Below are 144179 nucleotides of genomic sequence, written 5' to 3'. Positions count from 1 at the left end.
GCCACCGCACGTCACGTGGCGTCGATGTGTAGCTATCTCTGGCTATCGTCTGTTCTCTCGATTGCAGGCAATCGATTGTCACGTGATTGATGCAACGTCGACCACCATATCTTGTCCAATTTTAATCCTTCTTCTTTACGATTAAAATTGTATTGATGTTTGTGGATTTCAATTGCCTCTCTATACATACGTGTATAATAATTGCCTGCAATCGAGAGAACAGACGATAGCCAGAGATAGCTACACATCGACGCCACGTGACGTGCGGTGGCGCCCTCTACGATCTCTATACAAGCGGCGGCCCCAGCTCCTAGCAGCCAGTCGTCGACTCACCTCGAAAGATGTTCTCCGTAGTTGAGAACGAAACGTCAGGGAGAAGAAGTTCTACAGATCTACCACGGCAATTAAGCCCGGGACTGTTTACTGATGAAGAGTAACTGTATATTTCCAAAGTACATGATCTCAAACGGGAAGTGAGTTCATTCTGTTAGCCATCTATTAGGAGTGTGAAACACGTTATACCGAATATTCAGCAGCCAGGGAGATGTGGAATGGAGTTACTTTGATTCATGGGGTGAATCTGACAAAACCTTTATAATTTTTTAAAAGCGCAGTTGCTTCATTTTTAAACGCTAGTGTACTTCTTTTTGCGTTTGCAGCACTGAATGTCACACATTGTCACTGCCCAAGCACTGCACGTACAAACGTATCGATATCGGAGAATTATATAACAAACTGCGAGTTTTGCATTTTACTATTTCTAAGGTTTAAACAACTTTAAGGGTCCCAGATTGGATATGAAAGATGCTAGAAAAAAATGATAATTTATGTTGCAGTGTCTTTAATTAGCATGAGACATACGTCTTTTGTATTCTAAACTCAGACTTCATTCACTTATGGTTTTTCCCTTTTAGGGGGTGTCACTCATCATAGGCATACCGTTTCTATAATCGTTGATCAATCTCACACCCAGACAAAGCAGTTTTGCTGTTTCTGCTATTCTTAATATAAATTATCAAATAATTTGCAAGGATGATTGTTTTATATGCCTTTTTCAACTTTCAGCGCTATGACAATAGCCTATACAAAGCGTTTAGGCACTCATGCCCATCGAAATTATAACGAAGATGTGTTGGAGCGAAGTGTAACAGCCGCTGCAGAAGTTTATATGACGTTGCATCCAGCTTCTGAAGAATTTAACATATGGCAAGGTATTCAGTAAGAACCATGGAAAATTTGTAAAAGGGGCCATGATCTCAGCCAGCATTGTCCAAAAATGAAAACAAATCTGTACTGAACGCTTATGCCAAATGTTCTATGTGTATCCACTTAAAATCTTGGATTTCCGCATGTTTGCTAAAAACCTTTTAGGCAGATAATTACCAAATTAAAAGCAACCTTCCTGGACAAGACTGGACATTATCAGGACTGAAGTTTCACAAAAACGAGCATTCTAAAAGAGTTGCTACTAAGATTGGTTCAAATGGCTCTGAGCACTATGGGACTCAACTGCTGTGGTCATAAGTCCCCTAGAACTTAGAACTACTTAAACCTAACTAACCTAAGGACAGCACACAACACCCAGCCATCACGAAGCAGAGAAAATCCCTGACCCCGCCGGGAAACGAACCCGGGAACCCGGGCGTGGGAAGCGGGAACGCTACCGCACGACCACGAGATGCGGGCCTACTAAGATTACAAAGAGCTTGAGCCGCAGTACCCCTGAAAGTATCGAGGAACATTTCAACAGTCTAGAGAAATCTTTAGAAGGTCTGCCTCATTCAAATATTTTCCATTTCGACACTCCTGATTTGAAGGCGATCCAGGGAAGAAGACGAGGATACACCGTAGAAGTGTCATATACCCTGAAAAGGTAATGAATTTTTCTAAAAGAGGTGCATCGATAATGATTTAAAGGTCTGCTGACGGTGTGCTTTTAGTACCGTATATCATATTCAACATTCTACATCTTTACGACACGTGGGAAGACAGAGGTCCATGGTGCAGTCAGCCTTGTTGATGAAATGATTGTGAATTAACAGTACAGGTAGTGGTTGGATGAACGACCAAATCTTCAGAGATCAGTTTGTATGTAGTTTCCTGCCTCAGGCAAAAACTGCCTAGACGTAAAGTCCTTATTGGAGATAATCTTTCTCCTCATTTAGATGACAAGGTATTAAAATTTGTGCTGAAAATAACGTTGATTTTATATTTTTAGTGCCAAAGTCGACTCACCTATGCCAACCTCTGGATCTGGCGTTCTTCCGCCGAATGGAAAAAGCCTGGAGACAAGTGCTGACAAATTGGAAGGTGAAAATCGCTAAAATGGTAGCTGTTCCAAAGGACACATTTCCAGATCTTTTGACAAAAGATCTCAATAAAACAGAGCAAGCTCCCAAAACCAAACTCTTCTTACGAAGGTATAATGTCCGGGGTCGAACAGAACCTCGTGGACGGATTTTGTGCAACTGGCATTCAAAAAGTTCTTAGTCGTCTTCCAAGACGACACACGGAACAACAGGAAAATAAAAGAACTTTCACAGATTTCTTGAAGGAATGAAGATACCGAAGAACTTTAGACCAACCTCTAAGGAAGGGGAGACATTTGGATTTAGTTCCCAGAAAGAGTATTGCATCGCGAGAGGAAACGTTCTAACCTGAAAATAAGCAAAGTAGTACTCAGAGAAATGATTCCATTCACCAAGAAATATAAAATCAAGCACTGAATCTGTTAGGTCTCAAGCCGAAGATGCAGGTGTATACAGTAAAGAAATCCCGGATAGACAACTGAATGAAAATGACGCTGACGAAGATGTGGTGAAATATGAAGACGAGGAGACAGGGAGACAGAGTGAAAACAAAAAACAAAAAGAAGAAGAAGTTCAAATGCGTGTGTGATCTTTTGGGACTTAACTGCTATTAACTGCTAAGGTCATCAGTCCCTAAGCTTACACACTGCTTAACATAAATTATCCTAAGTACAAACACACACACCCATGCCTGAGGGAGGACTCGAACCTCCGCCGGGACCAGAGACAGAGTGCACTTTAGGATGATTCTTATTGGTGAAATTCTTTTCCAGGCGTGGTAAAACGACCCAAAAATATGTTTGCCAAATTACTGACGCAGATCCCCTACTTACAGAAGGTTTTAAGTCAACGGGAAGTGAAAGGGAAGAATTCAGGATGATATTTCTGAAGTAGATCAGGACGATAATGAATCTTTTTCAACAGAAGCTGTAGAGGAGGGTGAGTTCGTTATCTTTCCATTTCAGATTAATACTCAAGAGATATAGTTTTAAGATGATGAATGATGTTAGCTCCTGATTATTTTTTTACAATTAAAACTTAAGATCTCAAGGAAACTGTGATTGATGGTATTATTTCGGTTTAAACTTTTAGAATTTTTAACAGTTTATAAGATAGAATATTAAATAATGAATCAGATTTTCTTAAAAAAGTATTTTACTGTCTTTATTAATACCAGTCCGAAACTCTTAAAAACGTGTTGCCTTTTCTTGCACTTAACCGATTTTTTGGTTCTTTACAAGAAGTGTCACTTAAGAGGGATAATTTCGTTTTCCGTGAAAAATAAGAGCTGTTAAAGCAATCCCACTTGTAACGGTTTAACATTGGTCACTCACGTTTAAACGTTTCTTCGATACGTTATTCATTAAAAAGTCTTATTACCTTTATTGATTGTGTAGTGAAAACCGATATTCTCATTTTATCGCTGTCGGTACGTTTGTATTTTAGAAAATACGGCCATCTGAATGTCGAAAACTATCAATGACATCAGGTTCCTTGGTACCATAAATTCTGTTGCAAAATCTCAGCCATGCGTCAACCCGTAGGTTTACTGAGAAGAAAATTACATGTTCCGTTCACCTAGATGTCTGCTAAGAGTAGCATCCTACGTTACATGTAGTCCACATTAGTAAATATTTATCCATTACGAATTCGGTTTCAAGTTTATTGCTGATGTCTGCTATTAGATTTAACATCTACACATAAAAATATAGTGGAGCTGTGGACTCAAGTTCAATTGTGGTATACGTGTGATTATCCTTCTACAGCATATTAGTGTAAACATAAAATGCTAAAGGCGAATGAGCTCGTGAGACATTTGCCAGGACATCTAGCACAAACCTTTTAGTAATATTTCAATGTGTAATAGAGTGACAAATTTATGAGGATTTGTTTCCACTGCAACGAACAGAATTCATGTCCCCATAGAGATAGGCCTAAGGAAATCTTCAGCAATGAGTTGATGATGCTGTGGTAATCTTCAGTCCGAAGACAGATTTGATGCAGATCTCTGTACTAACCTATCTCTTACAAGCAAATTTATCTCTGAATAACTGCTACACCCCACCTACATGTATTTGAATCTGCATATTGTATTCACTTATTGGTCTCACTCTATAATGTTTACATCCATACATCCCTCCGTTACCAGACAGACGATTGTTTCTTGCCTAATGATATATCCCATCAGCCGATCTCTCCTTTTATTCACATTGGGCCACAAATTTATTTTATCTCAGTCCGCTTCAGTACCTCCTCATTAATTTTTCTATCTACTCTCCAACTTTCCTTGTTTTGTAACACCACAGTTCAAATGCTTCTTTTTCTGTTGTTCGAATCGCTTATCGCCTACAGTTCACGTCCGTATAAGGCTACATTCCATACAGATACATCGCTAGCAATGCATGATTGAATGTAAATGCAGATGCTAGCCAAGATTGCAGTTTGCACTATAGTATTTGACCACGAACAGCACATATGAAATATCCTCAGTACATCGCAAATGTCAGTCTTGGTCAGAACTGTGGTTTGTGAAGCTTTCATTGAATTATGTCGGAACTTCGTCACTTCGAAAATAAAGAAATTGTTAGTGCTCATATGGTGGGTGCTTCGTAGACAAGGTAGCAGAAGTGTTTGGTACCAACTGCAGTGACTGTTTCATTCTGATTATGATGGAAAGATTACAATTCAAAGGTTCTTTTGACATGCATACATTGCGAGGCAATGACGGCGCTGCAATATCGTATTTTGTCTGCCAATGAAAGGGAAGCGACTTTCTAGTACAACGTCTGACCTGCATGCGAATACACACACATCAAAAAAAGTTTTGCACCACCTCAGCTCCGAGAATTCCGGAACCTGTACAGATAATTGGAATAAAGATCAATATAAACATAATTTCTGCCCTTTTTTCTCCCCATGAAAACCACAAATTGCATGTTGTCCCACCATACAGTGAGACCTTCAGAGATGGTGGTTCAGATTGCTGTACACACCGGTACCTCTGATACCCAGTAGCTCGTCCTCATTGATGCATGACTGTATTCGTTGTGGCATACTTTCCACAAGTTCATCAAGGCACTGTTAGTAAATATTGTCCCACTCCTCAAAGCGATTCGGCGTAGATCCCTCAGAGTGGTTGGTGGGTTACGTCGCCCGTTAACAGCCCTTTTCATTCTATTCCGGGCATGTTCGATAGGGCTCATGTGTGGAGAACATGCTGGCCACTCTAGTCAAGCGATATCCTTATCCTGAAGGAAGTGAATCACATTATGTGCACGATGGGGCTGCAAATTGTCGTTCATGAAGACGAATGCCTCGCCAATATGCTGCCGATATGGTTGCACAATCGGTCGGAGGATGGCATTCACGTATCGTACAGCTGTTACGGAGCCTTCCATGACCACCAGCGGCGTACGTCGGACCCACTTAATGCCACCCCAAAACAGCAAGGAACCTCCACCGTGCTGCACTTGCTGGACAGGCATTCAGCCTGAATGGGTTGCCTCCAAACACGTCTCCGACGGTTGTCTGGTTGAAGGTATATGTGACACTCATTGGTGAAAAGAACATGATGCCAATTTTGAGCAGCTCGTTCGGCGTGTTGTTGGGTCCATCTGTACCGTGTTGCATGGTGTCGTGGATGCAAAGCTGGACCTCGTCATGGACGTCGCGAGTGAAGCTGTGCATCATGCAGTTTATTGTTACAAGTTTGAGTCGTAACACGATGTCCTGTGGCTGCACGAAAAGCACTCTTCAACATGGTGGCGTTACTGTCGGGGTTCCTCCGAGACATAATCCATAGATAGCGGTCATACACTGTAGTAGTAGCCCTTGGGCGGCCTGTGCGAATCATTTCATCGGCAATTCCTGTCTCTCTGCATCTCTCCCATGTCCGAACAACATCGCTTTGGTTCACTCCGAGCGCCTGGACTCTTCCCTTGTTGAGAGCCCTTCCTGGCTCAAAGTAACAATGCGGACGCGATCGAACCGCGGTATTGACCGTCTAGACATGGTTGAACTACAGACAACACGAGCCGTGTACCTCCTTCCTGGTGGAATGATTGGAACTGATCGACTGTCGGGCCCCCTCTGTCAAAAGGGCGCTGCTTATGCATGATTGTTAACTTCTTTGGGCAAGTTTAGTGACATCTCTGAAGAGTCCAATGGACTGTGATATAATATCCACAGTCAACGTCTATCTTCAGGAGTTCAGGGAACCAAGGCGATGCAAACCTTTTTTGATGTGTGTACATAATGGATGTACGAGTGCAGGTCGTAGACACTTGGTTGGCAATATATAGAAGTTTGGGTCTGGCCATGAGTCGTGCACGGATAGTCAAATAGTACCGCCTGCGATAAGAGGTAACTCCGGGTTCAAGTCCCGGTTCTGCACAAATTTTCATTGTCGTCTTTCCATTCTACAGCTGATGGTTGATCTTATTGACAATTGCGAATTCGCTTAATGTAGAAGTGTTTGGTGCCTCGAGGCACGATTTGGAAGATTTATAACGCAAGGAGAGTTTGAGACGAAAAATTAGTGGAGAACAGCTGAAAAAGTAATTGAGAAACTGAATTTCGCACTCGCGAACATTGTCAGAACCAAAACAACACGAGGGGACTTTTATAAGCTGGGAACCGAAGCCCGAGCTGGAATTCCAAAACTACACAACACTGGGAAAGTGGCTGCAACAAGAAAACGCTGTGCCGAAACAATAAAACCGGACAATAGAGGAGTGGAAGAAAGTCTTTTGGTCGGATGAGTGTTCTTGCACATTACTTCCACCTTCTAGGAGAGGTCATGTCTCAAAAGTGAAACATGGTATGTGTTCGACGATAATTCGGGTAGCCGTATCGTGGTATTTCATGGGTCCCACTGTTGCTCGGGAAGGTCGCGTCACGATGAAGGATTGACTGATCATTTCCATCCCATGGTACCATGTATGATCCCCAATGGTGGTGCTGTGTTTCAAGGCGACAGGGGCGCTGCTCACACAGCTCTCAACGTGCAGGCTGCGTTTGTGAGCACAAGGATGAATTGTCATATTTAACTTAATTCATTTTTCTTTGATATTTTCCTTTCAAGACACTATCCTATCCATTCAACTGCTTATAAAACAAACAATTACAACTTCACCGGTAAATAACCAGTTTTTTATTCTTCTCCCTTAAATTTTGTTCTCTTCTTTAATAGCTCCTTTGTGTCCTACACACTATAAAGAACGAAAAACATCGGAGACCCTTTTCTCCACCACTGCTACCCTTTCCTGTCTATCGACTCTTACGACTTCTGTCTCATTTCCTACAGTTTGTGTATAACCTGTCACTACCTGTGTGTAACCTCATACCCTGAGCATTTCAAAGAAGGTCTTCCAAATCACATTGTCAAGCTTTGTGTAAAACTACAAACGATATAATCGTAGGTTTCCTTTTCTTTAACCTACCTTCTAAGAGACGTTAAAGGGTTAATATTGCCCCTCGAGTTCCTTCATTTATCCGGAGCCAAAATTATGCATACCAAGGTTGATTTCTGTCAGGTTTTCAATTCTTCTGTAAGTACCGAGCGAGGTGGCGCAGTGGTTAGGACACTGGACTCGCATTCGGGAGGACGACGGTTCAATCCCGTCTCCAGCCATCCTGATTTAGGTTTTCCGTGATTTCCCTAAATCGTTTCAGGCAAATGCCGGGATGGTCCCTTTGAAAGGGCACGGCCGATTTCCTTCCCCATCCTTCCCTAACCCGAGCTTGCGCTCCGTCTCTAATGACCTAGTTGTCGACGGGACGTTAAACAACACTAACCTAACCTTCTGTAAGTAATTCGTGTCCGTAATGACTTATCAAACTGATGATTCAGTAGTAACCTGCTTTCTTTTGAAGTGAAATTATTACGACATAATTGAAGTTTCTCTGTATCTTGAACGTCGCATATATCGTGCACAACAGGGGCAACAACGTTGTCGTGGTTGGTTCTCCCATGGGTCTCAGTAGGGAATGTTGTTGTTCAAGACTCTTCTTTCTACTTAGATCTTAATGTTCTGCCAAATAATTCTCACGGTATCACGTCTCTCATCTCACCTCCTTTTACATTAGATCTATGCAAGCAGCATACACTCTCTAGCCACTTTAATGTGGTCACACTGCACCTTGAGGTGGGCCTGGTCCCCAAGGATACATACACACTTTTGTATGTCCATTGGGCGTTCCAGAATGAGGAGGCATACCAGAGAGCGCCAACAAAACCTTTCCTAGACCACAAACGCTCTCTCCTTCGGCCTAGACCCTTCTGATGATTGCTGCTGGTTGTTTCATTTCAGACGACTCACGCCGATGAAGTATAAAACGGAATTTATCTGTACTGGCCACCTGTCGCCACTCAGTGGACTTCCTGTGGCGGTACTGGCGTGCTAAGTCCAGCCTTCGTCGCCGACGAACAGCAAATGGTTGAAATGGCGCTGAGCACTATGGGACTTAACTGCTGTGGTCATCAGTCCCCTAGAACTTAGAACTACTTAAACCTAACGAACCTAAGGACATCACACACATCCATGCCCAAGACAGGATTCGAACCTGCGACCGTAGCGGTCGCGCGGTTCCAGACTATAGCGCCTAGAACCGCTCGGCCACTCCGGCTGGCGACGAACAACAGGCAGCATGGGTGGATGAAGTAGGCTCCTCTTGCGGAGAACCTTGCGCAGCAACCTTCGCTGAAAGTCGTTGGGGAGTCGCTGTTGGTCATTCTTTGGCTCATCCTGAAGGTCAGTTGCACGTCTATTTGGTCGTACAAGTCCCTGTCGATGTTTTTCACCCCTGTCATGTATGATTCGTGGGCACCGCAGATTCCTTGGCGCTGGCTTTGGATAGCGCCGTTTTGCTATACACGGTATTCTTTAAACATGGCGGCACGCTAACAGCTTACCAAACATTTCTTACATTTACGGCACGAAAGTCGATGATCATGCTCTTTTGGACATCAGGTAAAGCGCTCCTTTTCAGCATTTCGACAACAACTGCACTGTTTCCGTCGTTCCCAGACACGCTTTATTTGCCCTCCACCCTAGTGCTGTCACCTGCCTGCTGTGAGTAGCTATAAGACGTTGATGTCGAACATAAGCGGTGGTCACATTACTGTAACTGGACCGTGAGAATCGAACATGTCTGGTGCTCTCCATATGTCGAGCCAAAGATCTACTTGAACAGATATTCATAAACACAGACTAGGATTCACATTCTTTGGTCTTTGAATAGTTTCCAGCCCCTAGTTCAGCCTTGGTTGTAAGACAAATGCCGGAACTGAAAATCGTCTCTCAAACAGTCACAATCAGAATTTCGTGTGCCAGTTGTCAGCTCGCCTGGTGCGTGGCTGAAAAATCTCTCACTCTTCAGCGGCTCATTACTTGAGAAGGCTGCTCTACATTTAGGGTTATGGAATGAACAATTAATTTGAGCTGCACCGTAGTAAATGGTTTGCGAAAGTCTGCGATTATGAAAACAATTGGTTTTGTTATAAATCATTTTCTGCTAGTTATCATAATTTTTCTTTTATTTATGTTTTACATGACGAGTTTCGGGAAATGATACCCATTTTCAAGTCTGTGTTTCTCGGTGTACTATGCGATTACCAGAAGATGTTATAGGATTCGAGAAAAACGCTCTTGAAAACAACAAAAGTTTCCCGAAGCGCATTGTGTAAAATATAAATTAAAGAAAAATGTGACTAGTAACAGAAAAGTGATTGATGAACAAATCCAACGAAAACTTAATTATTTAAATTAAAAACTTTTAATATAACATACTTTTTAAGAACAAGCTGAAAGTATAAAATAATTTCTCCTAGCGCTTACTATTATTTACTGCATGTGTTCCACTTTTTCCGATGTATTTTTACAAGTACTGTTGAAGCTACGGTATTAAAAATTCACATGCACAAATATTCAGGACTATCTGCATGGGTATAGGAATCGGTATGGGGCCAGGAGAGATTATTTTACATTTTTAGTCCGTTTTAAAAAGGTGTTATATTAAAAGCCTTTTTACATTACTGCTTACGTACTCCTTTTTAATCTTGCATCTGTGAATTCTTCAATCGTTTTCAAAGATTTCGATGAGATTTCCACACAGATATACTGTAAATTTCAGGTGTATTTTAACTTATCTTCACTTAACCATATGTTGCTTGCTTGTACATATAGCACGCGAATATACTGTGAAGGCAAATATCAGAGCGAATCGAGATCACGGACGCTGATCAGCAATTGCTCTTGACCCGAAACATTCGTCACTGAAACGGGAGAAGTGGTACTCAAAATAATCTCCGCCACACATCAGACAAGAAAGCGAATTAATATTAAATCTTCATCCAGTTCTGACCCACGCTGAATATCTCTATCTCATCGGGAAATGACAATGGTAAACAAAGTACTTTACGCCTCACAAGAAACAAGAAAGCGGGTTGATACTTTACTCTCATTCGGTTTTGAGCTACAGTATGTTGATAGTCTCAAGTCTCTAAATCATCGGGAAGTTAGTTTACAATCAATTGCGACCTAGTAAAAAGGTTTAAGACTTATGAATGTTCTTTAACTTTTGTTATGTTACAGAGTTTGCTTTAATTGAATATGTTAATTTTGAAGAACATAATTCGTTCCAGTGATGATAGAATGAAGAAAACGAATAGATAAACATTAAGTGATATCATTGTGTGTGTTGCAAAACCTCTGCATTTTCTGAGCATTATTGAAGAAGCTAAAGATCCAATGCATGTATTTCCTTATTATTTTGTATTTCATTGTGTTTTGCGGTCTGATGGTCAATATCAATATGAAAGTACTCGTAATGCCAGCCAGTGTGCCGAGAGGTTCTAGGCGCTTCAGTCTGGAACCTCGCGTCCGTTACGGTTGCAGGTTCGAATCCTACCTCGGGCATGGATGTGTGTGATGTCCTTAGGTTAGTTAGGTTTAAGTAGTTCTAAGTTCTAGGGGACTGATGAGCACAGATGTTAAGTCCCATGGTACTCAGAGCCATTTGAACCATTTGAACCACAAATTCTTCAACAAGGCAGCTATAAGCGTCTCATCGAACAATTTTAGCGCGCAAAAGTGTGTGTATGCGCGTGTGCGCGTTTGATTGTAAGTCAACGTCGCTCAACGGTGAGGTTATAAGCACCATTTCAAAGGATAAAAGAAACGAGTGCGCTTAAAATAGCTAAAAACGCAGTGAGTGCGAAACCTACAATATGACACTGACTCACTCGACCCCACTTCATTCTCGTTGACCTACACAATTACTCCATATTAAGTGCCTTCGGACAACGGAGAAGGAGTGAAAGGTGCTATACTTGGATGTAAAACATAAGTAGGAAGAAAGAGCAACTGAAATAATAGCACAGAGAAATGAGAGGCTGACCACTTACAAGGAATGAGGGTGCACCAGTCATCCCGTCACCACGTTAAGAACGTCACCTCAGAATTTTATTAAGCAAGGTGGATGAATCATAAAACGTTTAAACTCTAACCACATAATTTTGAATGACACCTAAAATGGAGCGCACATCTGTCGGAAAATCTGCCAGTGTTGACGCACCGTGATCTGTAACCTCAATTGCCTTTCCCTATATCTACGAATACCAGAACCTTCTGGAGCCAAGGAGAGCCGCAAAGATTTTCTCATTTCTGAACGCTTATCAGTTGCTATTAGTGTGAATGTTGGCAGTAATCTAGACACCGGGGAGTGCGATTAGGGCTGAGCTCAATGTTTCTTCAGCATAGACCCTCAGCGGTCTTGCAGCTTGAAATGAGATTGCTGGAAGCCCTTCTTCCGTGGATGAATGTCACTTGTAGAACGATGAAAGAGGTTTTCTAGTTATATAGGTGAAATACACCAGTCTGTGGAAGAAGAATCTGCTGATAAAACAAGCAATACGAGCTTCCGCAATTGACGGAAGCATATTACTTGTCACCATTGGAGTCAAAATGGATATAGAATGGCATCCCAGAATGTAGAGAAAAGTTAGGGCAGAATGAAGACTGGCTTCAAGTGCAGGTAGAGACGATTATCATACGTCTGTACCAATCATCCCTGATCCCCGCAGTCGTTCGAGACGACTGCATTCTTCATTGGCCACTGATAGCCATCCTATGGCTGGCGAGCTACCATGTCGCAGAGGTGGGGGGGGGGGGGGGGGGGAGGCCAGTTAACCAGTGACAAAGATTTTCTGACTGACATCAACAAGGTGGTGAACACAGCTGTGAGACTACCAGTGAGTAAATCTCCCTCAGCTACTCCAGAAACCTTTCATCTATTCGGCTTAATTCCAGGGCCGATATAGTGTAATTAATGTACAATAGCTCCTCGTGCACTACCAGAGGCGCAAAAAATTGTAATTTTTCAGGTTCATTGAACATATCAGTTGATAATCAATTTGTTTGTTTTATTGTACGACAACAACTATTACGGTATTTGCGCCTACGTAGAGTAAATTTGGGGTAGATTTTCGCACGAACTCAGTTTGAAGTCATGGGCCGGGTTGTTACCAATAACCCATCCTAAATCCAGCTCTGTCTATTAATTACAGAGGAGTTAACAATTTGGCTGAAACAAAAATTACTTCGTTTTACCCGGCAAAATGGAGCAAAGCCCCGAGGGGTGGCTCTTTGGCCCTGTTGATCAAATTTAAATTTCAATGTAACGTTTAAAAACACTTAAGCAAAAAAAAATACTTTCTACTCTGAAAGGAGTGTTAGTAGGATAATCTGAAACATTTAAATTTCTGAGGCTACGCTCTCTACGTACCTAGTAAATAATGTATTCTGTTAGGTCCTCTAATTCTTACTTGAAGTCCCAGGTTCTTGTACTTCTTCAGATACTTCTTTACAAATTACTAAGTCCATACGTGTATCTAAGCTATTGTGAGATGTCTGACTCTGATTATGACAAATAATCAAATCACAGTTTGATCTCTTTTTTCTGGCGCAGATGTAATGAAATCTATCTTACGTCGTTATTGTAGACAGCGGAATTATCATCATATGAAATAATGTGACGCATTATGTCTTCAGTGTCACCTTTTACGGGGTCTATTATTGAAGAACTGTAGTCACATTGTTGGAGCTGTGGGGATTTACTCCCAAACATCTGCGGGCATCTGCTCCATTTCACCATTTTCTGACAAATGTGCCAGTTTTATGTTTGGGGACCAACTGAAACAATTATATCCACGTCAGAGTGAAGCTTAAATGCAGTAATATCAACGAGTAACTTGTTGACTCTTCTTTTACGATCCTACATCATATAGTGTTCAAGTAAATTGTCATAGAATTTATATATATGAAGTAAAATACCTACGTACCTCAATTTCTCGGCTGTGGAGCGACTTGCCGGACGAACTTTTGTCAATTGATAAGTTACAATAAAATAAACGTACCACCCGGTGATCGACTTCCGAATCGATGACAGTCAGTTTTACCCTATTTTACTGCAACACTACCTGCACAACATCTGAGAAACATTCAACCCAGGAGTCCTGCTTTTAGTAGCAGATCAAGGGATGTAATGCAGTTGTTTAGATACTAGTCTTGGATTACGTAGAAGCACGATTACAGTACATGCGCCACCATTAACACCCAGGTTGTCCAAAGTTTTCATAAACTAATTTAGCAAATACTGAGGCGGTGTCGCTAAGGTTGGCTAGGGATTTCCTTTCCCATCAGTTCAAGCTTGTGATCTGCCTCTCATGAGACATACATCGAGGGGATTCGTGGAAATCATCTACACTCCGCGAGCCATCGGTACGATGTTAGGCGAGACGAAGGAAATTCTGCATGGAAAGAACAATAGCCGGTATTCCTCTGATTGTAATGTCTCTTATTTTTCGACGAGTTCATTTCGTGAGATTCGTGTGGGAGGAACAATCATTAATCGAGTCTTTCAGAATATTTACAGTAAATGTCTTCGTGATGCGCAACGTCCCTCTAACAGTGTCTCTCATTGGGCATTTATGAGCATCTACCTGTACCTGCCGAGCTTGCTAAACGAACCCATGACAAAACACGCCGCTCTTCGTCGGATCTTTCTTATCTAGTGCGCAATATACCGAGCTTACGTATCGCAAGTAATTTCTTTCGTGGATTTATTTAACGTCCTTATCATGGTTTCAACGAAATGTAGCCTCGTACCCTGGCACGTTCCTAACTCTTTTATAGGCCTTTGAGTATAACCATTACTGTCATACATGTAAATAAATCAGAATTACTGTGCAACTTGCATACGTAACAAATTGGAAGAGAAACGTTGATTATGACTATATAAAAACAAATCAATATCAACATGAAATCAGTACTGAGATGACATAAAATTATTTAGTTTGAATCAATTACTTCCTGTCTGTTTCATTTGGGAATGAGTTAAGTTCTTCATGCACTTCAAAATCTGTAGTTGCTGATGATGTGGTCACAGACGTTAGTAACTGGTATTTCATACTCATAAAAAACCTCAGAAACCTTGACATGGGGACCCACAACCGCAAAGTAGAGTTGGTGCTATGTTTATGCTGTGTGGGTGCTTTACAATGTGACACAGGATGAATTTCAACTGTGCTACCGTAGCTGCAAATTTAACTCTACACGTGAGCCCACTGAACCGTGGGCTGGTTATAGTGCTGGTGTTATATGCGCAAAGGATTTTACTTTAACTGTCTGAAGTGTATGTCACTCCTTGTCCCACTTGTTCCCAGTACTCCTCCTGTAAATTGGTCACTTTCCCTGGTGGCATCTTCTTTCACTACAGCACCCTTTAGAAACGTGTTTCAAGTTAAATATAACTCCGAGATTTGAAAGTCCCTTGGATGAAACAAAGACTGTTTATTCACTGTTTAAGTCTATGAGGCAACTCACCCCTCCAGTTTTGTAGTGAAACATACCTAAATGCTTTATTTGGAAGAAAGACCCCTGTCGGCCAATAAGGTGGAGAAGCGGTTAGGATTGGTGCTCGCACGGCCCATTAGGCGTGGAGGAACACTTCTTCTTGGATTGCTGTTTGTGAAGCTGGGCTTCCGTACATGCCAATGCAGCTGATCGGGTGCTCGCCGCTCTCTTAATTTATGTGTTAAAATGAGGCGTAGAGTCCTGTGCGTTACTGGGATAGGCATTTCTAAATCCATTATCTTAAAAAATGGAGAGACTGTTGATTGCCAGCTTTGCATTGGCTTAATTCTACATTACATGATTTTCAACTTTGGAGATGTATTTTCATTGTACGCGAGATTAGATCTCTTCGTTGCGATCGAGGATCTTTCTACTGTACAAGGATCAGTATCGGTGTATCATTAAGTCACCTGTGAATCTAGGTCGTGTTCAAGATGCTTTCCACACATTTAATAATACTGCGGGAGTTTTAGGATACATGTGGCGTTCCTTTTCTATTTTTCTTTGAAATTATATATATTATTGAATTTCCACGTCATGCAATGGAGGACATGTGTAACCCTTGTGTGTGAACTTTCGTGATTATTTTTTGAATAATGACATGAATTACTTCTCAAGTCCAAATTTAAAATTAATTTTTTCGTAAATATTTCTAAACGTTCCGATTTTTGTGTTCATTTTATGTGTGCTTACATTTCTTTCATTGATACGAGTACAGTTCAGTGAAAACAATCTGCCTTCAGTAGAATTAATAGACCGAGAAACTGATTTCCGTAGACAGAATATCTTTGTTCTTTGCGCAACAGTATTACGAACAGGACAGATTGTACTCGTCATACAGAGGAATATTTGAGACGCAGAAAGGCACAAAATCTTAGCTTTCGAGCAACAGGACCGCTTCTGTAGCAGAAACCACACACTCATTCACACAAGCATACTCCACACACACATTAACACTGTCCCTGGCCACTGTGTCAAGATATATCGCTCAGAGACAGCTGTCCTTCAGAAGGAGTATTTTGGCCGAAAGCTATGATGTATAGCATGTCTTCGTTGTGGCTTTTTATAATTATAATTTTGCATTATTTTAACGTATGGTAGAAGCCCCCATTGCGTGGCGTTATAAAAGCATGCCTACTGTCCAATATTTCGCCAACAGAAAACAGATCACTTAACTGTTCATTCATGGGTTAAAATTTTCTAAAAGAAGAGGGATATTTTCACGGTGCTTGTAACAGAGTCATATTAGTTATGTATCCAATTTAAGGGCTAGCAGGTAGTAGGAAAACTTTCAGTGATACGCTTTAAATTTTTCTACGTTGTTTCTCCCAAATATTTCACGTTTATTACTGCTCTCGGTGCTACTCAACATTGTTGGTTCTTCCGCCTTTCATGCGCTGTATGTTACTTTGTTTATATTAACTTTGCTTTAAGTCTTCATCTTCTGCAGGCCTTTTGCTCTTTACTACAGTTTTCTGATATTTGAGACCGACCTATGTACAACATTACCATCCGTGAACAACCTCACCGTGGTTCCTATGTTATCAATCAGATCAGACCAACGGTCCTATAACGAAGGATTATTCACGAAATTTCTTGTAGACATGACGATTTCATAAATTACTTCTATATAGGACGATTTCATTTCATTAAGAATAACGTATGTAGTTCTATCTGCTAGAATCCAATCATACAGCTGGTCCAGTGAACCATAAATTCATATTCTGTTTCCTAATTCACAGTGCGACAACTTATCCAATGTTTTATTCAGATGAGGGAGTACGACGTCATAGGCTTGCTTCCTTCCATGTAAAGGGTGCTTTAGACAACGACGTCGCTTATGAGAAGAAGTGTAGGACTGGAAGACGGAATAACGGCAAAGGTATGAATAGAAAACGGAAACGGTACTTACTTTCTTCTAACCAAATCTTATTCTGGCCGCTTACATTATACATCAATGATAGATGTTGCAGGTCCCCAATCACTAGTTCCATGTGGACTGCTTCTGGTTTCACGTGTAAGTCACATTGTAGAGCTACCACAGCTCTGGAGTTCCAAGTTTTGACCTCCAGCGTAAAGATTTGAAGGACAAATGGACAATATGTCGGTGCTACATTCAGCGAAGAAATCGACTCACGGTTTTTTCTTTTCCAGACTGTTTGGGTGTTCTGTACACTGATCTTAAGCCGTGTCATCGTCGTTGGTAGTTCGGTCGTAATCTAAACTTCTTATGGAATACGAACGAACTCAAAGAAATGTGGAACTCTAGAAAGGTAGTATGTGTATTAACGAGTCAGGGTGTTCTGAATGCTCTTCCAGTGGAATAGTTTAGTTTAGAATAAGTAATCAACAGTCTGAAGTCAAGTGAAGTGTCTCTAACAAATAGCCATTTTGGCTAAACGTAATTTTTTGTATAGTGTTCTAGAGTACGGTATATTTTTCATATACTTACAGATTCGAGAAGTATTGTCCTATGCAGAAACCTTTCTGTGGACAGGGTACCATCGATATCGGTCGAGTACAGGACGTATAAAACGAAAATACAAGAAACGAAACAGCCTCCATTGAAATCAATTGAGGTGGGAGCGACGCATGGTCTTTGAGGATTTGGCAGGCACAGAGAAAGTAATTCCTTTCAATGAAGGACACGGCAGCAAATTTGTTTCGATAATGAGAATCGACAGATATTCCATCGCAGTAGAATCAGAAACGTAGGACTCTTCTCTTTCTACGCGTTTTATAACTACAGGAAGAATGCATGCCTATGATTTCCCAACACATTTCAATGGATAAAGATTTGATTTACAAAGATGCAAACATGGGTTGAAATGCAAACGCTGCCCTAGCAGTAGACATAAAAACGAAGACATCGATATCATTACGTTCATAGTTAGTATAAAATGTAGACAAATAATAAAAATTAGTGGTATATTAATATGACAACTACGGCATGTGAGGTTACCTCCGTTGAAAAACGCTGATGAAACAGAAGTTGGATACATACTGATTATCTGGCGCAAAAATATTATATCTGCGTACAAGTTATTACTATTAATAACATGATTATTTTTTAAGCTCTCCACGACATACACAATATTTATCAAAAATAAAATACAAAACTTGTTGTTTCATTGTGAGTTCCATACAATGTAAAATAAAATTTAGGCTAAGCCTTAGTACTCCTCTTTTTAAGAGCTTCTAGTTTCAATGGCACGTTCGCACTCCTGATATTGCGTGCACCGATTCGTAGAATGTTACCATTTTGTAAGTTATCAGTCCCTCTCTCATGGTTATATGCTCTTTGGCAGTTCTCCCCAGAGATTTGAATGATACACTACTCTCGAATCTTTACCTAACGGAGAAATCATAATGGCACCTTCTAATTACTCTGATGGTATCCGACTAAAGGATTAGTGTGGCAAACTTTCAGTCTTGATCGAACATCATGCAGGAGCCATGAGAACAACGGAACAAAGATAAGAAACTGAACCAAAGCGTATATAGAGATCGTTTCACTGAATTCCATATCTCAATGGAATAGACCATTTAATGGCAAACATTTGCGAAAGGTGCCCTCTGCCTTCTGTGTTCGTTTGCTTTCGGAGTACGGACATAGACGGGCAACGATGACCTTGTTGTTTACTATTAATCGACAGATCGTAATAATGTAACGGCACTCATATCCACTAATCTCACTGGCATTATACTCTAAGACAATAAAAGAAAAGACATGCCATGAACGAATTATCCGTATTAAACAGAAATCTATTAGTCAATGTCAATAACCTTTCAAACTTCCTGGCAGATTAAAACTGTGTGCCAGACCGAGACTCGAACTCGGGACCTATGCCTTTCGCGGGCAAGTGCTCTACCACCTGAGCTACCCAAGCACGACTCACGCCCGGTCCTCACAGCTTTACTTCTGCCAGTATCTCGTCTCCTACCATCCAAACTTTACAGAAGCTCTCCTGCGAACCTTGCAGAACTAGCACTCCTTATAGAAAGGATACTGCGGAGACATAGCTTAGCCACAGCCTGGGGGATGTTTCCAGAATGAGTTTCATATCAGCGCACATCTCATACTGGAAATAACCTATCAGTCCTCTTCTGGCCCTTATGCAAGTAGCTATTCTAATTAGCATGTCCTCCTGGGGGATATCGTGCCAAATTCTGCCTAGTGGTGCGTCAGATCGTCAAATTACCGTGTTGGTTGGGGCCCTACCCATAATGCTCCAAACGTTCTCAATTGGGGAAAGATCCGGCAACCTTTCTGGCGAATGTAGGATTTGGCAAACATGAACACATGCAGTAGAAACAGTCGCCGTGCCTTGTGAGCACTATGTTGGTGAAATTTAAGTCCAGGATGGCTTGACATGAACGGCACCAAAACCGGTCGTACAATATCGTCGACGTAGCGCTGTGCTATAAGGGTGCCACAGATTACAACCAAGACCATTACACCCCAGACCATTACTCATGTTTGTCGGGCCGTATGGCTGGTGTCAGTCAGGGTGGTATGCCACACAGTCCAGAGCGTCTCCAGACATGACTTCACTGATCATCGGGAATCAGTTCGAAACGGGAGGCATCAGCGCAGACTATTATGCTCCAGTCAATGAGATTCCAAGACAAATCTGCTGAACACAACTCCAAACGGATATGTTTATGTCCAAAGATCAATGGTAGTCGGCGCAAGGGGCGCCGTGGGCTCAGCCCCTTCCGGTGAGTCCCCTCTCTAGGTCGACCGCTTTCCTGTAAGATCTTGCTTGCACTGTACGTGCTTGAGCATTGTCCTGCAAAATGATAGTCAGGTCCTGCAGAAAGTGTCATCACTTCTGTCTCTATGCAGTTCATTTTTGGAACACAACCTACGACCAGATTAGAGACAGAAGTGATGACACTTTCTGCAGGAACTGATCATCATATTGCATGACAATGCTCAAACACGTACAGTGCAAGGTGTTACTGATTTGTTTGACCGATTGGGCTGCTAAGTGCTATACCACCTAATACACTCCCCTCACTGAAGCCCTCGGAAGTTCAACGCGACTTCTAAACAGAAAGAAACACTTAACGGCATTCGCTTCAGAAATGCTACAAATTCTTCGGGCAACAGACCGTGCGGCTCGAACTGTCAACACAACTGTCACTGCTATGAGTATCCTACGACTTCCTTATCGCTGGCAAGAGGTTATACACAATGCTGGTGACTACTTTGAAGGTCAGTGAAACTTTGAAACACTTACCTATTTTGTACAAGGTGTAAATAAATAATTGCCACTATTAAAGTTCCAACCTTCGTATTTCGTCTAAATCTTCGTTCCGACCCCTCTGCTGCGATCTTCTTCAGGATCTTCTGGTGTCCAACACTGCTAGAACACTATCAGGGACCAATGTCGCTTTCTCCTATAAAGGGGTGTTTTCCCACGTTTGCGCTGGGGAAGTGAGAGTATTGGCTAAAATTCTTGTGGCTACCATTGCTGGGCATCGTAATATGCTAATATCCCCGCGATGATTCAGAAAAAGGAGCGTTATTGGCTAAACTCTTGTGGATACTATTGGTGGCCCATCGTCCTCGGATAGAAAGGCACTATTCCACACAAACGCTGGAAAAGAGTTATCCATTGAGATTCCTCCTACTGCTATTGGTTGGCAGTCATCACTGGCTAGATACGAAACGGACAGAGAAGGGAAGGGGGGATGTTTACCTAAAATATTATTGTTCGCCGAGTTGACTTGCAGCGCGTTGTTTATATTGGTCGCACACAGGTGCCGCAGTCCGCCTGCTTACCTGGATGGTAATGAGCATGCCTCCCATGCACTTGGCCCGGGTTCGATTCCCGACCGGGTCGGAGATTTTTTCCGATCGTGGACCGGGTGTCCATCATTTCATCCTCGTCCGAAAGTCACCCTATGTGGTGCCGAATGAAATAAGACTCGCACTTGACGACCGAACACGAATGGGACATCCCGACCACCAATGCCATACGATCATTTCATTTTTACCGCTGCCGCATATTCACTTCCTTGATGGCGGGGAGCCACGATGCCGGAAGCATAAATCGCCTTCATCTCTATTGAAATTACACGAATTCTTGGAGATTTCAACCGCTTTTTGGACATTTCTTCTATAAATGTTTGTTTCCTTAGCCACCACACGTACTTTATTGAAATCAATATCAGAGCCATAGTTCTCACGATGTTCCGCTATTGACGATTTTACACATAGTTTTAGCCGCATGTACCGTTCGAGTTCTTAATGCGTTTTTTAACAGTTCTCCCCGTTTCGCCTGTATACACATTGCTGCAACCACATGTCACTTGATAGATGCCAGCATTGTAGAGGCAACCAGGTGCATCCGTTTTTTGTCGGAAATTTTTTTTTATTTTACTTTGACTAAAGAAAGATAACTGATTACCGTTTATCTTTAGAATTCAGCTTTTGCGGCCAGAGACCCCAGAAACGAACGGTAACATAACGGAATGAGAAGGCGGTTCCTCGTCATTCTTATTAGCGTGATTAATATTCCGCCTAAAGGCTCTGTCGATTGAAAAACTATCATAGCTATTTGCCTTAAATTTCCTCTTTAAGAAATCCAACTCCGATTCCAGGTTGTCGTCAGCGCTGACACGGAAGGCACGCGAGAACAGACTGTTGAACATTGCTTGCTTCTGGGCTGGGTGGTGGTGCGAAGTGGCATCTATATACCTGTTTGTGTTAGTCGGTTTTCTACACACTATGTGACCTACAAGGCTATCAGATCTTCTGTATACCAACACATCCAGGAACGGGAGACAACCTCGCTCTCAACCTCCAAGGTAAATTTAATATTGGGGTGAATTTCGTTTTAGAAATTGTGGAATGCAAGAAGTTCTACTTCGCTGTGTGGCCATATAACAAATGTATCGTCCACATAGTGCTTCTTTGAAGCGTTCTTGTTGGCTCCACTATGTAGGCTAGCCGTTATAAGAGAATGCGACACTGGTCTCTGACAGTGTTCTACCAGTGTTGGACACCGGAGGATCGTGAAGAAATCCCAGCAGAGGGGTCTAAACGTCGATTATTTCTCAGGAAACATGACGCGGCCTGACAACCCAGAACATTTTAACTTTCGTTACCTTCGAGACGAGCTGTAACGCTGACTTCGCTTCAGACCCTAGAATCAAGCTTACATTTTCTATACAAGACGGCCGCCGGATCTATTGTATCTTGATGTCAGCTCCGTGTTTAAACAGTGTTTTCCTGTGGCAAGCGCCACTTTTGGGACGTGGTTCCCGTACTCACAAGTAGTGAAAGTGCCAGTTACTCAAGCGCACGCTTTCTCGAACAGATATTAAGTACACTAATGTCCATTAAAATTGCTACACCAAGAAGAAATGGATATGATAAACGGGTATTCATTGGACAAATATATTATACTAGAACTGACGTGTGATTACATTTTCACGCAATTTGGGTGCGTAGATCCTGAGAAATCAGTACCCAGAACAACCACCTCTGGCCGTAATAACGGCCTTGATACGCCTGGGCATTGAGAAAAACAGAGCTTGGATGGCGTGTACAGGTACAGCTGTCCATGCAGCTTGAACAGGTTACCACAGTTCATCAGGAGTAGTGACAGGCGTATTGTGACGAGCCAGTTGCTCGACCACCATTGACCAGACGTTTTCAATTGGCGAGAGATCTGGAGAATGTGCTGGTCAGGGCAGCAGTCAAACATTTTCTGTATCCAGTAAGGCCCGTACAGCACCTGCAACATGCAGTCGTGCATTATCCTGCTGAAGTGTACGGTTTCACAGTGATCGAATGAAGGGTAGAGCCACGGGTTGTAACACATCTGAAGTGTAATGTCCACTGTTCAATGTGCCGTCAATGCGAGCAAGAGGTGACCGAGACGTGTAACCAATGGCACCCCATACCATCACGCTGGGTGATACGCCAGTATGGCGATGATGAATACACGCTTCCAATGTGCGTTCACCGCGATGTCGCCAAACACATATGCGACGATCATGATGCTGTAAATGGAACCTGGATCATCCGAAAAAATGACGTTTGACATTCGTGCACCCAGATTTGCCGTTGAGTACACCATCGCAGTCGTTCCTGACTGTGATGCAGCGTCATGGGTAACCGCAGCCATGGTCTCCGAGCTGGTAGTCCATGCTGCTGCAATCGTCGTCGAACTGTTCCTGCAGAAGGTTGTTGTCTTGCAAACGTCCCCATCTGTTTACTCAGGGATCGAGACGTGGCTGCACGATCCATTACAGCCATGCGGATAAGATGCCTGTCATCTGGACTGCTAGTGATGCTGTAAGTAGGCTGTTTAGGTTTTTTATTGGTAACGCCACCTCTGTATGAAAATCACTGGCTGTGCTGTGTGCAGTCTGTGGCTGCTTTGCATTGTTGTAATACTCGCCATTGTAGTGTTAGGCAGCTGGCTGTGAACAGCGCGTAGCGTTGGGCAGTTGGAGGTGAGCCGCCAGCAGTGGTGGATGTGGGGAGAGAGATGGCGGAGTTTTGAAATTTGTCAATAACTGCTCTATATATATATATATATATATATATATATATATATATATATATATATATATATATATATATATGATGATATCAAGGTAAATACATTGTTTGTTCTCTATTAATATCTTTCATTTGCTAACTATCCCTATCAGTAGTTAGTGCCTTCCATAGTTTGAATCTGTTATTTAGCTGGCAGTAGTGGCGCTCGCTGTATTGCAGTAGTGGGAGTAACCAAGATTTTTGTGAGGTAAGTGATTTGTGAAAAGTACAGGTTAATGTTAGTCAGGGCCATTCTCTTGTAGAGATTATTGAAAGTCAGATTGCGTTGCGCTAAAAATATTGTGCGTCAGTTCAAGCACAGTCATGTATAATTTTTAAAAGGGACGTTTCATATGTCGACCCTTAGCCGAGGATACCTCACTGGAATCTTCTGATCTTTTTTTCTTCTAGTTTGTGTAATTATTACTTGAAAATACATTCTGGATTTAAAGTACTTTCAGTGAGATACCAGATGACACAGTGGTTAGTTTATGTGACAGCTACACGATTTTATCACGACACTAATAATGAGTGACAATTTACAATGTTGCTTTTGCGGTGTATCTGTTTTATATCTACACAGTTTTCTGAATTCTTCTGGAAAGAAAAACATGTTTTAGTAGTAACTTTTGTGGTATAGCAACTATGAGACAGCCTTTTTCGTGGCACAACAATACGTTACAGTACAGTACTTTCTTCATCACAACAATAAGCGTAATAACTAAGATATCTATACACAAAGCATTTCACTTTTGTTTATCATGAGGTAAGTACATTGACTTCTGCAGAACTTAGCTTTCGGAGGACGATAACTACGAGACTTTCACAGAGGTTATCTTACAACATGACGCACAGTTTAGCGCTACAGTACACGTATTTGAGTGATTAATTTCGCACTTAAAACATTTATTTTTTTAAGATATTTGAAGTATAATGATACAAGTGTTTTCCGTGATATATTTCATTCCATTGCTGTAATCTGTAACACCTGAGGGTATAATTACATTAATCCTCAAGTGGGTACACACTTACTTTGTGTATCATGTGTTTGGCAAGCACAAGGAGCCCTAGCTAATATGGTATTTGCTTATACACCTTTACACATCGGTACCATATTTCTCTAACACATAAATTACACAGCTATCTGATTATTTAACAAAGAAACAAACTTTTTTTACTACATTAGTGACAGATGTTTACGTAATTACACGGTTGAATAACTTCACACTTATGAAATTGCATTTTGTCAGTACTTTGTGAACTGTTCATATTTTTTCGGAGCCATTGTGGTACTATGAGAGCTTTGAATGATGTATTTGGTATGGGATCATGATTTTAAAGTGCTTTTGAGGCAGATGACACTTTTGACATGAGCAGAGAATTTTTTTAGGTTTTGAAATTATTGGAGGAAGCTACGACGATTTGGAGAGTTGACTGAGGTGTTATGATGTTATTATTACGGTGACTATGTGTATTATGCTGTTGCGGTATGTTTATGATCAGTAAGCTGATGCTATATATTGAAGAAGTGTCGACGAATATGTATATGTGTAATAAGGTAAGGAATAATGAGTAGTGTTTAGGGACTCTGATTTGTGGAAAAGGATGTTGGAAACCAAGAATCGTACTTTAAGAGTTATGAAATGTGTGTAAATGCTTAAATGTATCACAATGCCGACGAAAACTTTTTGAACACTGTTATATTCATAGGATTTTTGTTTCTACACATTTGCAACGTAAATTCTTGGCCTGTGAAATTTTTTATATGAGACTGTCACTGTAGCGGAAACTAGTGTCGTAAATATTTCCGTAAGAAAGTTAAGTGTCCACCTGCACGTAATACATCATGGGCACCCAGCTGTGTCAGACGCCTGGAGAGAAAGCCATTAGTGTGCGCCTTTTCAGAGGCACAGGTAGAAAAAAAAGGTAGGCCATTATCCTCGCTATTGACATTCCTTTGTAGAAAGCATCGCAAATATGACACGCTCAAACTTGAAAACATATGATTATACTGTGGAGCTCTTAATTTATGATATTTACTAAAATGCCTAATGAAACGATGAGAAACATTTCACGGCTATTATCTTGCTAGTTGAGAGAAATGCCATATGGCTTGCTTTATGTATTTATTTACTCATTTTGTTTAATATCTAGTTTCTAGCTGCACTGCAGCATTGGTTAAAATAAAATTTATAGATGTACTAATATAAATATTTTCTGTCTACAGATCGAGTAAATAATAATTTTTTTCAAAAAAAATGAGGGAGCACAAAAAGACATTTACCTTCACAGGAACTGTATACATAATTTTCTTTTCAACTACTTGGTAATTTTTTTGGTAGAGTAAGTTATCATGATGCATCACCCTAGTGTTAAGATGTGACATAGGTATTAGACATGGCCATTTTTAGTGTAATATTTTTTTTTTGCTTGAGGTCTAGGTTTAAATTTTATTTGCTGCTGCTGTTTGCCAAGAATAGTGCTACTGAATTTTAATTTGTGTTACTCTTCTAAGCCAGTTTTACTACTGATTTATTTTTCTTGTTTGCTGCTCATTGCCTTATATTAGTTGTAATTTATGCTGCTTGCTTCGCCATTTGTATTTTCTGATCATTGCTGTTTGTGTTAATTGTTTTGTGCTGCTGCATTGCCTCGTCCCTTAGTTTAGCATCTGAGCTCAGTAGATTTAAGTTAGCTTAAGAGGGGTAGACTATATAAGAACCTAACTATGGAGAATAGGGAAAGAATGCATTGAAAGTTATATGAAAACGATTTGGGCCAAAATGAGTATTGTACAATGAGCCATAATTATTTTGAAAGAAATATGGTTAGAATATAGAAAAGAGGTATAGATAGGACTTTTTGGGAATGATGATGAATGAAGGGAGATCTCCAAGAAGTAAAGAAAGTTTTGTTTGCAAAATACTGCAGTAAAACAAACCCTGTCCTTTCCTTGTATTATTCCGCTATGTGTTTGTGTACCCTTGTGTATTTGTTTTCTTCCTGTCTCTGTGTAGTTTCATAGAATTTTTTTCTTCTTCTAATACTAAGCTACATTCACTATGATGAGGAATACTGTTATCCTCAAATATAATTGGCATTAATAATATGTTATTTTCTTTGTAAAGATGTTTAGACATTATTTATTCTGTTTTGTTTTAATGCTCATGTGTGAAGTTGATGTATCAAAATTTATTCTGATCTTTATGTATGTACTTATGTCATTATTTTTGTAACACTGATGTATATGTTTATTTCTATTCTATTGTAAAACCTGTGCTACAAATGTTATCTGTATTGTTATGTTCTTTAATGATGTATTTTGTACCTTTGTGATTGTGTTCTATGTTATAAAATTGTACTTGTCACCAGTTCATCTTGTTATTAACTTGTAAGTTACATTTCACTGCACACATTTCTGTTGGTCATAGTATATGGACAATATGTGAGAAGTAGGGACTGTTAGTGTTTGTATGTGTGTTAATAATTCAGCAAGGGACTGGATAACAGCATTGCTGGTTCTAAGGACAATTCCAAAAACTTTGTGAGTGCACAAGTGGTGGTTATGGACTTGCTATATTATCCGCAAGACTCTTCTATGGTGATTGTGCACCTGCACAGTCACAACGGATGGCTGCTGGCCATCTCTACAAGGACTACAGTATGTCTGCATCTTTGATGATCCATCAATACCATTATTTCTACAAGAACTGCAATGGGTCTGCACCTCTGGTGGCCCACCAATACCGTAATCTCTACCAGGACTACAGTGGGTCTGCTCTGTGATGACCTACCCACCAATACTCTTCACAACTTCGACTGACTCCGCTGTGGGTTTGCTCTGTTGTGGCCCATGACCTGTCTGCATGTCGAGAGTCAGCACTGTCTTTCCGTTGGAAGGACAACGCTACTTCTTCAAGATTGCATGGAAATCCACTACTTCTGTATGCATTTTCTTTTACTGCTCAGACTTTGAGAAAAACACTGCAATGTGATGAATGATCAGGACTGTCTTTATGGACTGTGAGAAAATTTTAGCTTTTGACCAACATTGTATCAATAAGTGTGTGCATTTGATTTCTTTGTTATTGTAAGTATGAAAAATTTTTTCAAATCTGTATTGGCCACTGCCCAAACCAATTTGTAAAATTTTTTTGTGGGGAGCATGGGGGCTATGTAAGTAGGCTGTTTAGGTTTTTTATTGGTAACGCCACCTCTGTATGAAAATCACTGGCTGTGCTGTGTGCAGTCTGTGGCTGCTTTGCATTGTTGTAATACTCGCCATTGTAGTGTTAGGCAGCTGGCTGTGAACAGCGCGTAGCGTTGGGCAGTTGGAGGTGAGCCGCCAGCAGTGGTGGATGTGGGGAGAGAGATGGCGGAGTTTTGAAATTTGTCATGAACTGCTCTATATATATATATATATATATATATATATATATATATATATATATATATATAATGATATCAAGGTAAATACATTGTTTGTTCTCTATTAATATCTTTCATTTGCTAACTATCCCTATCAGTAGTTAGTGCCTTCCATAGTTTGAATCTTTTATTTAGCTGGCAGTAGTGGCGCTCGCTGTATTGCAGTAGTGGGAGTAACCAAGATTTTTGTGAGGTAAGTGATTTGTGAAAAGTACAGGTTAATGTTAGTCAGGGCCATTCTCTTGTAGAGATTATTGAAAGTCAGATTGCGTTGCGCTAAAAATATTGTGCGTCAGTTCAAGCACAGTCGTGTATAATTTTTCAAAGGGGACGTTTCATAATGCGAGGCCATTGGGATCCAACACGGAGTTCCGTATTACCCTCCTTAACCCACAGATTCCATATTCTGCTAAAAGTCATTGGATCTCGACCAACGCGAGGAGCAATGTCGCTATACGATAAACCGCAATCGTGCTAGGCTACAATCCGACCTTTATCAAAGTCGGAAACGTGATGGTACTCTTTTCTTCTCCTTACACGAGGCATCACAACAACGTTTTACCAGGCAACGCCGGTCATCTGCTGTTTGTGTATGAGAAATCGGTTGGAAACTTTGCTCATGGTAGCACGTTTTAGGTGTCGCCACCGGCGCCAACCTCGTGTGAATGCTCTGAAAAGCTAATCAGGTGCGTATCACAGCATGTCCTTCCTGTCGGTTAAATCTTGGTGGTGTAGGAATTTTAATGGCCAGTAGTGTAGGTATAAACAGGGAAGGTGAGTGAATTAAAGTGAAAAGTAGTATCTGTAGCAGACAGCGCGGTTGTATTGTCGCTCTCCCGTTGGTGCAGGTTGCGCGTCGGTGCTTGCTCTGCATCAGCCAAAGATTGGCACGCGGACCACAGCGGTGCGTCAGGCGCCCTTTGCCGCTGCCGCTGCCGCTGGCGACTCAGCGGAAAGCGACGTAAGTCAGCGGCGCGGCTTCGCGTGGTGAGGCCGTGCACTGCAGCGTATTCCACATCCAATGGACAAACAGATGTAGTCAGTGTGGTTATCCGGAAAGGAACGGTGGCGACTGACACAGCTAATGCAAATGATAATGCCGAAGGTAGAATCACAACAATTAAAGGAGCGGACAATATACAACAGCGATTCGATTGGAGGACATGTATTTAAAATGAATTCTCTGGGCAAAAGAATTCAGATGTGAGAGCAAGCGAATGGAAAGTGGAATTAAACGAGAAAATATCGCAATGTGTGATAGAGCAGGCGTTATTAGTTGGCAGGTTGGAACAATTACAAAAAGAAAACGAAAGATATAGAAAAAATTCACATAAACCAGCGAAATCGTTTACAAGTGCAATGCTAACTGTGAGCTAACGAACATTGGGCTCTCATTCAAATATATGGTCGAAAGCACCAGCTTACAGGAATTGTGAAACGAACCACGTCGTACAAAGGGCGCAAATTCACCACGAGGTGGGAAAACTCAAAGGCGTCTATTGTCCATTGAGGTCTAAGCGCTGTAGTGAGCGAGTGAGACAGACGACAACCTACGTCATATGGAAACCCATTAGAACGCGTTTATAGCCAAGGAGACGTAGCAGTGCTAAATATATCGGACCTAAGATCGGCCATAAAAGGAAACATTTATTAAAACTACTTAATTCTGTAGTAATGCAGGGAATCAGGCCACAGTAATTTTAATCAGCCATCCTCCATAAATTTTCATGGCGATGCCAAAAAACTTGAATATTGATCGCATCTATAATAGTTAAGATTTGCTGTTAAAGTAAAATGAACAAGTTTTGTAACAAAGGCCTGAATGATAAATTCGGAACGTTTTGGTCGATCTTAACGATCGACAAAATGGCTCTGAGCACTATGGGACTAAACATCTATGGTCATCAGTCCCCTAAACTTAGAACTACTTAAACCTAACTAACCTAAGGACATCACACAACACCCAGCCATCACGAGGCAGAGAAAATCCCTGACCCCGCCGGGAATCGAACCCGGGAACCCGAGCGTGGGAAGCAAGAACGCTACCGCACGACCAGGAGATGCGGGCAACGATCGACATTTCATATAGAAGCTTATCATTAAAATGGCAAATTTTCTAAATATCAACTCTGTAATTCTATTTGTATAAAAGACATAGTAAATTTAAATTATCAGTATTTTCAGTTAAGCATCAGATAATCATTTCCTCCACACAAAATACATTGAACGATGATAACATGACACCCTATTGAATAATAAGGTAAGAGAATATTTGTTGTAAAGTTTAGTGCATAACACTTACTTTTGTTCTTTATTTATTCATCAGAAAGCACATTCGTGCAAGGCTATTGGCCATGACATTCAAAGTTAAGAAGGAAATTGTATTGGTTTTATGTAATGGATATTATTGTTCCTTTATTTATAACGGTAAAGTGTTAGAGCTTTGATTACTTAAATGTGTTAAAATATAAAGTAATGTAGAATCAGCTGTAGCCAGTCAGATGGACGGCTTCAGGAAAGGGAACTGAGCCAGTCAGTTGAACGAAGATGTTCGGCGCGTGGGGAAAGCGGTCGGTGACGGGTAGTGTGCAGTTCTGGTCGAGACACCAAACGGGACAGTTCGGATGCAGACGCGAAAGCGGACGCCCAGTCTTCAGGCAGCTAGGAAGTGAAACGACTTAGAAAATTACACGTTGTGTGGTATCGCCGGACTTAGTCTCTGAACGGTGAGCAGCCACGCGCCTGGCGTGAACTCTTAACTTTTCGTGTAGATACCTTGCATTTCGCGATGAGATTGTGAATGATCGAACTGTGTCAAATGGATACGCCCTCGAGCGTAACAGTAACTCCAAATACGACCACTTTCGCTATTGGTTTACTTTCTAAATAAACATTGGTTCAAAATGGTTCAAATGGCTCTGTGCACTATGGGACTTAACATCTATGGTCATCAGTCCCCTAGAACTTAGAACTACTTAAACCTAACTAACCTAAGGACAGCACACAACACCCAGCCATCACGAAATAAACATTATTTTAACCAAATCGCAACTGTGTGACCTAAATCATTTAAAGGTTGTTAATTTAGTTCTCGGTGTGCCGGCCGCGGTGGTCTCGCGGTTCTAGGCGCGCAGTCCGGAACCGCGCGACTGCTAAGGTCGCAGGTTCGAATCCTGCCTCGGGCATGGATGTGTGTGATGTCCTTAGGTTAGTTAGGTTTAACTAGTTCTAAGTTCTAGGGGACTGATGACCCAAGATGTTAAGTCCCATAGTGCTCAGAGCCATTTTTTTTAGTTCTCGGTGTTATTACCACTGTTTTATATGTTATGTTAACTTTGTGTTTCGCAACTTTGCAATCTGTCGGACAATTTAATCAAAGGGTGACAAGTGTCTAATTTAGGGCTTCTGATGCGACAATTGCGGTTCAACCGCTAGACGAGTTTGAACCAAGACATTTCGACGAAGAGGAACCGTTGTGAGCCCGAACATCTTTGGGGTGTTAGCTCGCATAAGGACGCCACCTAGTAGAGATGCAACGAAAACAGCTCCGGCAACTAAAATAGCGGGAGCGCAAAAAATGCAACAAAAGCCAAGAAAAACGAAGAGGCAAAAGTAGTGGAACAAGAACTAGCGACCCTAATAAACCCCACCAAAGAGAAAATTTGTATAAGGAAGATCAAGAAAAGCAATAAAGTAGTCATCGTGGAACCTGCAACAAAAAATGACACGGAAAAGATAACGAACAACTAAAAGGTGGAAGGGACACTGAGCGGTGAACAGCCGAAGGAAAAGAGACTTTTAATGATACTGCACGACATCCCAGAGGACACACATACAAAGGCACTGAAAGACACGATATACACGCAGAACCTTGGAAATGAACTAACTAATGAAAGATTCGAAAGCGGCTGCACGATCCGATCCGGAACAAGACCCAGGAGAAGGAAAGTGGTCCATCACGTTGTTGAAGTGAGCCCTGCGGCTAGAAAAGCTCTCACGAAGCGGGAAAAGGCATATCTTAAGTTTCATTAGGTTTCAGTGAAAGACTATCCAGTAGGGTGGCGGTGGGTTCAATGCCAAGGCCTCGGTCATTTGTCAACATATTGCCATAAATTTCTGGGGACACTGTGGAAATTATGTGGAAGACGGCTATATCAGGAAACACTGTAATATAATCAAACAAGCGGCAGCGTGTGTTCCATGTAATTATAGGGGTATAAACGCACAGGGAACAGAAAGGAATGCCACATGTTCATTTTAAGAAGGGATTATACGCTATGTGATCAAAAGTATCCGGAAATCACTAAAAACATACGTTTTTCATATTAGGTGAGTTGTGCTGCCACCTACTGCCAGGTACTTCATATCAGCGACCTCAGCAGTCGTTAGACTTCGTGAGAGAGCAGAATTGGGCACTATGCGAAACGTCGATTCGCTTGGTGTAAGGAGTAAACATCGGATGATTGAACAGTGGAAAAACGCTGTGTGGAATGACGAATCACGGTAGACAATTTGTCGATCTGATGGCATGCTGTGGGTATGGCGAATGTCATCTACCAGTGTGTGTAGTGCCAACAGTAAAATTCGGAGGCGGTGGTGTAACGGTGTGGTCGTGTTTTTCAGGAAGGGGGCTTCCACCCCTTGCTGTTTTTTATGGCACTATCACATCACAGGCCTACATTGATGTTTTGAACACCTTCCTGCTTACCGAGCGAGGTGGCGCAGTGGTTAGCACACTGGAATCGCATTCGGGAGGACGACGGTTCAATCCCGTCTCCAGCCATCCTGATTTAGGTTTTCCGTGATTTCCCTAAATCGTTTCAGGCAAATGCCGGGATGGTTCCTTTGAAAGGGCACGGCCGATTTCCTTCCCAATCCTTCCCTAAACCGAGCTTGCGCTCCGTCTCTAATGACCTCGTTGTCGACGGGACGTTAAACACTAACCACCACCTTCCTGCTTCCCACCGTTGAAGACCAAATCGGGGATGGCGATTGCATCTTTCAACACGATCGAGCACCTGTTCATAACGCACGGCCTGTGGCGGAGTAGTTACACGAAAATACCATCCCTGTAATGGACTGGCCTGCACAGAGTCATTACCTCAATCCTATAGTACACCTTTAGGATGTTTTGGAACGCTGACCTGTCAGGCCTCATCGACCGACATTGATATCTCCCCTCTGTGCAGCGGTGCTTGAATGGACTACCATTCCGCAAGAAACCTTTGATCACCTGATTGAACGTATATGTCTGCGAGAGAGGAAGCTGTCATCCAGGCTGAAGGTGGGCAAACACCATGCTGAGTGTGTTGCCGAAGGAGGGCGCCACGAACTTGTAAGTCCTTTTCAGCCAAGTATCCGCGTAAGTTTGATCACATAGTGTAGGCAGGTGTCTCATAACAGTAGAAATCTATGAGGACGCTAATGACCCTATCACGTGCCGTCTATGTAAAAAATGTAAATCGCCATCGAGGAGGAAGTCGGACGCCGAAAGACCGAGGAGTTTCTAGCAAAAAGTGAGCAGTGAGCTCCATAGAACAGACCATACGGCACAGACCGAAGTAGAGCATCATGCACCTACGAAAATGCAGGAAAGAAGTTTTTGGCGAAAATTCAGAACTATGCTGTACAGCAGAAAGGCAAGATCAGAGACCGGTTTAGGAGTGATATATGATACAGGCGAAAAGGCCTTGGTGACACGAAGTAAAAAAAAGATTCGCCAGTAGAGGAAGGGAAAACCTGGAGAAGTTATTGAAGCAGGTTTCTGCTAGAAGAAATGAAACATTCTCCTTAGATAGTTTGCACAAGCGACAAAAACAGTAGGAAAATCAGAGCCAGCTCGTACAGGAAACAAATACCTTGTACAAAAAAGTAAACAATAAAACACAGACCAGAACAACTCCGTTACAGGTTTATGAATGCATAGAGAACTTTATGCAACCCATTACACTGGAAGAGAGGATAACGCTTACTACAGCGTTAAGACATCTAACAAGATATAAGCATCTAGGGTGGGAACATATTACTTTTCCTATAAATGATTTCGTAGACAGAAGTTACTGAAGCAGGTTTCTGCCAGATCAAATGAACCATTGTCCTCAGATACATTGTACAGGCACGTTGTGATGGCGCATGATCATTCGATTACAGGCGAATAGAGCAAGTCTGTTGAATATATACCCGTAACCCCTAATGGAGATAAAGACAGGACAGCTTAATGCCATGAGATGTTTCAGCGTATTGCATGAGGCTGAAAGAGTGGCAGAGGAATTGCAATTAGTTGTACTATGCCTCCAAGAACCGTATACGAAGGTCAATAATTGAGAAGGTAATCACGCAAGGGCAGCGTCCTGTGGCAGCAATAATTGTTTCACAATACTGTGTGGAAACATTAACCGGAAGGGAGAGCTGCGTCCTGGTTTCGTTGTGTTTTCAATTCAGTGAGAAGATCGGCGAGTATCTGCTAAGACGATAGGTTCTTAGTCACCTAGCAGGATCTAGGCCTCTTGCGGACTCCACTGATGCAAATGCGAAGTCAGTGACGACAGTGGAAGATAATCGGAAGCCATTAAGGAACTCGACCTACAGGTATTGAATGCACCTCACAATCCGCCATTGTTTAATACACTACTGGCCATTAAAATTGCTACACCGCGAAGATGACGTACTACACACGAGGAATTTAACCAACAGGAAGAAGATGCTGTGATATGTACACGATTAGCTTTCCAGAGCATTCGCACAAGGTTGGCGCCGGTGGCGACACCTACAACGTGCTTACGTGAGGATATTTTCTAACCGATTTCTCATACACAAACAGCAGTTGACCGGCGTTGCCCGGTGAAACATTGTTGTCATGCCTCATGTAAGGAGGAGAAATGCGTACCATCACGTTTCCGACTTTGGTAAAGGTCGGATTGTAGCCTATCGCAATTGCGGTTTATCGTATCGCGACATTGTTGCTCGCGTTGGTCGAGATCCAATGACTGTTAGCAGAACATGGAATCGGGTGGTTCAGGAGGGTAATACGGAACGCCATGCTGGATCCCAACGGCCGCATATCACTAGCAGTCGAGATGACAGGCGTCTTATCCGCATGGCTGTAACGGATAGTGCAGCTACGTCTCGATCCCTGAGTCAACAGATGGGGACGTTTGCAACACAACAACCTTCTGCAGGAACGGTTCGACGACGTTTGCAGCAACATGGACTATCAGCTCGGAGACCATGGCTGAAATTACCCTTGACGCTGCATCACAGACAGGAGTGCCTGTGATGGTATACTGAACGATGAACCTGGGTGCACGAATGGCTAAACGTTATTTTTTCGGATGAATCCAGATTCTGTTTACGGCATCGTGATGGTCGCATCAGTGTTTGGCGACATCGCGGTGAACGCACATTGGAAGCGTGTATTCGTCATCGCCATACTGGTGTATCTCCCGTCGTGATAGAACGAGGTGCCATTGGTTACACGTCTCGGGCACCTATTGTTCGCATTGACGGCACTTTGAACAGTGTACGTTACATTTCAGATGTGTTACGACCCGTGACTCTACCCTTCATTCAATCCCTGCGAAACCGTACATTTCAGCAGGATAATGCACGACCGCATATTGCAGGTCCTGTACGGGCCTTTCTGGATACAGAAAATGTTAGACTGCTGCCCTGGCTAGCACATTCTCCAGATCTCTCACCAACTGAAAACGTTTGGTGGCCGAGCAACTGGCCCGTCACAATACGCTAGTCAGTACTCTTGATGAACTGTGGTATCGTGTTGAAGCTGCATGGGCAGCTGTACTTGTACACGCCATCCAAGCTCTTTTTGACCCATTCCCAGGCGTATCAAGGCCGGTATTACGGCCAGAGGTGGTTGTTCTGGGTACTGATTTCTCAGGATCTATGCACCCAAATTGCGTGAAAATGTAATCACATGTCATTTCTGGTATAATATATTTGTCCAATGAATACCCGTTTATCATCTGCATTTCTTCTTGGTGTAGCAATTTTAATGGCCAGTAGCGTAATAATTACCTGGGAGAGGTACGCGAGTTATCTTGTATTTCATGGTCCTACGCAGTGAAGTATAAAAGTACGCTGTTGTTACAAAGTCATTACTACAGTCCTATCTCGACTAAATAGCATCATAATTAAGCCACTGCGACCCAACAGACCAGTATCGCTAAGACGGTTTATGTGGCAACTGTGCGCTTGGTTCCCATAGATGGTGGCTATTCAGCTTGTCTGTGCTCAACAATGGCGATCTTGTTCCTAATTCGCTGTGGATCTGTGCGATATCAAAGGTCGACGAGCGTCTGCTGTAGCAAATAATATGCTGTTTCAATTTTGGATTGATTACTGGTTTCGGCTAACAATCTAGACACCTTCAGATCATAAAAGAATCAAGAATTGTTGTCATCTTAAGTTTACTACATTGTTAATCGATAATAGTAATCAACACAAATAAAGAAAATATAATGTGAGGTCTTGACTTCATGGGTTTTCAGTTCCTAACATGGATAAAAAATATGCTATTTGACCGAAGGCTTCCGATTATTGCCAATTTCTGCTGACTAAGGAGCGGAACGAGACGCGACACTGTAGGAAGCAGCACAAATGACCCCTCAAACAAACGTATGATCCGCCATTGGTAATCGGCTATATTGGATCAATCACTTAGCGTCGTAAGCCCTCTGGAAGTAGAATTTACTTAGGCAGTGGATATTTAGTTGTTATTTCTAGCTACAACGAATCTTTGATACACGCTAAAGCATTGAAAGTCACGAATGCCTTTTCGAATGAATGAATGAAACCCACGTAACTACTCTATCAAATCGCACTGACAGTCGTTTCCGCTGTGCCTACCAGGTGTGTTCAAATGGACATGACGATACCAAGGCGAAATGACAGCGCTCTTGCAAGTTAAATTCGCCGTTAATTAGTGGGCTTTTCATCATCTGCAGACCACAAATAAAAAGATGCAGATTTCCTTTTAACTCTTTTATTTCTTTATTTTGTAAAGCTTATACTAATTGTGTAAGGGACGATCAAATGAAAATGTGACAGATGTAAGAAAAAGATAACTCTGTATTATTTCAGAAGCAACCGCCACGACTGTTAATACACTTATCTTACTACGAGACAAGGCGGCCAGTGCCTCCAGGGAAAAAATTTGCGGTTGCCTACGGAGCCATAATTGTATGCAGGCGAGCACCTCTTCGTCTGAGGCAAATCAGCGGCCCGAGTCTCTTTCTTCATGGCTCTGCATCATGCAAAGCTATTGGGGAGAAAAATTTGTGGTAAGTTATTATGGGACCAAACTGCTGAGGTCATTGGTCCCTAGGCTTACATACTACTTAACTAACTTAAACTACCTTTCGCTAAGGAGAACACACTCAACCTTGTCCGAGGGAGGATTCGAACCTCCGACGGGGAGAGCCGCGCTAACCGTAGAAAGGCACCTGAGACCACGCGGCTATCCCGCGCGGCAACCTCCCCCATATGAGGCGAGATTGAACTGTGTGGAGCATGTGTAAGGACTTCCCAGCCAAAAGCATGCAACGTAAACATCCTTGGCATCATGTAGGTGGCATTATCGTGCAACAGAATGATGTCGTCCATAAACATTCTTGTGCATATGGACTTGATGGCGCGCTTCAATTTTTGCAAAGTGTCCACGTATCACCCCGTGCGTTAATTGGGCCGTCCACACGGTGCCAACGTCGTTTCATGTACGTTGCAGAAGTGTTACCGGGAAGCTCATATATACCCAATACAACCCGTATCTCCGTCCATAAGATTTCCACATCATTCGAACCCTGAAGAAATTCTTGGCCGCCGATTTGCTTCGGAAGAAGAGGTGCACAATTATGGCTCTGTAGACAATCGGAAAGGTTTTTCCTTGAAGCCACTGACAGTCTCGTCTGACAATGGGATAAATGTATTAAGAGTTATGGCTATTATTTTTGAAATAATAAACAGTTTGCTTGCGTTACTTTTGTCTTGTTTTCGTTTGACTGCCCCTTACAATTTATTTGCTACATGTTGATTATAATTAAAGTTAAACTTTCAGATCACTGTAGAAATAACACCATTGGACAGAATGACGTCAAACTGCAACGGAATATTATCGGAGAAGGAGGAAAACGTACGGCAGAAGAAAAATAAATATTTACAATATGTAGCAATACATATCGCTGTAAGCAACATAATTTAATAGTGGTCGACTACAAATGACAAACTGAGGCGTGCATGGCTCTCCGTCCCACCGTTTGGTATTTTACACCCTGTTTTAACGTATTTCCATCTCACCACGTTGATTTAAATTACTGGTGTTACTGAGTTGCTGTTTTGCCTGACCGTCATCGGCGCTAGAAACGCGTATCGATATATCCCCTCTGATAGGATCTTTGCTCGGCTGCTAATACTTCCCCGTTGTCATCTGTCGTGGAGTCATTCGGAACGTGCGAGGAGGAGAGTTCATGGCGGCAGTTCGGATCGTGAGTTGGGCCCCGGCAGTCAGTTGCTACCTTCGACCATAGATATTAGTAGACTCGCCTTCTGTGCAGAAGCTAGAGGGCTGGTGGGGCTCCAACATAAACCACGTGACTGTTGGCAAAACGAGGCGGGATTTCAAATCAGCGGTCTGCCATCCTATGTTTGTACCGTATTTTCCCCACATTTCGCAATTGACTGCCAAACGCTTCCAACAAAAATTACTTTTTTATTTGCGAAAAATTATGCCAGAACTACATTTGACCTGGATTTGTTCACAATACCATATATAAAATCTAACAAATACATCGAATGCCACTCGGCTGGGCATCGGGACGAAATGACTATGAACTATCAATTAAAGTAAAATGTCGTTAAAATTCTCTTAAACAGTAAGGGTGGGCTAGTGTCAAAACTTTAAACATTGGATTCGCCGCGTTTTGAGCTCTAGTCACTTATAAAAGAAAATGGGATATGGGAATTATGTCAACTATAGGTACCAAAATTATCGACTTCAGGAGCAGGTCCATTTTAGAGTATCAATTTTAGGTGCACTTCAAAGGTTCAGTTCCCACTATTTTTACAAAAGTTTAAACTATCAGTTTAAAAAAAAAGATATTTTAGATGAAAGGTGAGACTTTGAAGTTTCAGAAAATAATTTTGGCGCCTACATTTATTTAATAGTATTAGAAGGTAGAAAAAAATTCTCTTCATATGTCGACTATAGGTGCTCTTACCTTATTATAATCTCACTTGTATATACAAATTCTTGGTACCTGTGGGCTATGATGTGCCTCAAAATGAATAATGCATATACCAAAGTGAATATTGTGCACCGTAGTAAAATCTGTCAATTATGACTCGAGAAACACCTATAAAATTTCAACTGAAACTGCTCTCAATTTAACCAGGGCAGGCCATAAATTAAAAGTTCCAAGAGACTATGCAATGGTTTAATTTTTTACAGGTAACTAACCTATCAAAACACTTCTCCTCGAAGTGCTTCGAGCAAAGGCGCGTATGTGCAGATGGCTGAAAGTTTTTTTCCCTTTCAGGTTCTGTATCCAAAGCTGCCTTCGGTTTTCATCCTTAGGGAACCTATGAGTAGGAATGAGAAACTCCCGGCGGGGTCAGGGATTTTCTCTGCCTCGTGATGACTGGGTGTTGTGTGATGTCCTTAGGTTAGTTAGGTTTAAGTAGTTCTAAGTTCTAGGGGACTGATGACCATAGATGTTAAGTCCCATAGTGCTCAGAGCCATTTGAACCATTTGAACGAGAAACAGTTATACTTACTTGTGTAACCGAATTATCACAGATACTTCCCAAAATGTAGTATGAGTCTGACTTTACAGGCATCACTTTCAACACTTTAATTTACGTGATACTGTATTTCAAGTGTAAAAAACATATAAAAGTAGTTTCAGCAGATTTCAATAAAAGCATCTGCAGTATCATAGAAACACTTACACGTGAAATGTAATGCCATTTCCCCCGACAAAACGCTGAGTACAGCCATAAGCGCAACACGAAACAACCATGTTTTGCCAACATTCATGTGACTTCAGCCCAGAGATGTTGGAGCCACGAAAATGACGTCAGGGCCAGTCTATTATATTTATGGTCGAAGGGTGCAACGCGTCTGGAGCGCAGCCCTCGCCAGCCAGTCGCCGGCTTGGAGCAGCAGTGAGCCCGCCCGACAGTTGCAGCCACGCATCACTTAAGCTGGGCCTGACTTCTGGTGGATTTTTGGTCTGTCGGTTGGTCCGAGGACATCTCCACGCGGCGTAGTCGACTGGGGCGCTGGCGGTCTCTGCGCAGTGTCGGAGTCTGCCTGGAGCTGTCCGATCGGTACGAGCATCGTCGCACGCCGATCCAGGAAGTGAAGGTTGAGTCGTTTTGAGCATTACGTTGTTGGTTCCGGCGTTGCTGTTGTGGAGGTTTTCCTGTGAACAACAACGAGTGAAGTGTTCGAGATAGCAGCCGTCACGCGGAATTTATCACATTAATTTACCAATAATCAAGTGCACTAGCGGAATTTTCTGTCTTGTGGCCGTTAGTGTTCTGGTTTCCTGCCCTGGCCGCTAACGTAGTTTTTAGTCAGTGTCTTTCCCTCACCTGTTGTTGCTGCACAACGTGGTGTGTAGTTTTGGCAACTCAGTTCACATACGCGTTTGTTTGTGGATAGTTATATTTGTAATTTTTTTGGGGCCTTGAATTCTCGTGTACTCTGTCGTGGCAAGCAAGCAGATGGTCGGTCAGTCCGTGACTGTCGCTTGGTTGGGTTATCACGAATCGGGTGTAGTTACACTGACCTCCTGTCTCGCCTAAGTGAACTAGGGCACACCGATCCACTGGAAACTCCTGAGTTCAGTTTTCTTAATTATCCTTTTGGCAGTGTTAATGTTGTTGTAATTTAATTGTATTTTATATTTTTAATTTGGCAAGGTTAGTTCTGGGACTTCAGCCCTGGAAACATATTGTCAGAGTTTCCTTCAAGTCCAAACATTATCGCCTTCTGCTCTCGAAAGGTTATTGTAATTTCCTCTGAAAGATTTTACAAGTTACTGTGGGCCTTCCGCCGATGGTGTTGCAAAAAGGAAATTTTTAAACTTAATGTATTGTTTCACCGATTGTTGCAATATGTTTCCTTAATTTGCAGAATTTAACTTTGCGGCCTTCATCCATCTTATTGGCTTTGTTTATCTCTTTCTGTGCTCCTTTTGGGCTATCAGCCCTGTTAGCATCTTAAAACATTGTGGCCTTCTGCCTTCAGTAATCATGTTAGTAAATTTGGAATTTTGAAGATTTACTCCGGCGGCCTTCAGCCGCTCCGCATGCTGATCTCATATATGTATACTATTTATCTTATTTGTAAATTTAACTGTGTGTCATGCCATTTCAAAATTGAACTTATTCTAAAGCATATGTTTGGAGGGCTTCAGCCAAGAAGCAAATTTAATTCCTTCAAAAGTGTATTTGTGAGCTAAATGATAATAATTTACAATTGTGAAATGAATCCGACCGCAACTCCCTTGGTCCTTTCCACAACCCTAATTACCTGTTAGCCCTGCGTGATTTAGCGGCTGTTTCACAAATTAATCATACAACAATGCCCACGGTGTACTTTTGACGTTAAACAAACTGTACTACTCAGTGTTCTTGGCTATACTGCTGTGATACTGTATGTTACGTAAGCCTGTCCACTACGGCAAGGTCTTATCACATCGGATGGGAAAAATCGGTTTTTAATTGTGCGGAGGCCAAAAATCACATACAAAATACAAATCAAAACCATTTCCGGGTAACTGGCGCAAAACGTGTTCAGTATGCTGTCCACCATTTTCTGCAACAAGAAACATCATGTCCCACAACTGGTCGAAGTGCTTCTCGAGTCACGTTCAGAATGACTTCAAAGCCGCTAAGTTTGTCATCGGAACAGTGAACACAACATCTTTCAGATAGCCCCACAACCGTAAGTCACTTGGGTAGAGATCAGGTGATCAGGACGGCCAGGCTGTAGGGTAATGGCGGCCGATAATTCTAGCATTCCCGAAACGGCGCTTCAGCAGCTCCTTCACTGGATCTTCAATGTGCGGAGGTGTGACATCTTACATAAAAATTATCCCATCCACACATCCACGCTCTTGGAGAGGTGCAATGTCGTGGCTGAGCAAAAGACACTCATAGCGCTTACCAGTGACGGTACACGTAACAGTAAGGGAAGCACCAAACTATTCGTGAAAATATGGCCCTATGATAAATGATGCCGTAAACCAGCACCACACAGTGACCTTTTCAGGATGAAGTAGTACTGGATGATTCGCATGTCAATTTTCCTTTGCCCATATTCGATAATTCTGTGTATTGACATATCCCGTCAGATGGAAGTGGACTTCGTCTGTCAACAAATTCTTTCACGGCGAATCGTTGTTCACTTCCATTGCGAGCAAGGAATTCCAACACAAAGGTCTCTCCTGCTGGCAGGTCAACGGGAAGTAACTCGTGCACATGTGTAATTTTGAATGGATGGCAAAGAAGGACGTTTAGTAGGATTTCACGCACCTTGCTCACGGGTGTGTACATTGTTTGGGCAATTCTCCAAGCACTAGACATTTGCACACCGCCACTCGCCTCCTCCTGCAACGCTATGGCCACTCCTTCCACTGACGTCGAATCAATTCGTTTCCTCCCTCTACCAGGTTGCACACAAAAAAGCCCCCCTTTTCGAATTTCCGAATCATTTTCTCCAGCTCCAAGGCAGTCATCGGAGCAACGCCATTTTTCAATTCCTTCAGTGTCCGGATCTTCTGCAGAGCGACGTGTGCACAGCAGTCATTCTTGTCATATAGTTTTACAAGTAGAGCGCGATCCAGCGTTGAGGCGGTCATGGCGGACGTCGCAGACGCGATAGGGAGAAAAGCCGTGAACCCGGCGTGTTTATACCAACTTCAATAGGTCGTGCGCAAGACAGGTGTTTTCATTTACGTATTCTGACACATACAGCGCCACCTATTCATCAATTTTCACGCCACGAGCTGCCCGCAGCTCGTGGTCGTGCGGTAGCGTTCAGGCTTCCAGCGCCCGGGTTCCCGGGTTCGATTCCCGGCGGGGTGAGGGATTTTCTCTGCCTCGTGATGGCTGGGTGTTGTGTGATGTCCTTAGGTTAGTTAGGTTTAAGAAGTTCTACGTTCTAGGGGACTGATCACCATAGATGTTAAGTCCCATAGTGCTCAGAGCCACGCCACGAGCTATTCCCAGTCACAGGGGCGATGGGGAAGAGTAGGGGGAAAGTTCTCTGTGAGCACGTGCAAAAGAAGGCGTAGCAAACTCCTAACAGAAAACATCAGCCATCTCTTTGGGCGGGGGGGGGGGGGGGGGGAATATTTGTCGCTCAGGCTGTAGCGTCAGAAGCCAGCTGACATACCGAAAAGCTGTTCCCTTTCTGTTCGAACTCATACTAAAACATGACACTGACATATTGAAAACTCATACCTTTGTTCGAATCTAAATTTATCCGCTGTGAACCAGTCCCGCCCACTTCGTACCATGTTGGCTGACTTGGAGCCGGGTGTTAAAAACAGGATGACATCACGCGATATGCATTTTGTGGGTAGTCTATAGTGTGAGGCGTAAGAGACGTAAATAGGGAAGTTAAAGCACAGTATAGCTTTGAGGTGATCTATTCTTTGATTATTTTAACTGGTAGTTTTAATACATTAGATTTTATGAGTTATCAACTTTATGTCGGTTTATTATTATTTCTTTTCCTTTGGCCTTAGCTTGTTTTGCTTCTTGTTTAGCTGAAACTAACCGAACTCCCTTTGATGTTGGTGAAGGGGAGTATGGATTTAATACTGAGTATGGTGCAGGTGGTTGTACTTTAATTTTTTGAGCGGAATGTAATAGAATTGTTTTTATAAGTATGTTATTAGCCTTAATTTTCTTAAGAGCTGCTGGTAAACCTTTCGGGATATGAGGTCGTGGTCCAAGAAACTCTTCTGTTCCTGAAGTTTCACCCAGGACTGCGCTGGACATCCTCAGAGGCGCTCCTCCGCTGACTCTTGCCGACTGACGTGTCGGACGTCCGAGAGCGACATGTATACTATAGGATAGGGGGCGTGGTTGAAGTAACACGTGATGAGCAGAGATAATCCTTGTCAAAGAGAAAACTTAACTATCGATTCATAAAATAGATTTTCCTTTGAGACCCGTCGGTAGTGCCATCAATTCTCCGACGTACGAAATAGCGGGATATCTGGCAACTCGTTTAAAAACATATATTGGGAGAACTGACTCATATCTAAAAGACTCGAGTCATTTTATGGAGAAACGTGAATGACTTATTCTTGCTCCTGAAGATATTCTTTTAAGTTTTGACATTGTGTACTTACTCACTATGATTACACTTAACAAAATTGTGGGTAACCCGTTGGGTCCTGCGATCGTTAATTTCTATATGGAAAAATTCGAACAGTCGGCTCTGGACAAAGCAAATAAGAAACCATTTCGTCGGTATCGGTTTGTAGATTACGCCTTTGTGGTTTGGTCTCACGGTAGAAAGGATTTGAACGAATTATTTGATTATCTAAATGTAATTAATCCAAAAATCCAATTCACCAAGGAAATGGAAAATGATAACATAGTATCTTTCTTGGATGTTTTGGTTATGAGACGGTCCGACAGAAGTTTCGAACATAAAGTTTTTCGGAAGGTAATACACACCGACAGATATTGGCATAAAGACTCCAATCATCATCCACAACAAAAGAGAGGTGTCATTAAAAGTCTTGTCGTTAGAGCAGAACACCTGGACGCTGAAATAAATACCCGAAGCAGGCCTTCGAGAAAAATGGCTGCTCAGGGGAAGAGAATCTTGCGACCAAGGAACAGAAGTCCGAAGGACAAGGATGAACCACAACGACGGAAAAATACAGTCTCTCTCCCTTTTATTAAAAAAGTAATGGAGCAGATCAGGCCGGTCTTTAGATCAACAAAGGAAATAAGTACAAAGAAAATAAATCAAGTACTCCGATCTTCGAAGGTGAAACGCCCTCCTCTGTCGGCGTGTTGTATACAAAATTCCGTGTACGTGTGGTAAAGTTTACATTGGAACTACCAAGAGCAGCGTAAATACACCGCTAAAAGGGCGCAAAAGTCTTTGCCGACAAGGAAAAATAGGGAAATCAGCTGCAGCAGAGCACGCTTTTAGCTTTGTGAAAAATAAATTTTATGTACAACGTCAGATTACTATCCACAACTATGTAGAGAAACCACTGAAACTTATATGCATCAGGATAATTTTAATATGAAAGAAGAGGCAACGAAATTTAGCGACATATGGACAGTAGCTCTGCAGAATCACTAGACAATTTTACCTTTGACAATACGACAATCGACAGTTAAGTTTTTAGCTTTGGCAAATACAATCTCTGCTAATCACGTGTTACTTCGATCACGCCCTCCTTTTCTACAGTATATATGTCGCTCTCGGACACATCCGACCGGTCAGTCGGCTAGACTAATCGGAGGAGCGCCTCTGAGGATGTCCAGCGCAGTCCTGGACGAAACGTCAGGAAAAGAAGAGTTTCTTGGTCCATGACCTCACATCCCGAAAGGTTCACAAGCAGCAGTGTCATTCCGTCGTGAAAGCCTTCATTCTATTTTTAGGAGCTGATTTTTATTCGTTTATGTTTTTTATTAAGCTGGCTATTATATCTTTTATCGCCTTATGGAACCTGTTGTAGTGTCCCGATAACCGAAAGAGGGGAATGATGCCCGGCTGCAAGCATTCAACCCGCTGCAGTATTCCTCTGGTTCGGCAGATCTCGCCTGTCAGTGTAATGACGGCAATAGCCGCACTGCTCGTAAAACGTGGTCACGCCCGCCTCGTGTCGGGGCCGATGCGTTTTATTACCGGTCGATGGCCACGTCGTCTCGCCTATGCTGAAGCACACACACACACACACACACATACCACGCAGATACGAAGAAGTGATTATACTGCGGACACACGCCTGAGCGAATAAGGATTTGCTTACAGAGACAGTGGAATCAACGTGTCAACAAACCGAATGTCCGTAAAACTGGGTCTCCATGCAAACCTAATCTGGCGACCTATGCAAACCGTCGTGGATATGAATCTACATTTCTACAGGTGGATATGAATCTAAATTTTGTGGTTAACTTGGTGACCTTTATAACTCTTGTATTTCAAATATGATTTTGTACGTTGAAGTTGTTGGTGATCCGATGTCAGTGCGTAGGCTTTTGTAGCTATTGACAGTTTGAGTAAAATCATATGGGACATTTGGAAAAATGCGTATATTTCAGAAGGCCTATGAAGGATCCCACTTTCCACTCTTCAGCCGCCTGCAAATCTCGGCGTCAATGTGGCAAGTTGAGGCATCTGGGAAACTGATGTGCTCTCATGTGCCGGAGCATGAATACTAAGTTCTACTGGGCAACTTGCAGTCGAACACAACGTGGACGGTAGCTGTCCTCTCAGTACTTCAGAAGACCGTGAGTTCTTTTCGACATTCAAAGCCGCAGCAGCCGAAAGTTGGAGACGTTACTGAAACAATGAAACGCCTTCACACCATGAACAGAGTGAGTACTCTGTGAGGTTTCGGGATTTTATCAGGATCATGTTGACTTATTGTGACAATGGTTCGGTTGGCAACCGTCCAGTGTCTGCTGACACTTACCTGAAGATGACTGGAAAGCTACCAGGCGAAATATTGTTGCAACAAGTCAACGTGATCCGGCTATAATCCCAAAATTTCATAGATAATTCACTACGCCAGGAAATCTTCAAGAATCACAACAGAGTGCGTGGTTGAAAGCTGTCTACGGCTTGGCTGGCAGCAATTGCAGTCCAGTGGGTCGCGTGTGTCCATCAGTCATCAGCTGCTCAAGACCAAGATTCTCAGGTGAAGCAAGAAGCCACAAAATAACTGCCCTGTGGTTCTGTCATTTCACTACAGAAAAACGCAGACATATGTTTTTTACCAGCCAGTAATTTCCAAGATTAGGAGAGGTAAATATCCTGCTGTACAGTAATCCGTGCAGAGGCGTCTGTATTTTTAAGTTTACCGTTATTCTGCAGTATAGTGACATCGGTTGTAACGTGACAACCGAAACAGCGACAATCATCCCCAGGCTACACTCTAGGCAATGGTGCTTAAGAATCTATAAGTAATGTACGTTCTTCATTCGGAGAGTGTATAGAATCGCTAGTTGTTATAAGGTGCGACCAAAAAGTTTCGGTTTAAGGACGTTGCTGCAACATATATGCAGGACAGAGCGACTCCTATGAGGGAATATAAGTACGGACACATGGGCAAGGGTTCAGTGTTGCATTCGTGTCTTTCCGACGTACGTGTGATAAATGCAGATCTATGGGCGACACCCACAGGCATCCATATGACAAGGAAGAATGTGTGATAACGCTTGAGCCCATAGCGCTAATGCTGTAACATAATAGTTCTTATCTCTCCCCATCATGCTTTCGGTCACTTAAAAATGGCCTTGAAGGGTCGACGTTTCTTGTCGGACGAAGATGTGGAGCAGGCGGTTATGGTGTGCTTCATGCAGCAGTATACGGTGTTTCAGCAAACGGAGATCATTAACCTGTTGCATTTTTGGGATAATTGCCTCAAAGCGCACGGTGGTTTTTCCTGATTTGCATACCAATTGCAGACTGTACGGCCTTCTAACGGAAACTGTTTGACCGACCTTACACATATATTGAGCAGTCGTCACATTTACCGTCGAGGTTTTTAAGCTACTTACTGCATATTTCGCAGTTAAAAGAGAATTTACTGTTGTACTCACGAAATTTCTATTAACAGCTGAAAAAGTAAAAAGCAGTCTCAGCACAGCAGCCTTGATTCCAACTGAACTCGTTAAATTTAGTTTCGAAATAAATTCAATTGAGTAACAGCAATCAAAATCACGTACAGCGAGTGGCACGGTGTACATCGTACCACTATATGTAGTGGAAAGTCATAACAATCAAAGCTGACAAAACACTGTAATGTTGGAGGTAAGTTACAAAGACAGCTTTTTTATAGTTCTATTGCCAAGTGTGTTATTTGATCTATTGCCAGCAGATAAATGAGCAGAGCTCTCAACACCCTATTTAGTCTTAATGTCAGACCAAGAATGAAATACGTGTTCACATAACATGCTGTAACCAATAACTCCGTCAGAAATTTTCATGAGACCTGTCGCCACCATTCCTCCTACAGGTTTTGTCATTCCACATTGTGCGATTTCATCTATGATTACTGAGGTTCCCACCCATAAAGTGAACATTTTTATACCATTTCACTCTAGTAACGAACGTATTACAGATACTTTGTGTTATTCTATCAGTTATATGATTCGCTGTGAGTGCGAGAGTGTAATGAACTGAATGAACAGGTTACTGGAAGACGAAAGTATAAGCAGCAGCAAAAATTAAATTAATCATAAATGTAATATTAAAATTGGGAAGCAGCCTGGAGAAAAAACATACGAAGTCTTCTACATAGGCTACAAAATAACGATTGGCGAACGAATTCATAAGAAGTAGATCAACACAGGATAAGAGGGAATTTCGTGCCAGAAGAAGTCTGTTGAAGTTTAGCATAGGTCTTAACTTACGAGACGTCTTTTACAATCAACGTCTCTTGTATGAGAACCATACTCAAAGAGTTCGACATGTATTCCAGAAGGAACTAGAATGTTAAAAGGGACTAACGACGCACGCTACTGATATTATCACACACTCATAATTACGATAATTAACTGGGTTATGAAAGCTGTAAGTTAAACAATTCCACATGTGAATCTGCTAAAATGTCTCATACTGATTACATGGCTTTCGGAAATTGTTGAAATGTTTTTTTTAAGAAATTCTCAGCTATGGATTATTATAATAAGGAATTCAGTCATCTGAAACCGTATCATTCTTTCCCTGTAATGATTAATATTAAAATAATATTTGGTGAGTCTGTCTCAAAAATTGGCATGGTGACGGCAGAAATCCCTTATGCTTCTGCCACAATGTATTTCACGAATGTTGAATCATTTGTTGTAAAGTTGACAGAGTGGTTTACCGCATCGGCAAATGTAACTTTTCATGACGTACATTAATAACGTCCACCATAATGTACCACTTAGTACAGACGCACGATGTATATTACAGATAACGAGGATTAAGTACTTTCTACGTGACAATTCTTGTGGAGCTGAAGAGGTAAATGACAACGACGGATGAGGTAGTAAACGAAATTGGTCTAACGATGCTAATGTAATAAATGGAAAACTCATTCTTTACCAGTATTTTCAGAAGATCCATTTGAAGAGCGGTTACATTCGGTGGGTCAGAAACAGATAAAAGCTCCCAAAAGACACAGAGTTAAGATTAAATCAGCTTTCAATGTCAAATATCTAATTTCGTCCAATTCTCAGTCAGATCAGCAGATCACAGTATTTGATCTGAGCAAGATATGAAATTAATTTCACATTTAAAATCAAAAATTATTTCAAGCTTACGTCAAACTTAAACTTTGTATTGTACTTCCCATTTTCAGGATGAGTCACTAAATATTGCCACCAAGAATAACTCCGAAAGTATGATAGTCTGTGGGACAAAAATTGCGTGGGAAAACGTTGGCTTTTTGTTGCTCGGTCGGAAGGTCAACTTTTTCTTTAGATGGTATGCTTTAGTTTGCTACTTTTTTTTCTGGTAGCGGCTATCAAGACAAATCCAATGATATGTAACAGTAAGGCTTTCGAAGGTCACAAAGGTGGCATGAACGTCCTTTAACAGAAGGTGTAGAAAGTGATGACCACTGGTATCAATGCAGTGCTGCAATCTTCTTATCAAGGATTGAGTGGTATTACTAATCACATGGCACTTATCAAAGCACGTGATTTGACAGTTCTCTCTCGCATATCTTCAGGGGTAGTTGGAACGTCTTTATAAACAATGTCTTTTACGAATCCCAACAAGAAATAATACAGAGACGTGAAGTCTGGCGAACGAGCCAGCCACGAGACATTTCCATGTCCAAACCAACTATTTGGGAATTTTCTCTGCCACTCATTTCTAGTCATCAGCGAAAAATGTGCCGAACACCCATCGTGTTGACACCACATTCTTTTCCTAGTTCCTAAAGGTATTTCTTACAGTAACAAACCTAGTGTTTCCTACCATTAAGATTTCCTTTGATGAAATAAGGGCCTATAATTCGGTGCTCCAGAATCCCACACCATTCATTAATTAGCATGTTATGCTAATTAACATTTCCATGGTTCGTGAATGTAGCCTCGTCGATAAATGGAATCAAATTAATACATGTGTCATCCCTCTGAATCTGAAGTTGAACCCGTCGGCAGAATTCAATGCGACGCATACAATACGTACCAGATAATTCTTGATTGAGACAGATATGGTAAGGATGATATTTATGGTGAGGCAGAACACGAACAAAACTATTCTGGCACATGCCAGATTCCCTTGTGATTTGACGCGAACTAACACAAGGATCTCGAACCACGGTGGCCAAAGTAGACCTACCAAATTCCGTTTCTCGTTTGTAACTTTCCTTTGCCGGATATGTTTCCGATGCGTTAAAGATTCCGTTGCTCTCAATTTATCATACACACATGTAAATGTACGACGTGTAGGGTGAGTACGTTGAGGATCTTTGTCTTGCTCTCTCTGAATTTCGTTGGCATTCTCCGTAACTGATAAGCATATCGGCTTGATCCTCGAACGAATACATTATTAGCATTCGCTTGATTTGACGATACTAGTCTTTCAGTTTCTATTAGTGTTGTATTGTGAAACCGTGGAATGGTGTTTACATATCAATGGCACGTTAGATGGATACGCCGCATTCGGTGAATATTCATTATTTTCACGATATGCGAGAGAGAAATGTCAGAGCATGTGCTTCGATAAGTGCCGAAATGATAACGAATACCTCTCAATCCATGATAAGAAAATTGCAGTATTGCACTGATACCAATGGTCATCACTTTGTACACCTTCTGTAAATGGACGTTCATGCCACCTTTTCGACCTTCGTTGATCTTCAGAGACCCTACTGTTACACATCACTGGATTCGCCTCGATAGCCGCTATCAGAAAATAAGTTCCAAACTACAGAAACCCATTAAACAAAAAAGTTGACCATATCTCTGAATCTATCCCACCTAGCAACAAAAAGCTATCGTTGTCCCACGCAACATTTGTCCCACAAACTTTTAAGCTTCTCTCATACTTTCAGAGTTATTCTTGGTGGCAATAGTTAGTGACTAACCCTGTATGATTGTCGCCCTGAACAATTGCATGCTTCAGACATAAGAATGTAAATCATTCAACACTACGAAAATAGGGCTTAAATACCTCACTTTGTGTGATCAATAATGTACCTCATTGAAAAGTACACAACTGGCCATCAAAATTGCTGCACCACGAATATGACGTGCTACAGATGCGAAATTTAACCGACAGGATGAAGATGCTGTGTTATGCAAATGATTAGCTTTTCAGAGCATTCACACGAGGTTGGCGCCGGTGGCGACACCTACTACGTGATGACATGAGGAAAGTTTCCAATCGATTTCTCATACACAAACAGCAGTTGATCGGCGTTGCCTGGTGAATCGTTGTTGTGATGCCTTGTGTAAGGAGGAGAAATGCGTACCATCACGTTTCCGACATTGATAAAGGTCGGATTGTAGCCTATCGCGATTGCGGTTTATCGTATCGTGACACTGCTGCTCGCGTTGGTCGAGATCCAATGACTGTTAGCAGAATATGGAATCGATGGGTTCAGGACGGTAATACGGAACGCCGTGCTGGATCCCAACGACCTCGTATCATTAACAGTCGAGATGACAGGCATCTTATCTGCAAGGCTGTAACGGAACGTGCAGACACGTCTCGATCCCTGAGTCAAAAGATGGGGACGTTTACAAGACAACAACCATCTGCACGGATATTTCGACGACGTTTACAGCAGCATGGACTATCAGCTCTGAGACCATGGCTGAAATTACCCTTGACGCTGCATCACAGACAGGAGCACCTGCGATTGTGTACTCAACGACGAACCTGGGTGCGCGCATGGCAAAACGTCATTTTTTCGGATGAATCCAGGTTCTCCTTACAGCATCATGATGGTCGCATCCATGTTTGGCGAGTTCGCGGTGAACGCACATTGGAAGCGTGTATTCGTCATCGCCATACTCGCGTATCACCCGGCGTGATGGTATGGGGTGCCATTGGTTACACGTCTCGGGCACCTATTGTTCGCATTGACGGCACTTCGAACAGTGGACGTTACATTTCAGATGTGTTACCTACCGTGGCTCTACCCTTCATTCGATCCCTGCGAAACCCTACATTTCAGTAGGAAAATGCACGACCGCGTGTTGCAGGTCCTGTACTTGCCTTTGTGGATACAGAAAATGTTCGACTGCTGCCCTGACTAGCACATTCTCCAGATCTTTCACCAACTGAAAACGTGTGGTCAATGGTGGCCGAGCAACTGGCTCGTCACAGTACCCCAGTCACTACTCTTGATGAACTGTGGTATCGTGTTGAAGCTGCAAGGGCAGCTGTACCTGTACACGTCATACAAGCTCTGTTTGACTCAATGCCCAGGCGTATCAAGGCCGTTATTGCAGCCAGAGGTGGTTGTTCTGGGTACTGTTTTCTCAGGATCAATGCACCCAAATTGCGTGAAAATATAATCAAATGTCAGTTCTAGTATAGTATATTTTTCCAATGAATACGCGGTTATTATCTGCATTTCTTCTTGGTGTATCAGTTTTAATGGCCAGTAGCGAATATAGGGAATCCACATACCAGAGTACAGCATGAGAGAAACTTTACAAAATGTCATGCATCTGGTGCCGTTTTGACGAAAATATGTAGTGTCCAGTGTTTTCTGCGGAAAAAGCGGCTGTTGTAATCAAGTAGCCAGTTGGAGATCTGGCTTTCTATCTATCCACATGATATTCCGCAAGCATCTAACGGTGTATGGCGCAGCGTACTTGTGGTACCTTTAAGCGATCCTCCACTCTCTGTTCTACCCGCGAATGACGCATGGGGAGAATAATTGTCAGTAAGCCTCTATATTAACTCCAATTTCTCGAATTTTATTGTTGTGGTCATTTCGCGAGAGATACGTTGGACGAAGTAATATATTCTCCATCTGCTTCGGAAAGTGGTCTATTGAAATTTGAAAGTCATTACGTGATGTACAACGCCTATCTTGTAGCGTCTGGCACTGGAATCTTTTGAGCATCTCTGTAACGCTCTTGTACTAACTGAACGATCACGTTACGATACCCGCCACTCTACGTTGGATTTAGAGAGCATCACTCGTCAAAATCAACTTACCCTTTACTCAGATGATATGCCGCGTTGCATGGATGCAGGGTAACAGGCTCGTACCATAATCCTAGATTTCAGAAAAGAATTTGACACGGTACCCCCAAAAATACGTAGAAGGTTCCAGTATACTTTAGTAATAGTAATAGAACTCAGTGCGTAGTCCTCAAAAGAGATTGTTCACAAACAACAAGTGTACCGTCAGGAGTGCCCAAGATAATCCTATGTGGCCATAAATAAATGATCTGACAAAGAGGATGATCAGGAATCTGTGACTGATTGCTGATGATGCTATGGTGTATGGGAAGGTGTCGTCGTTGTGCGACTACAGGAGGATACAACATGACTTAGACAAAAATTCTCGCTGGCGTGACGAATGGCACCTAGCTGCGGCTGCAGAAAAGCGTAAGTTAATGCAGTTGAACGGGAAAAACAGTCCCGTAGCGTAAGAATGCAATATCAGTAATGTGCTGCATAACACAGTCACATCGAATAAATATGTACGCAAAAACCGGTAAAAGATACGAAAGGGATTGAGTATTTAAGAATTGTTGTAGGAAAGGAGAATGGTCGACTTGACTGGGAGAATTCTGAGAGATATGTGGGTCATCCGTAAAGGACACAGCGTGTACAAGTTGTCGCAAACGTTTTGGGTTAAACTGAATCAGGTAATAGTAGCTCCGTGACCGATTATATTGAGAAAAGGAAACCAACGTTTCGAAATGCATATTTATTGCGTTCTGGGCCTACACAGTGTACGCCTCATAATAAGAACGCAGCTCATAGTAATTGTTCAAAGAGATGACCGCCAGTCTTAATCCACGTATCGCAACGGTGTATGCAGTTCCGCCGTACTCTCGCAAAGATGCCGGGTGTCTGTTGTACATTGGAACAGGCAGCATGTGACAGACAGCATACACCCCTTACCACAAAACAGACATACTACACACAGCTTACCTAATAGCACATGTGTCATGTGACGACCGCACGCATCGAACCGTCGCATTCACATGTGCTGCACGCACACTACTTTCCCTGGCGCCATTTGTGCATTGCACCAGTCGGCTTGCGATCACTGTGTACAGTGCATGACATGTAGACAAAATGGAACTTTACTTGTTACGCGAATTGGCAGACAGGCCTTTAATGTACGATGCGGCAGTACAAATGCACAAAGAAAGCTTCCCCAAGAGGCGTCTTCCCAACTGAAAGAAGTTTATCTCCACGGATACCAACATAGATGTGGGATCTTTCACGCCACAAAGATCCGAGTAAGGTTCCCGCCACACACATGTCCGGACACCAGACTTTGAGGAGATGGTATTGAATCGCGTGGCCGGCCACCCAGCAATACGAACTCGTCAACTTGCCCGTGAAACGCACACTTCGAGGGATACATTGTGGAGTGTACTACTGGAACAGCTATTACACCCGTATTGTAAAAAGCTTGTGCAAGCACTTCGAACATCGGATTTTGAGCCATTCGTTCAGTTTTGTCAACGGATTATCCACAACAGTGCTGTAGTGGGGAACTTTGTACAATTTGCATTGTTTGCGTATGAGCCCTCATTCACCTGTGATGATGTCTGGAGTGACGACAATCCCCACGCCTCCTAAACTGATAGCCACCAGCAACGATAGTCTGATAGGGTATGGACGGGCGTTGTTCAAGGTCACCTAATAGGATCTTATTTGCTGCCTCCGTGTTTGATTAGTCCATGTTACCTCGTTCTTGCGAAATGTGCTGCCACAGTTTTTTAAGACTGTGTGTACCGCATATTGTCTGCGAAACGATCTGGTTTCAACACGACTGTGAACCAGCCCATTTCTATGCTAATATCCGCGAACACCTGAACAGTGCGGACCCTCGTCGTTAGCTTGAAAGGGCACGTCCTGTGCCAGCGCGGTCGTCGGATCGCACCCCTATGGACTTCCCCTCTGGGGTTAATCAAGATGTTGCTATACGAAACTACCGTAGAAACGGATGAACATCTGGTGGCAAGGCTCCACGCTGCCTGTTTCCTGGTACAACAGACACCAGGGCACCAGAGATCATTGAAAGAATGTGGCAGAACGTCATACACCGGTTCCATACATGCGTTGAGACTGGTGGTCGTCACTTTCAATAATTACTATGAGCTTCGTTGTTGCTATGCAGTGTACGCTGTGTATGTCCATAACAAAATAAATATGCCCTTCTAACGAATGGTTTTTTATCTCAGTATTATCGGTTGTGGGCCCATTAACACCTGTTTCAGTTTGGCTCGAAAGGTTTGAGAGACCCTGTAGAAAACTAGAGCGAACCATCATGAGTACTGCCCGAGTTTTTGAGTTCCCCACGTGTCGGACTAAAGGAAGTCAAGGAATTAATTCGGAGACGGGTGGCTAGATTTATTAGCGGTAGATTTAATCTACAAGCAAGTATTCCGGAGATCCAAAAATATTTTTTGTTTCCTATCCTGCTTGCTCTATGTACAGACTGTAAAAATATGGTGGTTAGACAATAACTCTGTCTCACTTCTTTGTATGTTACTACTCTACATTCATGTCTTGCTTCATATCCTTCGAGTCTTACAACTACAGTCTGATTTCTGTACATTTTGAGACAGACTTTCGCTCCCCGTATACCATTACTGACACTTTCAGAACTGCGCAGTATTTCAAAAAGTTTTGTTCTGAGGTCGTTGCTGCAGGATTTATGTAGCGTTCCGCGACTATATTCTGTGCAACGTAGTGTGACTACAGTGCAGGCATATAAGCACCGAAATATTGACAGGAGATTAGTGTGGCATTCTGTCTTTCTCGTATCTGTGCAATGGCAACGTTATTACCGATGCGTTCAAAAAGCGCCAACTTTTAGTTATTCTTACCTTGGGTACCAAAAGAGAAACACCGGAAGACATCTGTCGTTTATAGTCTTTCAAAAACCATCGTTATAGGAAGGGGCATGGGCTTCCGATCTGCTGCTTCGTAGTAACTGGCGTCCCATTCGCAAATGTCGTTACGTACAATTTACGCCAGCTATAGCAGTCCTTATCTCTCACTACGCGATTATCTCGCCTTTGGTCCCTTACAAATGTCCTTCAAGGGTCAACTACTCCTGTCATAGGAGGGTCTGCAGCAGGCAGTTACGAACTTCTGCGCACGGAAGGACACGGTATTTTACTAAACTGATATCGTCAACCGCTAAGATGGCTGCCTCAATGCTGACAGCGATTTGGCCCGATTGGCGTGCCAATTCCGGACTGTACGGCCTTCGAATTCGTTTTTGATCGCCCTTTGTACTTATAGCTGTGAGTCAAGGACTATGACGCGAAATTCTTTTAGCAACTGCGGACTGAGCGCCAGCAAAGAAGAGATGCGTGGTGGAATTAGAAAAAGAATGAAATAAATCAGAAAACAGACTAGAGTGAAAGAGGTAATTATGACTGTAATGAAAATGACGTAGACTTTTACTTGCAAATTTAATCGGACAATACGTATCTGTTTATATTTACGACTCTGAATAGGAATGAGTTTCTATGGCGAAGAGGGAAGCAAGCCCCGTTAAAGCCCTGTACTGTCCTCATTACCTGGCGAAGAACGAAACCGCTGCTGAGTTTTCTGGGGCACGTGGCGGGCAGAGCTACGTGGGAGGCGCACGCAGGCGTGTAGTACGACCAGTGCTCGCCAGTCGTTCGCAGAGTGTGTTACAGCCATACCTTGAAATCGTCTCATTCTGAACGGTGAGTCGGCAAGTGCTGTTAACGTCACTGGATAACATGTCGCTGTGAATCGCTGGAGAACGTCTCAAGGCAAACTGGCAAATACTCTTTAGTTTTTCAGCGAAAAGTTTTTCTGCTCAGTTACTTGCTACTTTTGCAGAATTTCGTTGCACCATACAACGTGAGTCGCGTAGGATGTAATTTCCCTTTTATTTCGTGAACGGTTTAAAGTATCTAAACTTAGTTTTCGGTAAAAGGCGTTCAGCACAATTACACGAAAGTGTATTATACAGCACTACCCTTAACTCCTATATAAGACATGTAGGAGCAAATGTGGTTGGTTACTAATATGACGGTGTACTGTTTTTAACGGCATTCGACAACCCTTGAAATGAGGAAACCAGAGATTTTAACGAGGCAGGAAGAATTTTCACTCTGCATCGAAGTGTGCGATGATTTGAAACTTTCTAGCAGGTCTGGATCGTGCTGGGACTCGAACGTTAGCGCTTTTCCTTCGAGGAGCAAATACTCTACGAAGTGAGCTGTCCAGGTCAGCTGTTGGCGCAAATAGTTCTTCTCTAACATCGAAACGCCACAAAATTTCACCTACATATCTTGTGGGATTGGCACCACAGCAAGAAAGGATATTGCGGAGAAATGGACATTTCTCCTTCCAAGTTCTAAATCACTGTCGAAATAAAAAACTGAGACTTCATTTTACTTGGGGCAGTGATGAGTATGTTCGTCGTTAGCAGCAACGAGTTACAGAGAAACCTGTATCTTTCAGCGTAGTGACAGCGCACCCATTTTATCGCAGTTGCCCACATGCGTTCGATGTATGTCTTCTACGTCAAAAATGTCCCATCTGCATCTATCATCTTCCCCTCACCAAGGCGCAGTTGCAGTTTATATTACAGCGAAAAAGATAAAGGCTTACTATTCAAACTATCTTCAGAAACTGTAATATATTTATTTAAAAAAGCAGCAACTTGTTGCACAAAAGAAATTTTATATCCAGGTACCTACTGCAATTCTTCAGAAGATTTGTCGAAGACATGGACGGAAATAACTACAGTGCCATGCTGCATACAGTGCTTATTTTCGACTCTCGCTAATATACGATAATTCTAATCTTCTGAAGAAGGGCACTAGGCGCCTGAAACCAGAAAGGAAATAATATTTATTTTATAGTTGAGGCAGGAAATTTCGTATCAGACAAGCTACCATGGTTATATAGAAATGTAGTGCTGTGTTGGAGGTGAATAAGTCGCTTCAAATCATACAGCAGATGAAAAATTACTTTATTACTCCAACTGCTCACTGGACGCGATTCGGATTTTTTTCCAGATTTTCGGATGTAGCAGATGAAGTAAAATGAGAACAAATTTGTACACACAATCTGCAAAAATATAACAGACACTAACAGAGTACAAAATTCAATACATGGAAACCAACCGACGTCCACAGAGGGTCACAGGATACGAGCGTCACAAGATGTATATGTAACATGTACTACCAGCTATCGACGAAAGACAGAGGGAGACAGAAGACAAAGTTGGACATCACAGGGCGGGGATTTCATGGTGGCGCCATGAGTGTAGTACCCAACATTACGTAGACGGAAGTGTCAAACCACGTTCACAAAGATTACAGACTTTATCGTAACAACAGTAAACATGAAATGTACAAATACTAACTGCTAATTTTTGGCTCATAAGGTGTACATAACCACACATAACAATCAGAAACAAATGCTAGATTCCACGTGGAAAGAATGCAGGTAGTGAACAAATAGAAAAGAAAAATGAGTGTCTCCAGTATTGCAAAGACGGCTGTGATTTATTGCTAACTGATGTCTATAACCATTTCTGGTTAACTGATTTCCAAAAGAAAACAAAGATCGACTTTATACGCGCACAGGTGAAGGTGCTGCACGAACAGGTGACGTACTTTTAGTAAAAGTAATTAAATCATGTTCGTCTTCATATTTTAGCGGCTCAATGGCTGTTCCATAAAATTATGAACGCCCCTGGTGTATAGTAACAAAGACAAATTATAATCCACTGAAATGGGATGGTTTAACTAAAAATTTCTTGTGGCAGCAGAAGGTAACAGAGGGTCATGGTATGCAGATAAAAACCAAGTTGACATAAGATTGAGGAGGGTGTGTGATGGAGGTGTGGGTGGGGGTGTGTGTGGGGTGGGGGGGGGGGAGGAATCGAGGATGGGAACGTTAAGAAAACAATTTGAGTTACACAGTCATTTTTCATCGGCTGTATGAGTTTTATGAAGTGACTTACTTAGCTCCAATACTGTACTACCTCATAAACTTTATTTTGTGTAACTGGTTGCTAATTTTTTTAACAAAGATAAACATTTACATTATCTGTGTGGTATATCACTCCTGGATTAAGTGATTTACATTATTTGCAACTGGAAATAATCTATTACTTGAGCCAATAATAGAAAATATCGTTTGAGTAGATGCCTCTAATGTTACTTTCATCCCTTCAAATGCTTGTTACGAGAACTGTCTGCAAGGTGAAACCGGTAACAACTGATAAATTTTCGGAGGCTGTTCAGGTATGCTTTCTGAGTATTTTCGTATAAGAAACTCTGTTCTTTTCGGTGCAGCATTGTAGAGTAATTCCATATCTTTGGCTTCCTTACCACTGTGTAACTTTCTACCCGTATTACATTGTATTACAAAAATGTGGAAATGTAGACGACATACGCTGTGTGTATTACCTGGAAACAAACTGATTCATGTCACTCACAGTACTTGCTGTTGACAACAGAAATGCCCATTTTAGTCTTCATCCTCAAGATTGCATGAAGTACAATTCTGCACAGTCCCGGGTTTAGTGTTTCGGCGTTGTTAGTCGTACGTTAAGAGTGATATAAAACACTGTAGAGATGTTTACTGGTGAGGGGAGTTGGTCTTTAGGCGTCTCATGTACAGGTTCACTGAATGAAGGGAAGAACGGGACAGTGGTGTCACTGTACTCTGCTCCCACATCGACGGCTACCACATCACAGTAATACTTCATCGCTACCCAGACGCACCCAAAGAATTACAATTCCTCCTGTGTTAGAATGACGCATATTGTGGATTTGTCCAGTGACGTAAAGATATTATCACAGAAACAATAAAACATAATCAGTAGCTGGAAGCGACAGTTCACATAGACTATAATAGTACATTTCAATCTTTAAATCATAATGCACCACGTATCGCGAGAAACAAAAAAAAACTATTGTCTGTTAGCAGAAAGTCTTAAAATACACTCCTGGAAATGGAAAAAAGAACACATTGACACCGGTGTGTCAGACCCACCATACTTGCTCCGGACACTGCGAGAGGGCTGTACAAGCAATAATCACACGCACGGCACAGCGGACACACCAGGACCCGCGGTGTTGGCCGTCGAATGGCGCTAGCTGCGCAGCATTTGTGCACCGCCGCCGTCAGTGTCAGCCAGTTTGCCGTGGCATACGGAGCTCCATCGCAGTCTTTAACACTGGTAGCATGCCGCGACAGCGTGGACGTGAACCGTATGTGCAGTTAACGGACAACACGTGGGGCGTGAGGTCTCCACAGTACATCGATGTTGTCGCCAGTGGTCGGCGGAAGGTGCACGTGCCCGTCGACCTGGTACCGGACCGCAGCGACGCACGGATGCACGCCAAGACCGTAGGATCCTACGCAGTGCCGTAGGGGACCGCACCGCCACTTCCCAGCAAATTAGGGACACTGTTGCTCCTGGGGTATCGGCGAGGACCATTCGCAACCATCTCCATGAAGCTGGGCTACGGTCCCGCACAGTGTTAGGCCGTCTTCCGCTCACGCCCCAACATCGTGCAGCCCGCCTCCAGTGGTGTCGCGACAGGCGTGAATGGAGGGACGAATGGAGACGTGTCGTCTTCAGCGATGAGAGTCGCTTCTGCCTTGGTGCCAATGATGGTCGTATGCGTGTTTGGCGCCGTGCAGGTGAGCGCCACAATCAGGACTGCATACGACCGAGGCACACAGGGCCAACACCCGGCATCATGGTGTGGGGAGCGATCTCCTACACTGGCCGTACACCACTGGTGATCGTCGAGGGGACACTGAATAGTGCACGGTACATCCAAACCGTCATCGAACCCATCGTTCTACCATTCCTAGACCGGCAAGGGAACTTGCTGTTCCAACAGGACAATGCACGTCCGCATGTATCCCGTGCCACCCAACGTGCTCTAGAAGGTGTAAGTCAACTACCCTGGCCAGCAAGATCTCCGGATCTGTCCCCCATTGAGCATGTTTGGGACTGGATGAAGCGTCGTCTCACGCGGTCTGCACGTCCAGCACGAACGCTGGTCCAACTGAGGCGCCAGGTGGAAATGGCATGGCAATCCGTTCCACAGGACTACATCCAGCATCTCTACGATCGTCTCCATGGGAGAATAGCAGCCTGCACTGCTGCGAAAGGTGGATATACACTGTACTAGTGCCGACATTGTGCATGCTGTGTTGCCTGTGTCTATGTGCCTGTGGTTCTGTCAGTGTGATCATTTGATGTATCTGGCCCCAGGAATGTGTCAATAAAGTTTCCCCTTCCTGGGACAATGAATTCACGGTGTTCTTATTTCAATTTCCAGGAGTGTACATTGTTAACCCTAAGTTGACGATGTTTCTCGACCAGAATAATCTCCTACGTGCCAGCCAGAATAGATACCGAAACAGCGATCATATGGAACACTGCTCGCACTTTTCTCACATTGCATCATGAAAGCCACGCGTCTAGGCAAAAAAGCTTCCAAAAAGCATCTGTCTCAGGAACACGGATATTATCGAAACAACGATCGTATGAGGTTATCAACTGATAACTGAGACTTGATTGAAGATTTCTTAGAAGGATGGCGCAAAATGTTATCCTGGATACAGAGCCATCCAAGATATAGAAATAACTCGGAGTGTGCCCCAGGAATATGTAATGGGACTCTTGCTGTTCATACTGTATGTTAATGACGTCGTAGAAAATAAAAATAGAAACCACACCCATTGTTGATGTGGTTATCCTGTAATGAAGTACTGTCTGAAGAAAGCTGCACAGATATTCAGTCGGATAGTGTTGAGATTTCACTGAGGTCCTAAACATGTCAACTTTTCTAAATTGTGAGAAATATAAAATTGTTCATTTCGTGAAACGTAAAGACTTGGTATACAAAAACAACAACATCAGTGAGGGACGACTGGAATCGGTCAACTCACACGCATACCTATGTGCAACAATTTGCAGGGACATGAAATGCAGTGATCACACACGTTCAGTCGTAGGTAAAACAGTTGGAAGCCTTCAGTTCCTTGGTAGAATAATGGAAAAATCCCATGTATTGGAGATTGCTTACAAACCACTCGCGCGATAAATTCAAGAATATTACTCTGATGTGGAAGAACAGTACCTAGTAGGACATACAGGGGATACTGAAGAGCAGTATGAATAGTCAAGAAATTTTTTTGATTCTTGGGAAACGGTGACCGAGATATTGAACACAGAAAATTGCCAGATTCTTCAAGATACTGTGATACTGAGAAAGCTTGCTTAGAGTGCTTCAAGAATAAGCTTTAAGTCATGAATCTAGGAATAAACTCTCTAGGATTGTACTGCATAGATTGCCTATTGCCACCGCAGAGATCGCAAGGACAAGATTAGGCTAATAACAGAGCGTACAGACATATTTACATATATTTAATGTGCCAACCAAAAACCTACATACGGCCAAAATCAGTTGTTTGCGAGCTGGAAGTAGATGCAAAGGATATTAAACAGGTAATGATGTTTAAATACCATGTCACTTAGCTGTTCGGCAATAGAAATGTCGAGAAGGCACTTAGATGACAAGTAACAAAAATGGTAAAAAGTAGTAGGGCATTTGAATGATAAAACTGAACCGCTCTTTTCTAAAATGGGACGACTAACGATTGATAAACCATTCAGAAGAAGGAAAAAAAAAACATTCCACAGCAACTGTTTACTAATTTAATGTCGATTTTTTTTCCGCGGTGTGAAACCATTAATTTTCTGGACTCTATAAATGTAATATTGCCTGTCCTGAAAAGTATTTGTAACTGATTTGGTGGTTCTTATCACCGGTAGTTCTCCCCCTGTAGGAATAAATACGGAAGAAAGTGTATTCTATTGCACTTACTTAAGTTACATGAAACTAAGAAGTTACAGTTAATTAGTTATAATCTTTCTAGCGCAATACATGGAATCTAAAGTAAATACGTATGCCCTGAATGTAGTATTATACAGGAACATGCATTTTTACCACATGTAATTACGTTCCAAAGCACTTTTAAACGGTAACTAAATAACCTAAAATTACTCAATGCTTTTGAATCAAAACTCTAAATATTTATAAGATTAACAATATAACTCTTAAATATTCAGAAAAGTGTACTCAGTTCGGACACAATTAAAATATAACATGCTACAAAAGGTGATAGGCCACTTGTCGACAAAACTTTCTTACGTGTATACAAAAGTCAATATAAAACATGTTAAAAAGGCAACAGACCACTTGCTGACAAAACTGCCTTAAGTTTATACAAGAATGAATACAGAACATATTACCAAAGACAACTGGCCACTTGTTCACAACTCTGAGCAACTCATCTTAACATTACCTGTGGAATAGTTAATTGCAGTTTACTACCACATCCATCAACTGGTTAAGTATAATTCGAGAACTGCACCGTGTTTATTTCTAAAGCGTGATAACTCCTAGAGTTTTTCTGTGTTAGAAACAATCAGAAACAATTTTTATTGATGTATGAGTAGGTCATTTATTTTCTGGCTTCGTATGTCAGCATAAATTGATAAATTAGACTATGTGGCAGACCTAAGCTCATTGACTATATTATCGTAATATTCTTATATATTCAGGTAAAATTGTATTTGTGCATCGTTATTATACAATTTTGATGACAAATGCCATTGTTTGTAAGGCACTCTTCACATAAATATTCTTCGAAGTTCTTAGTTATGGTTATGAGAGTGTATACAATTTGTTAATTTGATTTCGTTTTTGCATTACACTTTTGAAGAATTGTGATCTAATTATTCGATGTGATAGTCCACTAATTGGTCATACCTGTTCTTATCGTTTCGCATTACTGTGGCTACGACTAGTTGTGGTTGCTTTTGTTGAAGGTTTTTGGGTTTAAAAATTAGTGTAGTACTGCATGGTATTTTTCCCCTATCAGTCTCTAAATTGGGTCAATTCCTTTTACCTGTGTATATTACCCTGAACTGGATATTTGCAGTGTGGCATGATCCCCATTCTGATAGCTTTGTGATATTTTATTGTAAATGTGTCACTCTTCAGTCTTTACAGTGATAAGGAATAGTGTTCCCTAGAATAATTAAGTATGAAGGAAAAAGAAAAAACCATCCATAACGTAATTTTTAATGTTTACTACTTTGTCTTCTTGAAAATATTGGTTAGTATACATATTTACTACAAGATGTTCAATTAACGTTACCTTCAGCCTATGGATGTAATGTCTTTGTAATCGTTGACATTTGGATTGTTTACTATGACTTCTGGTCCCGTAATGGCAGTGTATGTCTCGTGTTGGTTGTCTTCAGTTAGTTGCCCTTCACACAGCTACCATACTTGTAATATTCGAAATGAATGATATTCTTAGTTTTGACTTGAAATGGTGACTGCACAATAATTTTGCAAGTTAATGTATTTTTGTTGTACTTTCGAAACACTCTTGTGACTGTTTAAATCATCTCCTTTCTGAATATGACGTGATTTTTGACTTTTTTATGGTGGATAGGACCACTAACATGGTCTATGGCTAAAATAAGTGTGGATAATATATAAATAAAGTCAGCATTTGTCTTTGCCATTTATTCTGCAGTGGTTCCTCTTAAGTACTCACTAATGGAGTACATTTTATAAATCACGGTCAACTGAAGGCGAGACAAATGGAAGAAAGCAGCGTATAAACTTTTTACCATCACCTCACTTGACTGTGGGTTACAAACTGGTCTCCATTAATGATTGCGTATGAGGAAACGTGAATGGAAGGAACACATAAATAGGATGGATGAACAGAATACAGAAAGTCGTAAGAAATGACCTGCTCGTAAAAAGGAAAGAAAATATTGTTTTTCTAAGGAAAGGATGACATGACAATATCAAAACGGGCTCAGGCGGACTGAAGGAAACAGACTTTATCCAGTGAAGGAGGAAGGAAGGGAAAAAGAGAAGATAGCGATCTCAGAGGCACTCAAGCAGTCATTCTTCCAAAGCGCCATACTTGAACTGAACGGAAAGAAGCCCTAATAACTGGTATAATAGGAAATACCATCTTCCATGCACTTCAGAGTTGTTTTCTGGGTGTGGAATTAAATGTAGATAAAGCTGCAGAACCGCTTCCGAAAATAAATACTTGAACTGAACGTGAAGAAGTCCTGGTAACTGGTGTAATGGGAAGTACCCTCTGCCATGCAATTTAGTGTGTTTTTCTGGATGTGGATTTAAATATATATAAAGCTATAGAATCACTTCCGATATTTTGTCGGTGGATTTCGGTTGCACAATGTATAAAGACACTGTGAGATGCCTCAGTAGCCACGAACTGGAAGTCTGCCGCTTGTCACTGTGAGCCGGAACGTCTGCTGTACACAGAACGGCTGCGGCTATTAGTGCCGCTTAGTCGGCGCCAGCTAAGTGGTCGGGTTGACTGCCCTCCCGTTGCCAGCGGCAGCCCTCCTTCTCGTCAGAGCGACAGGAGGGCTCGCAGAGACGTCATTAGGGGATCCCGTTTCCTGTGGAACACATCCGTTTGTATCCAAGGCACACAGGAAGCGAGGGACCCTAGCGACCTAGCGAGCGCTACCGAACTGCCGAAGTGATTGTGCTGTTCGGAGGTAAGTGACCTTCGGAAGAAAATAGCATTCACACAATACAAAAGAAAATTGGGTGAAATATCCGTCGTACAGTAAGCTTAACAGCTCATGCATTTATGCTGCGGACAAGAATAATAGAATAATGGAAAGGAAAATTAAGAATCTGTTAGACGATGATCACTTTGGCTTTAGGGAAGATAAGAGCATCAGAGGGGCAGTTATGATATTGTACATGACTGAATATATAACAAGAAGATTTAATGGAAACTAGCCTTTCCCTATGGCTTCACTAACATATTTGAACTCCCTCCCTCATCCCCCTCTCTGTCTCCCCCCCATCAGTCTATCTCCTCCCCCCACTTTCTCTGTTTCTTCTTTTTGTCGATTTCCTCCACCCCCTCTCTCTGACTATGTCTTCTTCCATCTCCCTGTGACCATGTCTTCCTTCCTTTCTCTGTTCCCATCTCTGCTCCCCCCTATTCCCTTGTCACTTGCCCCATACGCCTGTACACCATACACCTGCCTCAAGCATCTCCCCCACCTCCCCTCTCCCTCTCCAATTCCTCCACCCCCTCCCTCTGTCAACCATCTCCTCTGCCCATTTCAAATTGTAACTAGCCATTCTCATCGGCGTACGTAGCCCCTGCAATACAGTTCTGTAAAGGAAGTTGGTATTAGTCCCACATCACACCTATCATTCACAGCACGCTTTATGTCAGGCGCTTGAAAATCATTTATTTGCCCCTGTCTTACACGTCGCTACGTGAAGCAAACCTCTTGTGCAGGGCATCCTAAACTTCAGGGCCCAGAATATTGCTTCTTTCACCTGACGTATTGTCTGCCCTGTGAAACTGGTTGCTATGGCAAGGTGACAGAGTCCCCCACAAAATATTCCTGTGTTTCAGGGCAGCCTGTATGCCCTATTGGAGTTAGGGGATTATAAACCTCAAAGTTTCGATAATCAACAGGCTGTTTCTGTGCCAAAGTTAGGTGCAATTGATCCACGGGTTCGGGAGGTGATCCCAGATGTGTACACAAACATACATGCTGCTTTACGTATATAACATATTACATTTATTTCAGACTATGTGAATGAAAATTGAGAAATAGATTCGTTCAACAACAGTTTCCATTAACATTTGTATGATATCTATTCAACAAGCCTGACAATGCTACTCCAACCTCACAGTAAACATTCTTCCTTAGATTTGTTGTTGATGAAATGAAGTTGTTTGAAGCGAAACAGCTATATTAATTCATTGAATGCAACAGAAAGTATTGATTCTTATGTTGAGAATACGTCTTTGATTACTGTTCTAAAAGGTTTTGGTGCACTGCATCACATATTTTCAATAGGATACTACAAGAGCTGGTATTCATACTCCAGTTAAACTACTTTTCATGACAAATTACTTCTATCGTCTACAGGAGTATTACAGCACTATCCTACTGGGTTATGAACTGATTAGTAGAAAATACTATCCCCAAACTATTCAAGATACTGGTATGATTAATACCGATACATAGAGGATATCACATTTTTACGTTGTTAACAATAATTAATAGTTGTAACAAAATAAATACGCCATGTTATTAAAAACTAACTGTGTTATAAGTCATTAATAGATGTATTTCACTTGGATTCATTGTTACTTTCCATTTTGTAATTTATATATTTCATTGGCTTATTGTACTACCTTTTTTTGTTCAAATTAGACAATCTTAATGTTATATTACTCTGTTCCTCCCATAGGCAGCCCTCAAGAACAAAAAGAAAATCAATAAAATATAAGATAATTGGAAAACTACATCTGAAAAATCCTATGTGACATAAATAGTACAACGATTACTGAATAAAGTCAGTAGTAGGTAGGCATACTAAATTAATACATATTCATTATTACTTCTTTAAATTGTCTCTAGATTGATATAACCTCTGATGTGTGGTACATATCAAGTTTTCTAGAAGATTATAAACGTGTGCAAGAACTACATTCCGGCAGAAACGTTTGAGGTAATTTGATTTCAGTCAGCTTCTTCTACAGCATACGGTAGAGACTGTACAACATTAAATATGTCGGACCTTTCCTAATTTTCAGTGTTCTGCACTGAAGTACTAGGTCCGCAGCATCTGTATGTAAATACTGGTAAATATAACAATTTCACGTTTTGTTTTTGATAAAAGGTTTGTTGAACACTGTTTCCAGTGACAAATAAAACTCTTTTGCAACTATGTATCGCTAGCGAAGAGGTCATTCAGGAAGCAATTTTTGTTTGTAAGATATGCCACACTTTAATAATATCTATGAAAATATGTTGTTAATCCTCATGGACGCTCTTTTTCTCCTTCAGGCCGAAGATGCATGTGCTGCCATGGATTACCTTCACCACCGCCGCAGCGCTGATGTCGCTGGTTGTCGGTCCCGCTGCTTCTAGCGAGAGGAGGTTGTCTCGTCACAGACGATACGCAGTCTTCCCCGAAGGCAGCACCTGGTCGGTAAGGCACTGCCGTTGTTACTGACCTGCACCTAATAAGTACTCTCTGTACTACACTAGTAGCTCTGGTGGTGAGTAATAGGATGACAGTGCAGGTGTGCGATAGCCACGTTGAAATAAAGCTGCTAAACACTCATAGGACTAAAGCACTATGAAGTGCTGGGATCTGTTTCAATTACCTATCCCTGTGTAACAAGAGAGACCCTGCTCTGTATGTTAAGAGATGTAAACTGCCGGTATGAGGATTTTCGGAATTGTGTTTCATACTATGTGGGATTTTAATATGGGCCAAACTAAGAGAAAGAAATCATCTTAACAAGGGCTCAAAAAGCATACCTGGAGAGCTTCGAGCAATCAGAACGTGAACATGAGCTAGCACCTTGTACGTGAAAGTTTTTGATTGCTGACATTTGGTCAAAAATGCACACGGAAGAAATTTTTACAATTAGGTGCAATCCATCGGATTAGATATGAATGCACGTCATAAACAATAAAAATTGGATCCTTTATCACAGTGAGAAGTATACATTCCTTGTGAGGATTTATCACACACAGGCAAATACTATTTTATCCGAGGGAAAGTGCCTTTTTAAAACGTTTTTGTTAGGGCGCTTTCTTGTCCGTTTGGCGTGAATTTTGCAGTTGATTTCAAACTTAATTTTTCGATAAGGAGGAGACGTGAAACTCTGAAAATAGCTCTGAACTGGATTCCAATCAAATATCGCTTGCTTTCTTTTCTGGTGTGTGGCGGAGGGTACATCGTTTGCCATTATGTAATTCCTACGAATCATAGACCTGAAACCCTCAATGTAGAACTGGATAACAATTTAATATTAATTAGTTTTCTTGCGTGGTGCCCGGCGAAAGGTGCTTTGTTACCAAAATCATTTTGTAAATGAATTACAGCGTTGACACTTTCAACATAGCTCAGAACACGATGTCAGTGCAGTATTAAATCGCTCTCGTCTCTGTTTTGTGACCTTGGGTACATTTTGTACCACCGCTGTTTACTCTTTTTTTCTGTTCCACTTGTGAATGATTCGTGGTAAGAACAGTTGCTGTTAAGACATAGTGAGTACGAGTCTCTCGTTCGAGGTCTTCTCGTGAGATGATTGTGCGAGTAAACAGTATATTGGTTGCCTCAGACGAAAATAAACAAATAATCCTGAAATTTATCACATGTCTCTGTTGTAATCTCATGGAAGTATTTGAAATCGATTAAATTTTTGACACATAGAAGTCTAAAAATAAGAAAATAATTTTAAATAAAACCTTTTTATGGTGACGCTTACTTAAAAAGGACTAAATAGCTTAAAATAATTTCTACTAGACCTGTATACATTCTTAACCCAATACTGACAGTCTAGAAACTATCTGCTTGTGAATTTTGAGTAGCTGTGAAAATACCTGTAGAATTTAAAACGAAAAGCATTTGGTGCTTGCAATACCTAATGTATGCATGTATAGTTGATCTTCTTACTATTATCTACTGCATGCAGCCCAAGTTTTCCACTTTAAATTCTAAAAATAATTTCGTAACTATTAAAAACTCACAAGCAAAAAATTATCATGACTATGTGAATGGTGTTAGAAATCTGTATCGGGATCTGATAAATTGTTTTACATTTTAGCTCGGTTTAAAGTCGAGTTAAGAGAAAAGTTTTTGGTTTAATAATTATTGGTATTTTCTCAGTACAGTCTTTTTTTGCTGAGACTTAAGTGGGCAATGTTGTCTGTTGTGGTATATGTGGGATGGGTTAACCAGTCCCTCGACGAGATCCCAGTTACTATTTCTAGAGTAATTCGTAATTTATTTAATGTCCTGCCATGGTGGAGCCACCGTCATTCATGACTACATTACGTCCAATTGGTGAAATGTTCTGCGGCATGCTGCCTACAACGCGTGCCGGCTTGCGGGAACATTCAGGCGGTCACAGTTGAACTAAGGACCCTCAGAGACCGTCCGATGTGTCGGGTGTTGGCAGCCACTGATTGGCTTTGCTCTGATGAATCCCGCTAGACCCGTAGACATTGCTGTTCAGCGAAGGCCGGTGTGAACTAGCGGTACGTTTGATCGATAACCGTCCAGGAGACTGCGCTGGTAGAATACAGGATTTCAAAGAAATTTTCTGGCTGAGCCAAGAACTTTTGTGCTTTTCCATCTGTGTTCACGAATAGGGGAGTTTGACGTACCATCGATTACGAGGTTATTTAGAAACAGAGCATGAAGCTCGATCTAGGAAAGGATGGGGAAGAATATCAGCAGTGTGCTTCACAAAGTAATCATCCTGGCATTTGTCTGGACTGATTTAGGGACACCACAGGGAAACTAAATCTATATGGCCGGACAAAGATTTGAAACATTTTATTCCTCAATGACAGTGAAGTGTGGTAGCCGCTGCTGCAGGAGGCAGGCTCCCGTCACATACTTGGCTGTGGAACTGCCACACTATGCTGCACAGTGTAGTAGTGCGGCGCGTCAGTGATGGCAGAATACAGGTCTGCTGGTTTTCTGATGGCCAGACAACAGCAGCTAACACTCATCTCACAAACCATTGCGCAAACGTGACATTTCGACTTACGAGCTGTATCGAAGACGGAAAGAGGTGTCTGTAGACTGTCCTAATAGTACAGTTCACAATACGTGAGCGAACATGACGTTTCAAAACCATACCATTCCATTCAGTTAGCGAGAACTGGAGGTTAATCTTTTTCTTTATGGCAGGAGGCATTAAGGTCGAAGTTAATTGTTTATAAATGTGTAAAATTCAGCACTGGTGTGTACCAGGTGTAGAAGTATGAAAACGGAATTAGGTTGCAATAATGACACGTTTGTTGTTTGAAACTGATAGACAATCGTTTATTCAGAATAGTCTCCATTGCTGTTTGGTTCAAATTGCTCTGAGCACTGTGGGACTTGACATCTGAGGTCATCAGTCCCCTACGACTTAGAACCACTTAAACCTAACTAATCTGAGGGCATCACACACATCGATGCCCGAGGCAGGATTCTAACCTGCGACCGCAGCAGTCTCGCGGTTCCGGACTGAAGCGCCTAGAACCGCTCGGCCCCCGCGGCCGTGCCATTGCTGTATATAATTTTCTTCCACCTCTCCGCAGGCTATTAATACCACGCCAGAAAGTTCTTCATTTGAAGCGAACCAGTCAGCGAATAATTTTCGTACATTTTCATACTAACTGAAGCGTTTTTCAGCGAAAGCGTATCCCAGTGATGCAAATGGATGATAATCGGACGGAGCCAAGTCTGGAGAATAAGCCGCATGCTCTAGTATTTCCCAAGTGTACGCCTCTATCGTTTGCCCGACCCGTTTACCTGTGTGTGATGGGGCGTTATCATGGAGCAATAAGATTTGTGCTGCCTTCTTCCATATTCCTCTCGTTTTTCACAGTAATGATCGATTTAAATCGATAATTTGCAATTGGTAGCGATCAGTATTAACGGCTTCACCAGCTTTTAGTAGTTCATAATACATGCTATCCTTCCGATTCCACCAACAGAGAGCATTGTCTTCTTTCGTAAGCGATTTGGTCTTGCAGGAGATGTAGATGGTTTGCCTGGATACACACATGATTTACAACGCTTAGGATCCATTTTTAATCATCTGTCGCTATGCAATGCAGAAAGGACCTTCTTTTGTATCTGGTGAGCAGTATTTCATAAGAGGTCTTTCGATTTACTTTCTGTCTTTCACTCAGTTCATGCGGAACCAATTTTCCCACTTTATGCACCTTTTCCACAGCTTTCAACAAAAGAGAAACGGCTTCCTGCATGACACTCAATTGTTATGCGAGTTCCCGTTGAGTTTGAATATCATTTTCAGCCAATAAACCCTGCAATCCGTTGTCTTCGAATTTTTTTGGTGGTTTCCGGCACTCGTCGTTTCTGCCGTCACAATCACCACTTCTGAATTTTTTCAATTACTCGAAAGACTGTGTTTTCCCAAGAGCATGCTCGCCGAAAAATTCGACAAGCATTCGATGCGATTCTTTAGCAGTTTCATTCAAATCACAACAGAAAAGCAAATCGTAGTTCTTAGGCACAAAAGTCGGCATGTTTATGCGTTTGAAACAGATGCCGATGTATGGAACTTCCATCACTGTGTGCTGACATCCATCGTCAGCCGTAACAGGTAGCAGATAACGGTGCAAACGCGGTCCCACCGGCCATAGCCCGACGACTAGCACCATCTATAGGGAAACTCCGGTTTCATACTTCTGTTCCTGGTATTGACCTGTGTATGAAAGAATTAATTTCGAGACTTGATAAAAAGCTGTATTAACTAATTTTCCTAATACGCCTTCATCAACACCGAGTGTGAGAAGGCTTGGTGCTTCACAAGAAAAACTCCAGTCATCAGTAAAGACATTTAACCTATATATTCAAAGTCGTTCATTAACGTTTATTAACAACACCAGTTTATTTTTAGAAACTAGGAATTCTAATCTCAGGCGTTCTACTGTAATCAGATATGGTGAACAGCCATTATAACATGCAAATTAAAGAAGCTTTTCATTTAACTTGTATTCGCTTGGTAAATGCTGCTTCAAAACAACAGCACATTGAGGGTTTGTCGAAAACGCGTTGGAATTTATACCATTTGTTGTAATAAAGTGACGAAGCACTTCATACTGGTGGCTAAAGATGTACTTCAGTTGTAGACACTCTCGAAGTGTCCTAAACGAACTACCTCCTTAACATCGTCGACGGCAGGGACTAAGTTATTATTTAATGTGTTTGGATATGTATCAGTCTTTTTATGCATGTGTCAGCCATGCCTCTGCTGCAGAATTACGGCTGCCACAATTCTGTATATAACTCGACTGGTTTGAAGGTATGTTTGTAGACTGGACTGCAGAAATGTGTTTTCCACTTCCATTGCTGAACACCTGTCGTGTCTGCAAAGTCGAAGACCCAGGCTCAGCTCTCGATAGTGAAAGAGGCTGATTCTTAGTTAGAGGCTGGAAAGGAGCACAACGATGGCAATTGAGAGATTACTTCAATACAATGTAATTCACCCAACACCTGGAACTCTGACATTCGCTGGGCGATCATTGTGTTTATCTCATGCCCCTCCACCCCGGATGATGCCAATGACAGAGCATGTCCCTAACCAATTATATCACGGGGCGTGGGAGGGGGGGGGAGGGTTCAAAAATGGCTCTGAGCACTATGGGACTTAACTTCTGAGGTCATCAGTCCCCTAGAACTTAGAACTACTTAAACCTAACTAACCTAAGGACGTCACACACATCCATACCCGAGGCAGGATTCGAACCTGCTACCGTAGTCGTCGCGCGGTTCCAGACTGAAGCGCCTAGAACCGCTCAGCCACACCGGCCGGCGGGGGGAGCGGGGTTTCACCTACAGAGTGTTTCATAAGGGTATACCACCATTACGCAATGTGCCTTTAAAGCAGTGGACATATAGTGGGCAGAGACGCCCGGGCAGTGTATATCTTCCAACGAATTCTTTAACATTATACGTAAGACAAAAATTTGTAGCTACCATAACATTGAAGCACACGAACGAAATCTACGTAAATAACTGCGCTAGTATTGCACTGGACGGGAAAGTGGTTCTCAGTGCTCGCATTCGACAGTCCGGCAGATGCTACTTCCCCGCAGCAAGTGGTAGTCGCTCTTTAGTTTACAGACAGATACTGAGTTACGAGAAGGAGACGAATGCCACAACGTCATAAATAACATTGCAGAAGGGACCATCTGATCCTTCCTCTTTGGATTTAATGTATACAACTTGTCAACATGGATCCACTGTCGACAAATTTAGGATGTCATCATACTTCTCTGCAGTGTTTCCACAGTTCACGGAATCGACTGAGCGCCTGTGCTTCACATGATAGTAAACGGTGGCTTCATAAGACCAAATGACTGCTTGATTGTATGGTGTATTGTGTTCGTCTCCGCCGTAGCCCTCAGTGCTACACAACCCCGCCACTGGCTACAGCAGTCCACTTACCCAACTGCTGCCCCCCCCCCCCCCCCCTGTACTTTTCATTTTCCAAAAACGTCATAATTCTTTAACATAAAACATGTTCCGTAATTCTACAACAAATTGACGTCAACGATATAGGTCTATAACTGTGTGGATCTGTCTTACGGCCTTTATTAAAAACGGGAATGACCTGCGCTTTTTTCCGGTCGTTAGGTACCTTTCATTCCTAAAGCGGTCTACGGTAAGTTACTCCTAGAAAGGGAGCAAGTTCTTCCGCATAATTTTATAGGTATCTCATATGGCCCTAAGGCCTTTCCACTACCAAGCGATTGTAGCTGGTTTTCAATTCCGCGACCGGTTATCTCAGAATCTAACATTTCGACGTTCGCACGACAGTTGAAAGGAGGAACATTGTTACGAACTTCCACGGTGAAACAGCTTCGGAAGACCGAATCCAGTATTTCGGCCTTCTCTCTGTCATCTTCCGTTTCGGTGCCGGTGTGGTCGCTGAGAAAACGATTAGATGATTTTGACCCACTTTCTGATTTTACATACGACCAAAATCTCTTAGGGTCTTTACTCAGGTCGGGTAACAACGTCTTACTTTCAAAATCGTTGAACGCTTCTCTCATTGCGCTCCTTACACTCATTTTAGCTTGCTTCAGCCTTTGTTTGTCAGCTAGGTGTTTACTTCTCTTGAATCTGAGATGAAGAGCTCTTTGTTTACGTAGCGCTTTTCTAACACGGCTATTAAACCATGGTGGATCTTGCCCATCCCTTAAAACTTTACTCAGACCATACTTGTCTAGGGCATATTGAACGATGCCTTTGAATTTTTTTTCCATTCGTTCTCCACATCTACGTCCTCATCACCGAGTATTTGATGCTGACTGGTGATAAATTCGGAAATCTATATCGTGTCAGCCCCGCTGAGGAAATGTATCTTCCTATCTTTTTTAACATTCCTTGTAGGGCCCGCCGTCATAGATGCTGTCACAACCTTATGATCACCGATACCGTCCTCTACGTTAATTGATTCGATAAGTTCAGGTCTTTTTTTTTGCCAGGAGGTCTAAGACCTTATCCTCACGAGTTGGGTCTGTAACTATCCGCTCAAGGCAATTTTCGTACAAGACATCCAGAACACGATTCCCTGTCTCTGGCACCAGTTTTGATGGCATAACACTCCAAATATATACCTGCCAAGTTGAAGTCACCCCACATCACAGCGACATGATCAGGAAAATTACTAATAATGTTCTGCAAGCTCTGTCTGAAGCACTCTTCAACTACAGAACCTGACCCAGGTGGTCTATAAAAGCATCCGATCATCATTTCTGACCGTTCTTTGACACTCAGTTTCACCCATATTAATTCACATTCGGAAAGCGTGATAACCTCGCTAGATTTTATCGAATTTTTTGCTGCAAGAACACGCCGCCACCATTGTCCTTACGACTAACATTTCAGTCGGAACATAGGATTTCGTTGTCATTGGCGTCTGGCTTCAACCAGCTTTCTGTTCCCAGTAATTTCCGTGCATTACAACCTTCAATAAGCGATACTAATTCTGGGACCTTTCCTTGGATGCTCCTGCAGTTTTTAAAATCATATTAATGTTTTCTATCTCTGATCTGCGAGGACGAATATTGTATTAGGTCGCTGTGGCTGATTGAACAAGCAAATCGTGTTTGCTGCCAAGAGGGGGATCCTCTAACCTAAGAAAGCCCCATGTGCACGCCACAAGTACTCCGCTACCCTGCCGGCCACTGTGGCCGAGCGTTTCTAGGCGCTTCAGTACGGAACCGCGCTGCTACTACGGTCGCAAGTTCGAATCCTGCCTCGGGCATGGATGTGTGTGATGTCCTTAGGTAAGTTAGGTTTATGTAGATCAAAGACTAGGGGCCTGATGGCCTCAGATGTTGAGTCCCTTAGTGCTTAGAGCCATTTGAACCATCCGCTACCCTAGTAGACGCTTCCCGCATGCAGTGCACACCTAACCTATTACGGGAAACCCTACAGTTCTGTACCCGATAGCAGAGGTCGAGAAACTCGCATCCGATGTCGTCGTAGAGCCGTTTGAGCCTCTGGTTTAGACCTTCCAGTCTTGTCCAAACCAGAGGACCGCCATCAAAATTGGGTACGATGCTACAAATAGACAGCTTAGCCTGCACCCCGAGTGCGTTGCTAATTGTCTTCACAAAATCAGCCAGCCGGAGGAAGGAGTCGAGGATGGTCTCAGAACCCAACACCAAATGTGTCACAGTGTCTTTGGTAAACTGGAATAAAGTCTAGTATTTGTCTTGACCGTTTGCCATCCTCTCTCCGAGCGACACGCCAACCCGCTGCCATTTCAAGGTATTTACACTTTTCATTATGTCACTGAACTTCGTTCTGCATCTCATATCTACTGCTTTCTTTCTGTCTTTTTATGTGTAACCTAACAATGATCGCTCCGCTTCTGTTTGAGCTACAGTTAGTAATATAGCAATGAACTCACTTGCCCTGAACTCACTTAACGTCCATGTCTCACAGACATAAGTTATTACAGGTAGTATAATTTGGTCAAAAACTGTTTTCTTCGGGTCAACCTAAGTGATGATGTCTTAAACGAACAATCATGATCATAGAATAAAACGTGTGACCCACAGTTTTTGGAAATCTCACCTGTTGGAGAAATATTAACGTGACCCATAAGTTTTAGAAATCCCGCCCGTTGGATGTATACACTCCTGGAAATGGAAAAAAGAACACATTGACACCGGTGTGTCAGACCCACCATACTTGCTCCGGACACTGCGAGAGGGCTGTACAAGCAATGATCACACGCACGGCACAGCGAACACACCAGGAACCGCGGTGTTGGCCGTCGAATGGCGCTAGCTGCGCAGCATTTGTGCACCGCCGCCGTCAGTGTCAGCCAGTTTGCCGTGGCATACGGAGCTCCATCGCAGTCTTTAACACTGGTAGCATGCCGCGACAGCGTGGACGTGAACCGTATGTGCAGTTGACGGACTTTGAGCGAGGGCGTATAGTGGGCATGCGGGAGGCCGGGTGGACGTACCGCCGAATTTCTCAACACGTGGGGCGTGAGGTCTCCACAGTACATCGATGTTGTCGCCAGTGGTCGGCGGAAGGTGCACGTGCCCGTCGACCTGGGACGGGACCGCAGCGACGCACGGATGCACGCCAAGACCGTAGGATCCTACGCAGTGCCGTAGGGGACCGCACCGCCACCTCCCAGCAAATTAGGGACACTGTTGCTCCTGGGGTATCGGCGAGGACCATTCGCAACCGTCTCCATGAAGCTGGGCTACGGTCCCGCACACCGTTAGGCCGTCTTCCGCTCACGCCCCAACATCGTGCAGCCCGCCTCCAGTGGTGTCGCGACAGGCGTGAATGGAGGGACGAATGGAGACGTGTCGTCTTCAGCGATGAGAGTCGCTTCTGCCTTGGTGCCAATGATGGTCGTATGCGTGTTTGGCGCCGTGCAGGTGAGCGCCACAATCAGGACTGCATACGACCGAGGCACACAGGGCCAACACCCGGCATCATGGTGTGGGGAGCGATCTCCTACACTGGCCGTACACCACTGGTGATCGTCGAGGGGACACTGAATACTGCACGGTACATCCAAACCGTCATCGAACCCATCGTTCTACCATTCCTAGACCGGCAAGGGAACTTGCTGTTCCAACAGGACAATGCACGTCCGCATGTATCCCGTGCCACCCAACGTGCTCTAGAAGGTGTAAGTCAACTACCCTGGCCAGCAAGATCTCCGGATCTGTCCCCCATTGAGCATGTTTGGGACTGGATGAAGCGTCGTCTCACGCGGTCTGCACGTCCAGCACGAACGCTGGTCCAACTGAGGCGCCAGGTGGAAATGGCATGGCAAGCCGTTCCACAGGACTACATCCAGCATCTCTACGATCGTCTCCATGGGAGAATAGCAGCCTGCACTGCTGCGAAAGGTGGATATACACTGTACTAGTGCCGACATTGTGCATGCTGTGTTGCCTGTGTCTATGTGCCTGTGGTTCTGTCAGTGTGATCATTTGATGTATCTGGCCCCAGGAATGTGTCAATAAAGTTTCCCCTTCCTGGGACAATGAATTCACGGTGTTCTTATTTCAATTTCCAGGAGTATATATATATATATATATATATATATATATATATATATATGTGTGTGTGTGTGTGTGTGTGTGTGTGTGTGTGTGTGTGTGTGTGAATTAAATCATATCATTTGTAGTTTGCTTAACGCAGGTAATATTGGAGGCACAATAAATGTGTAGTGATCACAATTGAGAATTGTCATTAATCAGAGAACTGAGACGTTTTCTAAATTTTGGACGACTACGAGAAAAAAATTCGCTAATCTTAGGAGGTAAGAGCGCAGTTCTGATATTGAAATAGGTTCGTGAGAGTGTTAGAAATCTTGAAGTAATTTACAAAATATTGCATGATATGAAAAATTAATTTACAAAGTGACAAGTAAGTTCTGTCTGATAAACAGACAAGAAATTGACTTTCCATAGCAGTAGATAATGGGAACACAGCCATGTGATGATTTATAATTATTAATAAATTGGTCTCTGGCTGCAATGGTGGTTCTTTAAGTCCATTATTGCTTTGTTACCATACACGTTTGTTCTTGACGAAGTAAATGGATGATGTTTGTAAAGCGTGACATGAACACTCGTTCTCCACATTGCATTCAAATGTAATTAGTAGCCAACATTACACAATGACACGTTAAGGAACGTAAGACAGAAAATATTACTATATTCATATATTATCTGTGATTATGAATAATAGTAACTTCATATAATATGACAAAAAATTTTATTAGATCCCACGACCGCTTGGGGTTCGGCAGCTTGTGACATACGGTATACAAGAAATGCAGTTATGCTGAAAACGCAGTGTTGCAATGTACTTTTGGAATATTTTGCTAATTGAACAGGTGGATCTGAAGAGAGTGCTGATAGTTCTGATATCGGTTGTGCACTAAAGAAATGAAAAACCACCTTTGCGACCAGAGGCTAATTTACTTATAATTACAAGAGAACACTTAGTTCTGTGATGCATTTTTCTATAGGCTACGTATGTTAAAATAGTCGTATAGTTTAGACATGTAATTTAGTTATTAATACACACTATTTTTCTGCCTTTCAGTTATTGTGCTCCCAGGACTCTTCGCTATGTGGGGCATTACATCTGTCGTATGCTCCTTGTTGCCACTGTGTCCAGATTTCTTTGTATGTAAAAGATCAGTGAGGAACTCCCAAACAGCTATCGAAATTTACCTGAAGTATGCCTTATAAAATAACGCATATAACTGTTGTGAGACTGACTTTAAATTAAGAATCTGGTAATCAAAAGCATTGATTATCACATAAAATTATTTGAAATAAATAGTTGTAGCTCCGTAGTAAGTTGCTTTTGAGATGTACCCTTTTTTTTATTTCTTGATGGTTAGTAGTGTTGGACACCTGTGTCCATTTTCAAACCATCTGTATCGTAAGTGTGACGAATAGAGGCGATAGCCCTTGTACCAAAACTCCCCCTGAAGCCATGACGAATGTGGCACTCTGTCAGACTCCACAACAGTAAACACTATATAAATAACAGTGGTGTATATTCTGTTGTTGCGTCTGGCATGGTGCCGCATTGATTACCACTGTGACACAGGTCTCCGAAACCAGCCACCGCAAAGAAATAAAAAGAGATACTTCTCAATGCAATTTACAATGGAACAACAACAATTTACTTCAATTATAAGACAAGTTTCGGACCAATTTTTCATGTGCAGCCTGCTGAAAGTTCGTAAAATTATTGACTGAAACCGTGTCTTTTGCGGTAACGTTATAAGAAATCAGGAGTCAAATGTACATTCAATTTATTCTTTATCGCTTTCTTAAACAAATGCAAGAATGACTGAGAGTGATGTTAACTTTTATTTCCTTTAATACTAAAAAATAAGTACGGACCACAGTTAGCTTAGAAACGATTCGTTTGGTATTTTGAGTGACCATGAAAAGAAAAGCAGTTTTTCTTTCAGAAGAATTGTTAGAAATGTTACCGAACTTCGTGAAAATAAATGACTGACTGTTCTAATGAACGTAATAAGTAAATCATAATTATGCACAAAATGGCGTTTGAAATGATCGTGAACGAAACGAAAAGCTTCCTTATTTAAATATTTCGCTTTCACTGTAAATACTTAAATTTCATTGTTCTTTGGAAATAAATAGTTTTCTTAAAAAAGACGGAATCTTAATGCAAGAAATATTTTTAGACATTGTTGTGTGTATTTGAACTACACATGATATTAAGACTCACGTTGAATGATAAAGCTCAGCGACAACAGACGTCTATCAAGCGATACGGAAGAAATATCCCATTTCGTATTGATTTGTAATATATACAATAAATTAGTTAACACGTTAAGATAATGTTAACTGTCACAAAGTTCTCACAGATGACGAAGTGCCAGTAATTACGTGCAATTTGTTATTACATAGATATCCATCTGCATTAATAAAATTTTTCAATTTCGTTGTGACTTCACAACCTGATTCAAAATTATGTTCCCTTCTCACGCCGTCTAATAGCTCAAGACCTGTTGAAGCTATATGCTGGATCTGCAGAGCTCTCTCGCTTTTCAGATAGCGTGGTGTCTGTCCGTGCAAGCACTCACGGGGGAGTACAGCATTTACACAGAGGGCTTCGCGTGGGCGGCAGCCTACGAACTCCCAAACAGCACATTCGTGGAGCAGACGTATCTTAAAAAGAAGAAAAACAAGTATCTGTTGCCAGCACCAGGTATCTTTCGGCGTCACCGCAGAGATCTATACAAGACAATGGAAAAAGTCATAGACAGGTACGTGGCCATAGCAATAATATCTGTATCGAATGCATAAATTTCTGGTTTTTCGTTGATAGCTTTTTGAAGGACAACGCAATGTGTATTATACTGCGATACGAGGAGGCCACATTGATCTAGGGGTGTGTAATTACTTCTTTAGATTAGCACAACTACGCTTGTCGTAGAGCTTTATGGCTACTTCCTTGGTTCCATTAAGTCACATTTGCGACTAATCTATTTTTCTAAAATCCAGTCATGAATATAATATATATCAATAATATACTATATTAAGTTACGTTAACTTACTATCAGTTGCTTGATGGAAATATCCTAGGGATGTGCTCACGACTCTCGGACTCTCATTACGGAAGTATTACATACCCTTAGGTTCAAACACTTAGTTTTCTCTATGGGTACACCCTGACCAAAGCGAAACTAATATTTACTTGCAAAACTGGAGTGACGTGAGTGAAACCTAAGCTCTTCTACGTACACGATGGTGGAGAGACAACTTCGTTAGCATCGGTAGAACACCACACCTGTAGGCTAAGAGTAACACGTTTATCATTTATTTGAACTTGTGTTGAATGAAGAATACTAGATACTCTTAATCTTCCCGAAGAGAAAAGTGAGTTACATCCATGATGTTCCTCCTCTGTTTATTTAGTCAGGTGGCTACTTCAGCTTTGGAATGTACAGATTAATACAATGTATGCCGTGCTGTTACCTGTATTTTTCAACTTTTAACGTTTTCCCCAGTATTGCGAAGTATTCCCCTACGGTTTCAGTGTCAGTCTACTTTCTCCTCAAATCGCTGTTATTTTAAGCTCATCTAACACTATGGAGGGCCATCCTAGATGTAGTAAAGCTCTTGATTGTACTACTACCTTTTCATTTATTTACTTTTTGAACTCATTCGATATCCGTTCCGCTGTAGAGTACTGTAACCTCCCCGCAAAAATTTTTTAAATGAAAAGAATTGAATGAAAATGCAAATAGAGCCAATTGTTAGCTTCCCACTGTAATAAAACTCAATGATAATAAAAATCTGCAAAAATGTTAAGTCCCCACTACATTAACGTTAAGATGAACCTGATAAATTTTATAAGGGCAGCTGCGCTGACCTTCGGCCCAGTGCAATAATTAAACCTGAACACAAAAACCAAAATTCTTACCTCAGTAAACTGCATCTATATCTGCTCTTATTTTTCGGCACAGCTCCGTGCAATGCTGGCCCATGTTTAATTTTGATTCTTGGAGGGAATGCATAGGAAATATGATTTAACTTGAAATGAATTTTTTTCTTTAAAAAGGTTACTTTGTAGAAAAAATTATTATTGGGGCAATTCTTGAACAAATTAATTACAATTAACATATGTTATTAGCTGAGCGCAATGCTGCTTCATTACCTTCGATAATAATATACCTCGTCCAGAACCGTGACCAGAGGTGTAAGGAGAGCACGCCGTCGACCCATGTCGACGCCCGCTCAGTACAACCGTCCACTCGCTACTAGTGCTGCCGACTGACAGCAACTCGCAACTGACTACTCGCTCTTCCGACTCCTCACACACAACTGAACTCTCGCGCGGTCAATCGCAGACTAGCAACGATAAATAACTCTCTGGTCAGAGATTCTGTCATGCCTCGCCATCGCTGGTAATGAATACGTACGCGTTTCATAACCCTCCACTGGGGGGCAAAAAATTTGGCAGCGATGGTGAGTCATTTGGACTTGCCATGAGCAACAAATTTTTCTTGACTAATTGACTTTACAAACAGAGAATATACAGATGTAGAACATGAAGTAAATATAGTGCACATGTACCGAGTACAAAACATATTAGGCAATAATAAAATACGAGTACAAAAGATATTAACAAATGACATAAGTGCACATGCAATGAAAAATTCTTCAGAATAAAGGATGACAGCCAAAGTTTTCACAACAAATAGACATAATGAGTGCAAATCTCTTGGCAAATGACATAAGTGCACATGTACTGTAGCTCAGAACGTATCAGCAAATAAAAAAAATGTACATACAATGAGTAGAAATCATGTTAGAAAAATGACAAAGGTGCACACGCACTGAAGTAGTGAACATATCAGGAAATCACAAATGTATAGGCAACGAGTACAAATCATATTGAGAAATGATAAAAGTGCACACTCACTGAAGTTCAGCACAAAACATATTAACAAATGGAAGAAGTGCGCACACACTGTAGTTCTGAACATATTAAGTAAAGACAAAATGTATATACAATGAGTACAGAACATATTCACAAATGGCAAAAGTGCACATGCACTGTAGTTCAGAACATATTTGCAAATCACAAAAATGTATAGGTCATAAATACAAATCATGAGAACAAAAATTTTTACTATGTCACAAGAATTAGGATAGGAAAGGGAAGGATTGCATCATGGTTGTAGCACTTTAGGTTGCACGCAGCTGCACTGAAAGTCCATATCTTTCTACAGAAGCACAACACCAAGTGAGACAATCTGAAGCTCTTTTCCTTGAAGTCTTAGTCAGTGTAGCCAAGACACTGAAATGTCGTAGTAATATTCCGTGTTATCATTTTAGCAGTACATTAGGTACACCAAACAGTGGGACCATAATAACGTCTCCATCGCTTACGGTGGTGGACAGCATGTCGTGTCAACACCACGTTCTTGTAAGGTACACCAACGTAGAATTAGTGCAAAAACCAAATATAGTTCTCCATGATCAAGAGGATATACAGGACAAATGGATATTGCAGTAATTCAGGGTAGTTAGGCCAGAAGGTGAAGGACATTAAGTCACATACTAGTCTTCACTGAGAATTACATTAGTAGTTTGCGGCATTCATTGTCCAGTTATTGAACATTTCTCTACCATGTATGTAGTATTACAGAATAATGTTCATAAATTGCTTTACAGAGAACACTGGCACTCATTCCCTAATTACAAATCATCAGAAGTCATTACATAATTATATACATGTGGTGTTTTACAGAGAACATTGGTACTCATTTCCTAATTACAAATCATCAGACGTCATTACTTAAAACAGGAGGTAGTCAATAACATAGTATTACAGAATAATGTTCATAATTAATCATTGATCATCTCAATACAGTAATCATTAGCATTCATTTCAAAGCATAAAACAGGAGGTAGTCAATAACATAGTGTTACAGAATAATGTTCATAATTAATCATTGGTCATCTCAATACAGTAATCAGTAGCATTCATTTCCCAGTAACAAAGCATAAAATAGGAGGTAGTCAATAACATAGTATTACAGAATAATGTTCATAATTAATCATTGGTCATCTCAATACAGTAATCAGTAGCATTCATTTCCCAGTTACAAGCCATTATTATTATCCTGTAACCATTACTCAAAGTCTGTGGTTGGAAAACATCATTTAGTATTACTCATAACTCTTTTAAATTGGTAGCATTATTTGGGACTGGTAATACTTTCCTTTTTTTGTGTTAGCAATGCATTGCGTTTGGTAATTACAGGGGAAAGAAAAAAAATTGCTTTTGGGTTGTTGCTGTAAATGAAAATGTGTAACGACCTTCGTCATGAGTCAGCTGTCGCAAGATTATGAAACAAGTAGAGTATATGTAATCACCTTCATAAATGACATAGACTTAATGAACAACTGCTTATAGCACATTAATTTCATGAATAATTTCTCCTGCAAAAAATATACAAAAAAATGGATTATTAATCTGAAGGAAGAAACGCAATTTATGCTGAAAAGTAGTGACCTCGAATTAACAGGCAGTGAAATGTGTATAAAAATGTGTTCCATAGCTGTCCTTTCCAAAACCTTCATTCATCCTACTATGCAATATAACACATACTGTCACAACGAACTGCAACAAATACTTAAATAACTACATAGCATAAATACATAACTCCAACATTATCCTCATCTGTAAAGAAAAAAAACTTCATTATCCATCACATCATTATCTATATTATCATAACTCCATTATCTTCATCACCTGTATAGAAAAACTTCATTGCCCATAGTAGCATATTCTTCATCATTATTCATCAGCATTCATTAACATCTGCTAAAAAATCACTTCATTAGTCATTACACAACTATTCCCTATTTCTAGCATATTTCATCACTAAAACTAAGATGTGTAGTTCTGTCTGACAGCCTGCATCAATCGCCTCGTATTCTGAAAGAAAAAAAATTAGTTAAGACTGCTATTCTACGATGTGTATAGTATATTCTTGTTAGTGCTTGTTAATTCTGATCCATTTACTCTTCCTCACAAGGTTTGCATCTTCTTTCGACCATTCCGAAGGTGAAATTCCCATTTTTGTTTAATTTATTTCTTTCACGCATCATTTCTTTCTGAAATTGATGAACAAAGATTAATGTCTTGCATTTACATCATATACTCACTAAATAATGACTGGTTTATGGTAACGTAGTTAAGCATACAGCATAACATGACAGGAAACGTAATATGTGAAAAAAATAGTGTTCAAATGCAAAAATGTACACAGAATATCACAATGCAGCAGCAAAAAAATGTAAAACAGTCACGATGTTGAGATATCATAGGGCAAAAATGTCAAAGTCAACTGGTGTGTGTTATATCTTAACTATTTCATAGTGCATACAAACAAAATATGAAAACAATCGTACATACATAAAAAAAATGATGACAAGAAATGTGACCTTCTTTGTGTTCAGCTTGTATGTTGTGTAGTTATTAGAGGCGGTAATTAAAGACTTTAATGGAGAGAGAATTTATTAAAATTAATATGTCACTAGATAAAATTGCATAATTATTCATAAGATACGTAAGTTTATCTGTAAAAATGTGCATAGTCTGATATGTAACGACAAGAAAAGCGACATGCTAACCTTACCTTGCCGGGCACTTGCCAAGAAAAAATACGATAATCATCGGTAAGTAGTCATGTGAATATAATTCCATAAGTGATCATAAAATTAGCAAATGGTATTAGAGCATGTTAAATCATAAAGTATCTTCATTCAATAAAACGTTCGACCAGTGGTGGTTTCCTTTCGATTTTCTGGTTCTCAAAGTTTCGACGTGTACAACATTAGGGTGAGGAATGCTGCGAATTCGATATGGTCCTGCGTATAGAAGTTCAAATTTACTGCACCTACCTTTTCCTTTGTTGGATAAATAGTGTGTACGTACTAATATCTTCTGTCCAATGTGGAAGTCACGGCGTGTACAAACCGGTTTTTGCTGTCTTCTCCGGCGCTCTGCGGCACGTTTGATGTTGTTCAGCGCAATGTCAATTATTTCATGGTGTCGTAGTCGATGAGATGTAGGAAAGTTTACTAATTCTTTAATGTTGTTAGGTGGTTCAACATTTTTCAGTATAACAGACGGAGGTAGCATAGTGGATTCATTTGGTATGGAATTAATTACATCCTGGAATGAGTGTATGTGTGTGCCCCAATCAATATGTCTTTTGTGGCTGTATATTCTACACAGTTTACCAATTTCTTTCATTAATCGTTCACAAGGGTTCGAAGAAGCATGGTACCTGGATATATAGATCGGAGAAATGTTTCTAGCTCGTAACATACGTGTCCATATAGCATATCGAAATTGTGGTCCATTGTCGGAAATTACTTTCAACACATGCCCTACATGAAATAGAAAATGTTTTACAAATGCTTTCGAAACAGTTTTAGCAGTAGCTTTGCGTAACGGAGTGAAGGTAACAAATTTTGAAGTGAGTTCAACAGCGACAAAGATGAAGCAAAAACCTCTATTAGTTCTAGGAATCGGACCAAAAATGTCTACAGCGGCCATGTGTCTTAATTTAACAGGTACAATGGGATATAATGGAGGAATATGTGAAGTTGTGTCTGACTTAGCTTTCTGGCAGATTTTACATGACGCTAAAACTCGTCGTATACGTTTCTCCATGTTCGAAAAATAAGAGTTCTGTCTCAGTGTAAGAAAACATTTTATAGCTCCGTAATGTGCGTTACTTAAATGAGTATACCAGATAAATTTGTTAACCAGCTCGTCAGGAATGCATAATAACCACTTGTTGCTGTCAGGATGAGAGCGGCGAAACAGAATGTCATTGCGTACAGTGTAATGGTTTCTAATAGTAACATTATTCCTATCTTGCCAGAGGTGTTTAATCTCTTTCCACACGTTGTCTTTACTCTGTTCTTGTGCTACGTCCTGTAATGACGACGAAATAAAATTTTCAAATGCAACTTATTGAATGTACATGACGCTGAAATTTGCTTTGCAGAAGTTGGTTGCGATGTCTTGCTGATTGTTGCTGAGAGAACGAGATAGTGCGTCTGCTATAACATTTTGTGTGCCGGGAATGTGAACAATTGTGAAATTAAATTCCTGTAAATAAAGCTTCCATCTGCTTAATCTGTCGTGTGAAAATTTAGCTGAAAGTAAAAATTGTATCGCTCTGTGGTCTGTGTATACGGTGGTATGTCTGCCATAAAGAAAGTGCCTAAATCTCGTAAAATCCCATACAACACATAATGTTTCCAGTTCGGTAACGGAATAATTTCGTTCAGCAGGTGACAGAATGCGACTTGCAAATGCGATGTTTTTAATTACTGTAGAGCCATCTTCTTCAATTTCCTGGAAAATATGTACTCCTAAAGCGGTGTTAGAACTGTCGGTGGCAATGGAAAAATTTTTAGTAAGATCTGGGTGCGATAAAAGTGGTGCATTCAACAAGGCGTGTTTCAAATAACATTCTCGTGAACAAGATTCTGCGTGTCAAAATTATTGCTTGCGTTACTGGAATATGCAACCTGTACTGAATTTAATCAAATTCTATGAGACGTGTTATTATTTTCTGGAGGATGCTGTGGCATTTCCACTATTTGAACTGTTCTGTTATTTCTTCCTGACGTATTACGTTCTGAATTATACCTACTGTCTGGTTCATTCATGATAATATTTTGTTGCTGATGTTCTCACTGCTGATGAGATCGACTGTTATTAAATGTACGCTGAAAAATTGTGCTCATTATTTTTACGTTTGTCGTGATAGTCATTCCTATACGGTACATTGCGATAGGAATTGAAATAGTGTGTTTTCTGTACGTAGTTATTTCCTTGTTGCTGTGCGCTACCATTTGTTGGAGCTGAGACTATACTTGCACGCGGCGTAACATTAAAGTTTGGTTGACCTTGTAGACTGCATTGTTGGTTAGGTATGCTAACCGGCTGGTTTTGTTGCTATTGCGGAGAAAAAAATGGCTCTGAGCACTATGGGACTCAACTGCTGAGGTCATTAGTCCCCTAGAACGTAGAACTAGTTAAACCTAACTAACCTAAGGACATCACAAACATCCATGCCCGAGGCAGGATTCGAACCTGCGACCGTAGCGGTCTCGCGGTTCCAGGCTGCAGCGCCTTTAACCGCACGGCCACTTCGGCCGGCATTGCGGAGAAAAACGTCTATTGTTACCAAAATGTGTTTGCGACTGCTGAAAATTTTGCACATACTGATGATTAAGTTTTTTTCTGATATTATAATTTACGGCGATAGTTGTCATTACGGGAGTGTCTAAAGATAACTGTCATTTTCGGTAAAAACTTGTCTTATCGGGTTTTCTTTAGTCATTTTTCTTAATTCTAGGTAGAGCAATAGTTAAAGAGCTGTTTTGATAGATATAAAGTATAGTAGAAGAGAAGGCAGCAGTGCAGAAAACTAAAGATGAAACAGCACTACTACAGCTCGGGGCCCTATGCACGTTTCGGCACATATTCATTAAAGCGTAATGAATCCCCTGAGGTCAATTACGCGCTGCAAATAAATTTCAGCTTTTGTGTTACAGGCAATGGCGGTGAAAATTCAAGAATAAATTGCTGTATCCATGCTAGTTGTAGTTTCTGCATTACACGCAATGCTGTTGAAAATACAAAAGCAAATTGTCGTATCCAGTTCAAAGCGTGTACCTGTGCTCTGTCATTATTAAGTTCCTTAGACTTTCTTACGGATAAAAATTGCTCGTAATAAATGTTATCGTCTCTGAATTTGAGAACACGTTCAGGTTAGTGTGAGAATCTGTTTGTCTGTGTCATTTCAGATTTCAAGTTGTGTAGCTTTTCAGATTTTAAGTCGCGTAGCTTTTCGGATTTTAAGTCGTGTAGTCTCTGTAAATTGCTTAAGTTACACTGGCTGTGAGAGTGCGACAAACGTTCAGAATGTGCCACACGATGTGACGCGTTATTAACTGAAATATTTTTTATCTCTGTAACCTCTTGCTGTAAACTTGACAACTTTCTACATAATGTATTATTAGATGAATCGATCTCATTGATTGTCTGTTGTAGATTTTGGAATTCAGATGTTTGATTAAACGAAATCGGTGCAGTATCGTCTGATTTGTTGTCATTATTACTTTCGATAACATCAATACGACTGGCCAATTCATTATATTTTTCAGTCAGTATTTTTGCCTGATCATCGTTTTTACTGTCAGAAGCAATAATCTGTTTTTGTAATTTACGTGTGGTATCGTTCAATTTTTTAACGTCAGCTTTGACGACATCGGAATCCTGTGTTAGTTCTAATTGTTCGAATCTGTCTGTCACTGTCTGAATATCTGCTGTGTGTGTATCTGTTTTTGATTTAAGATCGGAAATTTCATCACGTAATTCTATGTTCAACTGTTTGTAGGTATTAATTTCGTCGTACACTGTAGTAATATTGTTGTCTACATATGTGTTTGCTTTTGCAAACAATTTACGTTTATCTTCTTGTCTCTGTGCGGTGATTGTTTCCATGACTTGTCGTTTTACTTTATTCTGTTCCTGTATAAATTTACAGAAACGCGTATCACTGTTTTGTATGTGGTGATTAAAACGCTCGTCAATTTGACTGTTCTGTTGTTCGAATTTCGCGTCTATCTTTGCATCCATTGTGCGCGAAAGTTCTGCTGTCATTACTATAAACTCGTCACGTAATTGTGTTGCTTTTTCAGAGCATTGTTTACCGACTGCATTAATTTCTTCTCGAAGTGATTCTGTTGCAGCTGTTTGCATATCTCTTAATTTCTGAGCAACAGATCTAATTTCTTCGCTACTTTTCCTAGCACAAGCCTCAATTTCCTCGCGTAATTGTTCCTTAGTATCATGACACTGCGCGGCAACAGCTCTAATCTGTTCACTAAGCTGTCTGGAATTGTTGTCTAATTGTTTGAAATTTTCCTTAAATTGTTTGTTATCTTCACTCTGTTGTTTGAAGTTGTTGTCTAGTCTTTCATTCTGTTGTTTGGAATTGCTGTCTAACTTTTCACTAAGTTGTTTGAATTTTTCATCAAATCGTTGTAGCAAGAGTGCCATAATGTGATCCGAGCCAATATTACCTACTCTATTCTCTGTGCTGTTTAATGACGTGCCTACAATTGTCACGTTTTGTGTAACCATTCGGTCATTTTGTGATTTTTGAAAGGGTTTGCCAATCAGATGTGCACTATCAGTCACTACACCGGAATTAAATAACTGTGTCATACTTTCAGTACACTGTTCATTTTCATTTGAAAAGTTTGTCTATTCGTCACATAAATCCTGCAAACTGGGTGTGTCAAGCTGGGCAGCGCTCATTGCAACAGAACGCCCCGCGTCATCAATTGTCGTCAAATTAACAGAGGACACAATTGAATTCGTCTGTTCATCACTTGGATCAAAATCAACATTAGTGGTCGGCACACACTGACTGTCAGTAAACGGAGGATTGTCATCATTACACTGTATGTCGCAAGTACTATCGGTCAAGTTATTTAGGTCGGTTATTTCACTCATTATACCTCCATGAACCATGAACCATGAACCATGAACCATGGACCTTGCCGTTGGTGAGGAGGCTTGCGTGCCTCAGCGATACAGATGGCCGTACCGTAGGTGCAACTACAACGGAGGGGTATCTGTTGAGAGGCCAGACAAACATGTGGTTCCTGAAGAGGGGCAGCAGCCTTTTCAGTAGTTGCAGGGGCAACAGTCTGGATGATTGACTGATCTGGCCTTGTAACATTAACCAAAACGGCCTTGCTGTGCTGGTACTGCGAACGGCTGAAAGCAAGGGGAAACTACAGCCGTAATTTTTTCCGAGGACATGCAGCTTTACTGTATGATTAAATGATGATGGCGTCCTCTTGGGTAAAGTATTCCGGAGGTAAAATAGTCCCCCATTCGGATCTCCGGGCGGGGACTACTCAAGAGGACGTCGTTATCAGGAGAAAGAAAAGTGGCATTCTACGGATCGGAGCGTGGAATGTCAGATCCCTTAATCGGGCAGGTAGGTTAGAAAATTTAAAAAAGGAAATGGATAGGTTAAAGTTAGATATAGTGGGAATTAGTGTAGTTCGGTGGCAGGAGGAACAAGACTTTTGGTCAGGTGATTACAGGGTTATAAATACAAAATCAAATAGTGGTAATGCAGGAGTAGGTTTAATAATGAATAAAAAAATTGGAGTGCGGGTTAGCTACTACAAACAGCATAGTGAACGCATTATTGTGGCCAAGATAGACACAAAGCCCACGCCTACTACAGTAGTACAAGTTTATATGCCAACTAGCTCTGCAGATGATGAAGAAATTGATGAAATGTATGACGAGATAAAAGAACTTATTCAGGTAGTGAAGGGAGACGAAAATTTAATAGTCAGGGGTGACTGGAATTCGTCAGTAGGAAAAGGGAGAGAAGGAAACATAGTAGGTGAATATGGATTGGGGGGAAGAAATGAAAGAGGAAGCCGCCTTGTAGAATTTTGCACAGAGCATAACTTAATCATAGCTAACACTTGGTTCAAGAATCATAAAAGAAGGTTGTATACCTGGAAGAATCCTGGAGATACTAATAGGTATCAGATAGATTATATAATGGTAAGACAGAGATTTAGGAACCAGGTTTTAAATTGTAAGACATTTCCAGGGGCAGATGTGGATTCTGACCACAATCTATTGGTTATGAACTGCAGATTGAAAGTGAAGAAACTGCAAAAAGGTGGGTATATAAGGAGATGGGACCTGGATAAACTGAAAGAACCAGAGGTTGTAGAGAGTTTGAGGGAGAGCATAAGGGAACGATTGACAGGAATGGCGGAAAGAAATACAGTAGAAGAAGAATGGGTAGCTCTGAGGGATGAAGTTGTGAAGGCATCAGAGGATCAAGTAAGTAAAAAGACGAGGGCTAATAGAAATCCTTGGGTAACAGAAGAAATATTGAATTTAATTGATGAAAGGAGAAAATATAAAAATGCAGTAAATGAAGCAGGCAAAAAGGAATACAAACGTCTCAAAAATGAGATCGACAGAAAGTGCAAAATGGCTAAGCAGGGATGGCTAGAGGACAAATGTAAGGATGTAGAGGCTTGTCTCACTAGGGGTAAGATAGATACTGCCTACAGGAAAATTAAAGAGACCTTTGGAGAGAAGAGAACCACTTGTATGAATATCAAGAGCTCAGATGGATACCCAGTTCTAAGCAAAGAAGGGAAGGCAGAAAGGTGGAAGGAGTATGTAGAGGGTTTATGCAAGGGCGATGTACTTGAGGACAGTATTATGGAAATGGAAGAGGATGTAGATGAAGATGAAATGGGAGATAAGATACTGCGTGAAGAGTTTGACAGAGCACTGAAAGATCTGAGTCGAAACAAGGCCCCGGGAGTAGACAACATTCCATTAGAATTACTGATGGCCTTGGGAGAGCCAGTCATGACAAAACTCTACCATCTGGTGAGCAAGATGTATGAGACAGGCGAAATACCCTCAGACTTCAAGAAGAATATAATAATTCCAATCCCAAAGAAAGCTGGTGTTGACAGATGTGAAAATTACCGAACTATCAGTTTAATAAGTCACAGCTGCAAAATACTAACGCGAATTCTTTACAGACGAATGGAAAAACTGGTAGAAGCGGACCTCGGGGAAGATCAGTTTGGATTCCGTAGAAATGTTGGAACACGTGAGGCAATACTAACCTTACGACTTATGTTAGAAGAAAGATTAAGAAAAGGCTAACCTACGTTTCTAGCATTTGTAGACTTAGAGAAAGCTTTTGACAACGTTAACTGGAATACTCTCTTTCAAATTCTGAAGGTGGCAGGGGTAAAATACAGGGAGCGAAAGGCTATTTACAATTTGTACAGAAACCAGATGGCAGTTATAAGAGTCGAGGGGCATGAAAGGGAAGCAGTTGTTGGGAAAGGAGTGAGACAGGGTTGTAGCCTCTCCCCGATGTTATTCAATCTGTATATTGAGCAAGCAGTAAAGGAAACAAAAGAAAAATTCGGAGTAGGTATTAAAATTCATGGAGAAGAAGTAAAAACTTTGAGGTTCGCCGATGACATTGTAATTCTGTCAGAGACAGCGAAGGACTTGGAAGAGCAGTTGAACGGAATGGACAGTGTCTTGAAAGGAGGATATAAGATGAACATCAACAAAAGCAAAACGAGGATAATGGAATGTAGTCAAATTAAATCGGGTGATGCTGAGGGGATTAGATTAGGAAATGAGACACTTAAAGTAGTAAAGGAGTTTTGCTATTTAGGGAGTAAAATAACTCATGATGGTCGAAGTAGAGAGGATATAAAATGTAGACTGGCAATGGCAAGGAAATCGTTTCTGAAGAAGAGAAATTTGTTAACATCGAGTATAGATTTAAGTGTCAGGAAGTCGTTTCTGAAAGTATTTGTATGGAGTGTAGCCATGTATGGAAGTGAAACATGGACGATAACCAGTTTGGACAAGAAGAGAATAGAAGCTTTCGAAATGTGGTGCTACAGAAGAATGCTGAAGATAAGGTGGGTAGATCACGTAACTAATGCGGAGGTGTTGAATAGGATTGGGGAGAAGAGATGTTTGTGGCACAACTTGACTAGAAGAAGGGATCGGTTGGTAGGACATGTTTTGAGGCATCAAGGGATCACAAATTTAGCATTGGAGGGCAGTGTGGAGGGTAAAAATCGTAGGGGGAGACCAAGAGATCAATACACGAAGCAGATTCAGAAGGATGTAGGTTGCAGTAGGTACTGGGAGATGAAGAAGCTTGCACAGGATAGAGTAGCATGGAGAGCTGCATCAAACCAGTCTCAGGACTGAAGACCACAACAACAACAACCTCACGATGTATTATTAACAGTTTTTCGCGGCATTTTTTACACAAATCACAATTATTCAATAATGCAACAAACACAAATACAATAGAGAGCAACGAATTGTCGATGATCTGTGGAAGAAAGTCACAAAATTAGTAAAAGCGTTGCGCCAATTGCTAATTATATTAAGTAAATAAGAGCAGATATCTAACTACTTCTCAGAAGATTTTCAAAGAAATACGATCCTGGACCGGATGTCGCCAAGTGTAACCTCCCCGCAAAATTTTTTTAAATGAAAAGAATTGAATGAAAATGCAAATAGAGCCAAATGTTAGCTTCCCACAGTAATAAAACTCAATGATAATAAAAATGTGCTAAAATGTTAAGTCCCTACTAAATTAACGTTAAGATGAATCTGATAAATTTTATAAGGGCAGCTGGGCTGACCTTCGGCCCAGTGCAATAATTAAACCTGAACACAAAAACCAAAATTCTTACCTCAGTAAACTGCATCTATATCTGCTCTTATTTTTCGGCACAGCTCCGTGCAATGCTGGCCCATGTTTAATTTTGATTCTTGGAGGGAATGCATAGGAAATATTATTTAACTTGAAATGAATCTTTTTCTTTAAAAAGGTTACTTGTAGAAAAATTATTATTGGGGCAATTCTTGAACAAATTAATTACAATTAACGTATGTTATTAGCTGAGCGCAATGCTGCTTCATTACCTTCGATAACAATATACCTCGTCCAGAACCGTGACCAGAGATGTAAGGAGAGCACGCCGTCGACCCATGTAGACGCCCGCTCAGTACAACCGTCCACTCGCTACTAGTGCTGCCGACTGACAGCAACTCGCAACTGACAACTCGTTCTGCCGACTCCACACACACAACTGAACTCTCGCGCAGTCAATCGCAGACTAGCAACGATAAATAACTCTCTGGTCAGAGATTCTGTCATGCCTCGCCATCGCTGGTAATGAATACGTACGCGTTTCAGTACATACTGACTGCTGCTGCTTATCATTTTAGAAAATTATGAAGAAATTATTAACACAAATGATACACATATTATGATATGATGATGGTGGTCTTGGCTCCTTTGCTTCCAAGGGGGTCCTGATAGTGAGTTTGGTGTCGTAGCTGACATGTCCAACCCACGGACTAGTCAGTATACAAACACCAAACTCGACGCTGATTGCTCAAAATGTAGTGATCGAATATTACGACTTCAGGTAACTTGAGCCCAAACAAGAACCCAGAATAAATATTAAGACAGAGAAACAAATACCGAATTCCAGGTCCATTACAGCGAGGCAGCAGTTGTACCCGACAATCAGAGGAATGAAGAATCCATCGACAGGAGAGGAACCGCTGACCCAATCATGCGCTTGGAGGGGTAACATTCCTCCCCATGTAACCAGTTGGGACCGAAGAATGCAAAATTACACATAATGCAAGTAATACCGCCACCATTCTTCCCAATCGTTTCCTTATTCCGGGAGTGACGGGATGTTAACATGAGAATTTCTGGTAACTTAAATCTTGGCAGATAGTGAGGAGAAAGTTTTAAATCGAAAGCATTAATTATGAATGTTCTACAGCTCTATTTTATTTCTTTAACTGTTTTTTCGGATTACAATGCTGTCATCAGACATCAACTGATTGTAGTCGTCAAAGAGGTTTCAGTAAGGTCTAACAGTCCTGAAAAATGTACCTTAAAATATATTACACATAAATTTTGAGGTGGAAAGATGGGGTAAACGTAATCCTAGACAGTACAATAGTAAAGTAGTCCTTAACGTTAATAAGAAAAAATTTAAAGGGAAGAAACAATGCAAATTTTAAGACTAAAGATCGAGAAAGCAATGTGCATATGTGTGTGCATGTTTGTATGGGTCATTGGACGGGTAGGTGGGTGTGAGTTTTACTGGAAGTAAGTGCATGCAAAGATGAGGTGGAAGAGGAGGAAGAAAACATGAGCACATAAATACCCTGAATTGAAGAAAATATGTACATGTGATGAAACTACCTAATGATCTATATCACAATTTCTATTAAATTACTTCTACATTAACAGCTACGTGATTACTCGGCTATTCACAATAAAGTGCCTGGCAGAGGGTTCAATGAACCATCTTCAAGCTGTCTCTGAACCCTTCCACTCCCGAACGGCGAGCAGGAAAAACAAACACAAATATTTTTTTTGTGCGAATCCTGATTTCTCTTATTTTATCGTGACGATCATTTCTCTCTACGTAGGTGGATGCCAATAGAATGTTTTCACAATCGGAGGAGAAAACTGGTGATGGATATTTCATGAGAAGATACCGTCGTAACGAAAAACGCCTATGTTTTAATGATTGCCACTCCAATTCACGTATCATGTCTGTGGCACGATCTCCCCTATTTCGCGATACTATTAAACGATCCGCCCTCCGTTGTACCTTTTAGATTTCATTAGTCCGTCCCACATGATGCGGATTCCACACCGCACAGCAATACTCCAGAATAGGGCGGACGAGCGTGGTACAAGCAGTCTCTTTCGTAGACCTTTTTTGGTTTGCTCTACCTACAACGTTATCTATGTGATACTTTTAATTAAAGGTGTTTGTAATTGTAATCCCTAAGTATTTAGTTGAATTTACAGCCTTCACATTTGTGTGACTTATCGCGTAATCGAAATTTAGCAGATTTCTTTTAGCGCTAATGTGAATAACTTCACACTTTTCTTTATTCAGCGTCAACTGCCACTTCTCGCACCAAGCAGATATCTTATCTGAATTATTTCAAATGGTTCAAATGGCTCTGAGCTCTATGGGGCTTAACATCTATGGTCATCAGTCCCCTAGAACTTGGAACTTCTTAAACCTAACTAACCTAAGGACATCACACAACACCCAGTCATCACGAGACAGGGAAAATCCCTGACCCCGCCCGGAATCGAAACCGGGACCCGGGCGTGGGAAGCGAGAACGCTACCGCACGACCACGAGCTGCGGACTATCTGAATTATTTAGCCATTAGTTTTGGTCATCAGACGACTTTACAAGAATCATTTGCAAACAATCTAAGACGGCTACTAAGATTGTCACCTATGCCGTTAAAATAGATCAGGGACAATAGAGGGCCTATAACACTTCCTTGGGAAATGCCGGATGTGATATCTGTTTTACTCGATGACTCTCCGGCTATCGCTACGAACTGTGACATTTCTGACAGGAAATCACGAATCCAGTCACACAACTGAGGCGATATTCCATAGGCATGCAGTTTGGCTAGAAGACGCTTATGCGGAACGGTGTTGAAAGCCTTCTGGAGATCTAAAAATATTGAAACAATTTCACCTCCTCTGTCGATAGCACTTATTATTTCATGAGTATAAAGAGGAAGTTGTGTTTCACAGGAACGATGTTTCCTGAATCCGTACTGACTATATGTCAATAAATTGTTTTCTTCGAGGTGATGTTCTAACACACTATATGTTCCAAAACTCTACCGCAAATCGACGTTATTGGTATGGGCCTGTAATTCAGCGGATTACTTCTATTTCCCTCATCGAGTATTGGTGTGACTTGAGCAATTTTCCAGTCTTTATGTACGGAACTTCCTGTTAGCGAGCGGTTGTATATAATTGCTAAATATGGAGCTATTGTATCAGCATATTCTGAGAGGAACCTGACCGGTATACAATCTGGACCGGAGGCCTGGCCTTTTTTAAGTCATTTAAGCTGTTTTGCTACACCGAGGATATTTACTTCCATGTTTCTCATCTTGGCAGTTGTTCTTGATTGGAATTCAGGAGTGTTTACTTCGTCTTCTTTGGTGAAGGAGTTTCGGAAAACCGCGTTTAATAACTCTGCTTTAGTGGCACTATCATCAGTGAATTCACCGTTGTTATCAAGCAGGAAGGTATTGATTACGTCTTGCCACTGATGTGCTTCATGTATGACCAGAATCCTTTTGGGTTTCCTGCCAGATTCAGAGACAGAGTTTCGTTGTGGAATTTATCAAAAGTATCTCCCATTGATGTACGGGCTATATTTCGAACTTCTGCAAAACTTTGCCAATCTTAGGGATTTTGCATTCTTCTAAATTTGGCATGCTTTTTTCGTAGCTTCTGCAACAGCCGACGGACAAGTTTTGTTTACCATGGGAGGCCAGTACCATCATTAATAATTTATGTGCTGTATGTATCTCTCAACCATTCCACACCTTTTCTACGATTCTGTGATCAGATACGAGGGAATGGAAACTGTCTCTTAAGTAGAAGTTAAGAGCATTTCTTTCACCTTTTTTAAATAGATGTACTTTGCGTTTCGTTTTGATGGTTTTAGGTGTTAAGGTATTCAGCGTAGCAGCAACTGCCTTGTGGTCGCCAATCCCTGTATTCGTTACGATGCTCACTATTTGTCCAGGATGATTTGTTGCTAAGAGGTCAAGTACGCTTTCGGAACCATTTACGCCTCGAGTGAACTCATGAACGACTTTTTCAAAAAAATTAACAATCACTATACAAAATTTGTACTACATAATATGAATTAATATTACATACTTTGTCTGTCCAAAATCTGCGAGACTGAAGTGCAAGCAATCTCAGCGCAGAAACTGCATTGGCAGCTTGAAGTACACTACTGGCCATTAAAATTGCTACACCAAGAAGAAATGCGGACGATAAACGGGTATTCATTGGACAAATATATTATACTAGAACTGACATGTAATTACATTTCCGCGCAACTTAGGTGTATAGATCCTGAGAAATCAGTACCCAGAACAACCACCTCTGGACGTAATAACGGCCTTGATACGCCTGGGCATTGTGAAAAACAGAGCTTGGATGGCGTGTACAGGTACAGCTGCCCATGCAGCTTCATCACGATACCACAGTTTATCAAGAGTAGTGACTGGCGTATTGTGACGAGCCAGTTGCTCAGCCACCATTGACCAGACGTTTTCAATTGGCGAGAGATCTGGAGAATGTGCTGGCCAGGGCAGCAATCGAACATTTTCTGTATCCAGGAAGGCCCGTACAGGACCTGTAACATGCGGTCGTGAATTATCCTGCTGAAATGTAGGGTTTCGCATGGATCGAATGAAGGGTAGAGCCACGGGTCGTAACACATCTGAAATGTAACTTCCACTGTTCAAAGTGCCATCAATGCGAACAAGAGGTGACCGAGACGTGTAACCAATGGCACCCCATACCATCACGCCGGGTGATACGCCAGTATGGCGATGACGAATACACGCTTCCAATGTGCGTTCACCGCGATGTCTCCAAACACGGATGTGACCATCATGATGCTATAAACAGAACCTGGATTCATCCGAAAAAATGACGTTTTGTCACTCGTGCACCCAGGTTCGTCGTTGAGTACACCATCGCAGGTGCTCCTGTGTGTGATGCAGCGTCAACGGTAACCACAGCCATGGTCTCCGAGCTAATAGTCGATGCTGCTACAAACGTCGTCAACTGTTCGTGCAGATGGTTGTTGTCTTGCAAACGTCCCCATCTGTTGACTCAGGGATCGAGACGTGGCTGCATGATCCGTTACGGCCATGCGGATAAGATGCCTGTCACCTCAACTGCTAGTGATACGAGGCCGTTTGGATCCAGCGCGGCTTTCCGTATTACCCTCTTGATCCCGCCGATTCCATATTCTGCTAACAGTCATTGGATCTCGACCAACGGGAGCAGATATGTCGCGATACGATAAACCGCAATCGCGACAGGCTACAATCCGACCTATATATAATCGGAAACGTGATGGTACGCATTCCTTCTCCTTACACGAGGCATCACAACAACGTTTCACCAGGCAAAGCCGGTCAACTGCTATTTGTGTACGAGAAATTGGTTGGAAACTTTGCTCATGTCAGGCCACCGGCGCCAGCCTTGTGAGAATGCTCTGAATAGCTAATCATTTGGATATAACAGCATCTTCTTTCCGTCGGTTAAATATTTCGTCTGTAGCACGTCATCTTCGAGGTGTAACAATTTTAATGGCCAGTGGTGTAATAACTGTAAACAAGAGACGAGCGTACGATAAGTCCATTCTGACTAGGCAGAGTTAAGTAGCGGGATTGTAACCATGGTGGGTCATCGTTCGTGTGTCACAAATCAAGGATTCAAGACATTCCTCAGAATGCTTTGAAGAAGAGAACAGTGTGGGAAAAGTTTGAGTCGAACACTTTGACTCTTAAAGGTAAACGACGCGCGATTAACAGTAGTTATATAGTGGACACTTTGGTTGAGAGGCCTGCCTGTGAACTTGTACGGAGTGCATTGAAGGTACCACCACTCCCTTCCCCAAAGACCAGCCCTGCACTTGAGGCGCTGTCAGTTCTGGACGGCCTCGAACTTGAGTATCAGGTTACTTATTCTCTCCACTCACATTACTCCCAGCCCCGTCCCCATGGACAGATAAGCTTCAGGGTGCCCCATCCTCATCCTTCATAATTACAGAAAATATGTCATTCTACAGTAGTTCTGTACATTATAGTGAAAGGATCATCATGAGGCATCAGGAACCAGCCACCAACCACAGGTAGTATGTAAGTGCAATTACACCCATGGTCTTGCGGTAATGTATTTGACTAACAATCAAACGACCTTGGTCACGGGTTTGAATCTCACTATTACTCAAATTTTGACCATAAATGCTATCAGAAATTATGGCCAAGGACACATGATGCGTATCCAAAGGACGTGTGGCCTGTAGGTGATAAAGCGTCACGAAGATTTCTCCACTGGCAAAAGATACCGCAGTGGTTCACCATTCGATTCTCCAAAAAGGAACTGCCAAGGGGCATTTGAACATGAAAAGAAGACTTAATAACTGACGAAAGGGTAACGTTCTAGGTATCGTTGCGTAGAACGTCAGAAGTTTCAACACTGTTGGGAAGGTAGAAAATCTTAAAAGGAAACTACTATGGCTCAATCTGGACATAGTTCGGGATAAGTGAAGTGAAGTGGAATGAAGACAAGGATTTCTTGACACATAGGTATACGGTAATATCAACAGCAGCAGAAAATGATATATCCAGAGTAGAGTTCGTTATGAATGCAGTGGTAGGGCAGAGAGTGCGTTACTGTGAGCAGTGTTATAGTTGTTCTCAACAGAAGCGACAGCAAACCGACACCGCCAGAAATAGTTCAGTTATACATGCCGACGCCGCGAACAGAAGATGAGGTGACGAGATATGAGGGTACTGAAAGGGTATTTTAGCACGCCAAGAGACTAAAAGTCATGGGAGGTGGAGTGAGGTTGAAGGGTAAGGAATAGAAGAAAGATTTACACGAGAATATGTGATTGGCAGTAGGAAAGAGAGACGAGAAAAACTAATTGACTTCTGCAATAAATTTCAGCTAGTGATAATAATTATTCTGTTCAAGAACCACCACAATTGAAGTATAAATGGAGAAGCCCGGAAGGTACAGCAAGCACTCCGTCTTCAGGCCACGAGTGGTCTACCGGGAGCATCCGACCGCCGTGTCATCCTCAGTGGAGAATGCGGATAAGAGGGTCGTGGGACCAGCACACCGCTCTCCCGGCCGTAATGATGGTATTCTTGACTGAAGGTACAGCAAGACTCCACTTTCATTACATTACGGTCAGTCAGAGATTCCCAAATCTGATATTGCATTGTAAGGGTTACCCGAGGACAGATATAGACACAGACTACAACTTGGTGATAAATGAATAGTCTCAAGTTCAAGACGCTACCCAGGAAGGAGCAGTGAGCAAGGAATGCTCAGAGACCTGTGAGGCTATTGATACTCTGATAATGAGTAGCTCTGTAGGCAGTGCAGTTCAAATGGAATAGAAATAGGGCAATCATAAAAAATTGGATAGAGAAGTGAATCTACAGAGAAAGTAACTGGGAAGGAAGAATGGACAACAGAAGATACACTTCAGGTCATCGATGACAAAGGGAAGTACAAATATGTATAGCAAAATTCAGAACTACAGAAATTCAAGTCAATTACGAATCAAATAAATAAGAGAGGCAAGGAAGCCAAGGCGAAATTTCTACACGAAAAATGTGAATAAATCGTGAAAGAAATGATTGCCAAAAGGACAAACTCATCATAAGTGAAAGTCAAAACAACATTCGGGGAAATTAAAAGCAAGGGCTGTAGCATTAAGAGGGCAATGGTAAGTCCGCTGTTAAATGCAGAGTTGAAAGCAGATAGGTAGAAAGAGTACACTGGAGGCCTCTGTGAAGGCGATGATTTCTCTCATGACGTGATGGAAGAATCAAAAGCAATGGATAGGACAAAGGTAGAGGCTCCAGTGTTGGAATCAGAACTTAAAAGTACTTTAGAATACTTAGAATTAAACGAGGGAGAAGAGATGTTTAACAGTGCATCTGAATTTAGAAAATAATTTGGGGGAAGTGGCAAGAAAACGTCTACAGCCGTTCTTGATGATGATGATGATGATGTTTGTTATGTGGGGCGCTCAACTGCGCGGTCATCAGCGCCCGTACACATTCTCAATCAGTAAAAAGTCCAATCCAGCCACTTTCATTATGATGAGGGCAACACAAACACCTAGTCCCCGGGCAGACAAAATCCTCAGCCTGGCCGAGAATCGAAACCAGGACCCAGTTGTCCAGATGTAGCAACGCTTGCTGCCATACCACGAGCTGTGAACTACTCACGTTCATGAGTAGAGTGTAAGAGACTGGGGATTTACCATCAGAAATTCAGGAAAACATCATCTTCACGAATCCGAAGACATCAACAGCCGACAAATGTGAGAATTATCTCACAGTCAACTTAATAGCTCCTGGATCCAAGTCGCTGACAAAAATGTTATACAGAGGTGGAAAAGAAAGTTGTGTACCTGTTGGATGACAATCAGTTTCGCTTTAGGAAAGGTAAAGGCACCAAAGAAGCAGTTCTGACATTGCGGTTGATAATGGAAAGAAAACGAAAGAAAAATCGAGGCCTGTTCTTAGGGTTGGTTGATCTGGAGAAAGCTTCTGACAACGTGAAGTGCTGCAATATGTTCGAAATTCTGGAAAAAATAGGGGTAAGCTATGGGGAAAGACAGATTTACAAGACTCTGGAGGGAACCATAAGACTGGAAGACCTAGAACGATGTGCTCGGATTAAGAAGGGTGTAAGAAATGTACTCTTTCACCGCTACTTTACAAACTGTACATCGTAGAAGCAATGGCGGAAATAAAAGGAAGATTAAAGAGTGGGATTAAAATTCAGGGTGAAAGGGAACCACTGATGACAGTGTGATCCTAAGCCAAAATGAACAAGAGTTACAGAATGTACAGAATGGAAGGAACAGTATAATTAGTGCCAATCATGTATTGAAAGTAATTTGAAGAAAGAAGATAGTAACGAGGAATACCAGAAATGAGGACAGCGAGAAATTTATCATCATAATTGGTGATAAACAAGTAGACGTTACATAATTCTGCTACCTCGGCAGCAAAGTAACCCATAAAACACGGTGAAAGAAGGACATAAAAAGTATACTAGCAATAGCAGAAAGGGCATTCCTGGCCAAGAGAAGTTTACAGATATGAAACATAGGTCTTAATTTGAGGAAGAAATTTCCGAGGATGTGTATCTGAAGCACAGAATTGAATAGTAGCAAGAAATGGTATGTGGGAAAACCTGGACAGAAGAGAATCGAACAATTTCAGATGTGGTGCTACAGAGGAACGTTGAAAATTAGTTGGAGAGAGAAGATAAGGAACGAACAGGTTGTCCACAGAATCGGCGACGAAAGGAACATATGGCAACCGCCTACAAGAAGAAGGGACAGAATGGTGGGACATCTGTTAAGATATCAGGGAATAACGTCCGTGGTGCTAAAGGGAGCTGTACATTGTAAAAATTGCAGAAGACAGAGATCGGAATGCATCCAACAAATAATTGAGAATGTAGGTTGCAAGTGTTACTTTGAGATGAAAAGGTTGGCTCAGGATAGGAATTCTAGGTGGGTCGCATCAAACCTGTCAGAAGACTCATGACCCAAAAAAGTACAATTAACCTTTCCTCTCTTTATTAATTGCTGTTTCTGACTTTTAGGTAACATTTTGCGATGTTAGTGGTTCTCTAAATACATGCCTCTCCATACTGAGATAAGTCTGTAAATACAATGTTACAAAATTTTCACAGTGCATTATTTAACAGCAGACATACTCGTAGCGAATATTAACTGTTTAAAGTATTACAGCGATATCCCGGGTTAAACAATTTCGGCAATGTATTACTTGACAACAAATACATACGTGGTGAGAATCAAATATTCAACAAAATATGTTGATGTGCTGTTTTTACCGCAATGCATAATTAAGAACAAATACTCTATTGTTGAGACTTCATTATTAAACAAGTACCAGAACGAGATATTAAAATAAAAACATACTATCTACATTCCAAATCTATGTCATCGCAACTTTATTAGTATTGCAACGTGTCAAAAAAGGGCGAGTTGTCCTAAAGGCAGAAATACAGCAATACAATGCAGTCAGGACATATCTGCAAAATTATGGCAAATTTTAATAAAATTCATGATGTTAGAACATATGAGAATTCAGTGTGTGGTGTAAGTTCAGCTGAGTTACTATTAGAAGCAATTAAAATTGTTTCTTTCCAAGACCATGCAGTACAGAATCGGTAAGGCATTCAGTCAAAACTGCCGTGAGCATTGAGAAAATCATCCAACCGACTCACCACGTTAAAGACAGCCGTTTGATAAAGTACCGTGTCCTGCTCTGTGCTGAAGTCCGTTACTACCTGCTGCGAAAGGAATCATTGACCATTCAAAGCCGTTTTGAAGAGACCAAAGGCGTGATTTTCACATGGTGAGATATCAGTACTATAGGGCGCGTGCTCATGTGTCCCCCACTTAAGGTGGCGTAACTTGAGGCTGGCCTGACCAGCGTGTAGTGTCGAGTCGTGGCCAACACGGTACTTGGCTCATCATTCCACAACGGTAATTTTCGACAGGCATGCTATCCCGTACTCATTAACGTAGCATAACACGATATTTAAACAAAGAACTCTTGCTACACACTAAATGTCTCTAATTTTATGTTGATCGGCTTTTCGCCATCTGTATTTAGCAGGAAGCAATAAATTATTTGACTCTTGTACAAACTTGCGCTCGCTGATCTTCAACAGCAGAGCATATCACGATGTAGAACGCATTCCTTATGGGGTTTGCCACCTGAATTGGCTGCATATTTCCTTCGTACATTTACGCTTCCTATCGAACTTGTAATGAAACGTCTTACTATTCACTGGAACTTATTTGTTTCCTCCTATCTCATACAGATCCCGTACCGAAGGACAATATTCAAGTACTGGTCGAACGACAGTTTCGTAGGTACTTCCTTTGCCGATGGACTACATTTTCTGAGGACTCTTCCACTGAATCACAGTGTGGCATCTGCCTTACTCGTGATTAATTAAATGTGGTCGTTTCACTTGAAATCACTCCACCTGCATACTTCCAGATGTTTTAAGGAAGCAATTGTTTCCAGTGACTGTTCTGCAATTTTGCAATCATACAGTAAAGGATATTCCTGTGCACATACTCGCAATTCGTTACATTCGTTAATGTTGAGGGTCAATAGCCACTCCCTTCACCAAGTGTCTAGTCTAATATGCGCTCACATTTTGTTCATTAGGCGGTAGTGAGAAGTGCATAGATTGCTTTCTGGAAGTCGAGGAACATTGCATTTACCTGGGCGCGTGCATCTACTGTTCCTGTGTCTTGTGGTCGAACAGACCGATCAGGGTTCCACACAAGAAGTTGGAATGCTTAATATAACAAGCAGTGCATTATTTAATTAACAACAAATAAGGACTTGCTAAGCATCAGCTCTGCGTAATCCCCGCACAATTAATTTATGACGCCTTAATATTAAAAATCATTGACACAGATAATCAGATGTACAAGCATCGTTGACTATTTATATTGTTTTGACTGAACTTTTCAAGAAGATGCATGTAAATGCTTGACTCAACAACTGTCACATATTGCTATAAATAAAACTAATGCTACTCACCAAGTGCTGGTTCTAAATGAAGCTGCTGCCGTCTCCCCACAGCCGCAGATGCTGTCTCGTGTACGCTTTATGCTGTCTGCCCCATCACTCCTGTCTGAGAAAGAAGCCCAACACCTCGTTACACAAATTATATGAATCGTCCAGGCTGTGTAGATTTACCGCAGCCTCAAGTATGGCAAGTCATAGATACTGGTTGGCAGTAAAAGCCGGTAAAACGTTCTACACAAACCTGATAAATGTGGAATCACTGATCAGTCTCGCTCCCGTTAATGGTCAAGATTTGCGTTCTCCGACAGAGTATTCGTACCTGCTGGCTTCCTCTACGTAACACACACCCCAGCTTGTGGGGTGGCATATTGATTTTAACGAAAATAATAAATTATTGTATTTATTCTTTCGTCTACGTCTTTTACAAGAGCCTGAAAAGTATTTTTGCGGTCAGCCAGAAAGCGATGGAGAACATGTTAAACATAGTTTCCAGTCTGCAAGTCCACATCATTCTTTTTCTCACTGAAAGAGGCGTTTCTACTCTCCATTTACCCAGCAGGATCAGGAACTGTGAATATAAATTAAAGTTTTGAGCTCTAACTTATTCATATATTTAATAAAATTTCACACTCACAACACGGTAATACTCCAGATAATAATAATAATAATAATAATAATAATAATAATAATAATAATAATAAGAATAAGAATAATGTCTCTATCATAAACAGCACTATGAGCAGTCAGAAGAGACCTCAACGTAAGTTCCCATTAAATGAGTTTTTGCCCTGATTTTTAGTAATCAAAGTTAATTACTAGCCCAAAAGTGGAAAATAATCTCACCATTGGCGCGCAGTTTCGTTAACATTACGGGCGGCGCACAAACAGTCACTTTCCTGAAGTCTGAGCGATCCAGGACGGTGTACAGTTCACTTCCTGTTTGTTCCGAATACATAGGTTTAGTAGCAGAAAAGCTGTGACGTCCCCCGAGGCAGCGCTTAAGATGGCGTTTGACTCACGCAGACAAAGTGATAGCTCGTTTCGAAGTGTGTCTTTATTTCAGAAAACCTAGACGATCCATGGCGGTGTACAGTACTCGCGAGCTCACTTCCTGTTATTACCGAAAACATGCGTTTAGTAAGAACCTCATTGTGACATCAGAGGCAGCGCATAAGTCGATGTTTGACAGAAGCGGACCGATTCATAGCTGGGTGCGAAGTGTATGTGTTTAGAAATCTAAACGATCCAGGAAACGATTTGACTGACGCAGACCTATAACAGACGGGTGCGAAGTGTGTGTGTCACTGCCTCTCAGGTGGTATTTATATACAGTCGCAGCGGACGATCAAACGGAACATCCGCCGTCATCTGCTCTAACCCTAGATAGAAGCATCTAAATGTCCGCTTTCTAGGACACGTATTATTTAATAACTTGGTCATCAATCGATTTACAATTTTCGTAATATTTTATATGAATCTACTCCATTCCATATTACATACGAGGGGCTAATTTAGCAGATGCATCCGATTCTGATACCTCTCATCCAGTTTCTGATACCTCTGATCTATTAGCACTCTGTCCATTATAAGCCGCATGTTGTGTTAAAGCTCTCCCATAAAATTTAATACTGTGTACCTGAAGGTAGGCTACTCTGTTCGCAGCAATACCATTGCCTGATTTGGATCTGAGGCTCCCGTGGAAGACCTGAAGAGATATTCCAGATTACATTTGCTTCCAATTGTTTTTCAGTAGATCAGCTGGCAATTCCGATCTTCCGATCACTTTGCAACTGACGTTTATTCCTCTTTAAACTTCCTTAGTGAGGTCGATCTTCATTTCTTTCACATCGCTTCTGAATTCATGTAGCTGTTTCCACGTGGGAAATTTTTTCTGGTTGTCCTCATCGTCGAAAAATCTCTTCCACATCACGTTTTCATTTATCCGAAACAGGTATTTGTAATGTATCATTCCGAATTTTTTTACATTTGAGCTTTGTCCCTCAGTTTCCGTATAAGATCACCATTACTTCTTTACGAATAAACTAAAGTGGTTTCAAAATTTTTTTTCAGAATATTCCTCTCCCATTTCTTCTGTTCCTCATCTCTTGGTTAAATTGTAACGCAATGGTGCAAAATAGTTCCACACTTTTTTCCGATCTCCTGTCACATTCTCAAGAAATAAATTAAAAACATAGATGCCCGTTTGGCCCGTTGAGTACATCACGTAACAGTGAAGACTTCCTGCAGTTGTTGGCGACTGTTACAGCTCCTTGCTCTATTATTACTATTACTATTCTGATATGTCTACTGATTTTATATTTTTCTTCTGGATTTTCTAATTCCTATATGATAAAGGCGTCAGGCAAGAGAAGTATAATTTTGCTCACCGCTTTAAAATATTACTCATACGTACCGTACTCCACGCCAAACAGTAGTTACAAGTAAGTACAGTACACAAATAAATCAGGACATTATGATCTATGCTGCAAGTGCCATTACTGGATATTGGAAAGGTTTGCCCATCCCATAGCCACTAGACTACTTCTGAGGTCACTGTTCACAGAACCCATGAGTGAATTGCTCGTTCACAATTGCAGCTTCATATGCCGTACCTAGGTCCTGAAGGCTTTAGTCTTCCTTGACAACCGACAAAATACTAAACCATATTTCTTATCTCCACTAGACGCCTGACATGACTTACAACAATTTCACTTGTTCTGCTTCTATTTAATGTCAATACTCGAGATACTAAACAAAAATCTAGTTATTCTCTTAGAATCTCCAACTAATCTGCAACTGCTACAATTCATGAACTGCCATAAAAGAACATTGACTGTAAACAGCGGTGAAGTGGCCTTTGTGTTCATATGTAGCTGCTCAGCTACGGCACATGTGCAGGAAATCAGGGTCGAAAACAACAAACACAGGAATAAAATAATTTAGTATGCCACATGTAACAACAAGGATGTACTGGTTAACGTGTGTAACAGCTACATAACGAAGTGACCGAGAACCAGAACCACTTTGCTGTGATAGCCCTGTGAGTGAAGCCTTGAGATCTGTTATCAGCTTGGAACTGAATTACACACCTGTCAAGAAGAAGATCGCTTACTGTGGTGATCTCTGGGTTCTTCCTGCAAACGGGATTTGCTGAAGACATCAAGAATGAGTTCTGTGATCAGACTCCAACTAACTTCTTGTCCTCCACAGAGTGACTTTCCACTTGAGGGTAATGTAAACCGTAAGTTTCCAAACATTTAGTTTGAGACAGGGTTCGTTCTTAATTATGTAATTTTTAGGGGACAGTGTAGTACCTGAAAGATAGTGTACCTGGTCGGTATTTCAATCCTGAGGCTTATTATAGAATCATATGAAGGATCGCACTCTAGAACCATCATAAACAGTTTCCGACATTTTCTATTGTCTTTCTGGTGGTGAGACGTGAGGTAATGTTTAGTGAAGCCTTTGTAAATATTACGAGTTCGACCTATTAAGTGATGTACAACATATGAAAGCTGCTTTGAGGATATTGCTCTTCAGTTACAAGTTTCATGATAAAATACTGTATATTATTCGTCAGTCGTACCGCATCTTGTGCCTTGAAATGGGAAAACTTTTCTGCCGTGGAAGACGTGATCTTTGCAAATGATCTGAAATTTTTTGATCTCTTAGCAGTTTTTTTCCTCACATCGAAAATGAACAAAGCCCTTTTTCAAAATGTTTTAACTTACAATTGGTATTTGGTTATACCTCTGCTTAGTTTTATTTCACTTACTGATTACTAGTGTGTAGCACAGAAATGAAGTAACACATACACCACTAAATACAATATTGGCGAGATTTCTTCGACCGCAACACTTTTAAATTTGAGCAGAATATTTTGTTTATAGGTACATTTCCATGATGTACTGTAGAAGAAAGTTTTCACTGTTGGTAAAAAACTTATTAATTTATTAATGTGGTGTAGTTTTTGCTAAATCTGTCTAAGACTGCAGCACACGTAAAGTGAACGCTGTAATTTTAAAATGGAATAAGAAAATGTATTTAACTTCTGCAACAGTACTGGTTACAGAGAGAAGTCTGATAAACGTATCAAGATGCAACACTCTCCTATGCTATATAACATTTATATTTTATAATTAATGCAGCTCGTTATGCAATAATATATCTAGATTTTAATGGAATTGTGAGTGGGTTATATTTATGGTACAGTGATCAGTAATGGCACTGTATATCAGAAGCATATGTAAAGCCTATTTACACATGTAAACCCAATTTTTTGGTTGTTATTTTACTTCAGTTAAACCTTTGCGCAACGTCTGTGACTTATATTTATTCATTACTTCCGTATAACACAGAAACCGAAAGGAATTTCAGATGGCTGTGAAACTGAAACAATATAAATTCTTATTTTGTGAAGTACTAACAGCTCTATTTCTACATTATTGTCAAGTTTCTACATAGTCACATAATTATAACTCTACATTAATTTCAGTTTGGTAATTCCATGAAACGAACAGTGTGAAAAAAGGGAAATACGTATCATCAATCATGCTTTTCGCAGTGGCCTTATGAGTATATTAGTATAAATACTTCAAGGAAAGTCCCTGAACTAGATGGAAATTAGCCATGTGATTACATGTAAAGGCAAACAAATGATTACACTTTCAGAAATCTTGGTTGGTTTATTCAAGACAGAAAGAGAGACAGAGAGCGACAGAGAGAGAGACCTTCACAAATTGAGCAAGTTAGTAACGCGTTGGTAAACCTCTTATGCGAGCAGTTATTCGGATGAAATTAATTGACACAGTAGCTGTATGTACTCCTGAGAGATATCGTGCGAAACTCTGTCCAACTGTGCATTAGATCGTCAAAACCCCCAGACGTTTCGAGGGCACTACCCATAATGCTCCGAACGTTCCTAATTGGGGAGAGATCCGGCAACCTTGCGGGCCAAGGTACGGTTTGGCAAACACGAAGACAAGCAGTAGAAAATCTTGCCGTATGTGCTCATGCGTTACATTGTTGAAATGTAAGCCCAGGATGGCTTGCAGTTAAGGGTAACAAAACTGGGCGTAGAATACGTCAGCATACTGCTGTGCCGTAAGGGTGCCGTGGATGAGTAGACGAAAGTCAGACTGGTGTCCAACCAGTCTGGGACGCCTCTAGACATGTCTTCGCCGGTCATCAGTTCCAAATGGGACTCATCACTTACGGCAACACAACTTCAGTCAATGAGATTCCAGGCCGAAGACGTGTCTCGAGATGCGCCAGGCAATAGCGGGTTCAAATGGCTCTGAGCACTATGGGACTTAACATCTGATGCATCAGTCCCCTAGAACTTAGAACTAATTAATCCTAACAAACCTATGGACATCACACACATCCAAGCCAGAGGCAGGATTCGAACCTGCGACTGTAGCGGTAGCGCGGTTCCAGACTGAAGCGCCTAGAACCGCTCGGCCACACCAGCCGGCTGCAACAGTGGGATACCAAATTTGGAAGTTTGTGGTAGGGTCTTATGGGACCAAACTGTTGAGGTCATCGATCCCTAAGCTTACACACTACTTAATCTGACTTAAACTAACTTACGCTACAGACAACACACACCCATGCCCGAGGGAAGACTCAAACCTCGGACGGGGGTAGCCTCGCGAACCGTGACAAGGCGCCCTAGACTTCGCGACTATCCCGCGTGGTGGAATATCAGTGTAACAGTCCTTCACCTTAAGGCCCGATCACCATGAGTGATGGTCTGAGGCGCCATTCCTTTTCATCGCAGGAACCCTTTGGTTGTCATCAGCGGTATCCATACAGCACAGCAGTACGTCGTCGAAATCCTATGCCCCGTTCTATTGCTCTTCAAGGCATGGTATGGGCCTACATTTCAGCAAGATAAGGAACGTCCTGCGCAAACGTAGAGCTGCTGCTGCATGTATTCGTGCTTCCTACATCCTACCTTGGCCAGCAAGGTCGCCGGATCTCTTCCCTGATGAGAACCTTAGGAGCATTATGGGTAGCGCCCTCCAATCCTATCGTCATGTCGACGATGTAACACTCAGATTGGACACAGTACGGCACAGTATACCTCAGAAGGACATTCAACAAATCTAGCAATCAATGCCAAGCGAAATAACTGCTTGCATAAGCACCAGAGACTGACTAACTTGTTATTGACTTCATCAATTTATATGATCTCTCTCTTTAATAAATTGTTCACTTTCTTCTGAAATTTTAATGATTTGTTTGTCTGTACATCTACATCATATCTATTGATTTCGGTTCCACGCGGATAATTCCTTAATTCCCCAGTGGTGCACTATTTTTTTTTTTTTAAGAATATACACTCCGGGAAATTGAAATAAGAACACCGTGAATTCATTGTCCCAGGAAGGGGAAACTTTATTGACACATTCCTGGGGTCAGATACATCACATGATCACACTGACAGAACCACAGGCACATAGACACAGGCAACAGAGCATGCACAATGTCGGCACTAGTACAGTGTATATCCACCTTTCGCAGCAATGCAGGCTGCTATTCTCCCATGGAGACGATCGTAGAGATGCTGGATGTAGTCCTGTGGAACGGCTTGCCATGCCATTTCCACCTGGCGCCTCAGTTGGACCAGCGTTCGTGCTGGACGTGCAGACCGTGTGAGACGGCGCTTCATCCAGTCCCAAACATGCTCAATGGGGGACAGATCCGGAGATCTTGCTGGCCAGGGTAGTTGACTTACACCTTCTAGAGCACGTTGGGTGGCACGGGATACATGCGGACGTGCATTGTCCTGTTGGAACAGCAAGTTCCCTTGCCGGTCTAGGAATGGTAGAACGATGGGTTCGATGACGGTTTGGATGTACCGTGCACTATTCAGTGTCCCCTCGACGATCACCAGTGGTGTACGGCCAGTGTAGGAGATCGCTCCCCACACCATGATGCCGGGTGTTGGCCCTGTGTGCCTCGGTCGTATGCAGTCCTGATTGTGGCGCTCACCTGCACGGCGCCAAACACGCATACGACCATCATTGGCACCAAGGCAGAAGCGACTCTCATCGCTGAAGACGACACGTCTCCATTCGTCCCTCCATTCACGCCTGTCGCGACACCACTGGAGGCGGGCTGCACGATGTTGGGGCGTGAGCGGAAGACGGCCTAACGGTGTGCGGAACCGTAGCCCAGCTTCATGGAGACGGTTGCGAATGGTCCTCGCCGATACCCCAGGAGCAACAGTGTCCCTAATTTGCTGGGAAGTGGCGGTGCGGTCCCCTACGGCACTGCGTAGGATCCTACGGTCTTGGCGTGCATCCGTGCGTCGCTGCGGTCCGGTCCCAGGTCGACGGGCACGTGCACCTTCCGCCGACCACTGGCGACAACATCGATGTACTGTGGAGACCTCACGCCCCACGTGTTGAGCAATTCGGCGGTACGTCCACCCGGCCTCCCGCATGCCCACTATATGCCCTCGCTCAAAGTCCGTCAACCGCACATACGGTTCACGTCCACGCTGTCGCGGCATGCTACCAGTGTTAAAGACTGCGATGGAGCTCCGTATGCCACGGCAAACTGGCTGACACTGACGGCGGCGGTGCACAAATGCTGCGCAGCTAGCGCCATTCGACGGCCAACACCGCTTTTCCTGGTGTGTCCGCTGTGCCGTGCGTGTGATCATTGCTTGTACAGCCCTGTCCGGAGCAAGTATGGTGGGTCTGACACACCGGTGTCAATGTGTTCTTTTTCCCATTTCCAGGAGTGTATGTGATTATGGGAACAATCGGTAGACACAGAAAATGTACATATTAGACTTTTTTCGTGTTTCTCGTTCGCCACCAACATTTCCTCAACATCTAATCGCATCTAGTTGTTCTCGTTTTTACCGGGTACACATAGTATCGACTATAATTGGCAAAAATAAGAAATGCTAGATTTAGTTTCGTAGAAGGATCGTAAATTTCTTTCTTTTTCCGTATTGAATGTAATATGTGTGCAGCCCACACTACATATGTTATAATACGAGAAAGCAGATGACTGTTCACTTATAGTCTGTCGTTTTTCGCAAGCAGTGTCTGGTACTGCAAAAAGTTAGCTTGCCACAATAAGCCAAATAAACGAAAATGTCAGATGTTACCTTCGGCTTCATTCTACAATGATAATATTGTGATTTCTTCTTGTACAACACGGAATATGCAACGCTCTTTTCAGGTAGCGTATATCACAGTTCAGTTACACAAGGCGTGAATGTAGTAAATAGAATTACCAATAGTGTCCATGCTTGGAATGTTCCAAATCGACCAACAAAATGTATAAGAGATGGAAATTTTCAGATACATTGGGTCCGGATATAGAGAGACGGTGGAAGAGCTGTAATCCAAGCGATGATGGAAACTGGAGAAGGACAAATAATGTAAGAGCAGGGTAAAGGCAAAGATTTACTGGACTGTCATAGAAACATATGACGTTCAGTATTTGCCTCTAACTTAAGCCACCTGAGTGTGAATGCTCCGCTGCTTTATGCAATTTTACTTCTTGATCACTTTTTAGACAAACCTATTAAGAACGTAAATATTGATTTTTAGGGCGTCGTCGGAAAAAAGTGAATATAGCTGTTCTCTATCCAGAGGAGGCAAGTGATCGCGAAAACAGATGTCTGGCATTAGGAAGACGAAGATCTTGTTGAAGCGAGTAATCATTAAGAGGAATGAAAGAAAGATGAATACGTAGATGAAGGGCCTGTTGCATCCTGTTGCTTACTGTATGTAGGGAGTTTTCAGAAACGAATATAGTTGATATTCTTATAGCTCTCCGGAAGTATCTACATGTTCTATATACATGAACGTTCTGGCGGACAGGGTGGCCAGTAAAGTGCGGCTGTTTCCTATTGATGCTATGATGTACTGGGAGATGGCGTCATTGAGACGACAGTAGGAGGGTAGAAGACGACTTAGATAAAATTTCTAGTTGGTGTGATGATTGGCAGCTAACTTTAAAGTAAACCCTATGTAAATGCGGGTGAGTAGAAAAACTAACGCGTAATGTTCGGACACAGCATTATTAGTGTGCTGCTCGACACAGCCACATCGATTAGATATGTAGGCGAAACGTTACAAAGAGATATGAAATGGAACAAGCATGTAGGGATTGTAGCGGGGAAGGTGAATGGTCGACATCGCTATACTTGGAGAATTTTAGGAAGGTCTGATTCATATGTAAAGTAGACAGCACATAGGATACTATTGTTCAAGTGTTTGAGGTACACATCAGGCAAGGTTGAAGGAAGACACCGAAGGAGTTCTGAGGCGGGCTGCTAGATTTGTCACGGGGGTAGGCTCGAACAAGAAGCAAGTACTACATGGATGCTTCGGAAGCTCAATACGAATACCTGGAGGGAAGGGACTTACTTTCCGAAGGACAGTATTGAGAAACCTTAGAGAAGCGGCATTAGAAGCTGACTGTAAAAAGATTCCATCGCCGCCATTGTACATTTCGGGTAAGGAGCACGAAGAGAAAAAAAAAAATAAGGCTCTTGCAGAGGCATACAGGCAGTCGATTTTCCGTCGCTCTATTTGTAAGTGGAACAGGATAGGAAATGACAGTTAGGGGAAAAGTTATCATCAGCTTTTGGAGTATATACGTAGATCTAGACCTGTTTGTTGAATACGTCTCGGGTGCGCGGCCGGAACGCGCTGTATATATTGCACAATATTTCTTGGAGACAATTGCTCTATTTCGTCAGGTGGTGGTTGCTCATCACCTCCTGACTGCTGGTACCCACTGCTTCTTCCTACCTACTTGCTGGCGGTGACCAACAATGACGATGTCGCAGTAGTGTCGAAGAAATGTTGCGCAATTTACACAACGCGAGCAGACTGCCAATGTAAGAGTCAAACCTCTTCTCTTCGCTCTTCCTCTTCTGCACCCCATGGATGATGCAGTTTTGCCTCTTACAGCTTCAAAGCATATCTCACCGTTGTATCCTTGTTCCTTTCGGACAACTTTCTCCCTTAGGGCTATAGTAGAACACTATTATTTGGATCTTCTTCTTCGGCGTTCTATCAATATGCTCTCTCCAGTAATTTCCATAGTTGATATATTTTCCTTCCAAAGAATTTATTCATATTTTTTGTCGTATTCCATCATTTAGAGAGGCTTATGTTGGACGAATATATTTACTGCAACGGCAACACTCCTGCACTTCAATTATGAAAAGAGACGCGTGCATATGGGCTGTGACGTAAATATCGCAATCACGTGAATAATACCATTTCCTGTTTCTGAGAAAATTCATTTATATCGTTCACAATAAAACATTCTAGTTGTTATTGTATAGTTCATGAGGTAACGTAGTGGTCGTGATATTGCAAAAGAAAGTTTCAGAAGAGATATTGACAAGAGAGGTGAGAGACGATGATCTTCCATGTCTTCAGCCCTGTTAAATATTCTGAATGAAAACTGGAATAATACAGGAATAATGAATGTAGGAGGAGAGAGAGACCAAAAGTTATTAAATGTGTAGGTCACAAAGCGGCCATACAAAGGAAGAGAACAATATCTTCAGAAAATGGCCTACGCTAAGAGGAAACAGAGGAAAACTCAGATGTAGACTACACTTCAACCGACGAAGGAGATCTATACTGTTTATAATAAGGATGAAATGCCTAGTTCGTTACCAGTAGTTATATGTTAGTGAGAGAGACTTTCGTACAGACACAACCTTGGCAGCTACTGTCATGACGTATGTGGTTTCAGCGCCGGTATAGATGGGCACTCATGCGTGCTGCGAGCTGTCTGTGAGGCCGCTCAGAGGTTTGTGCCGGGCGAGAACACTATTGGCGAGGAGATCGTCAGCACCATTTTCAGGTGAGTACCACAGCTAGTTGCATACAGTTCAACCATATAGACCAGTCAAAACTTCTTGAAACACTTGGAATAACGGACAAATACCTGCTTTGTTTGTAATAATTTTAAATCCAGATTGATATTAGTTTCTGTAGTCAGTTACTTATCTTCTGCATCCATTGACTAAAATCCGTCTGTACCTATATAGCGGGCAATACCACCGACATTGTTTCGGAGCTTTCTCGTACATATTTGCTGAATATAGTGGTTTTAATTACCCCCCGGGGAATGTCTCACACTAGACTAGTCTAACCCCTATGTTTGCGTGGTAGAGTAATGGTGGTGTAGGTGGGTGTAGGTGTACGTGGAGAACGTGTGTGCGCAGTAATCGCCGACATAGTGTAGCTGAGGCGGAATAAGGGGAACCAGCCCGCATTCGCAGAGACAAGTGGAAAACCGCCTAAAAACCATCCACAGACTGGCCGGCTCAACGGACGTCGACACAAGCCCGCCGGGCGGATTCGTGCCGTGGACCAGGCGCTCCTTCCCAAAACGGAAAACCGTGCGTTAGACCGCACGGATAACCGGGCGGGCAACTACTGTTTACCCGGTTTTATACTCGAAATACCGTTGTTTCTCTGAAAACCCCTCCACAGGAATGGAAAAGGCTTTGACACGTAACCACTAAAACTTACAATACAAAATTCCAAGTAACGCAAATTTGTTAAGGAATCAAAAGTACTACTATGTGGTTGCTATCACCGCGACGACAACTCAGCATAGCATCGAAACTGCATTCACTTAACGAAAAGAAGAGCTGCATATCGGAGAACAACTCATCATTAAAACTATCCATACATAAGTTTCACAGAAACCGGAGACGTAAACGACCAGTACTGAACGCAGTCTCGTGGGCCAAGAGCGAAGTGGGCTTTACTGTTGCCAATAGCAGCTACTGTGAGTGAAATAAAGTAATAAAATCTTCTCGGGTTTCCAGCCACGTCGGGTAGTTAAAATCCCAGGAGCTTCCGTGTGGCCGTGGCCCCGCCGTTGTATAGCCCCGCTGTTGGCTGTGACGTCACTGGTGTTCTGTTCCTCGTCCAGTACGGTAATATTTGAATGGAGCTAGTTTATTATCAAAGTGTCGCTGGCATCACCTAGGGTCTAATTTTGCAGTGTTGTGCAGATTTTCTTATGTGCAATTAATATGTAAAGATAAATGAGGGAAATCAATAAAACAAAATGAAGATAATCCGTAACAAGTCACTGAAGGCCAGAGTTCCCCAATAGCAAATAAATATTCAATTTTTCCGAAAAAAGTACCAAATGTTGTTGGTAGAGATCGAGTTCACCATGCAGTGGTTTGATTAGTGATGAGAAGAAATAGCGACTTGTATCCTGTTGCACAGGACCTGGCTTATGTGGGCGTCAGCCTGGAGGTTGAGCAGGCATTGGCTCAGTCTAATAACATTAACTTATTAAACATACAATTATATCCACTAACAAAACAATAATACAACAACAGTGCTATAAAACTTAATCTGTAGCTACATACGGTTTTTAAAAGCAGGAATCAAATGAGAGAATACAAACAAAATGCCTAAAATACAATAAACAGAATTAGCACCATACCTTCGCCCAGCACACAGAAACTGCCCATAAGAGTAACAATTGTCACTACTTATGGCCCTCGGCCACAGACAGGGGATACAATATATATAGCTTCTGCAATTACCCATGACACACTAAAATAAATCTCAGACATTATGAAGATCATCAAAGTAGTATGTAACTGAGTGGTCAACAACTACTGACATCACCAACTAGCTACCACGACAAGTTACATATCGAACACCATACAAAACTACGCACACACACACAAATATATCACGATAAACTCCTGGACAATAAAAGAGACATATTGATCAGTAACACGAAACAAATTATAAGGTGACGTCCTTTTCCGAAAAGAATCAACGAACCAGCCATGCTAAAAAGCGTAATACGTATAAATTACTGTCACGACGAGTAACTTGGCATAGTCAAAATGCCTCTTAATTCCACAAAAAATTTCCCAGATACATAGTGTGCCATTAAACCACAACCACACTTTCAAACACGCTAACCATTGGCATCAATTCATAACACTGCTTGCTAACCAATACACTCATTGCACTGTTTGTACTTAGCACTTTACACTACACTGATTCACTCAGCCAAGCAAGACACAAAAATTTGTTATTGAGAAACACAGGTCGTGCTCGCCTTGACACTCAGAAGCCCCTTTCTCCGCCTCCAGTGGGATCGTTGGCCTCTTGCCTGGGTAATGACACCAATTGTTCCACTAGGTTTTGGCGTCCACTCAGCAACCATAGCCCATGCTGACCGGTAGTGATGTCCCATCGACTGCACCACCAGCTGGTAAAGGCTTCCCACACATGGTTCTTCAGATAAATCCTTATGCACGGCCTTCCACCAGCTGAATCACACTTCGTCCATAACTGCTACTTCCGCCCCATGTGCTACAAAAGCCCAAGACTCCCACTCTGCTGCCCTCTAGCAAGTGCAGCCTGAGCCCCAGATCCAGGTCACCGGCCTCAGTACACTCCACCCTGCACTAACTGATAATAATGCACCGCATGCTATCCAACCACACTCACGATGATGGCTTCAGGGAGATATATCACGCTGGAAGGGAAGAAGGTGTCTGCTTCTTCTTGCCTTTCACTGTTCCACGAAGGCCCGTATTGGCATCAGAAGTACGGAAAACGCCGCCAGCAGCACGCCCTGACCAAACGCTAGTGCTGTAGCAGCAAAACGCAGCCAGGCGGGTGTGGCATGAAACTACACATATTACAAGTTCAAGCTTATATCTCCTCCCGCCCACCCTCCACGCAAAACCAGTCTCCAGCCCTCCAGCTGATGAGGACAACACACTCATATAGACTGCAGTTAAAACAAGAATAATATACTTACCAAGAATAATTACAAACACGCATGGCAACAGAATGTCATGCCATCATGCAGGCACCAACAGCACCCTGGCCACCCAAACATGCTATGGCAACAACAGCCACTGACAAACAAGTACTTTAAAACGATTTTACCAGTGATTGTACAACAATTAGGAATACCTGAGGAAACTAGCTCTGAGAAACGGTGCGACACAGCACGAAACCAATCCTGATCAAACTGATACCTAGTAAGGTCTATCTCGCTAGCCAACACTAAAGATGCACTTACTCACCACTAATAAAAACCTCTACCCTAATCAACCACACTAAGGGTACAAGCTTCGTTCTCCTGACAAGAACTACCCACAAAACCTTATAGCAAAACACATACTGAGTGGGCCTAAACAGCGACATACAAAACAGGTCCTGAAAGGTCGTCCACCATCCAGGAATAGAAACACTAACTCCCATCAAGGATGACTAACCTAATAGAACAGGTCTTACTAACTGTGTCATTGCACACTCCCACCATCAACTGCGCTGGTTCACCCATTGCCTGTGTAAGCTCCTGGGATATCTCTTTACTGCAGTTGCAGAAACCTAGCTGTGAACTGACAACTCATAAATGACATAGTCCCCATGAAGACAGGGCGCGCCCTACAAGTTCGTAGAAGTCATGACAGGAACAGCACACAGAAAAGCGAGAGATGATCTCTTATCCATAATCTAACGCAACCAGGCTATTCCCTAATCGTAGCATAGGATTTAGGTGGTCGGCATTAGGTTGAGGGTTGTGCATGCATGCCGTCAGTTTAGCAAATAGTTATTAACTATAAAATTCCACTTAATAACATAAAAATCAATCGAACAGGCGTTATTCTGCAGCCTCCATAGTTTTGAAAGGAAGGCTCAAACAAGAGAATTCAAATAAAATGACTTCAATACAATAAACAAAAATAGGATCAAATGTACATTGTGTAACTGAACTGGGTCGCCACATTGTGAGATGCAGAAGTGGGCTGTCTCACAACACCACAATCAAAGGAGGAGTCCAGTAGGAATTAATCAGCAATCAACTAGGCTACACATTAAGGAATTAAGGACCCTTTGGTAACGAAGAACCCACCTGTGTATCCATAATTTTCCAGTTAACTGCCGGCCGCTGTGTCCGAGCGTTTCTAGGATCTTCAGTCCGGAATCGCGCTGCTGCTACGGTCGCAGGTTCGATTGCTGCATCGGGCATGGATGTGTATGATGTCCTTAGGTTAGTTAGGTTTAAGTAGTTCTAAGTGTAGGGGACTGATGTCCTCAGATGTTAAGTCCCATAGTGCTTAGAGCCATTAGAACCATTTGAAACAATTAACTTATATTACTTTCCTTGAACATGCCGGTGCAAGTAAAGCCATTAACGAAATTTCCGAGAAATGAGGAAACAGAAATCTGGAGACAGATTTCGCGTGCCACCATTTTTAGAGGAGATGATAATTTACTCAAATTGGCGGCAACCGTTAAAAAATATTCTTCCTGATGAAGGCGTAGGAATATTGTGAGAACTGTCTTTCTGACCGCTGGGTCTCAGGCGGAGCAGGAAATCTGTGTCGGCAAAAAAAGACGTGGCCAGCTGCTATGTCTCAGAAAATATACATTGTCACCTGCCCTCTCACATAGTTCTCAACGATTCTAATTTCCGAAGTCGTAAACTTGCAGGAGTGTACCAGCAGTGAAGCTGTGGAAGGTCTGGTCGTCATCAGTTAATCTTCAATCAGTTTCAGCTTCGCGACAGATCAATAGCTCCTCTTTCGTCACCGTCATAGACACCCCTCGCTGGTAGTAACAGTTTAGCTACTTATTGCCTATAACAGTACGTAGCAATATCGCTCCCGCACACTATGTTAACGCAGCGAACGCAGGTATGTTGCTCTGAGATAGCAAAACAACAATATCAAGCATGTGGTAAAGATTACCTGCACTTCCCGTTTGCCACGTTGGTCTATCTCATTTCAGTACTATCTATCTCTCTGTGACTTCATTGCAGTTCCGTATATCTAGCTACGGTTTCAATGCTGTGCTCTGTGTCGTTTATCAATGTGTAACGCCAGTTACACAGAAGCTGCAGGGAAAATATGAAAAAAATCGAAAAAGAATTATCGTCCGAAGTACTGATTCAGCATACAGAAAATGAAAAAAACTCTCGATGAAATGAAAGGCAAAGGCGGTAACATTAAGAGTACAACGGGAATTCCACTGTTAAACAAAGAGGAGAGAGGGAACAGATGGAAAGATTACATTGGTGTCTCTAAGAAGGTGGCGACTTGTCAAATGACGTGACAGAAGAAGAAATTGCTGTTTATATGGACGACATTTAAAATTGGCGTGCTTTATATATGAGACGGGCTACGCACCATCACAATTTCGGAAAGTTACCATCCACACAATTCCGAAGATAGCAAGGGCAAATTAGTGCGATGACTACCGTACAATATGTTTAACAGATTATTCATCCAAGCTGTCATCAGTAATAACATACAGAAGAATGGAAAATAAAATTGAGGATCTGTTAGATGACGATCAGTTTGGCTTCAGGAAAGGTAAAGGCACCAGCTAGTGAGATTTGACCTTGCGCTTAATAAAGGAGGCAAGACTCAAGAAAATTCAAGACACAATTTGTCGACCTAGAAGAAGCTTCTGACAATTTGAAATTGGGCAAGATGTTCGAAATTCTGAGAAAAATAGGAGTAAGCTACGGGGAAAGGCGAGTAATGCACAGTATGTACAGGATCTAAGAAGGAACAATTAAATTCGATGAACAAGAGCGAAGTGGTCGGCTTAAAATGGGCGTAACACAGGGCCGTAGTCTTTCGTCCCTGCTGTTCAGTCTATACAATGATGCAGCAATCACAGAAATAAAAGTTCAAGAGTGGGAATAAAATCCAAGGTAAAAAAATATCAGTGATACGTTTACTTGATGACATTCCCTTAATCAACGTGAAGAAAAATTGGAGAATCTCTTAAATGGACTGAACAGAATAATGATTACCGAATGTGGATTTAAAGTAATATGAAGCAGCAGAAATGAAAACAACGAGGAATTTAACGTCGTAATAGGTGCTGACGAAGTATATAAAGCTAAGAAATTCTGCTACCTAGGCAGCAAAATAATCAATGACGGACGGAGCAAGAACGACATCAGAAGCTGACTATGACTAGCAAGGGAAGCATTTATAGCCCAGATAAGTCTGCTAGCATCATACGTAGGCCTTAATTTTCGTAGTAAATTTCTATGAATTTGCGTTTGGAGCATAGAATTGTATGGTAGTGAAACAATTACTCTGCGGAAACGGAAATAGAAGAGAATCGAAGCATATCTGATGCGATGCAACACAGGTGTTTTGAAAAACAGGTGGACTGATAAGTTAAGGAATGAAGAGGTTCTCGCGGAATCGGGCAGGAGATGAGTATATGGGAAACACTGACTAGAAGGAGGGACAGAGCGATGGGACATCTGCTTAAAAATGGCTCAAATGGCTGTGAGCACTATGGGACTTAACTTCTGAGGTCTTCAGTCCCCTAGGACTTAGAACCACGTAAACCTAACTAACCTAAGTACATCACAAACATACATGCCCGAGGCAGGATTCGAACCTGCGACCGTAGCGGTCACGCGGTTCCAGACTGTAGGACATTTGCTAAGACATCTGTTGTGGCGTAACAAGCTAGCTACGCCACACTGAAGTAGCCGAAAGGCACGCGTACACACACACCGACTGGCGTTAAGTCTGAAACAGGATACGTGATGAAAGCTATAAAGAAAAGAACGGAGCTTCTCGTATACTTAACTTTAATTTCTTGTTGTACATTGCTCTTGATAATACAAGTGAGACTCTCTCCAGATATGGTTAATGGCGCCTTGCTAGGTCGTAGCCATGGACTTAGCTGAAGGCTATTCTGTCTGTCTCTCGGCAAATGAGAGAAAGGCTTCGTACGTGTAGTCGCTAACAATGTCGTCCGTACAACTGGGCGAGTGCTCGTCAGTCTCTCGAGACCTGCCTTGTGGTGGCGCTCGGTCTGCGATCCTGACAGTGGCGACACGCGGGTCCGACATGTACTAATGGACCGCGGCCGATTTAAGCTACCACCTAGCAAGTGTGGTGTCTGGCGGTGACACCACATTCCTCCCCCGCAAATTGGCGAACGTTCGTGTGATAAGGCTTCCGCCCGCCGTGGGGAGGACCCCATGGTGACGTATGCGATGGGGTGGGGAGCCTTAACAACAGGCGAGGCTGTGCCACCCGCACCCGGCCATTCGGTCCGAGGGGAGCTAGGAAACGCCTGAAAACCTAGTCCAGGGTACACGTCAACATGCGGTGTATGCGTCCGTAATGAGACAGGAGGGGCCGAAGGGTCGACCTCCATTGCGTCGGGGGATCCGACGCGCGATGACGACATCTGGGCCGGAGCGGGCAAGAGTTCCATGGCGGAGGACAGCTGGTCACGGGAAGCGATCGGCGGCGCGTGACCCAGGGAGGCGCTGGGCGGCTGCAGCGAAGCGTCCACTGCGGGCGGCGCCGGCGGGAGAACGGGCGGCGGCGGCGGCGGCATGTCGCCATGAGGCAATAGGGAAGGCAGCGTCGGTAACACCTGGGGATGAGGCGAGCCAGTAGATGGGTCCCCAGGGCGCTGACCGGACGGCACCGTCGCTGAAAGCAGACGGGGAGCGGCAGAACACAGGCGACGGCAGAGGCGCAGCTGATTGAGATGCCGACGCACCTCACCAGAGGCCCCAAAACCAAATACATCGCGTGGCCGAGGCAGCGAAGAATGCGCCCTGCGAGCCAACGCCGTGAACCGTGAAAGTTGCGATAGAAGACAACGTCGCCAGGAGCAAAAGCAAGAGTCTGCCGCTGCACAGGAACCTGATGCGGCGGATGCATCAAAGACATCAAGGTTCGATGAGGACGACCGTGGAGCAACTCAGCCGGCGAGCGACCATCGTGGGGCTGAGAGCGATACGAGGACAAAAAGAGCAATAACGCGTCCTCCCGAGAATGCGACTCTTTCAACTTCAACATCTGTGACTTGAAAGTCCGGACCAATCGTTCAGCGGCACCATTTGACTGAGGCGAAAACGGCGCGGATGTCAGATGTTGAATACCATTGGCCTTGCAGAATGACTGAAATTCTGCGGACATGAATTGTGGGCCATTGTCGGAAACAATAGTCTGCGGAAGACCTTCAACGCAAAAAATAGCGGATAACGCTTGTATGGTGGCAGATGATGTCGTGGAAGACATCCGGACAACAAAAGGAAAATTACTGAAAGAATCGACCACAACCAACCATCGAGCATTCCAGAATGGACCGGCAAAATCTATGTGCAAGTGTTGCCAAGGGGAAGTGGATTTCGGCCATGCAAAGAATTTCCGCGGCGGTGCGGATTGTTGTTCGGCACACGCCATGCAAGAAGAGCACATATTCGTTATCGCAGCATCGATGCCGAACCAAGTACAGTGCTGACGAGCAAGTCGTTTCGTGCGCACTATACCCCAATGTCCTTGGTGAAGAAGCCGTAAGACAGAGGACTGTAACGAACGCGGGACCACTACTCTGGACTGATCATTATCAGAACGCAACAACAAAACACCACGTCGTACAAAAAGTCTCTCCTTGTGAGCAAAAAATCGGCGAACCAACGGATCCTCGATCCGTGACTTCGACAAGGGCCATTGCGTAGCAACAAAACGCAAAACAGTAGCACGGACAGGGTCAGCAGCTGTGGCTGTAGCTACACGACGAAAATCAATCGGAAACGATCCGACCACGTCATCAGTTTCCGAATCAATGAACATGCATGCAAGTTCGGAAGAATCGAATGCGTTATCCGCAGCAACAGGCAAACGGGACAACGCAGCAGCGTTGCCGTGCTGAGCAGTGGACCAAGACAAGATATCGTAGCGCTTGGCGACCTCATAACGCAATGCGTGGAGAACATTGCGCGCTCTGAAAAACTTCGGTTGCGCGTTGACTTTCAGTTCCAAATGTGCTTCACAGTTCATAGCGCAACCAAGGCCCGGTGCAAAAATGTCAGCAAATTCCTCACATAGACGAGTGACACTGTCGGAAGGCACAGTCTCGTTCACTGATAGGACCTGATGTACTATAGACAAGTTTAACAACTGAAATAAATCGAAACCAAACAAGTTCACTGCAGTAGAAGAACGAAGAACGTAAAATGACACAAGTTTTGTTTGTCCCTTGTATGTTGCAAGAAGGCTGCACTGTCCTAACACAGGGATGTTCTGTCCTGAATAACTCGTGAGCTGAACATTTGCGGCACGCAACGGAGGTGCGCCCAGTTGTTTGTACGTGGCGTGATTGAGCAATGAAACTGCAGCTCCGGTATCGAGCTGGAACGGTATCACTTGTCCGGCAAAGTCCAAATCTACAAAAAGTTTATTGTCCTGCTGACGACAAGAGCGACTGTTATGTGCAACGTGAACAGACACTGGTACAGAATCACGTGCGACGTGACGGGATTTGCGTCGACGTCGACGCACACTCTTTGTGGGACGAACACAGACACTGTTAGCGAGAGGAACACTGGGCGGAGTGGAATTAACTACATGAATGTCCATGGGCGAAGGTCCACGAGCCTCAGTGTCCTTGGTTCGATTCCGGCGCGAAGCAAATGGCCTGGAATGGTTGTGAGTGTCTGTTCTGAGCTTTTTCTGGCAAACACTTTGAACATGTCCTTTCTTATTACAGAAAAAGCAAATAGCCTGGCGTGACGGGCAATTCTCACGCGAATGTCTAGTTGCACACCGCGGGCATGATTTCACTGCTTTTGCTTGCATTCGCGGGACACGTAGCGGTGCGGACGTGCGCGAAGGCTGTTTACAGGTCCGCGCAGCGCGCCCGGCAGGCCGGTTAATTCGACACACTGCTGGCGAAGTTTCAAATGATTCCTGAGCAAAGTCAAGTGTGTCTTGCCTATCCAATATGTCTATCACTTGTTGAAGGGAGGGATTGACGAGTTTCAAAATCTGTTCCCGTATCCGAACATCAGAAACGTTCTGTGCAATTGCATCACACGCCATAGTATCTGAATAAGGGAGTCCACATTCACATTCAAACGCACAATCCCTAGTAAGGCCTTGCAATGTTGCAACCCACTCCCGATTAGTCTGACCGGCCGTACGTTTTGTACGAAAGAACGCATACCGTTTTGCAACTACATTAACTGTGTCTTTGAAATAGGCATCTAAAGCAGACAAAACTTCTTCGTATGACAGAGTTGCTACGTCGCGCCGGGGAAACAGTTTCACTATGACACGGTAGGTGGACACACCTACACACGAAAGCAAAAACGGCTGCCGCTCATTACCTTGAATTCTGTAGGCGGCGAGATGAAATCCAAATTGTCGGCACGTCCAGTAGGTTTCTCCTAAAATAGATCGGTGCTCCCCTACAGCCACATGACGAAAATCTTCAGGTACTTTACCCCTTTTTCCCAGAAAGACAGGTTTTTGCCCACGCCTTTTTTGGGATGAGAAGCCAGCGATCAATTGTCTGGCTAGATGGATCCTGTATGTGAGCTGATCATGCTGTCCACTTTCTCTTTTACTTATTTCCCACAGTATAAAACTATTCACTACGGCAACGTCCACCAGGAAATAAAATATTCTGTGCCACAATTTTGCAGAACGTCTGCCGATAGCATACCTTTCTCGTAATTGATCAAACTTATTGACACCACCCATTATTTTGTCGTATTCTGCCACAACTTCATGACAAGAAATCTCTGTACTAATACCATCCTTGTTTTTCCTTTACACTGTGGCTTTTCTCATGGGTCATGATTTGTGGACAGGAAAGTGACTGGACGGTTATGCATTCATTTTACTGCAGAAATTGCTCCTTTTGTTTCAAAATGGAATTCTCCACGTTCCAATTTTACGTTTTCCTTCATAAATTTGGGCAAATCAAAAGTATTTACCTCATACTATAGCTCTGAGGAAAAAATTACAAAATGTCACGCAAACAGCACTGAAACGCTCTTCTACAGAGCAACACTCAGCTATACAATGCCTCAGCGCGAAGATACAGCAAAAACGGTGGGAAATTCCGATTGGAAGTAGTACCCTATACCGTTCACTCGGTGGTAGCACCGTACAGAGGTGGGAACTGTGAATCCCACGGGACTAGGAGCGAGTTCATTGTAGTGGGAAGCATGTTTTCTACGGCTCACGAAAGGGTTAAGGAAGAAGGTACATTCGCCTCTTAAATTTATAGAGTCAACAAGTGTAAAACAGACTCCCCACGTGAACATTGTGATGTAGTTTCTAGACAGGAGGTTCAGCAAGTGAACAGCGCGTTGGTGTCGACAGGTGGCCCGCAGCGCGCACCGCTTCCTGGGAGCCGGAGGAGCACCACGCGTACGAGCGCGCTCAGCGGCGCGGCCGCTCCACGGAGGCCGTGGACTGCGAGCTGCTGTACCCGGCCTGCCCGCTCTCCCTCGTCGACGTGCTGCTGTACGGCCACATGGGCGACTAGGCCGCCCCTGCCTGCCGGACCGTCACTTCTCTGTCTGCCGCGCACGTGCTGGCAACTGCGCCACGACCAACTGGAACATAATTTGGTGCGAGTGGAAATCGAACGACTTTCTCAAGCTTGTACGTCCATGACTGAATATCATTTGGAAGCCGCGACTGTTTTTCACATAAAAGCCAAACTGAAACATTTATTAGTCTGAGTTTTATTTTCCCCGACAATGACTTTACATCCGCAATCCCCAAGTGGACTCTCTCTCTCTCTCTCCAGTTTTTTTTTCTCAGAGTAGCACTTGCAACCTATGTTCTCAGTTATCTGCATGATGTATTCCAATCTCTGTCTTCCTTTACAGTTTTTGCCCTCTACAGCTCCCTCTAGTATCATGGAAGGCGTTCCCTGATATCGTAACAGAAGTCGTATCATACTGTCCCTTCTCCTTGTCAGCGCTTTCCATACATTCCTTTCTTCTCTTTCTTCTCCGACCTTACCAGACCACCTAACTTTCTGCATTCGTCTGTTGCACCACACCTCAAATATTTTGATTCTCTTCTGTTTTCTCACAGCCCATGTTTCACTACTGAACAGCGCTGTCCTCCACTCGTACATTCTCAGAAATTTCTTTCTCAAATTAAAGGCTATGTTTGATACTAGTACACATCTCTTGGCCAGGAATACCCTTTTTGCCATTCCTAGTCTGCTTTTGACGTCGTCCTTGCTCCGTACGTCATTGACAATGTTGCCGCCTAGGTAGCAGAATTCATCTATTTCGTGACCATCCATCCCGTTGTTAAGTTTCCCGTTGAAACTTCCTGGCAGATTAAAACTGTGTGCCGCACCGAGACTCGAACTCGGTTCAAGTCTCGGTCCAGCACACAGTTTTAATCTGCCAGGAAGTTTCATATCAGCGCACACTCCGCTGCAGAGTGAAAAGTTCATTCTAGAAACATCCCCCAGGCTGTGGCTAAGCCATGTCTCCGCAATATCATTTCTTACAGGAGTGCTAGTTCTGCAAGGTTCGCAGAAGAGCTTCTGTGAAGTTTGGAAGGTAGAAGACGAGGTACTGGCAGAATTGAAGCTGTCAGGACGGGTCATGAATCGTGCTTGGGTAGCTCAGACGGTAGAGCACTTTCCCGCGGAAGGCAAAGGTCCCGAGTTCGAGTCTCGGTCCGACACACAGTTTTAATCTGCCAGGAAGTTTCATATCAGCGCACACACCACTGCAGAGTGAAAATTTCATTCAAGTTCCCTGTTGTTCTCATTTCTGCTACTTCTCATTACTACCGCTTCCTTTGCCGTCGATTCTGATAAGAACAACGCTATCACTGAACTGTTCAAAATAACATACTCTTTGCCCTACCTTCTTATTCATAACTAATCCTACTGCTATTCTACCATTTTCTGCTGCTGTTGACATTACTCTATACTCAGCTGACCAGAAATGCTCATCTTCTCTTCATTTCACTCCACTGACCCCTACTGTATCTGGATTGAGCCTTTGCATTTCCCTTTTCAGTTTTCCTAGTTTCTCTACCACGTTCAAGCTTCTGACATTTCACGCCCTGGCTTGTAGAACGTTATCATTTTCTTGGTTATTCAACCTTTCACTCATGGTCACCTCCTCTTGGCGGTCCTCTCCAGGAGAAGAGAACTGTTCCGGGATCTTTTACCAATGGAGAGATCGTCATGACACTTTTTCAGTTACACGCCACATTTCCTGTGGATACACGTTACGTCACTTTAATGCAGTGGTTTCCATTGCCTTCTGTATCCTTATGCCGTTGATTCTTTCGCCTTTAGGGGCAATTTCCTACCCCTAGCAAAAGGGAGTGCCCTGAATCTCTGTGCGCTCTTCTGCCCTCTTTGACAAGGCCGTTGGCAGAACGATGGTGACTTGTTTGTTATTCAGGATGACTTCGACCGATAGTGCTGATTATTAAAATTAATGAGAATTTTATTAAGATATCTTGAATTTTTATTTGTTCTACTCACAATGTAAAAAACGTGCCAACTGGAAAGAACACTGAGACCCTTTAGAAATAAGTCTGTGTATTATGAACAGCTCACAGACACATATCGTGAATAAAAACAGTGTGCCACACGACACAAGCGGTGCAAGGAAATAAAAGTCACTGTCCCACATAATGCCTTTCATTTATTTCTTATTAGCTGACAGTCCCGACATTGCTTAAGTATTCAATTTGTTAATTTTCTATTGGAAATGAAATAAAAAAATGAACTGTGTTTGTAGCTTAATATCCAAAAAATTTCATCTCCATCTATTCCTGATAACTTCTCTGAATTTATGAAAAAGTCGTAGAAGGAAATATGCATAATGTACCAATCTAAAAGTACGGTATCGAAATTAAGGAATATTGTGTGCAAAATATAAATTCTCTGTGCTGTTCGTTTAACCCACAAATTGATCATAAGAAATAATTCTAGTGACATATCCTTGAGCTGGATGCAGCAGCTTCGCGTTCAGCGCGATTGTCTAAACATCCCTAAGGCAACTCCTCTTCATAGCTTCACAGACAACTATGTTCTTTTCACCCACAGCAGTTTATGCTTCGCAGCTTAAGGCTGTCAAAAGCGGTGCCAGGTGCCAGGGATTTTGTTAAGCTGACTCGACAGCATGAGTGGCTCGGTATTAAACAATAAATGTATTAAAGCTTCATCCACGATGTGGATTACTTTCGCGCATCTCACTGCTTATGACGTACTATCTCTTGAAGAGCGTGTCATTCAATGATTTGTATTTGAAACTATATTCAACGGCATGTGTGGATGCTGTTGCCGAAATATGTTGCAAATACTATTAGCAGTAAAGGAGTAATAAATTTTAAACGTCTTGCCAATGCATTAGTTTTTCACGCATCTCATTGTTTAAGACGTGATATCTCCTGAACTATGTGTGCTACTGTAATAAAATTTGTAGGTGCATTTAGCAAGGTATGTGGATACTGTCTGAGAAACTTATTGCCAGCGACCGGAGTGGCCGGGCGGCTCTAGGCGCTACACTCTGGAGCAGCGTGACCGCTACGGTCGCAGGTTCGAATCCTGCCTCGGGCATGGATGTGTGTGATGTCATTAGGTTAGCTAGGTTTAAGTTGTTCTGAGTTCTATGGGACTGATGACCTCAGAAGTTAAGTCCCATAGTGCTCAGAGCCATTTGAACCAAACTTATTGCCAATGCAGTTAGTAGCACATAACGAACAAATTTAAACGTCATGCACGATGCGCTTACTTTTCACGCATCTAAGTGTTTATGATGTCATATCACCTGAAATATGGTAGACAGGTGTTTTTACCTCCACAAGAATTGTTGCCTGACGGTAAGGGATATGTGTGCCAAGCTTGGTTGAATTGTGCCCAGTGATTTAGGAGAAACGTGGAACATACACACGTACGTATATCCAGTTCTATAGTAGGTAAGGATATCGATTTTCTGAAAATAAATTAGACAATAATCTTGGTCCAATACCAAGTGTGTCGTGTAACTTAGGTGTAATATATCAGTGTTGGACACAAAAACCCATTTGCTTTATGAAGAAATTACATCAGTTTAAGCTTTTTAATGTTGTGTATATATGTAAGTGGCACTACATATAAATGATACAACCATCAGTTCTGTTACTAACTGCTGAGTATCGTGATCAACTATTCTCTTTTCACTAAATGTTTCTTGCTTAACGTAGGCATATGCAATCTTTCTCAAACGCTTCCATAAAATAAATTGTGGTTTTCGACAGCAGAGAGATTTTAAAAATACCATTATTATATTTCTCAAATTCATTCATCAGTTGCAAATATATTTTTAGTGTACTTAATCGGTTTCGAAAAATTAATTTGTCATGTTCAGAAGCTTAGTATTTGTTCAGCCAATGTCAATGTCTTCTTCATAGAACCATAATTCCATGATATCTCCAAAAATCTGTTTACCGTATGTCATTATTGTAAACACTACAGTTAACAGTAACTGTATCACGCTTGTATGTACGTCAAGCTTCTTATTTTGTATATGATTACTCTAAATTCAGATGGACAGTGTGCAATAAATGAGTCACGTCTATCGTACATGTGAAGTTTGTATGTGATCCAGTTCATGTAAATCGTCAATCTGCGCTTACAATACTGACATAGATTATGTACATTTCAGAGTAGCATCATGCTTCTATGAAGAAGAAATTGACATCTACCAGAACCATACTAAGCTTCTGAAGATCACAAATTAATTTCTCAAAACTGATAAGGCATATTAAGATATATTTGTCTCTGACGAGTAAATTTTATTCTCAGAAATATATAAAACAGCTGAAAATTACAGTCACGAATAAAATAATAAACTATTATTATACTTTACTACAGCAACATAATTCTGCACTTCATAGTGTACAACACCAACGCTAAATTTAGAACGTGAGGAATAGTTAATGAATACCACAATAATCCAAACAATTTAGGGCTACATACCGATGAAAATTTAATGAAAGTACTGCAAGATTCTGAAAGTTCTGAAGTACATCTGTGTAGGCCCGTTTGCACTTTGTATCACTGCAAGTGTTGTAACAAAAATGCCAGAATGTGAACACACTCTGGTTATTATCATTAACTACTATATGGAATTATATTCTGCAGCAGGTCATCTAGATTAACTAAATATTTTTTTATTGGCAATTTCTATTCCACAAAATAATTCAGAAAGTTCCTTTTTTTGTAGTGATAGAGCATAGCATATCCCTGTTATTTAACAAAATGCTTTTTATTATGCGCACTTTTTAGTATGCAGAAATAGTTAAAGTAAGGCATACTATAAATTATGAAAATTATTGATGCAACCTGTAAGTGACTAAAAATAGACAAATGAAAAGTAGAATATAATATAATGGCATTTGGTGAAGGTTACAGTTAAAACGTCTTCATATTAACCAAGAAAAATAATTGAGGGTTAATTTTTAATAGTTGATTAGATTTGTAAATTGCAGTTGGGGTTTATTGTGGTCTATAGCAGGTTTTGACCATTATTGACTATCTTTCGATCTTTTGAGTTCTAATACAGTATAAGGTGTCAAAACCACCACTGCGTGCGAACGCTTCAATTTTAAAATATCGGTTGTTTTGCTGACTATGCTAACTAATCTTGAAAAACCAGACTGCAGGACCAAAGTGAAAATTTTTTCTGTAAGAGTCACGTTACAATTTGTTAATCACTTAGCATGGTCGAAGATTTGTAACGTCCTTGTCATGAACTTATAGTATCAATGATCGACTCATACACAAAGTCTTAGTATCGATGGAATGGCGTTATGTGTGGGGGACGCTGACATTTGCATGTGTAAGTTATATGCAGCAAATCAACAGTGAGCAAGCAAGTTCTTCATAGTCACTGTCCACAATACAACATTTTTATGTGTCGCACACCAACGAGAGATTGCAGAGCTCTCAAATAGGTGATATATTTTGGAAGTAGTATAAAATAACTTCCTGTAAACGTCAGTACCCTCTTGCATTTCATTTATGTTTGCTGCAAAAACGCAGTGTGGTAACTGATAATAAAGTGTGCATTTTGAGACCTAAGCTTAATTTGAATCCAGTAAAACTGAAGTATGCTGAATCTTGAAAGTTCGGATCGGATGCAAGCTCATATAAAACACACAGACAAGCAGCAGCTAACATTTTCAAATATTACAGTGAGTTACTTGACATAAGCTGGAGGCCATTTAGTTCAAAAGTAAATTTTTTTCTCTAAAGAGTTATGCAGTCGGTGCATAAAACTTAAGGGAAATTTAACTAACTTTAGTTTGCAAGTCACTTCCAATTCAGTTTCAAATTTATCCTTCAAAATATTCAGTTAGGAAACGTCTACAAATATTCGCATTATCCTTTCCTAAAAAAATTACGTTTACCAAAAACATGTGTCGGTGTCATGTGATTGTAGCTTCTACAATGTGAGCAAAACCTGGAATCCACTACACAGACTGCTTGGCAAAGATTGACAACACAAACTGCTTGGCATTGACTGATAGACAGCTCCACAACAATTTCAATACCTTTCATGGGGGCGGCCGTGTGAGGAAAACGTTTAATTTTCTCTCAGAGCGGTTTCCATTACTAGCTAAGAAAGGTCCAATATGTAACACAAAACTCTAATTATCTGTCAAAATTCGGGATCTATGTTATTGTCAAATTTCTCCAGTCGAGAGAGAATTTTCTTGAAACTTCCTGGCAGATTTAAACTGTGTGACCGGACTGTGACTCGAACTCGGGACCTTCGCCTTTCGCGGGCAAGTGCTCTATCGACTGAGCTACCCAAGCACGCCTCACAACCCCTTATCACACCTTCAGTTCTGCCACAAGAGCTTCTAGTAAGTTTGAAAGGTAGGAGACGGGGTACTGGCAGAATTGAAGCTGTTAGGACGCGTCGTGAGTCGTGCTTGGGTAGCTCACTTGGCAGAGCACTTGCCCGCGAAAGGCAAAGGTCAGTAGTTCTAGTCTCGGTCCGGCACAGAGTTTTAATCTGCCAGGAAGTTTCATATCAGCGCACACTGCGCTGCAGAGTGGAAACCTCGTTCTGGAGGTCTTCTTGTTACGAGTTTTGTAAGGATCCTCTACTCCTATAAAGACGAAAGCAACCACAGACATTGAGATTTCACAACTACAAACTTCATTTAACAGCTCGGAAAATACTAAAGAATCATCAAACCCAGATCTCAGAAAGAAGTTTTCTTACTCCAAAACTTGTAGCTATTGTATTTTGGTAAAGCTCAAATTAGAAAAATCTCTATCTTCTCTTAAACCATTAATTTACTGTACTAGTCTCAAGCTTTTAGATTTTGAGACATCTGAAATAATTTCATTGCACTTTTTTGTGTGTGGTAATTTGCAGTAATTTTAATGATGCTTTATCTCTAAGTACTTAACTGCAAAGCCAGATATGTAAGTTCACTCGTATGCTTCAAGAGAGCGGGGTGGGGTTCCCCGTTGTATCAGCGAGTAAGTTAATTCATCGTACTGCTGTTGTGCAACAAGCATACTTCCTTCATTTCAGCAGGAAGAAAATGCTTGCGTTGGAGGAATGCGTCTCAACATTTTGACAGGATACATAGTGCCACCGATCCAAGAGAATACCAGCAGGCAGACAAAAGATACTGTGCAGTAATGGTATACCATCGGCGGTACGTAGTGCAATGTATCTAGCATGGTTGTGTAGGATGTTCTGTGGAAGAGGCCATCCAGCATATTTTACAACAAAACTACCCGTTGCTGGGTGATCATCCTCTGGAGCTCTACAACCATCCGTGGAGGCATTGTTAGGGTGACAAAATTTCAGCACATACCGTTCCATTCAAGTCAATGAGGCATATCTTTCAGGCAAAGAGTAGGTAACTCCAAACGGATTGTTTCCTAAGGTTGCTGTTATTCTTCCACCATACCGGCACCGCTCACAGCATAGAATCATCCACGGATGAGACGTAGTTTGACATGCATTAAAAAACAGACGCACATACACTATGTGATCAAAAGTAACCGGACAGCCACAAAGACATACGTTTTTCATATTAGGTGCATTGAGCTGCCACCTACTGCCAGGTACTATATATCAGCGACCTGAGTAGTCGTTAGACATCGTGAGAGAGCAGAATGGGGCGCTTCGAGGGACTCACGGCCTTCGAACGTTGTCAGGTGATTGGTTTTCGCTTGTGTCATGCGTCTGTACACGAGATTTCTACACTTCTCAACATCTCTCGGTCGACTGTTTCCGGTGTGATACTGAAGTGGAAACGTGAAGGGACACAGACAGCACAAAAGCATACAGGCCGACCTCGTCTGTTGACTGACGGAGACCGCCGACAGCTGAAGAGGGTCGTAATGTTTAATCGTCGTGGGGTTGTGGACCACTGCGGCTGCGGCGGGAACAGAGCCTCTTCGTCATTTCAAGGCCCCCGGTTACCATTCAATACTATGAAAGTTAGGCCTGAGATGAGAAAACTTGGATTTCATGGTCGAGTGGCTGCTCATAAGCCACACATCACACCGGTAGATGCCAAACGACGCCTCGCTTGGTGTAAGGAGCATAAACGTTGGTCGATTGAACAGTGCAAAAACGTTGTGTGGAGTGACGAATCACGGTACACAACGTGGTGATCAGATGGCAGGGTGTGGGTGTGGCGAATGCCCGGTGAACGTCATCTGCCAGCATGTGTAGTGCCAAAATTGTAATTCGTAGGAGATGGTGTTATGGTGCGGTCGTATTTTTCATGTAGGGGGCTTGCATCTCTTGTTGTCTTGCGCATCACTATCACAGCACAGGCCAGATTGATATTTTAAGCAACTTCTTGCCTCCCACTGTTTAAGAGCAATTCGGGGATGGCGACTGCATCTTTCAACACGATCGAGCACCTGTTGGTAATGCACGGCCTGTGGCGGAGTGGTTACACGGCACTTACATCCCTGTAATGGATTGGCTTGCACAAAGTCCTTACCTGTATCCTACAGAACACCTTTGGGATGGTTTGGAACGCCGACTTCGTGCCAGGCATCACCGACCGACATCGATACCTCTCCTCAGTGCAGCACTCCGTGTGTAATAGAGAGAGAGAGTAAAAGAGAGTGTATTGTGCTGTGATAGGTGTGGTTTTTAAGAATGACTCCCAAAATAGTACACAAGTGATCAAAAGTATCCGAACATCTGACTGAGAGTGGCTTACATCCCCCAAGAAACTGTAAGTAGGCTGTTTAGATTCTTATACTGGTAACGCCACCGCCACCTAGCGCTCTGTATCAAAATCACTGGCTGTGCTGTGTGCAGTCTGTGGCTGGTTTGCACTGTTGTTGGCAATGCAGCTGGATGTTAATAGCGCGTAGCGTTGCGCAGTTGGAGGTGAGCCGCCAGCAGTTGTGGATGTGGGGAGAGAGATGGCGGAGTTTTGAGAGCGGATGATCTGGATGTGTGTCCATCAGAGACAGGAAATTAGTAAGACTGAATGTCATGAACTGATACATATTATGACTTTTGAACACCGTTAAGGTAAATACATTGTTTGTTCTTTATCAAAATCTTTCATTTGCTAACTAAGCCTATGAGTAGTTAGTGCCTTCAGTAGTTAGAATCTTTTATTTAGCTGGCAGTAGTGGCGCTCGCTGTATTGCAGTACTTCGAGTAACGAAGATTTTTGTGAGGTAAGTGATTTGTGAAAGGTATAGTTTAATGTTAGTCAAGGCCATTCTTTTGTAGGAATTATTGAAAGTCAGATTGCGTTGCGCTGAATATACTGTGTGTCAGTTTAAACACAGTCATGTATAATATTTCTAAGGGGACGTTTCAAAACCATCCAGCACCTGATTGAACGTATGCCTGAGAGAGTGAAGCTGTCATCAAGGCTAAGGGTAGATCCACACCACACTGAAATCCAGTACCACGAACTTGTAAGTCACTTTCAGTCAGATGTTCGGATACTTTTGATCACTTGTGTACTATTTTGGGAGTCATTCTTAAAAACCACACCCATCACAGCACAATACACTCTCTTTTACTCTCTCTCTCTCTCTTACAGACACACTCACACACACACACACACACACACACACACACACACACTCACACACACACACACACACACACACAATTTCTTGTGTGTGAAACTGACAGCGAAGTACATTCTCTTCCCGTTTCTCCTCTTCCCTGTTCTGCTTCGTCTGTATATTTTAGGCATTTGCCTGTTACTCTCCCTCGACACAAATTGTGGATCCTTCCACCATCTACTCGGTGTTCCTAGAGATATCCTGCCCACTGAATAATACCTCCCAACTAATTTTGATAATCTTTCATTTTCCATTCTTGTCACAAGATCCTTCCAGTTTTTCATCTATTCCTTAATCTGCTCATGTAAACTTGTCACGAGGGAGTCCTCTCTGACGTCAGCATTCCCCCTCTTGTGGGTAGTGGTACTCAGTTAAGTTTCTTAAGAATCGTTTCTACGACAATGGTATTCTTTGTTCATTTCTTCTTCGTACAGCCATAACTCACTTCCACATATAGTGTTGCGTATTGACTTTCGTTCTGAGAATTACTGAGAACAGGGGTTCCCAAGATTTTCCTGTGATGGAACACTTTGAGAATCGTAGTACGTCAATAGAACACCTGGTTTATTTGAAGATTAATAAAAATTAAAAATGAGAAAAACTTCATTTATTAAGTGATAACTTCAATTTTAAATCATAAATAATAACACAGATACCTTAAAAATTAAAAAAAAGTATTTAATATTGTCAAAATAGTGGGGAAAAAGAATGTCTTGTTATTAACAGTTTTTCGCGGAGCATTTGTTCACTTCCCACAGAACACCAATGTTCTGAAGAACACAGTTTGGGGAATCCTGTTACACATTGTTCCGATAGTGTATTTAGATCTTTTTATTTGGTTTTGTAGATGTATTACAGTCACAAATGAGAAGGTATTTTCTAAGTAGTCGAATGATTACTTTCGTTTTCTAATCATTTCTTGTTATTCTGCTTGAAACTGGCTCATAGCACCTGAAGGCCATAACTCATATTTTCTTCGGAGATACTACAAAACTTGCTTCAGCATTTCGTCAGTGTGTACACCAATTATAATCGGATACAAACTGCATCGTTGTCTTACTCCCAAATTTGTCCTGGTCCTAGGTACTACCGCTTAATGCGAGTAGTATTTCTCTGTTAACTTCATCGATTGCTTGCACATAGTGTATGATCAGAAACTGTGTGTCTCTATTGACATCTCTGTGTTTCTCAATGATTTATCTAACAGCGAACGTAGTATCTGTGCTCCGTTTACATTTCCTGATGCCCGTTTGCTGTTCTAATAGAATATTTTCAACAGTTACTGCTGGTTGCTATGTTACTGTTTTTATATATACACTGAAGAGTCAAAGAGACCGGTGCACCTTCCTAATATCCTGTAGAAACCACGATAGCACACATATGTGCCGCAACACGACGTGCCATGAACTCAACTAATGTCTGAAGTAGTGCTGGAGGGCAGTGACATCAGCAATCCTGCAGGGCTGTCCATATATCTGTTAGAGTACGAGGGGGTAGAGATCTCTTTTGAACAGCACGTTGCAAGGCATCGCAGATATGCTCGGTAACGTTCATGTCTTGGGAGTTTGGTGGCCAGAGGAAGTCTTTGAACTCATAAGAGTTCTTAATGATCCAGCGAAAAGCAGCGCGATTCGTCATGGGGACATTTAGTCAGCGCGAGAGCGTTACGGAGATGCTGAACAAGCTCCAGTGGCGGACACTTCAAGAAAGGCGTTACGCAATACGGAGAGGTTTATTATCGAAATTACGAGAGAGCACATTCCGGGAAGAGATGGGCAACATATTACTACCGCCCACATATATCTCGCGTAATGATCACAACGAAAAGATCCGAGAAATTAGAGCAAATACGGAGACTTACAAGCAGTCGTTCTTCCCACGCACAATTCGTGAATGGAACAGGGAAGGGGGGATCAGATAGTGGTACAATAAGTACCCTCCGCCACACACCGTAAGATGGCTCGCGGAGTATAGATGTAGATGTAAGAGTGTTCCTGGAGCCACTCTGTAGCAATTCTGGATGTGTGGGGTGTCGTATTGTGCGACTGGAATTGCCCAAGTCCGTCGGAATGCATAGTGGACATGAATGGATGCAGGTGATCAGGCAGGATGCTAAAGTACGTCACCTGTCCGAGTCGTACATACATCACTCCAACTGCACACGCCCCACACCATTACAACGTCTTCACCAGCTTGAACAGTCCCCTGCTGACATGCAGGGTTCATGGATTCATGAGGCTGTCTGCGTACCTGTACACGTCGATCCGCTCGAGTCAATTTGAAACGAGTATCGTCCACCAGGCAACATGTTTCCAGTCATCAATAGTTCAATGTCGGTGTTGACGGGCCGAGGCTAGGTGTAAGGATTTCTGTCGTGCAGTCGTCAAGGGCACACGAGTTGGCCTTCGGTTCGGAAAGCCCATATCGATGATGTTTCGTTCAATGGTTTGCAGGCTGATCCTTGTCGATGCCCCAGCATTGAAATTTGCAGTATATTGCGGAAGGGTTGCACTTCCATCACGTTGAACGATTCTCTTCAGTCGACGTTGGTCCCGTACTTACAGGTTCTTTTTCCGGCCGCTGCAATGTCGGAGATTTGAGGTTTTACCGGAATCTAATACTCACGGTATACTCGCGAAATGGTCGTACGGGAAAATCGCCACTTCATCGCTACCTCGAAGATGCTGTGTCCCATCGCCCGTGCGCCGACTATAACACCACGTTCAAATTCACTTAAATCTTGATAACCTGCCATTGTAGCAGCAGTAGGCGATCTAACAACTGCGCCAGACACTTGTTGTTTTGGATTGGCGTTGGCGACCGCAACACCGTATTCTCTGTATTTAAATACGCATGCCCTTACCAGTATCTTTGGCGCTTCAATGTATGTATTTCTTATCAAGTGTTAAGAAGAGATTTGCCCTAGCAGTTATTACAACTCCTTTCTTATGAAAAAGTATTATTGTAGCTAATATCTAGTCTACAGGGATATTATTATTTATCCAACAAGTATTAATGCACTTGTGAAATCTGGATTTCAGTGTGGGAGATGCATATATAAACAGCTCTGTGCTAATCCCATTACTGCCCGGAGTTAATTTTACACATTGTAATATTTAATTTTTCCATTTCGATTCTGTCTGCATGAAAAAGACGGCCGTATCGAATGTCACACAACCAAATCCGCACTCAGATCGACTACATCCAGGACTCAAATTGACTGTTTAAGGCATGCTGTACGATATTCATCTAGCTTGCAATGTAAATCAAGTGCAATCAGATGCTCTTTTATGCACAGGACGATCAAAAGCAGAACCCCAAAAGAAACTTTAATTAGAATGCACCAGGTGGCAAATTCTTGACTTGTCACTTAGTAAAGCGTCTTGACAGTGGCGGTGATTTCACTACGAAGGGGGAACTGTTAGCAAGTATTACTGACTTTCCAGGTGATGTCGGTGATAAGTTAGTTTTGGCAGTGCAAACACTGGGCGAGGTAGCTACAGAAGGCTGTCCCAAATATTGGCCGTGACCGTTCAAGGAAGCATTGAATTAGTGGACGATGACAGTGAACCGAAGGCGGCGGATTGCTGTAGACATCCAACCTCTCGTCTGTGATCTGCCATTGTCGTGCTGAAGGAGACGTTGCTCCATATGTCAAGGAACTCTTCGAATTCGATTACAGCCCGCTGTCACATACCTCAATGTTACACGCCACAATTTGGAATCAGACAGTGGCAGAGGGCTGCAAATATGTAGACATGAACAATAAAGATTTAGAATGTTAATAAGGTTTGTTTTATGTAAAAATCTTTAAGAGTTTTCACATGAATATCCGGAAACATAAATTTTCAGCACGTCCTGGCATATAGAGCAGGATATCGTTAGAAAATTTCAACTTTTTGAATGTGAATTATTTGTGAACTCAATGCCAAGTTAATTATAGGATTTCAGGTCTTTCTGTTATGTAAATAACTATTGTTTCGAAATGCCCAAACATGTTTCAGCACAGCAGTTACATCATTAGTCGGCATTTTATGATAAAATGCAAATTTACTTCAAGAACCAAATAGTCTAATGAAACTTTAGCCTGAAAACAGTTTTCGTTTGTTGCGGTTATTACCTTTTTTCCTAAATTTTCAGATGTGAAGGACCCTTTTTGCATTATTGTATACAGGTAGCTTCTCATCTGAAACTAAACGGTCTTACAGTGAGTTTGGTTGATGAGTTAACGTACCTTCCTACCTACGAGTATTATTGCAGTTTTGTACCACGAAAATATTACGGCGTAATTTTAATCTATTGATTACGACTATTTTCTAATAATCAGTCCTTTCTTGCATATTCTTATATAGAGGATATACACTCAAAAACACAATACATGGTTTAGATGAACTCCATTCGAAAGTTAAATTTGCCCTTCACAAAACGCAATTTTTATGTTTCTGCTGTGTGTCACTATTCCATGCTGACGTTAACTTGTTTTTATATCATTGTGGTGTAATATTATAAATTCGTTTACTTTTACTCTTCCTAACTCTCTCTCTCTCTCTCTCTTTCTTTCTATGTCTCCCTCTCGCTCTCTCTCTCTCTCTCTCTCTCTCTGTGTGTGTGTGTGTGCGTGCGTGTGTGTGTGTGTGTGTGTGTGTGTGTGTGTGTGTGTGCGTGTGTGTGTGTGTGTGTGTGTGTGTGTGTGTGTGTGAACTGCTTTATCTGTTTGTGTCGTCTTTTTTGTAAATGTCATTTAATGTTTTAAATAATGCGCCATTGTGTAGTTAGGTGTAGTCGCTTGTAATCTCTCTTTTTTTCTCCTAATACATTCTGTATGTTGAAGTTTTTTACACTCTAAGTTTTTGCTGCATGCTGCGGCTGTATTTTAATTTTTTTATATGTGCCTATTTCAACTGAATGGTAGTTGCAGGTTATTTAGTGGTCAAGAAATGTGTGGTTGGAACTATACCTCTTCAGGGCACTGTAGTGCACTAAATAAATTGAAGTACCTTGATCTTCGCCCTATGTATACTGACAATATTTGTATGTAGGTTGGTTTATGACTGATCTGTGGAAATGGTCTGTTGATGCTTCCTAAGTTTCGAGAGTTTCCTGCACCGTATTCTCAGTTCTGCATCCCGTCTGGAGATCTCAAAATCAGTACGCCCACACCATATTGCCTATCAAATCAATAATACCTTGTCTACCAAGTCGATCACTGCTACGGGAACGTTCCGCACAATAACATGGCGCCAGGTGGGAACACGCAGTGCACTCTGGAGCAGTGTCGAACAAAATCAGTTTGGTAGTCAAGGTGTTACGGTTTGGGGAGGCAATATGTTTTGGGTGTACTGACCTTCAAATCATTGAACAATGTGCATTCACCAGTCAATGTTATTGTGACTGTACCCTTCCCCATGCTCCTCGTTTTAGACGTGCATTCGACCCTGACTTTATTTTTATAGATGACAACGCACGGCTAAATAGAACAGCGAAGGTGAAGGAGCTCTTGAAATGTGAGGATATTCGGTGAATGGACTGCCCTGCCCACTCA

The 144179-nt window shown here is 42.1% G+C and overlaps 1 protein-coding gene across 1 annotated transcript; it reads left to right on the top strand.

Annotated features, from left to right (window-relative positions):
* Nucleotides 1-68579: 68579 nt before the first annotated feature.
* Nucleotides 68580-129061, top strand: LOC126199610 (uncharacterized). The gene is made up of 4 exons (XM_049936538.1): nucleotides 68580-68717; nucleotides 81365-81579; nucleotides 117468-117578; nucleotides 128896-129061. The coding sequence occupies exons 1-4, from the start codon at nucleotides 68580-68582 to the stop codon at nucleotides 129059-129061; spliced, it is 630 nt and encodes a 209-aa protein (XP_049792495.1).
* The last annotated feature ends 15118 nt before the right edge of the window (nucleotides 129062-144179 follow it).

This window comes from Schistocerca nitens, chromosome 8 (genome assembly GCF_023898315.1).
Source record: "Schistocerca nitens isolate TAMUIC-IGC-003100 chromosome 8, iqSchNite1.1, whole genome shotgun sequence".
NCBI lineage: Eukaryota > Metazoa > Arthropoda > Insecta > Orthoptera > Acrididae > Schistocerca > Schistocerca nitens.
The sequence above is the reverse complement of the archived record's forward strand: the minus strand, read 5'-3'. Positions and strand labels throughout refer to the sequence as shown.

What these genes read in the sequence shown, in the direction of transcription:
- LOC126199610 (XM_049936538.1), top strand. Translation starts at nt 68,580, where the DNA reads ATGCATGTGCTGCCATGGATTACCTTCACCACCGCCGCAGCGCTGATG. An exon ending in CCGAAGGCAGCACCTGGTCG is followed by an intron (nt 68,718 to 81,364) that starts GTAAGGCACTGC and finishes CTCGCTTTTCAG; the next exon opens with ATAGCGTGGTGTCTGTCCGT. An exon ending in ATGGAAAAAGTCATAGACAG is followed by an intron (nt 81,580 to 117,467) that starts GTACGTGGCCAT and finishes ATGTGGTTTCAG; the next exon opens with CGCCGGTATAGATGGGCACT.